The following is a 144179-nucleotide window of genomic DNA, read 5'->3' as shown; positions in this document are numbered from 1 at the left end:
CAGATGTGTGCACCAGGTTGTCCCCGCAATCCTCAGATGCATGGCCAACCAAACCATCAGACCCACCCAGGAGCATCTGCGGGTGAAGGAAATGCGGGATTTCATCAGAATTGCAGGATTCCCACGCACTGTGGGGGCCATTGATTGCACACATGCAGCACTACGGACCCCCCCATGACACAGAGCACATATACCGCAATCGGAAGCACTGGCATTCCATCAACGTACAGGTGATAGCCGATGCCCAATGCCTCATATGGCACGTCCGTGCCAAACACCCAGGGTCCAGCCGCGACAGCTACATATACCGTCAAAGCCCCATCCCAACAGAGTTGAGTGACATGAGTGACATGGGTGTCAGGCATGACTGTCCACCCCCATGATGCAGACATCACGAGGGGCACATGCATGACTAACATCCTCCTGTCTTTTCCCTTCCAGGTGACTCTGCATATGCACTTGGACCCCATCTCATGACTCCATACCGGAATCCCCAAACCCCAGGAGAGCAAAGATACAATGAAGCACACGCATGTACCCGTGGAGTGGTGGAACGCACCTTTGGCCTCCTGAAGTCCCGTTTCTGATGCCTGGATAAGTAAGGGGGTACCCTGTTGTATTCCCCAAACTTTGTGTACCAGATCATCGGGGCATGTTGCATGCTGCACAACTTCGCCATGAGAAAGGGCCTGGAGATTGACATACGTGATGACCTGACCCCCGAACCACACAATCCCCCCCTAACCGAGGCTACCCTGTCTTCTGAGGGAACAGCAGTCAGGAGATGCCTCACAGTAGGCATCTTTGCACGTTAAACACACACATTCATCATGGCACAAGCAGAATGCACGCATGCACACCACTGTGGTCCCTAGCACACACACCCCACATCCTCATTAGCCCAAGTCCACCAATCAGGACTTGGGAGCAGCAACGCCACGACAAGGCTCCAATTATGTTGCTGTACATTCATACACCATTCACACGGACCTAGGGATCACTTCTCCCAGGTCCTGGGGATCACTTCTCCCCAACAACCGAGGGTGACACCCCTTTTCTGGAAGGAATGTCACCCCCACATTCAAACATCAGTCACACTGTAGCCTGCTTGGGCTACAAAAAAATATAAAAACTCATAACCTGAGTATATGACAAAACTAAACATAAAAAACTCATAACCTGAGTCGAACATAAAAAAAAACTTAACAGCACTGCCGTGCCCCACGCTTGCAGCGGCCACGGCCCCGGCCCCGGCTCCTCATGGGAGACTCATGGGGGGGGGAATCAGGAGGAGAAGCATCCCCTGGCGGCCTGCCCTCCAACACCAGGGCGATGCGGGTGAGGACCACATTGATGTCCTCCTGCAGCCTCACCCCCGCCTGAATGGCTGTGCTTTGGGCCATGTGTCCCATACTCCTCACGACCACACCCAGATAGCGGGTATGGCGGGCCTGGTCCCTCCGGAGGTTTTCTGGCAGAACGTCTGCCACCCCCCTTGTCTTCCTGGTCACCTTCCTGGGTCCTGATGTGGCTTGGGGCCTAGGAGAAGGGGAGACCCTTAGGGGGGAAGCCCTGTTGAGGGAGGAGCGGGAGGGGCTACCACTGATGGTGGGTTGACTGGTGCCAGCAACAGGGGAAGACAACTCCAAATGGAGCCTCACCTCATTGCCACTGGTGACCTCCTCAACCTCCTTATGAGGAGAGGTGTGGCCACTCCCTTCCACAGAGGACTCCTGGCTTGCCAGGTGGTCTGGCTCAGCCTGATGTCCGGGGGATGGTGTGGACTGGCCAGATAGCACAGCACCCTCCTGCACATCTGTGGATGACACAAAACATTCACATGTTGGAGGATCCACACACTTGTCACATGTTTCCCTCCACCCCCACACATGCTACACACCAGATAGAAAATAAAACACACTTACCTGTCCTCAAGACCTCCTCAATGGAGTCAAAGCCAGGAACTCCCTCCACTTGATGCCTGTGGAGGCACTGGGCTCCTCAGCAGTGAGCGTCAAAGTAGTTGCTGGTCCCCATCCAGTGCCCCTGGCATGAGTGGTCATCCTGGCCAGCTTACCTCGGACCATGCGCCACAGATCGTTGATCTTTTTTAAAATCTCATTGGGGGTCCTGGCCTCACTCCCCAAAGCATTCACATCATCTGCAATCAGTGCCAGGATCTCCCTCCTCCTGGCCTGGGTGGTATTGGCACTCTCTTCCCCATGGAGATGCCTATCATACTGGGTCATGGCCCTGATAATGATAGCCCTCTCCTGTGGGGAGAAATTAAGCTTTCTCTTCTTCCGAGCTGCTGACATGGCTCTAAAACAAAAAGCAACAAACCACAGAACAAAAGTGACTTGCTTCGGGGGGAAACAAGAGGATGTACTTTTGCAGTGGACGGGCGCATGTCTGGGCGTATTTATGCCCTGGGTGTATCTCACTAATTACGCCGGGCCTAGTTCGTGTCTCACTGAATACGCCGGGCCGAGTTCTGAGCATGCGCAGAGAGGCGCTGAACAGAGTCAGCATCATTGCGCATGCGCCGTCCGTTCGGCCCTTCATTTGCATGGGGTCACGGCTCATTTCAATGGAACACGCCCACTTCCTTCCTACTTTCAATTACGCTGGCTTATGCCTCGGAATTTACGTTGCGCTGTTGAAAATGTTTGGCATGTGGTCAGGCTAAGACCATTATTAAAAGGAGAAAAAAAGGGAAGATTACCCTAGCCACGATTTCATACTTGTGGGACCATGGGTGTCATTTATGTGTTGGAGTGTGGGTGTGGGCTCCAATACATTGGTCATACATCTAGGGCGTTACACATAAGAGTTGAGGAACATGTGAGGAATATTAAAAAAGGAGTAGTCACACATAATGTATCCAAACATTTCAAATACCTTCATAAAAAATGTGTTCACTTATTTGTGATATTGCATTTCTGTTTTGTTCATATGTATTTATTGTTATTTCAATTTTTATTTTTATTAATTTAAAATTGTTATTTATTTTTTATAATAATTCCATGTATTTATTTTTATTATTATGTTTTCGATCTTTATTTTTATTTTATTTTTATATTAAAAAAAATCCACTTTTTTTATTTATATATATTTTTTTATTTGTATTATTAAAATATTAAAATATTTATTTAAAAAGATTTGTATTTGTTAGTATTTTGAGGTAGTATATGCTATTGCAATATTTGTAAAGATGGCTGTGGTGTGGTATATCAGTGTGCAAGCTTCAGTTTTGTATGAATTTTATGGCTGCACATGTAAGGATAGTTGCGCCCTGCCATGTCCCCAGTGAGTTTCCAGTGACCTATTCCGGTAAATATCATATCCGTTTGGGTAGCGTGAGTGACAGCTAATGAGTCACTCACCTGTGTAGAGAGTAAAGGGGAGTATATATGTCCATGTACTGATGCTGTAGCTCTGTTCCTACGAAGGAAGTCAATGCCCTGAGGACACGTGTCTAGGGGACGGAGCTTGTGTATCGACGTCACACCGCGGTCATTTTGAGATTTGGATGTTCCAATGCCTTGCAGTTTGCACAAGCTGATTGTGCTTTATTTGTGAGGCCTCGTACACACGACCGGACATGTCCGCTGAAACTGGTCCACCGACACACAGATTTCCAGCGGACAAATGTTTCTTAGCATGCTTAGCCAGCGGACAGAAATCCTGCGCATGCGTCAAATTGATTCGACGCATGCGTGGAAGCATTGAACTCGCGCGATAGAGAACATCGGTGTCGTTTACGTCACCGCGTTCTCTGTCCGCGCGGGTTTCGGTTTGATGGTGTGTACAGCCATCAGACCAAAATCTCCCAGCGGACCGTTTTCATCGGACTGTCCACTCGTCTGTACGGGGCCTGAGTGTTTCTACTACTTTTTATACTATTAAATGAGCTAAAATTGGCAAGCACTAGATGTTGCTTTTGTCTTGAATATAATACCCAATGGACAACTGCTGATTTTCACTTGTTCATGAGGTGAGCAGCTTGTGATACCAGTGGTGGAGAGCATTTTTCATTGTCTGCACTTGGGGTGAATTGATTTACAGCTGCAATCAGTCATCATTATTTGCATGAACTTTTGATACATATTGTATTTTTTCACAGTCAGTGGACATTATTATTATTAATATTCACACATCATGTTATATATGCTTTGAGTCACTTATATATTCTTTGAGTCACTTAGTAGCTCAGCACTGTTTTTTGGTATATTTTTTTGCAGATGGAAGTGGAATCATTTAAAGTGACCGCAGCTACTTTATTATTAAAGCGGTAGTTCACCCTCACTGACTTGATTTTACCATCGAGACAGGCATTGTAGCGCGAGCTACAGTATGCCTGTCCTGATTTTTTTAACCCCGGACTCACCTTGTAATCGTACATTGTAGATTTTGGCTCCCGCGGGGAATGGGCGTGCCTATGGAGAGGGAGGATGATTGACGGCCGGCCCTGGCACGTCACTCTCCCCGAAGACAGCCGGAGTAGGTCTCGGCTCTTCACGGCGCCTGCGCACAGGCTATGCGCAGGCGCCGTGAAGAGCCAAGCCTATTTCGGCTATTTCCGGAGAAGCGTGACGCGCCAGAGCCGGCCGTCAATCATCCTCCGTCTCCATAGGCACGCCCATTCCCCGGTATCTTCGATGTACGAGTACAAGGTGAGTACGGGGGTAAAAAAATCGGGACAGGCATACTGTAGCTCGCGCTACAATGCCTGATTTTATGGTAAAAGAAAAAAAAAATTTTTTTTTTGCGTTGATAGGGTGAACCCCCGCTTTAATTATTCACATTGTTTTAGATTGCGCCAATTGATTTTTGTCTATATTTCTACATTGGCTTACATAGCCAGGAACCCCAATCCACAAAAGCAACAAGTATGTATATTTAGCATATACATGTCAATCTATACATTTTACAACACAGCTGAAATGCAATGCAAAAAACATATTTTAAACATTGAGTTCAATAGCCATTTAGATCTGATGAATAAGCGGATGCTTTGAAATGTTATCACTGTGTTCTGACGTCACTTCCGATGTGACTTAGAGTGTGCAAGTGTGTTCCATGCTAGTTCCAAAATGACAAAATGGATGTCTGGCCGGTTGTTCCTCTCCTCTCGTGTTAACATCTACACACCACCATCCACCAGGGACCAGCTGAGTGACCACAGTATTATACATGCCTATTGATCTTTATAAAAAGTGTGAGTAGCCATTTGGCCGATTTGGGATGAATTAGAGCAGAGACTAATTCCTGTAATATTTCAAGTTTTAAGAAATGGAAAAATAATTATGCCTTTGTGTTTTAAAAATGGCTTTTTAGTGAATGCCACTGTGAGCTTTGCATATAATTAATGAATGTAGATATATAGATAAATTGGTTTAAAGATTACCACCAAGAAAAATTTGTTTTTTTCATTTAGATACTTGGAAAAAAAAAAAAAAATTATATATATATATATATATATATATATATATATATATATATATATATATATTTCTAATGACTTAGGAAACACCTAAATTGCCCAGCTAGACATTTATTCTAGTTTTGAATAGACTAGAAAAGCTTTTGGATGTATGTCATGGTTTTATTTCTGGCTGTGACTTCACAACGATGGTTTATTCTCACTTTTTTCCTTGTAACGTAAGGATGTGAAATTAGGTAGATAACCAGGGGCGACCCATCCATTAAGGCCGCCCCCCATCCATCGCCACCTCCCCATCCATTGCCACCTCCCCCTATACATGCCCCTTGCAGGATGCATGAATTCCAATGGGGGAGGGTTTGAAGCACCTTATTAGAGCCAAAGGCTCTAATAGGCTTCAAAATAGGGTGAGCTTGGTGCACAGAATGCAAATGGAGCCCACCCAGGTGTGTTACAATTCGCTATTGTAACACTGATCCTCCTCCCGGCCAATCAGGAAGCGTTTTTGAGACCTGTCACCCGATTGGCTTCTATTGAAGGCCTAGGAGGAGGGGAGGAGCCACATGCTTGAAGCCGCTGATGGGGGAGAGGACACGGAGCCGCTGCATGCTGGGTTTAGTAGTATAGGAAGGCAAAGGAAATAAAGTCTGGTAGAGGTTTTAATTCTTCCCCACTAATAGAAAACAGTTTTCTTGTCCTAATTGGAAAGATTTTCCATCACATCCTCTTCCTCTGATCCCTTGTCACTGGGGCACAAGATAAGAAAAATCTCCACCTCTGGGGTTACAGAGGTGCTAAACCTACCTCACCCAGTCCAAAAGAATAAATATTTAGCTGGATTGGGATTTGAAACCTTAAACTCTCCATGGAAATCCCAGAAGGTTGTATTCTTGTAAGCTCTAAATAGCAGGGCCCTCCGATTCCTACTGTATTAAAGTGTATTGTATTTGTACTGTCTACCCTCAAGTTGTAAAGCGCTGCATAAACTGTTGGCGCTATTTAAATCCTGCATAATAATATTAATAGTTCAAATGCATTCCAAACATACTGTATGCTATTACCACTGCATGGGCCATCTTCCATGGAAAGACGTAGCAAATGCTTTTTGTCAGACATAACAGGAATTTCGATTTAGTCCACCAGTCAAAATAATGCAAACACTGACACAAAAGGAGAATGATTTAAGGCACAGAAGCAAACGGTTCAAAGGTCAGAGATATCCATCAGGCTGCTTTAAATTGAGCAGAGGATAGCTCTGGTCCATTGTACCTGTCTAATGAAGTGACAACTGTTTTTTTTTTCCATTCAGTCAGTCCTGTATACAGTAACAGTGCACATACAAACAAATTCACATTTAGATAAGTAACAATTCATTCCATGTTGTTGTTATTTTTATCTTTTACTGGTATTCACTAAATTGTACAAGATAATGAAACGTTAAGAATGTTGAGGATTATTGAAGCTTAAGTAGCATTTCTATTTTAATAAATATTTGGTACTGCAATGGCTGACTTGTTTTGTTTGTCAGTAGAGGTTTTTTTAGGGGATTTTGTGCAATTATAAATTGAGCTATCATTAATTATTTGTGGACCAATTGATGGTCTCTTTTGGCATAAAACAATGAAACTATGTTACAATAATGCATTTTCAGATATCCGGGTGGTCCTCGTCTCAAGTTATACATAATAGGCAACGCATAAAAACACAAAACCAAATAAATATCTGAAATTTTGTACATAACGGTATTTTTTTTTTCCAATTTTATAGATTATGTTTAATATTTAAACTAGTACTCCCTGACACAATAAACGTTATCACATATTCTTGAAAACACAGTAGCAAATTTGGAAATCATAGTAAAGAATGCCATAAATGGTTCAGTCCCTCCTTATGCTGGCCATACACATACAGAATTTCAGCCATTTGCAGACTAGGCGATTATTCATCAGTTAAAAGCGAATTGTCCACTAACTAATAGAATAATTGCTTCCATGTTTGCAGTGATCGTTCGATAACAATAAAAAATATATCAATTATACAAGACAGAAAATTATTTTTGTTTTGATTATAACATACACGTACAGTATATACTTTAGTTGAAACTGTAAAAGTGTTTGCTTCGGATCCATCGACATTAGCCGGGCCCACTGCCAAAATCGTCAGTAAAGTCAGGTTCACTAACGATGCGAATGTCGAATGATCTTTCTGAAAACGACCAGTTTTGGACGATATTCTGTATGTATATGGCCAGCATTGGAGTTGACTTACGATATTGGCGCTGTAGTGTAGTGTACTTTGAGCTGTTCAAAGTTCCTCTAAGTGGAAGCACTCATATTTGCTTATAGAGATCAATGTGTTTGTAACCAGTCTTTGAGTCTAGTGGTTTAAGTGCTAGGTTCTGGCATTACAAAAGACAGGTATATGTGAGAAAAACTATCTATCTATCTATCTATCTATCTATCTATCTATCTATCTATCTATCTATCTATCTATCTATCTATCTATCTATCTATCTATCTATCTATCTATCTATCTATCATATATATACTGTACACCCCTCACATTTTTGTAAATATTTTATTATATCTTTTCATGTGACAACACTAAAGAAATTAGGGAACAATAGTGCAGCGCTAAATATGTTGTGCACAATACTTATAGTGACATAAGATCAGAAATCATATATAAATTACAACTTAATATATGTGAAAAAGTCCATGTAAAGACCATACACCACAATCAATGCGATGCTGGATCAGTGAAATGAGCACACAGCCTGATGTGTGAAATAATAGTCCATAAAAAAGAGTGACTTTTTAATAGTTGACATATGATGTTAAATGTATAGTTGCCTGAAGGGATCACCAAGACATCACAATGTGGATATAAATATGATGAGGTACTCTTACCATAGGGTGTTTTGCAACAGTAAGTCTCATACGCTTGATGGTCACAAAGGATCTCCCCGAACGGTGGTAGGTGTTCCAATCACTCAGGTGGGATGGATGACAAAAGCCACAGGAACTGGACGGATGGGCCTTCCAATGCAGGATGCAGATAGAAAAACTCCAACGAGCTCACAGAGCAACAAGAAAGAAACAAAAAAGAGTCCTCCAGATGGTGCAGGTCAAAAAATAAACCGTGACAGGTTTTATTTTAAAATTCATTTAACAAAAAATAAGTGGATAAAAAGTGATCACATGAAAATTATAAAAGCAGGATGGGATGCTGTAAAGTGGAACCCGACACGTTTTCGGCTTAGAGAGCCGTCACCAGGGGCATTTCTTTCCACTAAAGAAATTACACTTTGCTGCAATGTAAAGTAGTGAGTGTACAGCTTGTATAATGGTGTAAATTTGCTGCCCCCCTCAAAATAACTTAACACAAAACCATTAATTTCTAAGCCACTGGCAACAAAAGTGAGTACACAAGGTCTCAGGTGTGAATGAGGAGCAGGTGTGTTAAATTTAGTGTTATCATTCTCACTCTCTCATACTGGTCACTGGAAGTTCAACATGGCACCTCATGGCAAAGAACTCTCTGAGGATCTGAAAAAAATAATTGTTCTACATAAAGTTGGCCTAGTCTATAGAAAGATTGCCAAGACCCTGAAACTGAGCTGCAGCATGGTAGGAAAGGCCATACAGCGGTTTAACAGGACATGTTCCACTCAGAACATGGCCATGGCCATGGTTGACCAAAGAAGTTGAGTGCACGTGCTCAGCATCATATCCAGAGGATGTATTTTGGAAATAGATGTATAAGTGCTGCCAGCATTGCTGCAGGGGCTGAAGGGGTTGGGGGGTCAGTCTGTCAGTGCTCAGACTGTACGCCGCACACTAATCTTGAAACAGTAAAAGATAAAACGAATAAAACTTATGAAAAGTCCCAAAAGTTCTAAATAAAACTGTAGCAGCGCTACTTCTAAACCAGCGTTTAAAATTCTTCTATGGGTGAAATAAACTCATAGGCATATGATGATAGTGCAGATGGATCACACACAAACTGGTCCTTTAAATAAGTGCTCCTTTAACCAAGGGGGTGTTCACCACGTGGGGGGATGTTTACTCCCCTGTTGGGGATGCACTCACCACAAGATTGAATAAAAAGGGCCTGGATTATATGTCTGTGTATGTCTCCCGGAAGATGCACTTCTCCACCAGCAGGAATGTAAAGTTCAAACCGCATACCTTGGAAAGAGACAAGCTGGTGTAAGAGAGTGCAGAGTTTGTAGTGTAGCTGTCTGTGGAGGGGTGAGGCGCCTTCCTTTCTGCCTCCACAACAGGGGAGTAAACATCCCCCCACGTGGTGAACACCCTCTTGGTGAAAGGAGCACTTATTTAAAGGACCAGTTTGTGTGTGATCCATCTGCACTATCATCATATGCCTATGAGTTTATTTCACCCATAGAAGAATTTTAAACGCTGGTTTAGAAGTAGTGCTGCTACAGTTTTATTTAGAACTTTGGGGACTTTTCATAAGTTTTATTCGTTGTATCTTTTACTGTTTCAAGATCACTGTCTTATATTTTTAGCAGCTGCTGCAATTCACACATATTTATTATTCTGTTACCGATCACTTTGAATATACGTATCTAAGCGATGAGTAGTGCTATATTGTAGGAAGAGCGCCATTAACACTAATTTTGAACTGTTATACGCCGCACACTGCATCAAATTGGGCTGCATGGCTGTCGTTCCAGATGCGGGAATCGTACATTTCCAGTCGAATGCTCAGCCCAGAATGCACCAAATAATTCTAATGTTGGTTGACTAGTAATAATAATATACAGTAAATATAATTATTGCTAGTGTCATACAACATTAGAATTCTTCTATAGCTTATGGGCAGAACATTCGACTGGAAATGTACGATTGCAGCGTCATACAGTTTAGCTGCTCTGTTGAATCTTCTTAGAACATTCGACAGACACCATAAGCCTTCAATGACAGATTCAACTTTAATTAATACGAATGCATTCTTTAATGAAACAAAACAAATAAAAACTAATTTCAGGAGTAACTAAATTAATAAATTTTTTGGACGAAAACGAAATTCCGAAACAAAATATTTCAGTGTGCACATGTCTATAAATTATAACCCATTATTAGTTAGAAAAATAGAGGTAAACAAGGAAAAAAAAAGTCAGCAGAAAGACAATAGTTAAGAGAAGTATGGGTTTTCGTTTATTTTTTTTTAGATTCATACTTACCTCGGTGGATGGAGCATTTGTCCCCTGGCGTCTCTGCACTGAGAACTGAGCCATCGAACAACGCCGATGGATCGTTTTTTCACTCCTCCCCAAGCCTGTCAGTCAGCATCTCTCCTGCTCTGATCTTCCACGCTCATTGGAGTGATAAGGTGTGGAGGGGCGGGGTGTGGCCATCTCAGCATCTCAGCTGCGAGCTGAGACGCTGACACTGCCATCAATCAAGGCAGTTGGTGGATCCAGACTTGGGATATTGGGATGACGCGCTACCTCGACTGATGGCAGTGATCTCAGCAGAAAGCAGATTTCAGACCGCTCTCCGCTGAAAACAGGTTACAGGAGTGCAAAACAAATTGCACATCTGTGGTGACCCAGAGGAGAAGCCCAGTCTAAAAAGCGCAGGCTGGACTTCTCCTTTAAAGGTGGAAAGGGGACAATGGAGATAATTAGGACTTATTAGGTTACAGTATTGCCGCGTACACACAATCGGTTCGTCTGATGAAAACGGTCTGATGGACCGTATTCATCAGACGAACCGATCGTGTGTGGGCCCCATCGTTTTTTTATCCATCGGTGAAAAAACTAGGAACTTGTTTTACAATTATCTGATGGTTAAAAAACCGATAGAAAAAAACGATCGTCTGTGGGCACGTCCATCGGTTAAAAATCCATGCATGCTCAGAATCAAGTCCACGCATGCTCGGAAGCATTGAACTTCATTTTTCTCAGCACGTCGTTGTGTTTTACGTCCCCGCGTTCTGACACGATCGTTTTTTTAACTGATGGTGTGTAGGCAAGACTGATGAAAGTCAGCTTCATCGGATATCTGATGAAAAAATCCATCAGACCGTTTTCATCGGATGAACCGATCGTGTGTACAGGGCATTAGGGTTAATACAGAATTAAATATCAACAAATGTTATTTAAAAAAAACGTTTTTCTTATATTTTACATGTCAGATTGCTTTAATAGATATCATATGTAGGTCTGAGCTCAACCCTTTGATCTGTAGATGAATGAAGCAATGTTACTTCATATATCTCTCTTGCTCATCTGAATGGCTTTAATAAAGTGGTGACAATTGAGTCAAATGCAAGGATTAGAATGACAGCTTATCAGAAAGTTATATCCAAATGAAGCTCTGTAGCTCTGGCCAAGACACAATGGTGCACCAGGTAAACTGTAAGTATAGTTTTAGCAGTTATAATAAAAGCAACTGCACACTTAAGCCCCGGACCATTTTGTAGCTAAAGGACCAGGCCACTTTTTGCGATTCGGCACTGCGTCGCTTTAACTGACAATTGCATGGTCGTGCGACGTGGCTCCCAAACAAAATTGGTGTCCTTTTTTTTCCCCACAAATAGAGATTTCTTTTGGTGGTATTTAATCACCTTTTTGGCTTTTTTTTGCGCTATAAACAAAAATAGAGCGTCAATTTTGAAAAAAATGCAATATTTTTTACTTTTTGCTATAATAAATATCCCCCAAAAATATATATAAATAAAACATTGTTTTTCCTCATTTTAGGTCGATACATATTCTTCTAAATAATTGCAATAAGCGGTTATTGATCAAAAGTTATAGCGTCTACAAAATAGGGGATAGTTTTATGGAATTTTTATTAATATATATATTTTTTTACTAGTAATGGCGGCAAAGAGTGATATCATGACTGCAACATTATGGTGGACACATCGGACACTTTTGACACATTTTTGGGACCATTGTGATTTTTACAGTGATCAGTGCTATAAAAATGCACTGATAACTGTTAAAATGACACTGGCAGTGGAGGGATTAACCACTAGGTGGCACTGTAGGGGTTAAGTGTGCTCTAGTGTGTGACTTGTACTGTAGGGGGCGTGGCCTGGAATGACACGTCACTGATCGTCATTCCCTAGGGAACAGACAATCACTGACACTGCCACACGGAAGAACGGGGAAAGGTTTGTTTACATTTTCCTCTCCCCGTTCTTCAGCTCTGTGACCCGATCGTGGGACACCGGCGGCGATCGGGTCTGCAGGCGCGGTCACATAGCACAGGGTGAGATCTTAAAGGGGACGTACCTGTACGCCCTTGTGTCCAGCCGTGCCATTCTGCCGACGTACATCGGCGTGCGGAGGTCCTTAAGAAATTAAAGGGGATCTATATTCACCTTAACTCCAGCGAGGTAGCGTACCCAAGCTCCCTGCCCAGCCACTGACATCTTCAGGTGGCCAGTTTTCAGGTCTCGATTGCTGACCGCTTTTATTGGTTGGGGAGGGATAACGTCAGTCAAGTTTGGCATTGCCAAATTTGTACAGTAGTCCGCAGTACACAGCTCACTGTGCAAGGGCAAACAGGCAGGTACAGTAAGTAACTTTAATACTAAAGAGACAAAGCATGTCTCTTCTGCATTAAAATTCCTCCCCATTCACTCATTTTTAATTTTGGCCTAATGTTCCTCTTTAAATAACTCTTGGCATGGCTTCTAGAGATTTTAAACCCTATGTTATTTAATCTTAGCAGGAGAGGTGCAGATTCACCTATTATGTACCCTATATACTTGAATATAAGCCGACCTGAATATAAGACGAGGCACCTTATTTTACCACAAAAAAATGGGAAAACGTATTGACTCGAGTATAAGCCTAGTGTGTCCATCTGCATGCCTCACTGTGCCTCACTTTGCCTCACTGTGCCCATGCCTCACTGTGTCCATGACTAGACTGACGTTTAACATGGGAATCTATGGAAGGGGTGCCGGCTTTGAAAAATCGGTGCTCCCCAGCCGTAGTTCTCCTAGACAACAGACTTTGCACACATGCAGGGGAGAAATGGGCGTACATGTGTGTTAAGTCCCGGGTCCAGGGGTCCTACGACCGTTCAGCACTGGGACCCCAAAGTCACTAGAGAAATTACCGTTTAAATAGGAGTCTATGGAAGTGGTGCCTGGCTTTGAAAATTCGGTGCTCCCCGGCCGTAGGTCCCCCAGACAACAAACTTTGCACACTTGTAGAGGAAAAGTGGGGCTACATGTGTGCTAAGTTTGGCTGGTACCGGGTCCCCCAAAGCCCAGGAGATCAGGCGCAAAAAGGTGACTCAAGTATAAGCCAAGGGGGGGATTTTCAGCACAAAAAAATGTGCTGAAAAACTCGGCTTATACTCGAGTATATACGGTATATTCCTCTTCATTAAAAAAGTCCCATGACTGCTGTCCTTTTATCTTTGCTTGCAGGTGTCTCCTTTAGCTGCAAAGTGCATGAATCCACTCTCATCAGGTTCCTGATTCAACCAATGTGCATTCATAGACATATACAGCACCCAAAAAGCTCTTCTCCTCCCTTCTTTCAGCAGTTTGTCAGCAAAACCCTATTGTTGTGCTGTCCTCAGTGTTTCCTTTAGATAGCAAGTACATGTTTTAGGACAGGGGGAGCACTGGGGTGTTTTAGGGTGCTATTTACCTAATGCTGTGATGCATTAGACCAAGGGTCCTTAAACTTTTAAAAAAGGGGGGCCAGTTCACGGTCCCTCAGACAGCTGGGGGGGCCGGACTATAGTTTAAAAAAATATGAACAAATTTCTATACAAACATCTTATTTGTAGTGCAAAAAAAACAGGAAAAAACTATTTATTATTTAAAATAAAAAACTATTTTAGGCAACATAAACTTTAATATTTCACACACTCCCCTCATCACAGATACCCCTCCCCCCATCACAGAACCCCCTCCACATCACAGAACCCCCTCATCACAGATCCCCCATCACAGATTCCCCCCATCAAAAAGCCCCCATATCAGGTCATCCCTCACAAAGCCCCCATAAAAGATCCCCTATCACAAAGCCCCCCAACACAAACTTCTCTCCATCACAAAGCCCCCCAACACAAACTCCTCTCCATCACAAAGCCCCCCATCACAGTCTCACCCATCACAAATCCCACCCATAACAGACTCCCCCCATCACAAACTCCTATCCATCGCAAAGCCCCCCATAACAGATACCCCCACCACAGATCCCCCTCTATAAAAGATTCCCCCATCACAGATCCCATCACATAACAGACCCCCCCTTCACACACTCCCCCCCATAATAGATCCCCATAACACACTCCCCCATCGATATTACACTGCCGCTCCTTCTATAATATCACAGCAACCCCCCCTCCCCCTTCCTGCTACCTTAATCACACAAGACGTGAAGCAGGGCAGCTCGGACAAAGGCCAGGACTTTGCAAGTGAAAGGCAAGTGATTTATTGCTAGGACCATCCCGCTGCCTAGTAACCAATCACCCGCTTCTTAACTGAAAAGGTCCTGCCCTTTTTCCGGACCTGTCATGTTTCTCGTCTAATGTGATAAAGGTAGCAGAGGGGAGGGGGATTGCTGCAATGTTAAAGAGGCAGTCCGCGGGCCGGGTAAATCACACTGGCGGGCCGGATGCGGCCGGCGGGCTGTAGTTTGAGGACCCCTGCATTAGACAATAACTGCTGGCTCTGAAAAAAAAAATGTAAATGTTTCCTCCTATAATGATCAGAGAATGCTGTTCTGAAGAACATTCAGCAGTTGAGGTCTGTGAAGAAACTGGCACTTCCAGCGCTGTCATTTTCTTGTTTCCACCATTGCAGTCACTGGTTGCAGTCACTGCACTGGTCAGAGCAGTTTTCAAGTAGAACTGCAACCAGACTATGAACATTCAAACACTGGCATATTTTAACAAGAAGTAAATAAACTTTAAAATAACATTACTGACCTCTGTAGCTTCATATACCGTTCCCGCTTAGGAGGTGGTGAAACTAGTAGAGGTGGAGCCTAGCGGTGGACTACTACTCCTGAGTGAGACTGTCATGTCATTTTAATGCTTTAAAATGTCATTAAATGTGAGTTCAATGCTAGCTGGGGTGGAGTGGTTTCATTTTAACCCCTTGGATACTGCACTATAGAAGGGCACTTTCTCTTGTGTGTGTGTTTTTTTTTTTTTCAATGTGTTGCTGAATTTACTGGTAGTAATTGTGGATTTAAAGTTTGAAGCAGCATAGTGGAAGGAGTACCTACCTGCTTTTGATTATTTTCATCCTTTTGAGCCACCAAGATTCTCAGACTATCCCTGGGAGGGAATGATTGCACAGGGTGCAAGGCGTGTTTGGCCCCTTGCAAGGTCGTTTAAAGGAGGTAAGCGAGCATTGCATGAGGTGGTGGGAGCACTCCGTTCATGGAGGTTGTCGGAAGACATCACACAAGCTTGTTTTTGTCTTGTGTTTGTTTGCACAACATGGATTCATTCATTTTATGTTTTTGGACTTTTTTCATATTATTGCAATATCAGTGTTAATATCACCATAATTGCTTATTTCACCTTTACAGCGCTGTCACACCTATATTGTTTATTGATTTCTGTGGGAGCACATTAGTGACAGCTGCAGTAAAAAGTTATCACTATGTTTTTCTACGTTTCACATTTCATACCATATTAGCGCACAACTACCTACATTTTCAACAGCAGTTTCTTACATCTACATGGGAATATATGACATTGTAATCTAATATGTGCTGAATTCTTTGAGCTTTACATTAAAATGTATCCACTTTATATACAAAAACAGTTTTGTTTTTTTTACTCAATATCTTATACATAACATTGCATCAGAGGTTTATCGTTCATCCAAGGTCTCAAGTAAGGTCTCAAGTAGGGGTTATACTAGTATTCCATGAAGGACAACTTTGAACGCCTAGGACTCACTATACACTGATCAGCCATAACTTGACATTGATTATCTCTTTACAATGGCTTCTGAAAGTCAGTGGGTTATATTATGCAGTTTGTAAACATGTTGTTCATGAAGTTGATGTGTTGCAGAAAAATAGGCATTGCAGTTTGTTGTCTATGGCTTTTTCCATAGACCGGTCAAGGTGCCCATGCTGACCCATGTCCACACCCAAAGCACCTACAATGAGCATGTGAGCATCAAGATTGGACCACAGAGCAATGAAAGAAGCTCACCTGGTCTGATGAATCATGTTTTCTTTTACATCATGTGGATTGCCAGGTGTCTGTGTGTCTCTTACCTGGGGAAGAGATGGCACTAGCATGCACAATAGTATCAAGACAAGCTGGAGATGGCAGTGTGATACTTTGGGAATGTTCATTGGGTCCTGCCATTCATGTGGATGTTACTTAACATGTATCACTTACCTAAACCTTGTTGCTGACCAAGTAAACTCCTTCATGGAAACACTATTTCCTGATGGCAGTGACCCCTTTAAGGAAAATAATGCACCCTGTCACACTGCAAAAAAGATTCCAGAACGGTTTCAGGAACACAACAACAAATCTAGGCTGTTGACTTCCAAGCATCTGTGGGATAAATAAGTCAGATTATTGGAGGCCCCCACCTTGCAATTTACAGGATTTAAAGGATCTGCTACTGATAGCTTGGTACCAGATACCACAGCATACCTTCAGAGGTCTAGTGGAGTCCATGTCTCAACTGGCCAGGGCTGCTTTGGCAGGGGACATACTCATTATTAGGTGGGTGCTAATAAAGTTATGGTTGAGTGGTGTATACTATCCAGTTTTAGGTACAGTGATAATGGAAGCTTTGTAGCATAGGGTTAACTTAGAAATAGTAATAAATACTAGTATTTGAATACTTAATAGTAGATTCAAAGATTTTCAACCAAACCTTTACATGTATTTGACTAGTTAAAGATTCAATTTTTTATTTTTTTTGTAGAAAGGGAAGGACCCTTTCTTTATTCATTCACTGAGATAGAGAAAAAAAGACAACGCTCACGTTAGCATACACCAATCACTGAAGAGACAGTGGCTTGGTGATTTTCCTATGAATGGCTATCCTTTTTTGATTTTAAGTGATTACATTTAAATGGGTATATTTGGGTATGATAAGTAGTAGCTGGGCAGGTCCTTCTGTATATCGCCTTCAGAAAATGATCGCCAACAATACATTTGCAGCACATGTACCACACCAGACTGAGCTCTGCCTGATCATCGTTCAGGTGAATTTTATCATTCCTTTTCACCCTACAAGTAATGAACAAATTCACAGCTTATTACTTTGGACTTGATCTCTGGCAAAACAGTGCTGGAACAAACAATTTGATTTGTCAACATCTTTACATGGCCTCCTCAATCACTGTCACAAATCCAAATTTAAAGCACAAAGTGCATTTGACTGCAGAACCTCAGACTGATTAGAAGTCGGAGCTCAGTGAATTGCAGCAGACAGGACAACAATCAGATTATTAACTCCACTTGAAAATACTCTCTACTGTCTGGGATTAGCATGCATATTTTGATATAGATCGATAAGCAATCTCCTTCCTATAAGAAATGCCTGCAACATTCATTTGGCTGATCAAAGGTGCATATCAGTTAGCTGTGACAGCTGGCTATTGTTTCCTTCTTTCTTTACAGCAGAGTCTCTATTAAAAAAATGTTCCCGCCTTCTCCCCTAATAGGAAAAAGTCAGCAGTCAACAAATTCCATCTACTTTTTCATGGTAAAGGAAAAATAATAATGTACTGTGGCTGTGGATATAGCATCTGTAAAAATCATTACAGGTCTTATCTAATGCACACTGCCTTAAAAAAAATGATATAGCTTTTCCACTATGGCCTTCTTGTTTGTTGTTCAAAGATCTGGCCTGGCAGTTTCACCAGACATATGTATACTTTAGGGGTGACACTTTAGGGGTTATGGCATACCTCTGTAAATGCTAATCTGTAGCCACAGTCAGTAAGGTAACATGATAGGGTTCCTGATTTTCCAACATCTATCTCTAAGCTGAAGAATGGTATGAATAACTATGCAGTTTTAAAATAGTTACTTTAAAGACAGTGGTAATAAACCAAAAAGCAAACATTTATTATATTGGAGCTTACCAATTCATAGATTTAAGGCTATGTTAGTTTTATTTTTTATGCTTTCTGTCTTTTATTTTAACCTGGTGATCTAGACAGTAAGTCTTGTCTTTTTTTTTTTTTTCAACAGAACAAGCATTTATATCTATTTATGTCAAACTTTTATCTCAAAAGGAAAAAAAGACAGTTTGCTGTAACTTATAAAATGTTAGCTGGAGTTTGGCTAAAATGTGTTTAGTACATTTAAATATGTTAGTACAGCTAACATTCTCCTCCCCCAGATCAACAATGCTGCTCTCCAAAGGTGTCTCTGTCCATTTTAATATGGTACTAAAATTGTCTCTAGTACAAATTAAGGGGAAGTTAATCTAATAACGTGTTAAATGGGATAATTCCCCCAAGGAGTGTTTTCTTTCAAAGATTTTTATTAATTTTATACAAGAAGAAAAATAAGTACATTCTTTCCACAATTGGAATCACATTACTTTATGGCAACATACGAACAAGGCCTTAATCTAACAGGATAGTCGGCCATGGACTGACACTATCTGGATCTTGGCAAGAAGACCTCAGGCAATCTTATTGAGAGAAAACTGTGCCTGGAAGGTTCCCCCTTTCGATATCGAAGAAAGCTAATGACCTCATGGGCAGTAGTTAATTTAGCGTTGAGCCAGCTAGCTCAGTGGAGAAGACTACATGTCAGACTATCATTCCAAATTCAAGCCTAGCAAGAGGCCATAGAGAGTTGGAAAGAACTTAAAAACAAAAAGAAAGGAAAAAAGAGAATGGAAAGAGAAAAGAGAGAATTACAGAGAGAAAAGGTAGAGTAGAGAGAGATCCAATCTTACCGGGAGGGGGCCGAGTGGTCGTCCCCAGACAATTCTGGTTGGGCATGGTATTCTGGGTGCAAAGGAACCCCCACATGCTTGGAGTAAACAATGGATAATTGCACTATTCTTGCTGCTTGAAAGTACCAAAGGAGGCAAGGGAATCCCAACTCCCCCCGAGTCCTAGTTTGGAAAATAGTTTTTTGGGGAAGTCTGTGGCCCAATCACCCCCCTCCCCCCATATAGATTTAGTAACCTAGCTTTGAAAGGATTTTAGGTGATCCTTTCAAATGTTTATGCGGAGGGATAAAAACAAATATAGTAGTCTGGGGATGAGAGTGATCCCCAGATACCTAATGGAGGAAGTGCTCCACTTGAACTTGAATGAGCTTTGTAATGCAGAGACTGCTTCTGTTTTGAGGGAGGCTTCAAGTGCTTGAGACTTGGAATAATTTACTTTGAGGCCTGAGACGATGGAAAAATTGTTCAGGAGTTTTCAGAGATTAGGGAGGGTCGTGGTCGATGAGGTGAGAAACAAGAGAATGTCATCGGCGAACAAACCACATTTGTGAGTCTGTGGGCCACAGGTAACTCCTTGGATATTTGGGTTGGAGCGTATTGTGATCACCAAGGGTTTGATGGCAATAGAAAAAATTAAGGGGAATAGGGGGCAGCCCTGTCTAGTACCCCTGGCTATATTGAGGGGCTGTGAGTGGAGTCCCTGTAGGCGTATCATTGCCTTTGGGGAGAAATAGAGGGTGTGGTTCACCCCCATGAAGCGCTGGCCAAATCCCCAGTACTCCATGAGGGCAAAAATGTAAGGCCAGGTCACTGAGTCAAAGCTTTGCGCAAGTCAAGAGAGAGCAACATTCCTTCCTGTTTGGGGCCATGATCCCACTCAGGTTGTAGAAGGGAAATTATATCTATTGCCCTTCTGACCTGATCTGGGCCCTGTCTGCCCGGTATAAACCCAACCTGGTCGTTGTGGATGTATTGACTGATAAAGGATGCCAGGTGGTTGGCCATGATTTTCGTCAGGATCTTAAGGTCGTTATTTATAAGGAAGATGTGTCTATAATTCCCCACTTCCTCTAAGTTTTTGTCCAGTTTGGGCATAACAGTTATATAGGTTGTGTTGAGGTGGGGGTCTAAGGAGGAGCCCTGGGTCTTTGCATTTAAAAATCTTGCCATATACAGGGCCAGAGTATCGGCAAATGACTTATAGTAATGTATCGAAAGGCCGTCGGGGCCAGGCGCCGTTCCCTTCTTGAGATCTTTAATAACCTCCAGGATTTCTTCCGACGAAAAGGGGGCCTCTAGCGAGTTTTTATGCTCGATATATAGGGATGGTAGAGGAAGTAGAGGAAGGTCCTTTAGGAAATCAAGAATTTCCAGAGCCTTGTCTGTGGGGGGTGAGCTATAAAGCTGGGAGTAAAAGTCCTGGAATGCCAAAAGTATTTTGTTTGGGTTGGCTGTGAGGGGCTGAACCGCTATCCTAATCCGGGGGGGTGGGTTGTGCACGATACCGTGGAGATAGTTTAGAGGCCAACATGGCACCCATGTTATCTCTCTGAATGTAAAATTTTGCCCCACACCAACGAATGTGTTTCTCCGCTTTTGCCATGAGGGCAAGGCTGAGTTTTAATCTTGCCGCATCTACTGTAACTGTGCCAGTGAAGTCTTAGAGGGCATCGCTTGTGCTTGGTCTGTAGCATCTGAAAGGCCTTCTCTAGTTTCACTATGTCCGATTGTCGTTCCCTTTTTACCCGGTTAGCTATACTAATTAGTTTGCCTCTTACAGTCGCTTTGTGGGCAGCCCACAGGGTCTCTGGGGAGGTATTGTCCACATCGTTCAGGGCAAAGTATTGCTTTAAGGAGTCATTTATTTCCTTATTTTTGGTGGGATCGCTGAGAAGCGATTTGTTAAGTCTCCAGTGTGTACTTGTATGTCGTGTAAGGAGGTTGTGAAGGGTAAGGGTCACCACGGAATAGTCAGACCATGCTGTTTCTTTGGTAGATGAGGTCCGAGGTATTGCTGTCCTCTAGGTTTCGGGAACCTTCATCCCATGGACACCCCAGTATCCTCGCTCGAGAGGATGCAGGGAACCTCCATAGGAGCTCTTCAGAGTTCTTGAAGCTTATGGGCGTGGGCAGAGGCGGACTGACCATTCGGGCACTTGGGCACTGCCCGAGGGCCCCATGCCACTAGGGGGCCCCATCAGGGTTGCCAACCTCAGTAAAACCAGGGACAGTATGTAAAAATATGTTTTTTTTAAAAATCCCAAGATTATAGCTTCCCCGCCTCTCCAGTACCTTTTCAGTGTGTGTATGTGTATTCTGTGTGTATGTATACTGTGTGTGTATATTGTGTATTTGTGTGTGTGTTGTGTGTATACTGTATGTATGTGTATACTGTGTGGTCCCATAATCTATTGTCTGGGGGTCCCATAATCTCCTATTGCCCGGGGCCCCATAATCTCCTATTGCCCGGGGGCCCCATAATCTCATATTACCCGGGAGCCCCATGAGTTGTCAGTCCACCCCTGGGACAATCCAAAATCGAACAGTCAAAAATAATTAAAAACTGAGCGGCAGGTGAGCTAACCCGGCGGGTAAGATTAGATGGAGAGAGAGTCCATTCCGTGTCTAGACTTCTGAACTTGCTGGCAACTAGCAACTGAAGAAGACTGGATAGGTAAGAAACGGAACAGTTGTATAGCCGGTGTGGAGAGGGGGAGAGTCAAAGGGCCACTAGGGCCTGGAGCTTCCAGCTCCATCAACAGGTGAAACTACCCTCAATGGTGAGGGGAATGAAGGAGAGAAGTGTGAATTGGAGACTCGATCGCTATCCTATGATGGGGACAGGAAGAGAGGGAAATAGCAAAATATGCTGAAATTCTGTATATAAAGATATTGGAAATGAGCAAGAGAAAAGTGGTGAAAAAAATTAACGCTAGACAGGTATAAAAGAAACAAATTAATTCAACAAAGTCTTTATCAATACATCATCATTATTAATATTTTTTTCAATAAAACCAGTTTTGGCTGCTAAGTTCAACATGGTATCCACCCCTTTAAAGAAGTACTCCAGACTGGGAGAGGGGAGGGCAGGACAGGCGTACTGCATGCAAATGACCAAGAACATGCTGATGAGTATGCTGCAGCTCTTTCACTTTGCACTCAGAAGGTTAGGGCCGCAGTGATCCTGTGATTTTTCTTATCTACTTGGAAGTGTTGTGTGACAGAGCGACCAGTGTAAATCTCAAGAATGGATTGATAGAAATACAAAACACTTGATCGCTAGTTGCTCCGTCCAGCTTACAGCTGTAAGGTCTTGCTGCTGCCCCCTTGTGTGACTTCATGACATTACAATTTTACAACTAGAAGACTCTGTGAGTATAATTTGATGGACACTTCTGACAGATAATGGACAATATACACATCACAAGGAAGTGTCATAAACACTTCAAAAAGGATACCTCCACACTACAAACTTGAAAAAACAAGAATTGGGATCCTGTCTTTTTATGTCTAGTTTTTATTTCAATAAAAAAAATGTGTTACGTTTTATGGAGCTATGACTGTATCTTGGGTTGTCAAAATAAAGCTCTAAACAGTAATGTCCTGTAGAAAAGAAAATAAAATATTATAAATACTGTATTGTAAAAAAATAAAAAAAAGGAAGATTTTGTGAACTTAGTAAACAGTGTACCTAGGCACCAGGGCATATACTGCTGTTCCGATTTGCTTCATTATTTGTATCACATTCCTTTTTCTCTTGCTTGCTTCATTCCCTCCCTCCACCCCCTTTTCCTCTAAAAGGAATTAGAGAAATTCAGTGAATTCAAGTATCCTTGCATTCAAAGTACAGTAAAAATTTGAAGTGAAATAGTTTTCAGTCCTTGACTAAAAAATGTACAGTCAAGCATAAATAATATATCACAATATTTCAACAAACCCCTAGATACGTAACAGAGAAAAGCAACATACATCCAAATCATTATCCATTCAGTAGTGCTTTGTGGAAAACAATGTAATCTGCTGAAAACACTTACTGCTTATCATATTGTACACTCCACAGATTTAATTAGCTAACGGCAGAGATACTAGTTGTCAGCATATGGCATGCGTCTGTCTTGATGTCAGATGTTAAAGAACATGGCTTGTGATCTAAGTTAATCTGTGAATCAGCTTTATGTGCAGCTCCTGCTGTCAGGTGTGCTTGAATCAAGAACGCATGTGATCAACTGCACATTTGTCGCATGCATCAGTTCATTTATTATAGCAATATTATAAAAAGGCGACCAGGAGCCACGTTGCAAGCTAGTTGTAGCATGACATTCACACATTTGTATAGACTTTTTATTATGTCCTGGATTCAGCCACCTGTGAATGTGTGTGTGTGTGAATAAATGTATTAAATCAACTCAAAAAATGAGGGTGTGTGAATGCTAAGCATAGTCACCGCATCCCCATGCACTCATCCCTATTTTTCTGAAGGCTCTAAACTCTATCTAATTTGGCATACAAGATAGGTTGCACATTGCTTCCCATAGCATATTTCATTTTAAATTTTGAAGATAATATCCCCTCCATCCCCTTCTGAACCAGGTAGTTATCAGGTTTGGGAAGGGGGGTGGGTGCACACTCTGACACTGGTGACACTAAATTACTCTGATGAATATGTAAAACAAAGTACACATGGATTTTTTTTTTAACTGAGAAATTAAAAAAAAGAAACAAATATTGAATAAAACATTATTTATTTATTTTTTCACATACTATCACCAGTCAGTATCCCTGATCACCACCACACCAGACATATACTGAAACTGTACTGCACTGGTCACAGTATTAAAAACAAAAAAATGTGGATTTTGTTTTATTTAATTTCTTAATTTTCCAAAAAATTGTGACAAAAAATTACAACTTCTAAAAGGCCTCTTGATAAATACCCAGGACTGTCTACTTTGAAAAAGGGTAATTCAGGGAGTATTTGTACTGTCCTGGCAATTTAAGGGCCTCAAGAAATGAGATAATCTGTCAGTACATGATCAATTTTCAAATATATACCATATGTAGACAAATGGAAATTGTCTGGGTGACTCTAGAATATTGCGCACCTCATCCCAATTATCATGAAAATAAAAAAAACACACAATATAAAATTTACCAAGGCTTCAGAGAGACCATCTACCTACCTCCACCAGTCCCAGACAAAGAGATGGACAAATTGGTGGCCACCCCACCATGCACAAAGAGGCGGACACAGAAAGCATTAGATAGGGATCGTGCGATAAAGGTCGTGCACAGCCACAGGAGGTAGATAAAGACCCAGCTGAAGTACATAAGGATGAAGCAAAAAATGTATGATGTAACATTTATTGAGATTGGACAAAAACCAAGGTCCAATGTGATATCAGTCATTGAGGCTTAAAAATTACTTACTATAAAATTTAATAATGCCCAATGCGGGAAGGATATGTATAATGTCAAAGGTTTATCAAAGTAAATAAAGAAAGATAATTTAAATCCAAAAAATAAAATAAGATATCAGCGCTGGATGAGTATGTGAACATATCAAAAGACAGGAGATAGCACATAGCTCAATATAGATGCAAGTACGATGAATTCACTAATCTCTGATTGCGTGAATGAAAGCACCCAGCCCGTACCAATGAACTACTATAGAAGCCGTAATGGGGGATTATAATTATAAGCTATAACGCAAACAAGTAGAGGAAAACCTTTAATAAATCAGTAAAATCCAAAAAGTAACATGAAGCAATAGACTTGGAATGTCAGAAAAATACCTGTGCAGGAAGGTAAGAATGTGCGATCACCCCTGATATCCAGCTAAAGGTCTTCTGGAGTCACTGGCATTAAATACCTCCCACTCGTTCGGCATCTGACGTCACAGAGAGAGTGTGGACAAGCGACATGCCCATTGCGCATGCACCAATGTGCAACCCGTAGCAGCCTACAATACCCAGAAGTCATGGTGGCAGAAACGCCATCATGACGTGGACAATGTTCATTCCCAGGCCTCGCCAGAGAGCACATGCTGAGTAAAGGAAAAAAAAAACCTGTATGGTATGTTCATTCTGACACAGGGCTAGTGGCATTTTAGCTTTGCAAAAGAGGTAGACATTCCTTAACCACTTCAGCCCCGGAAGATTTGGCTGCCCAATGACCAGGCCATTTTATGCTATACCCAAATGTTTTTTTCCCCACAAATAGAGCTTTCTTTTAGTGGTATTTTATCACCTCTGCATTTTTTATTTTTTGCGCTATAAACAAAAGAAGAGCATCAATTTTAAAAAAAAGACACAATATATTTTACTTTTTGCTATAATAAATATCCCATTTTTTTTTAAAAAAAACACTTTTTTTCCTCAGTTTAGGCCGATATGTATTTTTTTAAATATTTTTGGTAAAAAATATCGCAATAAGCGTATTTTGATTTGCACAAAAGTTATAGCGTCTACAAAATAGGGGGTCATTTTTGGCATTTTTATTTTTATTTTTTTCTAGTAATTGCAGCAATCTGCAATTTTTATCAGGACTGCAACATTATGGCGGACACATCGGACACTTTTTGGGACCATTGGCATTTTTACAGCGATCAGTGCTATAAAAATGCACTGTTTACTGTAAAAATGTTACTAGCAGGGAAATGGTTAACGCAAGGGGGCGATCAAGGGGTTGTTTCATTCAAGGCCCTGTTTCATTCTGTAACAAGCAAGTGCCCAGCAGTCATCGCGAACGCCGGGATCTCGCATCAGCTCCGGGGACACGCTTTGGGCCCAAGTGCGCTACCAGAGGCGTCTTAGGCGGCGTACACACGATCGGTTAAACCAATCAAAACGGTCTGATGGACCGTTTTCATCGGTCCAAACCGATCGTGTGTGGGCGCCATAGGTTATTTAACCTTCGGTTAAAAAAAAGCAAACTTGCTTTAAAATTTAACCGATGGATTGCTAACCGATAGGTCAAAACCGATCGTTAGTATGCAAAACCATCGGTTAATAACCCACGTATGCTCAGAATCAAGTCGACACATGCTTGGAAGCATTGAACTTCGTTTTTTTCAGCACGTCGTTGTTTTACATCACCGCGTTCTGACACGATCGGTTATTTAACCTATTGTGTGTACGCATGGCGGACCATCAGTCATCTTCATCGGTTAACCTAAGACAACTGTACTTCAGACCGTTTTCATCGGATGGGCTGATTGTGTGTACGAAGCTTAAAAGAGCCGACATACAGCTACGATGGCTCGTGTAGGGGGCAGCCTGCCGCAATATAACTGTAGCGGCTGGTCCGGAAGCAGGTAAACAGACTATTTTGAACTTGACATTGATTAGATCCCATGTGTCCATATGGGTTGTTTCAAAAGTGGCATAATGTGCCAAGTGTGGTACTGATTCACCAGTTATAAGAATGATTTGAAACTTATGTATTCATTAAGTCCAGCATATCTGGTGGCATTTAAATTATGGATCCATTTGGTTTCCAACTGTCAAAGGGTACGGTCAATACCACCGCATCTTACATGTGCAGGCACATGTTCGATAGCGGTGAATTTGATCATAATAGGGTCAAAATTATGTTCAAGGCCAACATGGTGACCAATGCCGGTGGTCATAAGCCATTTAAAATGGGGGTAGTATGGTCCTTAATTTGTTTGTAAAATAGTTGTTTAGTTTTGCCGATATAAAAACTCCTGCATAGACATTTAGCTAAACACACCACTCAAGGGGTTTGACATACAATTCTATATGGAAGATTGTAAGTATGGCAATTAGGGAGAGAGACAATGTGACCATCAAGAATGAAGTGACATACATCACATTTTTTACAGGCAAAGGTACCAGATTGGGATGGGTAATTGAAGCCTCCAGGGTCAAAGTGGCTAAGAACAGTCTGTCCCGGAGGAGGATGATAAGTAATTTTTCGGTTGTTGTTTGATATACTTTTGTACAGATGTATTGGCCAAAAGAAGAGGCCAATATTGAGTCAGGATATTACAGAACTACGCATGGTGTCTAGAGTACTGTGTTATAATTCTAACAGGTTCTTGAATAGTCTGAGATTTAGTGGAGAAGATTAGATCTTTGCTATTACACGTATACGTTTTATTGTATGCTTGTTTAAGCTGTCTATGACTACAACCTGTTTTTTAATCTAATGTACAGTTCATTAGCTGCTATCTGGTAATCCTCATCTCGAGCACAATTCCTCCTAAAGCCCTGTACACACGGGCCAGAATCTCATCAGGAAAAAATTTTGTTTTTCCTGAAGATCTTCTTGGTAAGAATCTCTTGCTGCCTGAGTGTACAGACACTCCATTCAAAAGAACCGTGGTTCTTTTGAATGGCAAGAACGCGGTGACGTCATCGCATATGACGAGCATGCGCTCATCACATTTGATGCCATCGCCTCCATCTTTCTGCACCCTACCTATACCTAGGAAGCTACCCCGCATGCGTCAAAAGTAATTTCGAGCATGCACGGGTTTCTACAGCGCCAGGTAAGTATTCACACTCTCGGGTTTCTCGGCAGGAAAACACTGCTGAGAATCACGACGAGAAAATAGAGAGCAGGTTCTCTATTTTTCTCGTTGAGATGTTAGGCAGTTTTCTTGACCAGAAACCTGAAAGTCTCGTACACACGCACGGTATACACGGCAAGAAAGCTCTGCCAGCAGTTTTCTTGCTGGTTCTTGCCGAGTAAACCGAGCGTGTGTAGTCTAATATACTGACTAAATGGAATGCTTTTTAAAAAACGATTGAGGGTGTCAATTAGAGGCATGCAAAATAGTATTCTCTGAGGAGGGTTTCTGATAAAGAGAGGAATAAAGAAAGCCATCTTTATCAATGGCGATCTTAAGGTTCAAGAAATTGATGAGGTTTTGACTACATTCCATGGTAAATTTAAGGTTGTAAGAATTCTCAGAATCTTCATGAATTGCATCAACTCATCTCTAGTACCGGACCAGAGAAGCAGGACATCATCGATGTATCTGCACCACGAAATTACGTGGGACAGGTACATCGATATGTCATCATGTGAAAATAACTATTTTTTGCCACCCCCCAGGTACAATTTGGCATACAATGGGGCACATTTAATCCCCTCCGCAACCCCTTGCACCTGGAGGAAGAGAAATGTGTTGCGGGTTAGAATAAAATTCAATCGTTCCAAAATAAACAAATTATATTGATAAACGGAAGTACCTCTTTCTTTTAAATGATTCCCTATGGTTTCAATGCCCTTGGCATGTGGGATGGCGTTATACAAGCTCTCTAGGTCTTTTCAGGCACTTGCATAACCTCAATAGTTTGTAAAAGGTCAATAGTATCCTTGATATAGGAAGATAGAGAAATTACTTGAGGGTAAAGGTACTTATCAACAAGTGCACTAGCATTCTCAGTAAGCTTTGACAGCCAGATACAGTTGGCCTACCAGGCGGATTGGTCATGGATTTATGCACTTTGGGAAGTGCGTATAACGTGGGGATTCTTGGTTCTTTAGTATTAAGATAATTCCATGTGTCTTTATCGATAAGTCCCTTTTTGTAAGCCTCATTAATTAAGGAGTAGCATTCCAGGTTAAAGTTATCAATCAAATGTTTAGATATGGATCTTTTTTCCACGCTTTATCATCTCTTGGCATCCCTGAATTACTCACATTATACTTTTGAGCATAGTAAGTAATTTTTAAGCCTCAATGACTGATATCACATTGGACCTTGGTTTTTGTCCAATCTCAATAAATATTACATCATAAATGTTTTGCTTCATCCTTATGTACTTCAGCTGGGTCTGTATCTACCTCCTGTGGCTGTGCACAGCCTTTATCGTACAATTCCTATCTGGGGCTTCATTGTCCGTCTCTGTGTGCATGGTGGGGTGGCCACCAATTTGTCCATCTCTTTGTTTGGGACTGGCGGAGGTAGGTATTGGGTCTCTTTGAAGCCTTGGCGAATGTTATATTGTATGTTTTTGGATTTTCATGATGTTTTCGTATGTTTGCTGTTTGTATAATTTATTGACATTTTTGTTTTGTATCTTGTGCTAGAGCTGGTCTATATGCCCTTTGGTGGTCTCAAATAATCCCCTGAGGAAGCCATTACTGGCGAAACATGTTGGGATACAACATTCAATTTTGACCACCTTTTTGTCCGTTGGGACAGGAACCCTTTATTCACTTTTGTATATTAAAAAAATAACCTATTTTTATATAAAGCATTTATGTATCAATTATTTCAAGCACCATTTTAATCCCAGGTTCATTTTTCTTGCTAAATATATACCATAGTTTGTAGACTCTATAACTTTCACACAGGCTATTTACACACACACGTCCCTTTTCTGCCTCACGTGCCTGCGATCGCTCATGGCCAGCGGTCATTGCGACTGCCGGTCATAAGCATCAACACGATGCAGTGGGCGTGCGCGCCTACTAGCACGCTTGAAGCGACCGATGTAAAGCTATGGCAGTTCACGCAGCAAAGCCAGCCTGCTGCAGTATAACTGTGGCGGCTGGTTCGTAAGTTAATGACTAGGCCATTTTTGTGATACGGCACTGCGTCGCTTTAACTGAAAATAGCACAGTTGTGCGACATTGTACCCAAACAAAATTGATGTCCTTTTTTCCCCACAAATAGAGATTTATTTTGGTGGTATTTGCTCATCTCTGTGGTTTTAATTGTTTGCGCTATAAACAAAAAAATAGCGGAAATTTTTTGCTATAATAAATATCCCCCCAAAAAAGTAAAGAAACACATTTCTTCATCAGTTTAGGCCAATATGTCTTTTCTACATATTTTTGGTGGAAAAAAAAATCACAATTAGCATCTATTGATTGGTTTGCACACAAGTTATAGCGTCTACAAAATAGGGAATAGATTTATGGCATTTTTTTGTGTCGGCGATCTGAGATTTTTAGCGAAACTGCGACATTGCGGTGGACAGATCGGATACTTTTGACACTTTTTTGGGACCACTGACACTTCAACAGTGATCAGTGCTATAAAAATGCACTGATTACTGTATAAATGTCACTGGCAGGGAAGCGGTTAACATTAGGGCGCAATCAAGGGGTTAACTGTGTTCCCTAGGTGTGTTTCTAACTGTGAGGGGATGGGACTGACTAGAAGAGGAGCCAGATTGCTGTTCCTTCTTAGTAGAAACACACAATATGTTTCTCCTCCCCTGTCAGAACAGGGATTTCTGTCTTGGCTCTCGTGCCCACGATAGCGGGTGGCCGGCAGCGATCACGCCCGCAGCCATGCTAATCGGGTCTCATCAGGCACGCGCCTACTGTGGCTCTTAAAGGAGCCGCTGAATGGGTACAGCGATTCGTGCTGCGGTGCCACTCTGCAGCTGTATATTGGCGTGAGCCTTTTGGCACATGGTTAAGCTTTTCTTTCTACAGTGAAATACTTGTTTTCTTCTTCTGTGAGGGTTCTAGATACAAAGCACCATTTTGTTTTTACTTGGTCTGCATGGCACTGTGTGAGGACAGCACCAATGCCATATTCTGAAGCTTCTGTGATTGAAGTGCAGAAAAATCTGTCTGCACTTTCCACAACACACAAAAGGGAAACTCACTGCACTGCTATGTAGCAACATGCATGAAATGTCACCATATGACACTTAAAAAAAAGTTAGTAAAGTAAATACAAAACAAGCTGTGCAATGCACTAAAATGTGCATTGCACTGCTCCCTGCCAAAGCCTATACTGATGCTAGCCTAGCTTAAAAATGCAGCCCGGGGGCCGGATATGGCTCTTTGCTTGCCTTTATTTGGCCCTTGGGGCACCATTTCTCCCACAGACATCAATGATGGGCTACCAGTCCTCCAACAGACAGCAATGATAGGGTCCCATTCCTCCCACCAACACCAATGATAGGGCACCATTCTTCCCACTAACACCATTGATGGGGCACCATTCCTCCCACAGAAACAAATGATGGGGCACTATTCTTCTAACTGACACCAATGATGGAGCACCACTCCTCCCACTGAAACCAATGATAGGGCACTTCTCCTCCCACTGACACCAATGATTCCTCCCTTGAATACAATCAAAAGAACATTATTCCTCCCAGTAGAACCAATAATGAGGCATTGTTTACTCCCACTGATGCTGACTGTCACTCTAAGGTCCCTCTAAAGTCTGAAGGACAGGAAACTGGCCCTTTGTTTAGAAAGTTTGGAGACCCCTCAGGTACATGTTTGAAATGGAACATACCCTTAGGTAATAAATGCAGTTCGATACCTACATTCCCTATATAGCAGAACCTGATAAGGTTCCCTTTGGATATGTAGGGTACACATTCATTTAGCTCCTTTGAGTTTTCAAAATACTTTCTCAATATGTGGTAAGGTGAGACTATCAGCAACAACAGCTTTATTTTCACTAAGATCAACAGACAATCTAATGTCTCATGATGTATTCATTTTCTCCACAATAGCAGATATACATTTTTCAAACATATCTTGTTCTAGTAATTTTTTAAGTTTTGGGGAAATGCCTTTTCTTACAGATAAGGTAAATATCTACATTTCTGACACACTGATTTTACATATGATTACACCCTAATTTTGTTTTGCAAAAGTTTTTGCACAGCCCAGTTTAATTCACTCATTGATTAAACTTTGAACTCTGGTAGCACAGGGTTGCATTTTATTTTACAATTAACCACTTAAGACCCGGACCATTATGCAGGTAAAGGACCTGGCCCCTTTTTGCGAGTCAGCGCTGCGTCGCTTTAACTGACAGTTGCACGGTTGTGCGACGGGGCTCCCAAACAAAATTGGCGTCCTTTTTTTCCCACAAATAGAGCTTTATTTTGGTGGTATTTGATCACCTCTGCGGTTTTTATTTTTTGCGCTATAAACAAAAATAGAGCGACAATTTAAAAAGAAAATGCAATATTTATTTATTTTTTGCTATAATAAATATCCCCAAAAAACATATAATTTTTTTTTCATCAGTTTAGGCCGATACGTATTCTTCTACATATTTTTGGTAAAAAAAATCGCAATAAGTGTTTATTGATTGGTTTGCGCAGAAGTTATAGCGTTTACAAAATAGGTGATAGTTTTATGGCATTTTTATTAATATTTTTTTTTTACTAGTAATGGCGGCGATCAGCGTTTTTTTTTCATGACTGTGACATTATGGCGGACACATTGAACACTTTTGACACATTTTTGGGACCATTGTCATTTCACAGCAAAAAGTGCTATAAAAATGCACTGATTACTGTGAAACTGACAATGGCAGTTAAGGGGTTAACCACTAGGGGGCACTAAGGAGTCAAGTGTGTCCTATTGTGTTTTTTATTACTGTAGGGGGTGTGGCTGGAAGTGTGATGTCACTGATTGTCGTTCCCTATGACAGAGAACAGACGATCAGTGACAAGCCACAGAGAAGAACGGGGAAGGTTTGTTTACACTCACCTCTCCCCATTCTTCAGCATCTGTGACCCGATCGCAGGACACCAACAGCGATCGGGTGCGCGGGTCCCGCGGGCGTGGTCACGGAGCTCAGGACTAAGTCTCAAGCGTTCCGCCGGTGGCGCGCTCGCGACCCACGGCTCTGCTCTTAAAGGCGACGTACCTGTACCTGCCTGTGTCCAGCCGCTCCCTTCTCCTGACGTATATCGGCGTGAAGGGGTTCCTAATTGGTTAATGCAACAAAAAGATCCCTACTCAGTATAGCTGTGTCTTTGTTAACAATGTAGAATTCAGCTGATACATTAGTTGATTGAAAGTTTTCAAGAAAACATAGGTGCCACTCAAGACAGCAACTGATGCCAAGGAGAAAGTGGGCGACCTCTTTCGATGCTTCAACCCTTTTTCAAAGACAGCCCTGAAACGCGTTATGCCCACCCACTTCCTCCTTGGCATTGTTTGCTGTCTTGAATGTTAGAGGGAGGCTCATACAGATGCCACTTGTGATCCTATTCTGGCAGTAATGGCTCACCATCATCCAGCCCATCAATCCCTCTTTTGGTCTGTGTTGCTGTGCTATGGATTACCACCCTCTACCTCGGTGCTGCTATGTTTGCCTAAATGTAAGTTTGGATTTTATGTGCACAATAAATTCTGAAACTTTTTACTGATCCAGCACCTTGGCACTTTTGTTCTCTTGCAAGCGTGAGCTCTTGGTTTGTGCTTTTTCAGCACATAACATTTAGTTTCTTTGATTGAAAGTTTTCAGTTACTAACTGCCACTTAAAGTGGTTGTAAAGGTTCAGTTTTTTTTTAAATAACAAACATGTCATACTTACCTCCACTGTGCAGTTCATTTTGCACAGAGTGGCTCAGGTCTTCCTGTTCTGAGGTCCCATGGCGGCTCTCGCAGCTCCTCCTCACAATAGATAACCCCCTCTGGAAAGCTCTCTCCCTAAGGGGATTACCTTGCGGGCGCGCTCAGATGTCATACACTAAGTGTCCATATCTGCCGAGCGTATGACTCGGCCTCGTCCCCCAGCGGCCGCGTCATTGGATTTGATTGACAGCAGCAGGAGCCAATGGCTGCGCTGCTATCAATCTATTCAATGAAGAGCAAAGAAGCCGCGGAGAGAGCAACACGGGACCACGCCCACAGAAATTTGGGGCTAGGGTAAGTAAAACTAGGGGCTGGGGGGCCGGACACTGCAAGGTGTTCTTTCACCTTAATGCATAGGATGCATTAAGGTGAAAGAACACAAAGGTTTACAATCCCTTTAAGCAATGGAATAGAGTCTTCAAGATAACTAGCCAGTTAGTTCCAAAATAGGTGCAGTAAGTAATTTATTTTTGAAGTACTACTAATAGATTTCCTCTCCTATAGAGACAGCAGATTCCGTATCATGCATTATGATAATGGAGTAGCCCTTGTTAATAGAAACAGTAGTAATAGTTATAGTGCACAAAAGTTTATCTGGAATGGAAGAGTCATAAGACTAAGATGTAGGTATGATTTTTATAGGCATAGTTCCATTAGTCCAGCTTGGACCAATGTATGTATTCATATCTTTTACCTGACCAATCCCTGTGTAAGCTACAAATCATTGTAGTAGTTAATGCTATTACAGTTACAACAGAGGTATTCTGGGTCCAGTGCTTAGCAGCAGCCCTTCTGCATAGTAACCAAAGGGGGTTGCCCACTCAAAATACCACCTTTCACAGAAAGCCTTGTCATTGTTTTCAGTGAATAGATGTAGGTGTAGATCATGATGTCACTGTCCTGCCTCTGCCCAATTAGAGAATGCTTTGTATTCATTGAAAGTGCATTAGCAATGTCATAAACTTCAGAACACTGCTATATGTGTACAGACATACACAAATACATCAGCACACAAAACAACACAAGTCCCAAAGGAAAGATTATATCCTCTTCAAAGTGAATCACTGATCAGGTGCAGACTGAAGGACAATTCAATGTTCCCCTCTTAGTTGCTGTTTCTCAAGAGATAAGGGATGTCTCAAAAGAAAAATAGAAGAAACAAGAAGGGGCGAAAATCAGTATACAATTTTGAATCGGTATAAAAGCAAGTAATCAATACAGTTCAGCATTTATGTTTTGTTAAGGTTTAAAGAAGTTCTTTAATTCAGCAAGAGCTGTATCATAAGTGTTATCATGCTTTTTTAGCTTTAGGTAAGTGCTTATGATTAGAAGTATGTATGTAGTCCTTAAACATACAATTCCAAGCATCACAAGGAATTACAAGCTCACCAGGGTAAAGAAGAAAAGGTGTAGGCTGCTGTATATGTAGAAAAGGCATCCTTGTCGTCTTGTTATGTGCTGTAGTCTGGAAGGCAGAGGTGTTATAGAGTGCTTTGGGCCAGATTCACAGATATCTGCGGCGGCGTAACGTATCGTCTTTACGTTACACCGCCGCAAGTTTTCAGCGCAAGTGCCTGATTCACCAAGCACTTGCGTCCGGCGCAAGCCCGCCTAATTCAAATGGGGTGTGTACTATTTAAATTAGGCGCGCTTCCGCGCTGACCGTTCTGCGCATGCTCCGTGTGAAAATTTCTCGCCGTGCTTTGCACGAAATTACGGCGCCCCGACGTATTTTTTGTACAGCGACGTGCGTTACGTTGTTTCTTATTCCCGGACGTCTTACGCAAAAAAAAAAAAAATTGAAATTTGACACGGGAACGACGGCCATACTTTAACATGGCTGTTCTAAATATAAGCCCTGAAAAAGCAGGCTTATGTTTGCGACGGGAAAAACCGACTAGCGACGACGTAAGAGATTGCGACGAACGCGCGTATCTTCGTGGATCGTCGGAATCAGCTAATTTGCATACCCGATGCTGGAAAACGACGCAAACTCCACCCAGCGGCCGCCGGAAAATTACACCTAAGATCCGAAAGCGTACGAAGCCGTACGCCTGTCGGATCTTAGCCAAAAGCCGTCGTATCTTTGTTTGTGAATGACAAATAAAGATACGACGCGGCAAATTTGAAAGTACGCCGGAGTATCAGCAGATACTCCGGCGTACTTTTTCTGTGAATCTGGCCCTTTATTACTAATTTCAGGCATCCATAAACATATGCAGTCTTGAGTTTATCATACAGGAACTAAAACTAACTTGTACAACTGTACAGTCTAACAACTGTAAATAGTGATACCCACAGGCCAGAGCTATGTACACCACACCTATGACCATAGGTTGTCTGCCATTCCGCAACACAAGGGAAAGGCCCCGTACACACGACCGAGTTTCTCAGCAGAATTCAGCCCGAAACTCGATCGGAGCTGAATTCTGCCGAGAAACCCGGCCGTGTGTACACTTTCGGCCGAGGAAGCCAACATGTTCTCTATTTCCTCGTTGTTCAATGAGGAAAGTTGGCTCGCCGAGATCCTCGGCGGCTTCACACAGAACTCGACGAACAAAATGATGAGTTTTGCCCTTCGAGTTCCTCGGACGTGTGTACGGGGCCTAAGAGAAAGGAACACAGCAGCCAGTGGAAGGGAAAATCCTATTGCCAGGGATAAGGGCAGGCAGCAGCAAAAAGAAAATAAATAATAATAATAATAATAAAGTGTGCAATATTAACTTCATAGGCTGCTTTCATAAATCAGGGTTTCCATTTATTATATATCATATTTTTTTTTTTGAACAACAGGATTTGGACAGAAAGCCATTCTAACCCACCCACTCTGATCCAACTATGGCTCCACTGATTTGCATATTGTTGTTAGTTTCCTTTCCAGAACATGGGAAGCAAAGATCTACTCTCATTGTCGTGCTTCTGCTACTACACTCCAACATCAGATGAGAGACATGTCATCACTTAACTCCTCCAAGAATCCGCAAACTAGTCTCACAGATGTCTGTCAGCTGGGCTCTCCATACTGCATGTCTCCATTTACACAGCTGTAACATGTAAATATGGGAATTCCATTTAAGCGTCATAATATCATAAATGCTTTAGCATTGATAAATATTTCTGACTAATCCTATTGTTGATAAATCCTGTTTATTATATCTTAAGAAAGCACTATACTAATAAAAGCTTGAAGTATTGAAGAGATGATCTACTACTACTGGTCTCAATAATCGTTATGCATTGGCATATGTATGGTACACATCTGTGCTCTTTTTTTTCTTTAAAGATTTGAAAACATAAAGATAAAGGTTATATACAGAGCTGTGCAAAAGTTTTAGGTAGGTGTGAAGAAATGCTGTAAAGTAATGCTTTCCAAATATATATATTTTAACTGCTTAATTTTATCAATTTACAAAATGCAAAGTGAGAAAACAGGAAAATAACCTGAACGTAAATCAATATTTGGTGTGACTACCCTTTGACTTTAAACCAGCATTAATTCTTCTAGGTACACTTGCATACAGTTTTTGAAGAAACTTGGCAGGTAGGTTGTTCCAAACATCTTGGAGAATAACCACATATCTTCTGCGGATGTAGGCTGCCTGAACTCCTTCTGCCTCTTCATGTAATCCCAGACAGACTTAATTATGTTAAGATCAGGGCTCTGTGGGGGCCAAACCATCACTTCCAGGACACCTTGTTCTTCTTTATGCTGAAGATAGTTCTTCCTTAATGACATTGGCTGCATGTTTGAGGTTGTCCTGCTGCAAAATAAATTTGGAGCCTATCACACTCCTCCCTGATGTTATGGCATGCTTATTTGTAGCAGCTAGGTAGAGGGCACATGACTAACAACCTGTGGGTCTTTGACAAGAATAGTTGCATGACAATGAGCCAAACCGAAGCAATATAAAACAAAGATTAAAACCAATACATGGTTATGAAGCCTACCTAAAATAATGTATTTGCATTAATTGAGAAAGTTTTTTTTTTTTAAAGTGGAAAAATATGCAAACCACACTTTAACCACTTCCATACCGGGCACTTATACACCCTCCCGCCCAGACTAATCTTCAGCTTTCTGCGCTGTTGCACTTTGAATGACAATTTCGCGGTCGTGCTACGCTGTACCCAAACAACATTTTTATCATTTTTTTCCCACAAATAGAGCATTCTTTTGGTGGTATTTGATCACCTCTGGGATTTTTATTTTCTGCAAAAAAAATAAAAACATAACCGAAAAGTTAGAAAGAAAAAAGTATTTTTTTTGTTTCTGTTATAAAACATTGTAAACGAGTACGTTTTTTCCTTTAATGATGGGCACTGATGGTACTGCACTGATGGGCACTGATAAGGTGGCACTGATGGGCACCAATGAGGTGGCACTGATGTGGTGGCATTGATGGGCACTGATGATGGGTACTAATATGCGGCACTGATAGGCGGCACAGATGGGCATGGATAGGCGGCATGGATGGGAACGGATAGGCGACATGGATGGGCACGGATAGGCAGCATGGATGGGCACAGGTAGGCGGCATGGATGGGCACAGATAGGCGGCATGGATGGGCACGGATAGGCGACACGGATGGGCATGGATAGGCAGCATGGATGGGCATGGATAGGCGGCATGGATGGGCACGGATAGGCGGCATGGATGGGCACTGATAGGCGGCATAGATGGGCACTTTAATGTGTTGCACTAATGTAAGTGTTGTACTAAAGGATGCCAATCAGTGCCAAACAATGCCTGCCAATCAGTGATGCCCATTGTGGGCACTGATTGGCTTCAATTGTGGGCACTGATTGGCACCCTTTTTTTGTGTTTGTCATCCCCGGTGGTCTAGGTGGGCATCCCTGGTGGCATCTGTGGTGGGAATCCCTGGTAGTCTAGTGGCATCCCTGGTGGTCCAGTGGGGGGGGCTGTGCTGATAATCAATCAGCGCAAACCCCCCCTGTCAGAGGAGCAGCCGATCGGCTCTCCTCTACTCGCGTCTGACAGACGCGAGTGAGGAAAAGCCGATTACCAGCTTTTCCTGTTTACTTTGTGATCAGCCATGATTGGACACGGCTGATCACGTGGTAAAGAGTCTCTGTCGGAGACTCTTTGCCTAGATCGGTGTTGTGGGGTGTCAGACTGACACCCTGCAACAACGATCACCGTGATGCGTGCCCACGGGGGCACGCAGCGGCTCAATATCCTAAGGACGTCATATGACTTCCAGTCAGGATATTGAAACCACTTTGCCAACGTCAATCTGTCATTGGCGGGCGACAAGTGGTTAACTAACAATTGCGTGATCACGTGACGCTGTACCCAAAGAAAATTTGCATCCTTTTTTCCCACAAATAGAGCTTTCTTTTGGTGGTATTTAATCACCTCTGCGGTTTTTATTTTTTGTGCTATAAACAAAACTAACAGCGAAAATTTTGAAAAAAACACAATATCTTTTACTTTTTGCTATAATAAATATCCCAGATTTTTTTTTCCAAAAACATTTTTTTCTCAGTTTAGGCCGATATGTATTCTTCTACATATTTTTGGTAAAAAATCGCAATAAGCGTATATTGATTGGTTTGCGCAAAAGATATAGCGTCTACAAAATAGGTGATAGAATTATGGCATTTTTATTATTATCATTTTTTTAATTGAAATGGTGGCGATCTGTGATTTTTATCTGGACTGCGACATTATGGAGGACAGATTGGACACTTTTGACACATTTTTGGGACCATTGGCAACTTTACAGCGTTCAGTGCTATAAAAATGCACTGTTACTGTAAAAATATCACTGGCAGGGAAGGGGTTAACACTAGGGGGTGATCAAAGGGTTAACTGTGTTCCCTCTCTGTGTTCTAACTGAAGAGGGGATTAGACTGACTAGGGGAAACGACAGATCGCTGTTCATACTTTGTATGAACAACGATCAGTCATTTTCTCCCCTAAAATTACACAGATCCCGGTTCTCGCTCTGTCACGAGCAATCGTTCCTGCCGGGCACTGGTATCGGCTCCTGGGGGCAAGCAGTGCGCGCATGTGCCACAGGGCGAAGCGTTGTAACATAATGTAATTTCGCCCAGCCGTGCCATGCTGAGCCACTAGGCAGCTCACTGAAAGGAGAATTTTTTGTAAATGTCTTCATTATTTTATATATATATATATATATATATATATATATATATATATATATATATATATATATATAATATATATTTGAAAATTAAATTGCCTTCATAGGAAAAGATTCTTATATCTAGAATGCTGTTCCATGATATAATAATATGGTGACCAAAGAGCAATTTTTAGAAAATAATAATAATTGTTTTATTTTATGAATATATATATATATATATATATATATATATATATATATATATATATATATATATATATATATATATATATATATATATATATATATATACAGTATACAGTACAGACCAAAAGTTTGGACACACCTTCTCATTCAAAGAGTTGGAACCAAAGATCTCAAGTTTGGACTCATCAGACCAAAGCACAGATTTCCACTGGTCTAATGTCCATTCCTTGTGTTCTTTAGCCCAAACAAGTCTCTTCTGCTTGTTGCCTTTCTTTAGCAGTGGTTTCCTAGCAGATATTCTACCATGAAGGCCTGATTCACACAGTCTCCTCTTAACAGTTCTAGAGATGTGTCTGCTGCAAAAGGTGGCTAACTTTGAAGAACCTAGAATATGAAATCTATTTTCAGTTGTTTCACACTTTTTTGTTATGTATAATTCCACATGTGTTAATTCATAGTTTTGATGCGTTCAGTGTGAATCTACAATTTTCATAGTCATGAAAATAAAGAAAACTCTTTGAATGAGAAGGTGTGTCCAAACTTTTGGTCTGTACAGCATGCTGTAAAAATATATAATGTTATGAAAAGTTTTTTTTATCATTCAGAGTTTTACAAAATTAATATTGTTGACATATTGCCACTTTAGGTTGTGTGTGTGTGAATTCAGCCAGAAACTCGATCAGAGCCGTATTCTGCCGAGAAACCCAGTCGTCTGTACACTTTTGGCCGAGGAAACCGACGAGGATCTCGTCGGGCCAAATAGAGAACATGTTCTCTATTTCCTCATTTGTCAATGAGGAAACTTGGCTCGCCGAGATCCTCGGCGGCTTCACAAGGAACTCGACGAGCAAAATTATGTGTTTTGCCCGTCGAGTTTCTCGGACGTGTGTACGGGCCCTCTGGCCGGCCACACATGGTTCTAATTTCTTTCCTTCAACCACAGGTTGAAGGAAAGACATTTGCCAGATTCCCCCATCAACACACTATTGCTGTGGGGGAATGCCTCCTGCTGGGCCATTGTCTTCTCCCGGCAGGGGGGTGGGGAAGGACTTCCCCAGGAGAAGACAGTGATTATTGCTAGTGGCTATAGCAGTCACTGGCGATTAATCGCAGGTAAAACCGGGCATGCTGATTGTACCCAAGCTGATCGATCAATCAACTTCATACATTCAGCCTGCTCATACACGGTTTGAACAATGTTTGGCCTGCCTTAGTAGTTCACTTTGCTTAGTAAATAAGGTGATATAAAAAAACTGCTCCCAGCTAGTGGTGAAGTCTTAAGTGATATAGTCTTAATAGCAGCTAATTATCCAAAGTTCCTTCACATGCTCCAATAGAGCTGCACACAGACATATTTTTTCTCTGCCTTGCAACGAATAAAAACTTTCAGCAACACTAAAAAAAAAGCAGAGCACACGGACTATTTGCAGAATCTTCAATAAAACTCTTCAAAGAAGAGCTTGGTGGAAGATTGTGTGGCTCATAAAGCACATCCGCATTATGCACAACTGAGACATTGACAATGGGTTACTTTATGAGTCCTACAATTGGTCATTTGTATCCAGTGATTCAAGGGTATTTACACCTGGATGGATGGCATGTTTTACATGCTGTCTATAAAGTACCCTTGTGAGTATTGGAAGTATTTAAATGATAGTTTTATTAAAGATTTTGTATGCGCCAAGTGAGCTGTGTTTTGTTTTCTGCTAAGTAAGGTGAAGCTGTGATCTCTTTAAATATCAAATCATGTGCAAGAGAACATTTAAAAAAAATGGATGTTTGCCTGCACATGGGTGTGTGATTGAAGTGAACTAAATTATACCTTATTTACTAAAATAAATAAACATTAATTGTGCTAAGTGAATATACTGTACAAAGTTAACATGCCATATTCCTTTACAAAATAAACCCTATTAACTAATATTCCAATCCAATTGCATTCATAGGAAAATATTTTTCTATCTAGATTGTTGTTCCATAAAATAATAATATGGTGACCAAAGAGGATAATTTTTAGAAAATAATAATGCAAATTAACTATTTGCAATATTTTCGAAAACGATAGACTATATATAGCTCTTATATTATATAACTGATTTTTGTACCAAGGACATGTTCTATTTGGCAAAACATATATAGTATTTCAAAAATATAATAATCATATTGTGTGCATGTACATCAACTGAAAGGATACATTTGCAAACAGAACAAAAAGTTAAGTATTACAAATACTAATGCAATGTATTGACTTTGTAAAAAATATTCATGCCGTGCTAGTACAGCCTTATAAAAGCTGTGATATATCTATATAACGGATACATAAGTAAAAGCAAGCATCATTTTGCAGTGATATATTTACTTATTTGAAAGATGGATGTGATTTGTTGAATATGTCTATTGGTTAATTGTTTGCTGTTATTTAAGACATCATGAAATGTACAGAAGGCATGATTGTGCAGTTAAAATGCTTCTCATTAATGGAGACCTATTAGTGTAATGGACTGCTCATAAACACCAAGTCAGCATGGTTTACCAAGCTTTGGACACCACCCCCTTTATCTGTAGCGTTTGCATTATTAAATAGTTAACACTTGGTTTACAGTAACACATGTCAATACAAAAACTGCATTATCAAACTATCTGGTTTGTTTTTTTGTATAGGATTTTTGTTTTCATTACAATTTTTTTATGTTTCAGTTTTACAAATATAAAGTAAAGGATAAAGATGAAGGAAAGTATTATTATTATTATTATTATTATTATTATTATTATTATTATTATTAGTAGTAGTAGTAGTAGTAGTATACGTAGTAGTAGTAGTAGTAGTATTTTATTATTAATATTATTATTCATTTATTATGACAAAAATAATAACATTCATTATAACCAAAAAAAAGTAAAATATATAAACAAAAATATCATTCAAAAGTAAATAAAGTCAACAGTAAAGCTTTAAAGTAATAACAATAATAACAATTCAGGATATATAAGTATATACAGTAAATATTGCTTTTGCTATCTATAATGGTAATATGAATTTCAAAAATAAATGAAATAAAAGCATAATTTGCAATTGGCCACACATGTTATAAGCTGAACATTTTTTTCTTTTTTAAATAGAAAAAAAAATGACAAAATGTTATGATGTATGCTTAGTTGACATAGGCATTATTAAGATGGATAACAAATTATTTCTCAAAATAAGGAAAACATGAATTTGGCTTAAAACAGTATACTGAGATTAATGACAATTTTATTAATTACCTTTTTGTTAGTATGAAGGCACAATTTCTTTTTAGCAGTTCATCAAATAATCTTCAATGCTGTATAATTCCAAAATGAATGAATATATGTCAAAAATTCATCCATTACACTTTAAAATAATGATATCAGCTGCTAATTTTCAGTGTTTAGGCTTCATCCTGGTAGCCTTGTGGTGTGCATTTTTTATTTATTTTTTGGAACTTAGCCCTTTATATCTATCAGAAAAAAATGTACATATGTACATTTTTCCAAGCATATTTTGTTCTTACCTAAGTTATTTATGACTTCAGATATAGTAACTTACATTAAATCTATATAACGTTCTATGGAACTATTTATGAACATTCAAATCCTAATAAAATGGCCATCAAAAGCAATACATTATTTAACTTTGATATTCAGTGATTCGCTCATTTCAGAGAGTTTTGCAAGCAATAACATATGGATACGGTGTGTTTTATATGAAAGTAAATTCTTCAAGTCTAAAGATACATTATGAATAATTCTTGGTTTCTTAATGGTTTGGACATAATGCAGTGCTCAACTTAAACCATGAGGGAATAGGGCACTTAAGTGGCGTGTCACATTTCAAGGTAATAAATAGCAGATTGATTCAACCTCCAAGTTGATCCTAAAGTTTACTGCTATACAAGATGGAAAATACTGAAGACATAGTGATTTACTTGATAGAAATAAGACACTCCATATTAGCTTAAATGGATGCAAAAGTCCAGTATTGAACATTTACTGCATTCTTTGTCAAAACACCATAGGGATCGGATTGCATTCTCTCTCTGCTCACAATTTTCTTTGTCTCAGATTAGCTGTTGCCTCTTGAAAAGTAACCTTGAAGCATACATTTCACATCCATAAAGTATGGGTATCTATTAATAGACTCGCAGTTCCAGTCATTGGTTCTTTAAATCATAACTCATTAGATCACCTGAAATCTTCTCTGTAGACTTTGAACAATAAATCAAGCAGATAAAACAAAATAAAATCTCAGTGATAGGTCTTGTGTATGGGGTCCTAAATAAAGATGGCCTTAAACATTGTTTAGGTGAGGTATCCAATTTGAGTATTACTTATAATAATCAGCCAAAGCGTGTGCAGCATAGGACTGTCACATACCTTATGGGAGACTGAGATGATAAGGGCAGCCTCTCTTGTATCCCCTGCCCAAGCACACCTGAAGGTGAGACGGAGGGCTCAAAGGCAAAGTAGGAACATACCTACCAGAGGATGTGGTGTGTGAAACCCCAAACTGGAGATGGCAACTGGGAAGATTCAGTAGAACTTGTAAGCAGCAACTTCAGGTATGGAGTCATCAGGAGAACCAGCAGGAAGTAAAGGGAAAATTGGAATTGTCTGAGGGTTCAAAATGACAGCGTTCAGAAACATTAGCACTTAAGTTGAAGGACTATACATAAAAGGCACAGCTGAATCTGAACATGGGACAAACAGGCACAACATGCCACAAGGATAAGTAACATAACATATGAGACATCCCCGCTGCATAGAAAAACATTGACTTTGAACCATGAAACAAGCAAAGTGGTTATTAGAGAAAAACAGAATCGAAAATGTATTTAAAACAATAGATTTCTACTAATTTAATAGTACCACCATATCTTCAAGGATGGACTTTGATCCATGAAGCAATCAGAGTGCCAAGGAAATAAATAAACTATAATCTTGCTTGTAATGTCAAACTTCCAGGTATGCATTGGATCTGGTAGACCGAAGATTAAAGGTAATAAATAATGAGAAACTTGTTTACCTAGGCACTTTGTTTGCAACACAAGTCACAGAAATGCTTATTGGGTCTGGTTTACTAAAAAAGTAGAATTAAAAGTGAATTTTAACTTTGCAAAGTCATTTTCACATACAACATGTGGTAAACATTCACTTTGCAAAAAATACCCAATCATTTGCAAGGAACATTTTCTCCTTGCACATGATTGGAAGTCATCTCATTTACAAAGCATTTGACTTTACCTTGCTAAGTAAAAAGCCTGTATTCCTTTTGTAAATCAACCCCATTGACATTTCTCTTGAATGTTGTCTGTGGGTTTTCGAACAGCCCATACTTTTTTTAAACTAGCACAATTTTAAAAGACATTATATATTCTGAGGTGGTTTGTGATCACCCAATATAAGCCCTGGTGGATGAGCTCTATGATTTATACTGTAGGATGCATCATGATTAGATCGAGCTAAAAGTGGTAACTGCTCTACAGTGCTTTTATCGAGTGAGCTCTATTAATCTTGCTACTCACCAAACCTTATAATTCTTTGCACAGAGAGGTAAAATTATGCAAAACTGTGGTAGCTTAGTGAATGAGGTAAAGTTCCCAACATTCAATCATGTGCAAGCAGAAATACTGTTAGTTATTTTATTTTTCTTGCATGTAAGAAGGTATTCTTTGCCAAGTGAATTGTCACCACATTCCTTAGGCTAAGGGAAGTTTCCCTTGTAAAGTGCGAATTTCCATGGGGATCAGGGAGGATGTTTTTCCTGGAGCAAATTGGTTCATACATTGCTGGGATTTTTTACCTTCCTCTTTATCATCTGTGGGTATATGATTGTGTATAAAATATTGTATGATTTTCTTTTTCTTTTTCCCTTTTATTGGTTGAACTAGTTGGACTTCAACCAGACTAACTATGTGACGATAAAAGATTATCTTACTCCTCACTAACTGTTTATCATATATCCAATCCAGAAGTACTAGAAGGTACTAAATGCATTTAAGCTAATTTGGACCAGAGATGAGCTTGAAATAAGATTTGTGTAACTGAGAATCTGATCTGGATGATATCTAATCTCTTGATGTGGATATTCATCAGCTTTTGGAGGTTGGTGCCAAAATGTTTACACTGTCTTCCATACTCGTTGACATTTTATGGTCCTCCTAATGCTGACTTGCATGCCTTTTCATTCTTCACTGTGCTTGCCTGCCCTTTTCCTCAGCCAGTTAAGCATGCAGTCCATACTAAAGTATTACAGGAGAACAGCAGATGCAAGTTGTACTGATGTTTGATATTTCTTCTCTATTCTGCTCAGTGCATGTACAGTATCACCATCAAAATTGTTTCTCCAAATCACATATTATCATAATTATAATTTATTGATTTCACGGAGAAGAAACTTGATTTTTCACTAGGTCACATTACTTTAGACCCAAGAAAAGACATCTATGGGCAGAACTAGTTCTAGAGTCTGTTAGCAACTGTGGTTTGTTTGAGAGCACAATCTGGTAATCATAAGGACATAATTAGGTTTCTGAACAAGTCTAAACTAGCTCTGTGTGTGGTACCACAACTCTATGTACTGTTTGCATGGTGTTAGTTCTCTTTCAAAGGTTTTATATTAGCATGAGTGGCCTATTGACAGGTATATTATTTAACCTCCCTGGCGGTATGATTCTTTCAGAAAAAAGGTGCTGAAAGCGGTACCATTATTTGAAAGGAAATTTGGCGTTTTATACTGTAGGCCTGTAATTTTTAGGAAAAACTCACTTAAATCTGACCAAACCAGAGTCTTGTAGGCATCTCGGGTATGACATTTTTTTTAAAAACAAAATTATAAATTATAATATAATAAATAATTATAAATAATTATAACAAATAATAATATAATTATAATAAAAATTATTCAATAATGTAATCAACTCAAAATCACTGAAATTTGCTCAGTTGCAGAATTGTCGCTGTCATTACTTTTATTTTTTTATGACGAATTTCCCCACAAATTGCTATCGCACAATTCTGCAAGTGATTATAATTTATTATCGCTGTTTTCTAGCTGCTCTAAAACCATTTTTGACATAAAAAGACACTTTTGGTTGCTATGGACAATCTACAGTTTGCAGGCAGAAAGAACCGTTTTTATTATATAAAATTACATGTAGGGCACTGGGCAGACCACTAGGGACAAGGGGGGTGTGTATTTTTTACATACAGTACTGTAATCTATAAGATTACAGTATACTGTGTGTATTGTGTTTGTTTACGTTTTTGAATTTGGCGCCGTTCTCCGCTCCCGTGCGTCGTAACGTCGCAGGGAACGTTGATCGGCGGCACAGGAGGACGCTGTGTGAATCGAGCGAGGTCCCGCTCGCTCACACAGCGCGGTGGCATCGCTGGATCCAGGGACAAGGTAAGTAAACACTGTCTGTGGATGCTGCGAGGCAAGCCCGAGTCTGACTCGGGGTTACCGATCGCAGTACAGAAATCTAACCCCGAGTCAGACTCGGGAACAACGCCAGGAGGGTTAAAGGGGTTGTAAAGGTTTGTTTTTTATTCTCTAAATGGGTTCCTTTAACCACTTAACCCCCGGACCATATTGCTGGTCAAAGACCAGAGCACTTTCTGCGATTCAGCACTGCGTCGCTTTAACTGACAATTGCGCGGTCGTGCGACGTGGTTACCTAACAAAATTGGCGTTCTTATTTCCCCACAAATAGAGCTTTCTATTGGTGGTATTTGATCACCTCTGCGGTTTTTAGTTTTTGCGCTATAAACAAAAATAGAGTGACAATTTTGAAAAAAATAAATATTTTTTACTTTTTGCTATAATAAATATCCCCCAAAAATATATAATTTTTTTTTTCCTCAGTTTAGGCCGATATGTATTCTTCTACATATTTTTCGTAAAAAAAAATGGCAATAAGCGTTTATTGATTGGTTTGCGCAAAAGTTATAGCGTTCACAAAATAGGGGGTATTTTTGGCATTTTTATTAATATTTTTTTTTTACTAGTAATGGCGGCGATCATCGATTTTTTTCGGTACTGCGACATTATGGTGGACACTTCGGACACTTTTGACACATTTTTGGGACCATTGGCATTTTTATAGCGACCGGTGCTATAAAAATGCATTTGATTACTATAAAAATGCCACTGGCAGTGAAGGGGTTAACACTAGGGGGCGGGGAAGGGGTTAAGTATGTCCCTGGGTGTGTTCTAACTGTAGGGGGGGTGTACTTACATGGGGAAATGACTGATCTTCTGTTCATACATTGTATGAACTGAAGATCAGCATTTCTCTCCCTGACAGGACCGGGAGCTGTGTGTTTACACACACAGCTCCCGGTCCCTGCTCTGTAACGAGCGATCGCATGTGCCTGGCGGTGATCGCGCCTGCCGGGCATGCGCACGAGAGCCTAATGGCCTGCGCAAGAGCCAATGTATAGCTACGGGCTCTCACGCAGGGGAGCCGACCTGGCGCCGTAAAACGACGGCGGCTGGTCTGCAACCAGTTAAGCTAGTGCATTGCTGGTTCACTTACCTTTTCCTTCGATTTCCCTTCTAAATGTTTTTTTTCTTTGTTTTCTTAGTCTGAATTTTTCACTTCCTGTTCCTCCTCAGTAAGCTATTCTGGCTGACTAACCCCCAGCCAGATGATGGGGGCAAGCTTACTGAGGAGAAACAGGAAGTGAGAAATTCAGACAAAGAAAAAAACATTTAGATGGGAAATCAAAGGAAAAGGTAAGTGAACCAACAATGTACTAGCTTGAAGGAACCTATTTAGAAAATAAAAAACAAACCTTTACAATCTCTTTAAAATTTAAATAACAGATACAAAAATATATTTATCTAATGCTTTGGTAATTGTAATGCTGACCTTTCCTTAAAAAAATACTAAGGGCCAGATTCACAGATATCTGCGGCGGCGTAACGTATCGTCTTTACGTTACACCGCCGCAAGTTTTCAGCGCAAGTGCCTGATTCACCAAGCACTTGCGTGTAAACTTACGGCGGTGTAACGTAAAGCCGTCCGGCGCAAGCCCGCCTAATTCAAATGGGGCGTGTACCATTTAAATTAGGCGCGTTCCCGCGCCGAACGTTCTGCGCATGCTCCGTGTGAAAATTTCCCGAGGTGCTTTGCGCGAAATTACGGTGCCCCGACGTATTTTTTGAACGGCGACGTGCGTTACGTCGTTTCGTATTCCCGGACGTCTTACGCAAAAAAAAGAAAAATTTGAAATTCGACGCGGAAACGACGGCCATACTTTAACATGGCTGTTCTAAATGTAAGCCATGAAAAAGCAGGCCTAAGTTTGCAAAGGGAAAAACTGACTAGCGACGACGTAAGAGATTGCGACGAACGCGGGTATCTTCGTGGATCGCCGCAATCAGCTAATTTGCATACCCGACGCTGGAAAACAACGCGAACTCCACCCAGCGGCCGCCGCAAAAATTACACCTAGGATCCGAAGGTGTACGAAGCCGTACGCCTGTCGGATCTTAGCCAAAAGCCGTCATATCTTTTTTGTGAATTACAAATAAAGATACGACGCGGCAAATTTGAAAATACGCCGGAGTATCGGTAGATACTCCAGCGTATTTCATCTGTGAATCTGGCCCTAAAATTCTAAGATTACAATTCAGACAAGTTTATCCTCTCTTTGAGCAGAAATCAGTAAAGAAACCCTAAAACCAAATTTTTTAACAGGAATATTTGTGCTTTTGGTTCACCGCCTCCTGGTCCACACTGTGGTTTTTAGTCACTGATGCATAAATAGCACAGACAAACACAAATAATGATATTAACATCACCAGTAGCTGAATGTTGACACATAAATTTAGGTAGATTTTAGTAATACTGGCATCAATTTACATTTTATTAATTGAGCCTGCATAATACTGAAGAGCAAAGTTATTTAATACATATTTAAGTCCCTGCCCCATCACCCATTATCTCATAATAGACAGCAAGTTGCTTGTCCTGCTGCTTCCCACACCATTTCAATCCTTTGAAAGTAACAGCACTGGTAGAAAAACATTATAAAGTCAGTATTACAAAACAAAAAGTCACCTGCAGAGACTAAACTGTGGTTTATCTTGGAAAATGCCTTAAAGTCCATCAATGTTTCTAGTCTGTATAACTTTTTATTGCTGTTATAATACTAATATATGATTTGCAACTTAGCTTGAAGAAAAACTTCAGTTTAACAATTAAATAAAAATATAAATTGCCCAAATTTAAATAAAAAAAAAAGAAGAAGAAAATACAGCCTTCACCTACTTTCTTGGATTGTCCCCCTTATTTCAGTCAGAGTCATTCAACAGCTCAAGCTGTTGTGGATACACCCGAAGTGAATAGGGGGTGCATCACCACATTGTCCGGGGCTCAAAGTACATCACTGCAGAGAGTGGCACTATTGTTATGATGTTAGTGCAACCATAGGTGTGCGCAGCCTATTGCATTAGGGTGTGCACCCTAAAGCTCAAACACATATACGTGCGCACGTGTATACAGTCTATACTGCTGGCATCAGTAGAGCAGTGAACAATGTCAGTAAGGCAGAGTTTGGTGTCAGTGGGGCAGTGGATAGCGTCAATAGTTTTTATTTTTACTCATTTATTTTTTATTATTTAAAAAAAAAAATGTTATTATTGTTTACAATTTTTTTATTATTATTATTTACATACAATTTGGTGAAATATCATGGGTCCAAACAGGGGGCATTTTCAGCAGACAAGGTGATTAGGGTGTGCGCACAAACCCTGTGCGCACGCCTATGAGTGCAACTCTCTGCAGTACTGCAGACAGCTCAGTGTGGAAATCAGAGCAGAAAAAACATGGACCCTAGGATATCACCAGCTAGAAGACAACTGCATTACCAATAAAATATGTGTGGGGGTAGTATGGACATTTTTTAAGCAGTAATTTGCTTAACTTTACTGAACTCCTAAAATAATATAATGCGAGGCCCTGTGCATTAGGCCAGAATTAGAACGTTTACTTATTTTATATATATATATATATATATATATATATATATATATATATATATATATATATATATATATATATATATATATTTTTTTTTTTTTTGCAGACATCTGTATAAGTGCAAATGAGCCATCTTATGTAGAAGAAGTCAATATTTCCTCTGTCTACATTCTGCACAATGTGTAAAAGCTACTTGTAAATTATATTATATTGTATAGAACGTTCCTGTGCCCAATGGATTTCTCTGTCATAAATACTCTGATTAAAATGTAAATTCAGCTACCCTATCAGCTTTCCATTAAGACAGCTCTTTAAACCTCACATTAATCAGTAGAGATATGTAAAAGAAACACACACAGACACAGCTCATCCATTCTGACTGCTTATGACAGATAACAAACCTCTATATTTACCCCAAACATGCTCTGATCTATCAATTATGCCTCACTTCACCCTCACGCTAATTGTGCATTTTCTCCTCTAATGCATTTCTGCTGTTATCTCATAGGCTAATGAAAGCCAGGAAATCAATAAATATAAATTATACATGCAAAGGAGGACTGCTGTGAACATAAAGTTTCTAATTAATTGCACTTGATTAATTTATATCCTTTAATTATCTTGCTAAGCCACAGATAGCATAAATATCGGAACAATCTGGGTATTGCTATGTCAGTCATAAAAAGAGCAGACGAAGTAGATCGGTGGATCCTTACGAAATGCAAAGCCAGTGAACATAAAACTACATAGCCATAGTGTATAAATATCCTAGGCCTCCAAGACAAGCAGTAATAGCATATCTATGGCAAAGTAAATGTAATACAGCGATGTTTAACTGAGGTAAAACAATGATAGGCCCCATATTGTAGGCTGCATAAAGGGTAAATGTAGAAATAATTTCATCATGATGAGAATTTACTTTATTATTAATATCTTTATAATGTTTTTGATGTTGTGATCCTCTAAAACAAGGTACAGGGAAGTGTGAATGTGGGTAATAACACGTAGAAGGCTATAACAATGCAGACTCTTTGGGCGGTCTAAAAGGCAAGGTAAATAAAGCTGGAATTTTAATAAACAGCTAAATACACAGATTTAATTCATATGCAAGTACTATTTTACACGCCAAAGTGTATATATTTCTATACATCTAGATTTAAACAGTTCTTCCATATAGCACATCCCTGTCTAGCAGGTCAGTCAGATCTGACTTTTAGGGCCAGATCCTCAAACGAGATACGGCGGCGTATCTACTGATACGCCGTCGTATCTCTGTTTCTAACTATGCGACTGATTCTTAGAATCAGTTACGCATAGCTAGCCCTAAGATCCGACAGGTGTAATTGAATTACACCGTCGGATCTAAAGGATGCAATTCTAGGCCGGCCGCTAGGTGGCGAGGCCATTGCGGCCAGCGTAGAATATGCAAATGAAGACTTACGGCGATCCCCGAACGTCCCGAACGGCCCGTCGATCTAAATCTACGTAGTTTCCGTCGAGTTACATCGTGTAAAACTAGGGCTGAGTCCTATTTGACTAAGCCATGGTAAGTATGGCCGTCGTTCCCGCGTCGAAATTTAAACCTCAACGTCGTTTGCGTAAGACGTCCGTGAATGGCGCTGGATGCCATTTACGTTAACGTCTAAGCAAATGACGTCGGTGCGACGTCAGTTAGCGCAATGCACGTCGGGTAATTTACCCGACGGAGCATGCGCAGTACGTCCGGCGCATGCCCCTAATTTAAATGGGACTCGCCCCATTAGATTGGGCACGCCTTGCGCCGGACGGATTTAAGTTACACCGCTGCAAATTTCCAGGTAAGTGCTTTGTGGATCGGGCACTAACTTGGGAAATTTGCGGCGGTGTAACTTAAATGGGAAAAGTTAAGTTGCGTCGCCTGGCTGTGGATCTGGCCCTAAGGCCCCGTACACACGACCAGTTTCCTCGGCAGAATTCAGCTTCCGACCGAGTTTCTGGCTGAATTCTGCCGAGAAACCCGGCCGTGTGTACACTTTCGGCCGAGGAAGCCGACGAGGAGCTCGGCGAGGAAATAGAGAACATGTTCTCTATTTCCTCGTTGTTCTATGGGAGCTCTCGTCCCGCCGAGCTCCTCGGCGGCTTCAGGGCTGAACTGGCCGAGGAACTCGATGTGTTTGGCACGTCGAGTTCCTCGGCCGTGTGTACGAGGCTTTAGAGTTCAGTTAAATACCAGCTATAGGTCTTGTCTAGGGTGACCACGTATCCCAGATTGCCCGGGACATTTTGCAGGTCTGTCCTGGGTACATTCATTCCAGGACAATACAGTGTCCCAGAATAAAACTTGACACAGCCACCCTCCGGGCCAATCTGATGCCCCCAAAAAAGGCCGTCCCATAACCTCTTTACTCACTGACAGTACTCGTCCTGGCCGGGAATGCCTGGAGAAGCACAATCCCCCACCCCCTGCTTGTGATTGGAGAAATCATAAATCCCGCCTCTTGTGTCCAATCACTGTGCTGTGATTCGTTACAGCACAAGCTGATTTTTGGGAAGAAAGGGTGTCCCTGAATGGTAGTTTGGAAATGTGGTCACCCTACTAGCAGGTCAGAAGATCTGACTTTTTGACTTTAGTTAAATACCAGCTATAGGTCTTGTCCATCTGAGCCAGTGCTTGGACAGCTCATCTGGCTGTTACTCTGCTTTCTCATCCTATCAGGATGCTCCTTGTAAGCACATAAGCATTGCAGCACATTTTTTAAATCTTTTTGTGTATTTTTGAAGTTGACTTGCAGCTTATTTTGTTTGGGGTTTTGGAGGGCTGGCAGAAAAGGGGAACTTCCATTTGCATGGAAGATATATATATATATATATATATATATATATATATATATATATATATATATATATATATATATATATAATTTTTAAGTATTGCGTTTCCATATTAATTAGCAAATACATGTGTCTTTTGAATAGATGACTTGCCAACATTGGGCTCTAACTTACTGATCTTTTTTTGGCCCACTCTGTGCTCTCCTATGTCACAATGGGGGTTATTTGCGAAAGGCAAATCCACTTTGCACTACAAGTGCAAACTACAAGTGCAAAGTGCACTTAAAATTGCACTGGAAGAGCAGTCGCTGTAAATCCGAGGGGTAGATCTGAAATGAGGGGAAGCTCTGCTGATTTTATCATCCAATCATGTACAAGCTAAAATGCATTTTTTTTATTTTCCTTGCACGTCCCCCTCGGATCTAAAGTGACTGCACTTCCAAGTGCACTTTCAGTGCAATTTCAAGTGCACCTGTAGTGCAAAGTGTATTTGCATTTAGTAAATAACCCCTAATATCTATTCTTTTACTTTCTTGGAGTACAAACCTAATGATCTAGCCTGTTTTGGGGTGACTTACTTTGTGAACATCTCTAGAGATATATTGGTTCTTTACTTTTCAAACTTGTATGCTTATTTATCCTATTGTTGCCCAATTTGTGACCCTCAAGTTTTAAAAACATGAATGATGATCTCTAGAACAGCTGAAGCCTCGTACACACGACCGAGAAACTCGATGGGCAAAACACATCGTTTTGCTCGTCGAGTTCCTTGTTAGGCTGTCGAGGATCTCGGCGAGCCAAATTTCCCCATTCCCGTCGAGGAAAAAGAAGACATGCTCTCTTTTTGGTGCGACGAGATCCTCGACAGTTTCCTCGACAAAGTGTGGTTTCCTCGGCAAAAAAAAAAAATACCAGCAAGTTTCTTGCTGGTTTTTGCCGAGAAACTCGGTCGTGTGTACAAGGCCTTACAGTTTCTCATTCACTAATCAGCTCAGTTGCTAACTGTATTTTGATTTACCTCACAGACGCTGTGGGGGTAATTTACAAAACGCAAATCCCCTTTGCACTACAAGTGCAAACTACAAGGGCAAAGTGCACTTGAAATTGCACTGAAAGTGCAGTCGCTGTAAATCTGAGGGGTAGATCTAAAATGAGGGGAAGCTCTGCTGATTTTATTATCCAATCATGTACAAGCTAAAATGCTGTTTTTTATTTTCCTTACATGTCCCCCCTCGGATCTACAGTGACTGCACTTCCAAGTGCACTTTCAGTGCATTTTGCACTTGTAGTTTGTACTTGTAGTGCAAAGTGGATTTGCCTTTCATAAATAAGCCCCTATGTCTGGATTAGTGATTGAAGCTGCCCATAAATGGATCAAAACTTTTGTCCATCAGTGGCTTCAGACAATCAGTAAGTTATCACAAGATTTTGGTTTGCTAATCTCCATCCATAAAAGTCTTGGATATGAACATTACAGTTAGTAATCTCTTGGTGTAGCTAAGGTTCCATCCACATTCAGCATCTACAGATTCTATCACTTCATATGTTTCATTGTCTACACCTTTATAAAATGTGTTATTACAAATACCATAATACTTCAAAAGTGTGTTTATTTTTTCGCAATAATTAATTAAATTGTTGTACATACAGGCATACTCCACTTTTAAGTACGCAATGGGGTTTATTTACTAAAGCTGGAAAGTGCAAAATCAGGCTTACTTCTGCATAGAAACCAATACATTTCCAGGTTTTATTACCAAAGCTTAATTGAACAAGCTGGGGTTAGAAGCTCATTGATTTCTATGCAGAAGTGAGCCTGATTTTGCGCTTTCCAGCTTTAGTAAATAAACCCCAATGTGTGCTTAAAAGTTGGGTATGCCTGTAATCAATGCTATCCTAGTTTATTGTTATGCTTTCTAGAAACAAAAACTGCCTCACTACCACAGTTTCTTTTGGAAGTATCTACAAAATACTGGTCTTTTGCCTAAGTGATCTGAGCTTTGGTAACCAATACTGTATATGAGGCCTCTTGTAATGCTTCCATATTTCACATGCCCAGCTGGTAAAGGAACCTTTACATCCTTGTCAAAACTAGGGCTGGTCCCCCACTCTTATATATCATTCCTCAACTGTCTTTGCCTAGTGATACCCATTCCCAACACACCTTGGGTACATGGAGGAAAATAGTCTTCCAATAAGTAATGTTCTTCAGTATTTTGTTGGTTTTCTAGGAGGTGTACCCACCCCCCCCCCCATACACACACACATATTGTCAGCTTCTGACTAACAACCTATCAGAAGCTGGGGTCCACTGCAAATAACTCTTATTATCCCTTACCTTTTTTTTCTTCATTAATTTGATTTGTATGTGAGGTCCAAAGAGGAGTTTGGGTGAGGCCTTGTACACACGACCGAGGAACTCGTCGGGCGAAACACATCGTTTTCCTCGTCAAGTTCCTTGTTAGGCTTGTTGATGAACTCGACAAGCTTGCTTTGCGTACACATGGTCAAGACAAAATCTCCTCATTCTCAAACGCGGTGAAGTACAACACATACAACTGCAGGGGAAGTTTGATTCCACTTGCACAACTCTTGGGGCTGCGTTTACTAATCTCATGAGTTTGTGTGTTATGTAAAAGTTTGTTAAGAGATGATTTGCACTTTACAGTCAGTTACAGCTTGAAAAATGTGTTATCTCCATTACAAATGCAACTTTTACTCCCGTCTCATACTTTATTCTGAGCAAGCGCGGGTTCCTTAGCATACACACGCTCGAGTTTCTCGTCGAAAACCAGCCCGACAAGGAACTCGACGAGCAAATTGAGACTCCCATCGAGGAAAAAGAGAACTTGCTCTCTTTTTTGCTCGTCGAGTTCCTCGACAGTTTCCTCGATGAAAAATGTACACACGACCGGTTTCCTCGGCAAAAGAACTCTCCCACCAAGTTTCTTGATGGATTCTGCCGAGGAAACCGGTCGTGTGTACGAGGCCCTAATTTAATTAACCCTTTTTCTTATTCATATGAGAGTTGGTGGTGGGGGTGACCATTTTTAGTAACAGTTGTTTGCTAATATTTAATCACTTTGGTAAGATGGCATCCATGTTGGTACCATTGCACTACTGAATCACTGAATGTGTTAATATACAGTAGCTTTCATGTTTTTGCATGCTATGACAAATTTGTTTTCACAATTTTTTATGGTATTACCATGATAGAATGACATCATTTGTTGCATCATATCGCTGCATCTTTGGTACTTAAAATTGGTTTCACTCAGGTAAAATCAATTCTTCATTAACCACTTCCCGCCCACTGCATATATACTGCAGCAGGGCGGATGCTCTGTGCCAGACACAGCAGAAGGTACCGTGGACTCCATGTCCGCCGGCACCCATCGATTGTACAGTACACAGGCACAATACCGATCTGACTATGTAAACAAGGCAGATTGCTGTTCTCTCAATAGAGAAGGAATTGATCCTGTGTAGGCTAGGGACACCATTAACCCTTTGACCGCCCCTGATGTCAACCCCTTCCCAGCTAGTCTCAATCGTACAGTGACAGTGCATATTTTTTAGCACTGATCACTGTATTAGTGTCACTGGTCCCTAAAAAGTGTCAGTTAGTGTCTGATTCTTCTTCTGCAATATCACAGGCCCGATATAAGTTGCTGATCAACGCAATTACTAAAAAACAAATTAAATAAAAAATAAATAAAAACATCCCATAGTTTGGTTTGCACAAAAGTGATAGCGTCTCCAATAAATATACGCTTATTGGGATTTCTTTTACCAAAAATATGTAGCAGAATGCATATTGGCCTATATTGATGAAGAAATTAGATTTTTTCATTTTTTTTTATTGGATATGTGTTATAGCAAAAAGTAAAAAAAAAAATATATATATATATATATATATATATATATGTGGGGACAAGGACATACATTTTATTCAGGTACAGTGTCACACAACCGTGAAATTGTCAGTTAAAGTAACACAGTGCCGTATCGCAAGAAATGACCTGGTCATGAAGGGGGGTAAATCTTCCAGAGGTCAAGTGGTTAAACTAGCCTGTGTCATATATTATGTACTTTCCAACCGCCCAAATATAGTGCGGCAAGGCGGTTGCGTGAACCGACGTACCCATACGTTGGTTCCTGCATGTGATCATGTGGGTGTGCGCCCAGGTCTGGTGGACTCGATGTCCACTGGCCACCCACGATCGCTCCTCACAGAACAGGGATTTGCCAATGTAAACAAGTCAAATCTCCGTTCTGGGGGGAGATCTGTTTCTGGTGATCCGGAACAGAAATCTCACTCTACTCTTTGTAAGTCCACTCCCCCCACAGTAAGAAAGCACCTCTCTAGGGAACACTTAACCCCTTGCTCACCCACAAGTGTTAACCCCTTCCCTGCCAGTGTATTTATACAGTGATCAGTGCATTTTATAGCACCGATCACTGTATTGGTGTCACTGGTCACGATCCCCTATTTTGTAGACACAATAACATAAGCTTATTGGGATTTTTTACCAAAAATATGTAGCAGAATACATATTGGCCTAAACTAATGAATATTTATGTTTTCAATTTTTTGGGCATATGTATTATGCAAAAAGTTAAATATATATATATATATATATTAATTGTCAATGTTTTTTGTTTATAGCGCAAAAAAATTAACTGCAGAGATGATCAAATACCACGAAAAGAACCTCTATTTGTGGGGAAAAGGACATCAATTTCACACAACTGCGTAATTGTCAGTTAAAGTGACGCAGTGCCGTATCGCAAAAAAATGGCCTGGTCATTAAAGGGGGAAATCCTTTCTGAGCTGAAGTGGTTAACCCCCCTGATGGTATTCCCGAGTCTGACTCGGAGTGAGATTTTTGGGCTACGATTGGTAACCCCGAGTCAGACTCGGGCTCGCCTCGCTGAATCCACAGGCATGGTTTAATTACCTTGTCCCTGGATCCAGCGATGCCACCGCGCTGTGTGAGCTAGCGGGACCTCGCTCGATTCACACAGTGCCTCTGTGTGCCGCCGATCTCCATTCCCTGCGACATTACGACGCACGGGAGCGGAGAACGGCGCCAAATTCAAAAAAGTAAACAAACACAATACATCCAGTATACTGTAATCTTATAGATTACAGTACTGTATGTAAAAAATACACATCCCCCTTGTCCCTAGTGGTCTGCCCAGTGCCCTACATGTACTTTTATATAATAAAAACTGTTCTTTCTTCCTGCAAACTGTAGATTGTCCATAGCAACCAAAAGTGTCCCTTTATGTCAAAAATGGCTTTAGAGCAGCTAGAAAACAGCGATAATAAATTATAATCACTTGCAGAATTGTGCGATAGCGATTTGTGGGGAAATTCGTCATACAAAAATAAAAGTAATGACAGCGACAATTCTGCAACTGAGCAAATTTCAGTGATTTTGAGTTGATTACATTATTGAATAATTTTTATTATAATTATATTATTATTTGTTATAATTATTTATAATTATTTATTATATTATAATTTATAATTTTGTTTTTTAAAAAAATTCATACCCGGAATGCCTTCTAGACTCTTGTTTGGTCAGATTTAAGTGAGTTATTCCTAAGAATTACAGGCCTACAGTATAAAACGCCAAATTTCCTTGCAAATAATGGTACCGCTTTCAGCATCTTTTTTCTGAAATAATTATACCACCAGGGAGGTTAAAGGATCATTTCACCATTCATAACATGTTACATTCATATTCAGTGTGTAACATTGTAACATGTAACATGTTACAGATGCAGCAGTGCCATCACCACCGATGGCACAGCTGCATCATTTATTCACAGAGTTCTGTGAATGTGAGAAGTACGCACGTCATTTGTATCTGTTGGCTTGTAGTTCTCAATGAATTACCAGGGCACTGTTGAAAGCTCTAAATAATTTATTGGTGTTTCCTGTCAGGCCCCGTACACACGACCGAGTTTCTCGGCAGAATTCAGCCAGAAACTCGATCAGAGCCGTATTCTGCCGAGAAACCCGGTCGTGTGTACACTTTTGGCCGAGGAAACCGACGAGGATCTCGTCGGGCCAAATAGAGAACATGTTCTCTATTTCCTCGTTAGTCAATGAGGAAACTTGGCTCGCCGAGATCCTCGGCGGCTTCACAAGGAACTCGACGAGCAAAACGATGTGTTTTGCTCGTCGAGTTTCTCGGATGTGTGTAAGGGGCCTCAGTGTGTAACTGCCTGCTCGTACGAGGTACGAACAAACAGCTTACGTTGACAATCTGCAAGTGCCCTGCATTGCACTGCGATTTGCTGATCATGGGTGCAATGCTTTGCAGGCTCCTAGTAAAAAATAATAATGAATGCCCATTTTTTTACCTGCAAAAAGATGTACATTTAAACATTTTTTTACAAAGGTGAACTGATCCTTTAAAAATCTAGTAATAAGGCAGACTTACTAAAAGCAAATACACTGTTCAATGTGCAAGGGAATTTACACTTTAGCTTAGTAAATGTGGTGAATATCAACTTTGCAGTCAGCAGAGCTTCATTTAATTTACCAAGCTAGGAGAAATTTCCCTTTTCAAAGCCAAAATTCCCTTGCAAAGTGAACATTATATTTGGCTTTAGTAAATCAACCCCAAAGTATCTATTTTTAACATTTTACTCACTTGGCAGATGGTTTTTATTGAGATGTGTATAATAAGCATTTATATTGCATTATATTGCATTCCCATTGCTTATATAAAGTAATTAAACCAATAGATGTGAAGTAGGAATTTACAAAACACAACACAAACGCATGGCAAAAATAACTATAAATGAGCTTAAAGGGTTTGTATTGTAAACACTTGTGTTTTTTCACCTTAATGCATCCTATACATTAAGGTGAAAAAACTTCTGTCACTGACCAGGCCTCCCGTTTTACTCACCTGAGACCCGTTATTCCCACGCCGGAGGCGAGATCGCCCTCTCTGCCCGTTGTATCTTGATTGGATAGATTAATAGAAGCACAGCTATTGGCTCCCACTGCTGTCAATTAAATCCAATGACACCAGGGGGCGAGGCCGAGTCTGACATTCAATGTATATGGAGGCAAATGCTGGATTCGGGAGCGAGCACGCATCGTAACCCCCAGGCAGAGCGTTTATCCTAGGTGGTTTCCCGAAGAGAGCACCGTTAGGGGACCCCAGAAGATGAGGATCGGGACCATACGATCTAACTAAAAAGTTAATATATTGCACTCCAGGTTCTAAAATGTTTTGGAAATCCACAAATCAATATCAAAACACCAACACCCATTAACTAACCCAATTTTTTATTTTTGTTGTTGTTCGCTTTTTGTACTGTGATCAAAAGAATATTATAGCAGCAGTAGGGCTAGACATGCAAGGCAGCCTAAGGCTATTGGTATTTATTCTATTTACCTATATTATAAGTTTTTATATCTGGAAAGTTCCACTAGATGACATCTCAGTACTACAGGGAAATTTAAGACCATTTTTTGAGGAGTTCATAAGAAATAGCGAAACCTTTTTACTCAGGGGTCAAGTCCTGGGGAAAAAAGTGTGAGAACTCCCACCCAAGATCCACTCCCCCACCAAAAAAATGATACGCTCATATAAATAATTACTAAACCGCATGTTTTTTTCGATCCACTGTACCTTAGTAATCCTTTATGTTACTGGCCGCTTCCTGTATATGGATTCTTGCCGTAGTGTGCGGGTATTCCGTCACTTCCTTGATGCCGCAATGTCTCCTCGGAGCTTTTGTCATTGTTCCCAGGAGACATTGCGGAGGTCTGCCGCAAGTTATTGCGGGATTTAGAAAGAAATTTAAGCAAGTTCTTTCGAAATCCCATGATAACTCATGGCAGACCTGCACAATGTCTCCTGGGAACAATGACAACAGCTCCCAGGAGACATTGCGGCATCAAGGAAGTGACGGAATACCCGCACACTACCCAATGAATCCATATACAGGAAGCGGCCAGTAACATAAATGATTACTAAGGTTCGCCTGCCCCTGACTGACTCGAGCTGGGCATCGCCGCTTAGTGAAGGATTTGCTCAGGCGGCTCGGCTTCTCTAGTCCTGCAAAGGTAACTGCGTTCCTGGTGTGAAAAAAGTGCAGGGACGTGGTTCCCACGCGTTCCCGCATTACTTGAGCCCTGTTTTTACTGTAATTTTTTGTTTTTGTTTTTCTGATTGGAGCACCCTTTTAAATTACAGAATAGTATCAAGTAAATCTTAAAACTTTAACATAACAGGGATACATACTACAGAAAGTACTACAGTAAAAATCTATTTACCCTATTACTTCCTCAGCTTCAGTATTACAAATTCAAACAATCAGGGCCACCATCAGGGGGGTACAGGCATTACACCTGTAAGGAGCCCGATTGCCCCCAGGGGCCTGGTCGCCCCTGTTTATTTTATTATTTTCATTTGACCCCCCCACCTTTTAGAAACTCGCGGCCCCCCTGTTTGTTTTTTTGTCTGACCCCCCCACCTTTAGCGCCAAACACAGTGCACTTGTGGGGGGGGGGGTCAGACAAAAACCCCCCCCCCCCTCATTTTTTTTTCATCTGACTTTTTTTTCCATCTGACTTTATCAACTTGCGGCAGGAGAGAGAAGATAAGACTTGACTTTGTTTTGTTGGTCAGCACCAACCCCCCCCCCGTCCCACTTATCATCTCGCAGCAGGAGAGAGAAGAGACGACATGACACTTTCGTTACCACAACCAATGGCCATCAACGTTTCCCTGATGATTAGTATGCCATTTCTGTATCAGACTTGCCTAGCAAGTCTGTATAAGACTTGCCTAGTAGACATGTGCAGACTGGAATATTTTGTTTCGTTTTTTCGTTTTCGTTTGGAAAATAAATTTATTTAGTTACTCCCGAAAATCGTTTTGATTTATTTTGTTTTTCGTTGGGGAATAGCTTTCGTCCGAAAATCCAATAATACTTGGTTTCTGTCGAATGGTCAAAAGAATATTCGACGGAACGTCAAATCTTTGCGCCGAATCGTACATTTCCGTTCGATTATTCCGCCTACAAGAATTCTAATGTTGTATGACTAGTAATAATGTCGAATCTATTCTCTATAATGTCGAATCTATTTTCTCATAAATCGAAATCTATTCTCTGTAATGTCGAATCTATTATTTCTATAGTGTCGAATCTTTTCTCTATAATGTCGAATCTTTTCCCTATAATGTCGAATCTCTCTATATCGAATTTTTACCGCAACGAAAACGAAAATAAAGCATTTTTTATGTCGGATCTTTTGGTTTCGTTTCTTGCACTTTCGTTATCGTTTGTTAAAACGATAACGAAAAAAACAGATTTTCGGACGAAAATGCATTCTAACGAAAACGAATGCACATGTCTATTGCCTAGCAAACCATTTATTCCCCATTGAAACCTTATCCTGAGCCCCAGTGATTAATTGTTCGTTTTTGGGGCATAGTACTGAATATCTAGATCAGCAACTTTTGTAAATGTAATAAGACACTGTGTCTTCCAAGCTGTATCATTTCAGACACAGACCATCTGTTGACCATTCCCTGCTATGTAATAAATTTGCACAAGGAAAAAAAGTTTTCCTTTTTTTTCAGGACTCCTGAAAAAACGACCGTTTTTAAAACTTTTTTTCCATTGATACATGTTCCCTCGGGCAAGACCCGGGTTCTCAAAGACGTTTTCACAAGCATACTATAGACACCCAGCAGGTACAATATTTAAAGGAATTTTTCATTTTTTTCATTTTTTTATTTAAGCATCATTAAAATCACTGCTCCTGAATCTTGTGCAAACTACAGAGCACACGGCCAGTACACACCAAGTAGCTTTAGGTGCAAACTACAGAGGACACAGGCAATAAACCACGTAATAATACTGCAGCTAGCACAATCACCTGCCTGCCAGTAAATTAGGAAGAACTGATCTAGCTAAACTATACAGTGTATAAATATATGTACAACACCTGGAATGTATATATATCCTCTACACACTGTAACATTAACTGACTAGCCTACCTGCCTACCTGCAAAAAATGACACTCTCTCTGTCCTCTCAACCACCGCAACACACTACACAAGGCCGACCTGCAGGCGGCCTTTTATAGTGTGGGGCGTGTACTAAACCCCCTGAGCCATAATTGGCCAAAGCCACCCTGGCTTTGGCCAATTATAACTCTCCGTTTTTTGCAAGCTGTGATTGGCCAAGCATGTGGGTCATAGTGCATGCTTGGCCAATCATCAGCCAGTGATGCCGCAGTGAATTATGGTCTGTGAAACGTAACTCGAAATTGGCGCAAACTACCTGTTTTGTTCGTATTTCGACGAACGATCGAAGATAAAAAAACATCTACCTTTACATCCCCTTTAAGATAAAAAACCTTCTGTCTTTAGAACCACTTTAAGACTGTCTTCCTGTTGATTCTCTGTTCATTTTGGAATATGTTTGTTTGCAATTGGCAAATAAAGCTTGTGTTGACAAAAAAATTACAAAATTCAAAGTGAGCTAACAGAAAACATATCTAAATCAAATCAATATTTGGTGTGACTACCCTTAGAGTCGGTTCACACTAGGGCGACACGACTTCCAGCGCGACTTTCAGAGGCGACTCCGACACGACTTGAACATGAACCACAGGGCGATCTGGGGCGATTTACAACACAACTTGAAGTCTTCTCCAGGACAGGAGACTTTCCAATGGCCAATAAAACAACAATCAGCTCTGGGAGAGGGAGGGGGAGGGAGGGGGCAGGAGAGGTTTGCCTGAGAAATGTATGTTATCTTCCTGGAAAGTCGCTTCAGTTAAGACAGTGATCCGACTTCTGAGGCGACTTCCATTGAAATCAATGGGTACAAATCGCCTACAAGTCGGATTGAAGTAGTACAGGAACCTTTTCTGAAGTCGGATCGCCTTGAGTCGTGTGTATTAACACCGCTCCCATTCACTTCCATTGTTTTTCTCTACAGCACGACTTGGGACGACTTGAGGCGACATGAAGTCGGATCGCAAGTCGCCCCAGTGTGAACCGGCTCTTAAGCTTCAAACCAGCATCAATTATTATACGTACACACAGTGCTTGTGAAGTAATTCTTCTGCACTCAGGTGTTTTGCATCAGAAATTAGAATGTATATGTGAGTATCTGCATTGTCCACACTTGGAGTCTTGCTGCCCTCTAAGGACCATGGGTATCCAAACATACTAAAAGACAACGGAAAACAAGAGAAGGGTGCACCCACCTAGTGCAATTCCATTAAAACATTTATGAAAGTGTAAAGATATCACAAAACATAATCACAAACACAGGTGATATAAAAACATCTCAATGCACGATATGAACTGGACACCTCCAGGACTAATGGAATGCTCCACCTTAGCAAGGAGACCAGAATGTGTCCCTACTGGCTAGAATGATGTGAACACTCTTCCTGAGAGCCAAAGAACTAAATGACCCTCTACATATATATATATATATATATATATATATATACTGACAATGCAGACCGCCCTAATTCTATTAGCCCTTCCCCTCAACTACCATTGGTAATGTGCATATTTCCAGAGTCCAATCACAAGTTGAGATCAAGCCCATAGGGCCAAAAATGCATAGAAGCAAATTCCACAGTGTGTACAATAGAAAATATATATACACAAAATACAGAGCTGTCTACACACTATGGAACCATATACACACGTACGTACGTACGTACGTACGTACGTACGTACGTACGTACGTACGTACGTACGTACGTACGTACGTATACATACATACATACATACATACATACATACAAACATCAAGATGCACATTAGCATCCGGCTCCCATAGATATATCCAGGGGTTAGCTCTACAGCAATAATATAGAGAGATCAATACCTATAATTAAAATGGGGCAGTTCCTGTACCTTCTCCTGTGTCCTGTTGTAAGGTTTCAGATAAGCCCTCCACACTGCCAGTATACACTGGCTCATTGTGACAGTGTACAATATTGTGGAGGGGCCCAGAAAACCCACAAGCTCATCGCCTCTCATCTCTATGGGATGCATGTTCCACCTGTAAACCCGGAAGTGTAGGCAGATCTGTGTTCCACCGATCAATGTGTAACTTCCGGATATTGGGCGGTGTCACATCCAATCACAGAGAGCCGACTTAACGTAAATGAAACAGGAGGCGTGGCCCAACCTACTGTAGTCTGTTAACATTGATGGTACAATAGGCATACACACACATGCCTACACACACACGCATGTTCACACATACATAAATATATATACACACACTGCCTCTTACCAAAAGGTAGATAATAGGTTGCAAGACAATAGATCATTAGCGGCTCTTCAACAGCAAAAGGGATGGAAAATGCAGCAGCTCCTTCAGTATAAGCCAGCAATCCTGGATGTCTCTCAAGATAGGATCCTCAGTAGTAAGGGGCGTGGCACCACTAAAAAACATCAGTGATGACGAAACGCATAGGGAGGAGCCTGTAATGTGTGACACAACGTTTGCACTGGGACACAGCGGCCATCTTTATGGTTAGAAACGCTGGATATTTCTTTAGTTTTTTACTTGCCTGATATTAACTTCGCAAATGTGAGTGTGTTTATCTCTTTTAAACTACATTTTGGGATATCTGCACTATGAAGTGCTTACTTTCTTTGCTGAGTTCTCTATAAACAAGGTCGCATAAGGTTGATTATGCTTATACTGCTGAGGATCCTATCTTGAGAGACATCCGGTATTGCTGGCTTTTTCTATCCATTTTTCTGTTAAAGAGCTGGTAATGATCTATTGTCTTGCAAGCTTTTATCTTCCTTTTGGTTAGAGGCAGTGGGCCGGATTCAGATACCTGAGCGTATCTTTATACCGGCGTAACGTATCTCCAATACGTTACGCCGCTGTAACTTTGAGTGCAAGTTCTGTGTTCAGAAAGAACTTGCGCCCTTATTTACGCGGGTGTAACGTATGTGTTGCGGCGTAAGACCGCAAAATTCAAATGGGGATGTTGGGGGCGTGTTTTTTAATTAAATTTGATTTGACCCTGCGTTTTTTACGTTTTTTTTTTAACGGCGCATGTGCCGTCCGTAAAATATTCCAGTGTGCACGTAAATGACGTCCAGCCCTATTCGCAAAAACAACTTACGCAAACGACGTAACATTTTAAAAATTTGACGCGGGAACGACGGCCATACTTAACATAGGATACGCCGCACATACCCCTCATATAGCAGGGATAACTTTACGGCGGAAAAAGCCGAACGCAAACGACGTAAAAAAAAAGTGCCCGGCGGTCGTTTGTTTCTCAATCGGCGTAAATACTAATTTGCATATTCCTTGCGTAAACAGACGGAAGCGCCACCTAGCGACCAGCCAGAAAATGCAGCCTAAGATACGACGGTGTAAGACACTTAGGCCTCGTACACACGGCCGAGGAACTCGACGTGCCAAACACATCGAGTTCCTCGGCCAGTTCAGCACTGAAGCCGCCGAGGAGCTCGGCGGGGCGAGAGCTCCCATTGAACAACGAGGAAATAGAGAACATGTTCTCTATTTCCTCGCCGAGCTCCTCGTCGGCTTCCTCGGCCGAAAGTGTACACACGGCCGGGTTTCTCGGCAGAATTCAGCCAGAAACTCGGTCGGAAGCTGAATTCTGCCGAGGAAACTGGTCGTGTGTACGGGGCCTTACACCTGTCGGATCTTAGGGATATCTATGTGTAACTGATTCTCTGAATCAGGCGCATAGATATGACCTCCCGCACTCAGAGATACGACGGCGTATCAGGAGATACGCCATTGTATCTCTTTTCTGAATCCGGCCCAGTGTGTTTTGGGTGTTGGTGGTGGTGTCCGAGCAAGTGATCTCTACAAGAATTTTTACTATGGACTTTATTGCTGTTCAATCACATTCAAATGAGTGATTCAGTTACCATTTAAGCGCTATACCACTCCTTACATATCTTCATTGTGCTTTTCCTGCATATTGCGTTAGCTGCTTTCTCTTCATTTATAAATCTCGTCAGCAGAGAACTGGGGATCCTACACCCCGATCCATCCAGACCGTCTTCTATATCCAACATCCGATCCAGATTTTCCAGGATCTTAAGCCTGTATGACCCACTGTCGCAAGACATGTGCGTCCATCCCAGCCGGTAAGAGTACCTTATTCATTTATCTCGGAAGAGTTTAACCACTTAAGGACCGCCTCCTGCAGATATACGTCGGCAGAATGGCACGGCTGGGCACATTCACCTTTACATCCTCTTTAAGTGCCCAGCCGTGGGTCCGAAGCTCCGTGACCGCGGCCGCGGGACCTGTGGACCCAATCGTCGCTGGAGTCCCGCAATCGGTCCCCGGAGCTGAAGAACGGGGAGAGCTGTGTGTAAACGCAGCTTCCCCGTTCTTCACTATCATCGATCGTGTGTTCCCTGTTATAGGGAAACACGATCAATGACATCACACGTTCAGCCCCGCCCTCCTACAGTTAGAAACATAGATGAGGTCACACTTAACCCCTTCAGCGTCCCCTACTGGTTAACTCCCAAACTGCAATTGTCATTTTCACAGTAAACAATGCATTTTTAATGAATTTTTTGCTGTGAAAATGACAATGGTCCCAAAAATGTGTCCGCTATAATGTCGCAGTCACGAAAAAAATCGCTGATCGCCGCCATTAGTAGTAAAACATTTTTTTTTATAAAAATGCAATAAAACTATCCCCTATTTTGTAAACACTATAAATTTTGTGCAAACTAATCGATAAACGCTTATTGCGATTTTTTTTTACCAAAAATAGGTAGAAGAATACGTATCAGCCTAAACTGAGGAAAAATATTTTTTTTTATATATTTTTGGGGGATATTTATTATAGCAAAAAGTAAAAAATATAGATTTTTTTTCAAAATTATCGCTCTATTTTTGTTTATAGCGCAAAAAATAAAAACCGCAGAGGTGATCAAATACCACCAAAAGAAAGCTCTATTTGTGGGGAAAAAAAGGACGTAAATTTTGTTTGGGAGCCACTTCGCATGACCGCTCAATTGTCAGTTAAAGCAAAGCAGTGCCCAATCGCAAAAACTGCCCAGGTCCTTTACCTGCCTAATGGTCCGGGTCTTAAGTGGTTAAGAGTGACTACAGGCAACCTTTCCCTCCATTTTCACTTTTTGGTGTCACCACAATAGGAAGAAGCTTCATTTGTTTCCTCTTTTCTTGTGGACTCCTTTTTGCATACATTTTTTCTACATTGTTGGAAGTCTATACTTACCATTTGGACTTCATACCACATCTGTTCACAGTGTATTATGCACATTTGCTTTTTTATTATTCTATTTGTTGTTCACTCACTTAGGTTTTTATTGTGTATTTTGAATTTTTTACTGTTGTCGGTCTGCCAGGGTTGTATGACTTTATGACAAATTAATGGCCCGGTGACAGAGCTTTTTAAAATATACTGTTGAAAGTATTTAATTATATACAGTATATTTGATAAATCATACGTGTCAGAAATCTGAGCTGATAACGTTCTGTGCTCTATGCCTCTGTTGTACTCTCATTCAGTGGCGGAATTATAGGGGTCGCTGAGATCGCAATGGCGACCGGGCCCCTTGCTGCAGGGGGCCCTTGAGGGGCCCCCTGTACTCTTCGATAGAAGGATCGGCAGTTGAGCAGCAGGGGCGGCTGAGATGAGCTCCTCGATCGTCAGCCGAACTGTGCAGGGAAGGAGCTCGTCACATGAAAGTAGTGTGTGCTCTTTGTCTCCCCCTAGAGTGCAGTACCCGGCAGGAAGAGCCAAGGTAAATGTCTGCCGTTTTTTTTTATGACTATCTATGTATTGTATGTGTGTGTGTGTGTGTCTGTGTATGTATATATGTGTGTATATGTTTGTGTGTGTGTGTGTGTGTATGTACAGTATGCATGTGTGTGTGCATATGTATGTATGTATGTTAAAGCGGTTGTATACCCACTGTCTTTTTTTTTTTTAAACCTGAAAAGCAAAAGCCATAATCAGCTAGTATGCACCGCATACTAGCTGATTATGAAATACTTACCTTGGAACGAACCTGGCCTACGCCGAGGGAGATGTCATCTTTCCTCAGGCGTGTCTTCCGGGTATCGCCGCTCCAGCGCTGCGATTGGCTGGAGCGGCGATGTCGTCACTCCCGCGCACGCACGCAGGAGACTTCTCTCCGGCAAGGTCCGGCGGCCGCCGGCCCTTTAGCCGAGGATCCCCGCTGCGCATGTGCCGCTGCAGTCAGCAGCGCATCGCGGGGGGAATATCTCCTAAACCTTACAGGTTTAGGAGATATTCTTTATACCTACAGGCAGTGGCGGAATTTTCATAGTCGCAGCAATCGCAGCTGCGACCGGGCCCTGTAAGTCCGGGGGGCCCACCTGACTGTCACTCACAGTGTTTGTTGGCTGATGCGGTGCGCAGGGTTGCCACTCGTACGGTACGGGTTTTGAATCCTGTGTACGGGAATCCGTCTGCCTGAGCCCCGGACACACACAGTGCTGCAGAGTCTCCGAAGTTCCCCGTGCAGGTGGCTCCCTCCCTCCCTGCACTGCCTTGCGCTCTGGCCGAATCTCCGGCGCTGTGTAAAATTTGCGGTGACAACACATTACAGCAGGGTGACTGTGCTGTGAGGGGGAGAGACGCGCTAGTGTGCCTACTCATGCAGACACAGCCTCGGCATGTGACCTGTCTGGAAAGCGGGAGGAACAAACACAGCCGGTGTACAGAGCCTGATGTGCAAACTAAGGGGACACCGACCGCGAGCGCTGGGTGAGTGCAGAGCTGAGGCTCTTTACTTTCCTACAGATCAGTCTCTCTCCAGTGTGGGGGCTTGTCATGCTGGTCTTTCCAGGGAGTCGGGACATGGCTGAAGATTGCAGTCTAGTGTTCTCCCTACAGTACCATCCTGGCATAATTACTGTATGTGCAGCGCTCACTCAGTAGCCTTTATCTATCTATCTGCTTTGATTTTTTGGGGGTTTTATTTGGTAATTAAAAGTCCACTGCCTGCTGACACCGCTCACTGCCTGCTGACACCGCTCACTGCCTACTGACACAGCTCACTGCCTACTGACACCGCTCACTGCCTACTGACACCGCTCACTGCCTACTGACACCGTCCACTGCCCTACTGACACCGCTCACTGCCCTACTGACACCGTCCTCTGCCCTACTGACACCGTCCACTGCTCTACTGACACCATCCACTGCCCTGCTGACACTGCTCACTGCCCTACTGACACTGCTGACTGCACTTCTGACTGACAATGTCCACAGCCACTGTTCACTGCAGCGCGCTATGCGTGCCTCCTTACTACTCTCCTAGGGTACCTCAAAGGTGTCCCAAATCTCCTACCATCCTATAGTGTGTACTACAAAAAAATTGCTGTACGCCGCTAAAATGTTCGGGTTTGGCTTGACAAAAAGGTGGCAACCCTATGCACACTGCGTGCTGTTCGTTCAGCCGCGGGGCATGCTTTTGCCGCTGAGCCTGAGGCAGCGTCTCACTGAGATTGTGGACTGTCCCCGCCCCCGCCTATCCAGAGACACAGACAGACAGATGTAGGGAGGCGGGGCGGACTCTGCAGCAGCGTGCGCGCGTGTACCTACCCGGTGTCCCAGGCATGAGGCAAGGCATCCTGGCGGGAGAAGGCACAGCACAGCCGCGCACAGTGAAGGTGACAGAGTGACCCAGGCCACAGAACAGAAAGTGGGGGATAGACTGACGGTAAGTCAATCAAAAGTGACAGTCAGAGTCTCAGAGATCACTCAGCTCAGCAATTGATAAAAATCCTCCTCCACCACCTGGCTGTGCCTCTTACTGATCCCATCCCCCCACCACTGATCTCATCCCTATCCCCCCATTACTTCTACAACAGAGGTGATGGGGGGATAGGGATGAGATCAGTGGTGGGGGATGGGGTCAGTAAGAGGCACAGGTGGTGGTGGGAGAGGATGGCACCACCGCTGCCACCTCCCACAAGTACTACCAGTCCACCGCTGGTACTTGATGGGGGTGGTAGCGGTAATACTTGAGGGGGGGGTGGCAGCTGTGGTACTTAAAGAGGGGTGGTAGCGGTGGTACTTGAGGGGGGTGGCCGTGGTGCGTGGGAGGATGGGATCAGTAAGAGGCACAGGTGGTGGAGGGAGAGAATGGCACTGCCACCCCCCCTCAAGTACCACCACAGCCACCCCCCTCAAGTACCACTGCTGCCACCCCCCTCAACACCACCACTGCCACCCCCCCTCAAGTAACACAGCTGCCACCCCCCCTCAACTACCGCCATTGCCACCCCCTCAAAAAAAAGTATCAAAATCCTGCTTTTTGGGGGGGGGGGGGGGGTCCTTTGTGATTTCTTGCTCCCGGGCCCAGAAGTTTCTAGTTACGCCTCTGCTCTCATTAGTTAGCAATGTCCTCAGATCTCTCTGTGGCCTATCCGCTTATGCAATAGGGGATAATATAGTGGGAGGTCGCAACACTTTTGGAAACGCCAATAACCCCTGTAGAAATCGCTCAGGTCATTAAGTTGCTGAAAAATGGGAAAAGTCCTGGCCCGCACGGTTACTCAGCCATTTATTACAAAACCTTCTCGAACATACTTACCAAGCCATTCGCTGCTGCTTTGAACTCCATGTCTACGCCCCGGGACATACCGTCAGATTTTTTATCCGCACATATAGCAATAATTCCCAAACCTGGTAAGGACCCCACGGATTGCGCCAGTTACAGGCCCATTTCCCTACTGAACCTGGACGCCAAACTCTTTGCGAAGATTCTCGCGTTACGCCTGGGTCCTTTACTGCCAGGCCTGATAGGTCTGGAGCAGGTGGGCTTCGTGCCAGGCAGGGAGGCAAAAGACAATGTCACCAAGGCCCTGCCTCTCATCCGAGGGTCGCACGTTGGGGACATCGAGGGCCTTTTCCTGTCCACGGATGCAGAGAAGTCCTTCGATAGAGTGGCATGGGACTTCATGGGGGCAGTGTGCAGACACGTGGGATTAGGCCCATGCATTACTTGTCTTGATGGGACACCCCTAGCCAAGGCCACATCAGTCTCGTATAAATGGTTACAACTGGTTGGAGGTGGAGGAGCAGATGGGTACAGGCGGAGATGGTCGGAGGAGCTGCAGGAGAAACTCACGGACAAACAATGGAGGTATGCCTGCATTTTAGCGCATAAAGGTTCCAGAAATGCACTGATCCAGGAAATGGGCTACAAGCTGCTAACACACTGGTATAACACACCTGATAAGCTCCATAAATGGGACCCCCAAAAACTCCAGATATGCTGGAGATGTCAATTGGAAAAAGGCACACTGCTCCACATTTGGTGGCAGTGCTCATTGATCACCCCATTCTGAAATAAAGTTAACAAACTAATTAAAAAAATAATGGCGACTGAGTTATCGTTGAATGCAGCTTGTTGCTTGTTACATATCAATCACTTCACTCTCACAAAATACAAGAATTCGCTATCCAAGCATCTAATTAATGCAGCAAAGTCACTGATACCCATTCATTGGAGATCCACCAGGGTGCCCTCCACCGTGGACTGGCTAAAAAAAGTCAGACGTGTGTGAGATGGAGGACACCATGGCACAGGAAACTGGCAGAGTCGAGGCCTTCCAAAATACTTGGCAGCCTTGGTTCGTCTTCCTTTATTCCCAAGAATATGAAAACACAATGCAGAGACCCTAATGTTGATATGTAGAATGTATGGAACTTCTCGCGGAAACAGGCCTGCGACTCTTTCTGTCACTCTTTTTGTCAGACTGAACTGGCTTGTCAGCAAGTGTTACAGCTTTAATGTTCATCCCCCCCCCCCCCCCCGAGCTCTTATTACTGTTCTTTTTCTTTCTTTCCTTTTCTTTTTTCCTTTCTTTTTCCTCTCTCTGTCCAGCCTTCTCTAGCGCACAAAACCATGTGCAATGTATGACGATGAACCACACCGATTCATGGCCATACACCCATGTTGTTATGACAATCATTAACAGAGTCTCAGGCCAAAAAGTTTATGGCGAAACTACAGTTCAAATGTTTGTTCCCCAAGGGGCTTGACTCTTAAGGTTTAGTTTCAGCCTTCAGATACTTACTTTGTATAAGGAGCATTCTATAATCCTCACAGTATCAGTTCATCAGCATATTGCATTGCTTATTGTTGTAAATGTACTTGCATATGACGTGTTATGTATGCTACCATGTGATCCCTTTTTTTTTTCTTTCAATAAAACTGGAATGTTTAAAAAAATATATAGTGGGAGGTGTAGTGTAGTCTTACCCTAGGGTGACAAAACTGCTCCTCCTCAGTTACAGTACAGTGAGGGAGTATTATTACACTAGGACAGGACATGTATCCTGAAAAAAAAAAAAACACCAGCCACCACACCTAATGACTGGTAAGCCGCAGTACAATACACATTTTTGTTCTTGGGTTTAGATTCTCTTTAAAGTGGTAGTACACTCATTGACAGGCAATGTTATAATGTGTATGTTATAATCACATGTGCAACTGTGCATGAAGATATGCACACAGAGGAGAAACTATAAATATATCAATGCATATACGCTATGTGCATGTGCACATATGTTAGCGTGGGTGAGTGTGTATGTGAGCATAAACATTTTGGCACCCAGTGGCCTATTTAAAATTGCACAGGAGTGCAGACGATCACTGAGTGGTCATCCAATCCTATGACATGTGGCCTGATCTATTGCTTGCTTTTGTGTTCTAGCCCAGCTTCATTTCAATCTGCTTACTCCTGATACTCTATTGCTGACTCCAGATTGTGCTCCGACCTTGTCTCCTGCCTGGTGCTGCATGACCTTCTCTGCTTACCAGACATTGACCTCAGCCAAGCCTTGGTTCTGCTTCTTTTTCCTGATTCTGTACTTCTGCTGATTGGTTGTTGCCAATGCCTGACTACCTGACCCTGCACCACAGTTTCTGAATCTGCTAGGTACCAGTTTGTCTGCTACACAGACTTCAGTGTTTCCCAGCCAGGATCCCCTATAGGTACACCTGGCACTCTGTGCCCTATTATACTTTGTCATAAACTCTAGGGAAAATGGGACAGGAGATGTAAGGGAAGCCCTCTCATTAACTTGTCCTCCACCAAGTATGTGATAGCTAGAGGCACAACAGCCAAGGAACTTGCATTTTTGGAAGGAAAGGTCAGCATTCACAACCTTCTTATCTTATGACTAAATTCCTTCAAAAGCTGAAATTGGGCTCCCACATTCCGCCTATTGGCACTTTAATGTGATGACCTAATTAACCAATTAAAGAATAGTAGTGCAGAGCTTCATCTCACATAAGAAAAGTTTTGCATAAACTAAAGCAAGATATAGAGAGAGAGATTTACTAAAGCTGTTGCACTCAGAATCTGGTGCAACTGTGTATGGCAGCCAATCAGCTTGTAATTTCAGCTTTTACAATTAACCACTTAAGCCCCGGACCATTTTGCTGGTCAAAGACCAGGCCACTTTTTGCGATTCGGCACTGCATTGTTTTAATTGACAATTGTGCTGCTCCCAAACAACATGGGATATAAGTTTACCACTTAAGCCCCGAACCATTTGTCTGGTTAACCTCCCTGGCAGTATGATTAATTTAGATTTTAGGTGCTGAAAGCGGTACCATTATTTTGCTATGGAAATTTGGCGTTTTATATTGTAGGCCTGTAATTCTTAGGAATAACTCACTTAAATCTGTCCAAACAAGAGTCTAGTAGACATCCCGGGTGTAATAAAATTTAAAACACAAAATCATAAATTCTAATACAATAAATACATATATATAATTATAACAAATAATATAATAATAATAAAAATTATTACTTTTAATTTTCTGATGACGAATTTCCCAACAAATCACTATCGCTCAATTGTGCAAGTGATTCTTTATTATCGCTGTTTTCTAGCTGCTCTAAAACCACTTTTGTCATAAAGGGACACTTTTGGTTGCTATGGACAATCTCCAGTTTCCAGGCAGAAAGAACAGTTTTTTTTTTTTTTAATAAAAGTGCATGTAGGACACTGGGCAGACCACTAGGGACAAGGGGTGTGTGTATTTTTTGCATACAGTACTGTAATCTATAAGATTACAGTATACTGTATGTATTGTGTGTATTTACTTTTTTAAATTTGGCATTGTAACGTCGCAGGGAACGGAGCTCCGCGCCACACGGGCACTGTGAATCGAGCGAGGAGACACAGCTCGATCACACAGCGCGGAGGCATCGCAGGATCCAGGGACAAGGTAAGTAAACCATACCTGTGAAAAAAGTGAATATTACCGCGCTTATCAGGGGAGAGGGGAAGAGGGGGGGGGAAGGAGGTGGGGAGGGGTAAGGGTACAGCTGCGGCACTGAAAGGTGTATCAAACCATAAATACTTGATAATAGGGAGGATAGTGCTGCGCTAATGGGTGGTGGGTGGGTGGGTGTATGGACAAGTGGGGGAAGGGAAAGAAGATGGTATAACTGAAAGTAGGAACAGTGTAACCAAAATAGCATAAACAAAAAACTGATCAGTGAACAATACTGGTGCAAATCATATAACTCCACACATTTCTCTTAATGTGATAAAATAAAATAAGGTATTAAATAGTAATTAGTGTATAACACAACACCCGAATAACTGTGATGGGTAACAGTATTAAACTGGTGATAAAAAGTCCATGGACAAGGCTTGAGCTGTGTCAGCCAAAATATATATGGATGATAATTAAACAGTCCGAAAAATAAGAAAAAGTGCTGGTGTAGGTCCGCAGTGTGAGGTGGAAGAAAGATAGGTATCCAGTGATCCTTTTAAGGTGAATAAGGGTGTCCCCTTACCTTACTGCTGTAAGGTAACAGCATATAGATCCAACCACATTAGGTGGTTAACCAGATAGGCTTTTATCCAGAAACGATAGATCCTCCTTGGAAATCTCGTCCCGGATTGATGAATATCACACCCCAAAGAAAATAAAGCATCGATAGTGTGATATCGTTTAAAATTTTAATTCTCGTAAAAAGTATAAACAAGGGTACTCACATTGTTAAAAATACAATAAGGCATGTAAGAAAGGAGAGCAGTCTGTCGCCAACGTCACCTCCGATACCTCTCAGTGGGCTCATGCGCATTCGTCACTATCATGTGACTCCTGAGGAAGTCACATGATAGTGACGAATGCGCATGAGCCCCCTGAGAGGTATCGGAGGTGACGTTGGCGACAGACTGCTCTCCTTTCTTACATGCCTTATTGTATTTTTAACAATGTGAGTACCCTTGTTTATACTTTTTACGAGAATTAAAATTTTAAACGATATCACACTATCGATGCTTTATTTTCTTTGGGGTGTGATATTCATCAATCCGGGACGAGATTTCCAAGGAGGATCTATCGTTTCTGGATAAAAGCCTATCTGGTTAACCACCTAATGTGGTTGGATCTATATGCTGTTACCTTACAGCAGTAAGGTAAGGGGACACCCTTATTCACCTTAAAAGGATCACTGGATACCTATCTTTCTTCCACCTCACACTGCGGACCTACACCAGCACTTTTTCTTATTTTTCGGACTGTTTAATTATCATCCATATATATTTTGGCTGACACAGCTCAAGCCTTGTCCATGGACTTTTTATCACCAGTTTAATACTGTTACCCATCACAGTTATTCGGGTGTTGTGTTATACACTAATTACTATTTAATACCTTATTTTATTTTATCACATTAAGAGAAATGTGTGGAGTTATATGATTTGCACCAGTATTGTTCACTGATCAGTTTTTTGTTTATGCTATTTTGGTTACACTGTTCCTACTTTCAGTTATACCATCTTCTTTCCCTTCCCCCACTTGTCCATACACCCACCCACCCACCACCCATTAGCGCAGCACTATCCTCCCTATTATCAAACCATACCTGTGGACACTGCGAGGCGGTCCCGAGTCTGGCTCGGGGGTTAAAGATTTTGGTCCTGAAATTCCACCCCGAGCCAGACTCGGGAATACCGCCAGGGGGTTTAAAGACCTGGCCACTTTTTGCAATTCGGCACTGTGTCGCTTTAACTGACAACTGTGCGGTCGTGCGACGTGGCTCCCAAACAAAATTTATGTCCTTTTTTTCCCACAAATAGAGATTTCTTTTGGTGATATTTGATCACCTCTGCGGTTTTCTATTTTTTGCGCTATAAACAAAAATAGAGCGCCAATTCTGAAAAAAATTCAATATTTTTTACTTTTTGCTATAATCAATATCCCCAAAAATATATAAAAAAATATTTTTTTCTCAGTTTATCCGATACGTATTCTTCTACATATTTTTGGTAAAAAAAATCGCAATAAGCGTTTATTGATCGGTTTGCACAAAAGTTATATAGCCAGATTTACACAAAGACTTACGCCGACGTATCTTTATATATGCCGCGTAAGTCCATGGATGCACCGTCGTATCTATGCGCCTTTTTCTTGTAATAAGATACGCCTGAATTCTGGCTCCATCCGACTGACATAAGTCTCCTACGCCGTCGTATCTTGGGTGCATATTTACACTGGCAGGTAGGGGCGCTTCCATTGATTATGTAAATTACCTAGATACGCCAATTCACGAATGTACTTGCGCCCGTCTCCGTAAGCTACGCCGGTTACGTAAGGCGTACAGATAAACCACTAAATAGCTGGTCTAAGTCGTGTAGGGTATGGACATCGGAACTGCCGTTGGATTTTATGTTGTTTGCGTAACTCGTACGTTGGCTGGGCGTAGGTTACGTTCACGTCTTATGAATTGAGCCGGCGTATCTTAGGGAGTAAATATAATATATTGACAGTATATTAATTTCAGGTCTAAAAGAGGATTACTGGACCCCTTTACATTACCACAGCACCCTGCATCACTGGACCCCTTTACATTACACAGCACCCCTTTAGCTTGACTGAAACACTACACTATATTGACAGTATATTTATTTCAGGTCTAAAAGAGGAACCTTTTGGAATGAAGGACACATGGATTTGATTCCAGAAGAGGGACAGGCACTCTAAATAAGGGACAACTAGAAACGATGTCGTAGGCTACAACTCTGTGTTGCGTTTGCTCTGTAGTTCTAGACTTGCTAAAAATACATCAGAAAATAGTCTAGTGTTACCTGTGGCAACAGATGTTGGAACAAACAAAGCACAGGCCTGGTAAACGATATAAAACGTTGCTTCCTCTGTCCTCTGGCGCTCGTATCGTATTTCACGGAGCTGGGTCTGTGTGCAAGGTCCCGCCCCCCTAGTTCGGCTTGTGTAATAGGTGGAACACTAAAAGACTATCAGACGAGCTGGTCAAGGGTCAAGGTCCTAGCTAACATTTTGTCATATAAGGAAGGGAGATGGGCCAATAAAAGTCTAGTAACAGTGAAGCCTCGTACACACGATCAGTCCATCCGATGAGAACGGTATGATGGACCGTTGTCGTCGGTTAACCGATGAAGCTGACTGATGGTCCGTCGCGCCTACACACCATCGGTTAAAAAAACAATTGTGTCAGAACGCGGTGACGTAAAACACAACAACGTGCTGAAAAAACGAAGTTCAATGCTTCCAAGCATGCGTCGACTTGATTCTGAGCATGCGTGGATTTTTAACCGATGGTTGTGCCTACTAACGATTTTTTTTCTCATCGGTTAGGAATCCATCGGTTAAATTTAAAGCAAGTTGGCTTTTTTTTAACCGATGGTTAAATAACCTATGGGGCCCACACACGATCGGTTTTGACCGATGAAAACGGTCCATCAGACCGTTGTCCTCTGGTTAACCTATCGTGTGTATGAGGCCTGAGTCCTTCTCTTTTTTAGGAAGACCAACTTTAGTTTTGTGCATGAAGGCTGGAAGGGTGTTAACTAATTACTGATTCATTACTGAATGTTTGCAAATTATGTGGAAGTAATGTGTTTCCATGTGTTTTATACCTCTCAGTTGGAATTCCATCTGGGAAAAGTGCTTTGTTATTAGGAAAACTAGCTAGAGCTGTCACAAGCTCCTGTAATGTTAATGGGGCATCCAGACACTCTCTATCGGTGAAACTTAATATGGAGAGTGAAATATTATGAAGTAAGCGTCGATAAAATTCATGAAAAATATCTAATACGGTAGCTTCAGTGGAATTCCTTCTGCACAAATACACTCTTTTTTAGCCCAGGTTCACACTGGACTGCGGGAGTGAAGCCGTGCGAGTTCAGCTGAACTCACACGATTTCACTCCCACTGGCGGTCCCAATTTGGGCCGCGATTATAGAGACATCTGTGCAGGTTTCTGCACAGATGTCAAAGTAAATCGTGGGCTGAAATCGCAAAAAGTAGTACAGGAACTACTTTTTGAAATCGGTGCAGCGCCGCAGATGCGGCGTCGCACTGATTAGCACGGTGCCATTGCCGGCAATTTGTGGCAAATACTGCCATTTTGACATGCGATTTGACATGCCAAATCGCATGTCAAAACGCACCAGTGTGAATCAGGCCTTAAGAACAGTTTATTTTGAGCTTTTTGTGACGTAAAGATTCATAGTTGTTGGGCCTCAGACCAATTCTTTTTGGTAATGGATGTCATATCTAAAACATTATTATTGAACCTACTGTTCCCTGTCAGGAGAGGCATTTCTATGTTGCTAATCTCTTTGATAAGAAGTCCTCTTAAGAATGCTTTCATTTAGTTTTTAATACACTTTTTGTTTTTGCTTGTAAAGTTACTGTAACTGACAACATTCACAGAAAAGGTCACTCCCTTTTTTTTATATTTATTGATATTTTCCAAAGAAAGAATTACGGGGAAGAAAAAACAGCCATTGAAGAACATGACAACATATTTGAAATAAATCACATACGTAATACAGGGAAACAGATATGTGATAGGATATAGATAGGAACAATATAAAATCATAAACGTTATGTAAGTGGCAATCCAATAGAGCAGGCATATACAAAAGGTGTAGACCATCACAAAATATGAATTACAGCTCTATGGATTATCCTCTTATTAATTTTCAGAGATAACTTCAACTAGTAGAAGAGAGTATCCTGGAGGGTACGGAACCAGAGAGAAAGAACGGGGGAAAAAAAACATGGAAAATAGAGATATAAAGATATAAATTGGTTAAATGAAAAACCTAGAAGGGGGGGGGGGGGGTGATTTGGGAAAAAATTGTTTAGATAGTCATGTACATAAGCTGTAAGATGTTCCATTTTATGAAACTGTGCCAGCACCTACAATACTTGGGGCAATGTAGGTAGAGAGGTAGACAACCATCCTAAATGAATAACTTGTTTAGCTGCTAGGAGGATAAATGTAGCTGATTTTTGGGCATGCTTGGAGATGTCAGGGATAGGCAGGCCCAAAAGGTAATGTATTGTGTCTAGGGGAGAGTTATTTCAAGAAGGTTCTGTAGAAGGGATTGAATAGAGGACCAGAATGGTTGGATAGTGGGGAATTCCCAAAATATGTAGTAGTGTGAGCCTACGTCTCCATGGCATCTCCAGCACACCCGGGGAGCCTTAGAATCATATCTATGAAGTACCTCTGGGGTTCTATAGCAGAAGAACAGTATCTTATATGCCGTCTCTCCCTGCTCCATGCACCTGGAAGACTTGGAAATAGAATCCCATATCTTCTTCCACTGTGGAAAAAGGATAGATCCTTGGGTGATTTGGGACCAATTTTGCATATATAAATGGTGTGAGTCAGTAAGCGGTAAGTCATCGTGAATAAGTTTGTAAATTGACGATATAAGATGAGTTTGTTAAGGACCTTGGATACATAGAAGTTCAAATGTAGTGGGTTTATCCACAGTTAGGGTCTGTGATTTGTAAGAGAAATAATGTTTGAACTGAAAATAGGAATAAAAGAGTTGTTTAGGGATCTGATGTTTGTGCTAAATTTCCGCAAAGGAAAACAGTTTATCAGTGAATGGGTGCACCATATTTCGAAGTTGGAAAATGCCAGATTGTGACCATAGGTACATTTGGCTATCGGATAGACTGTCAGGAATATCTGGGTTAAAAATAATAATAAGAGTGGGCATGGTTATATGATTATCCACATCTGAATGTGTGAAAAAGTTGTCAGTTTACATTAAATATGAATTGATTCATTACATAAATTACTAATATGAAAAGTATTGTTTTATATAAATAAAGTCAGATACTGAGCTACTGTACTCACTTAGGCCCCTTTCACACTGGGGCGTTATTCGAGCGTTATTCAAGTGTTTTTCGAGTGTTATTCGAGTAAAGCCTCATCTGCAATCCCAATGTGCTGGTAAAGCACCGCTAAGACCCTAACGTTTTAGAGCGTTTTTGCAGTGCCTCAGTGTAAAAGGGTAAGGCGTTTTTACAGCGCTTTCAATTAATTTCAATGGAGAGGGGCGTTTTTGGGCGTTTTTTTATAGCGCCCAAAAGCTGCTCCAAAGATGCAGCTTGCAGGACTTTTCTCAACTCCCCGCCAGTGCAACGCCTCAGTGTGAAAGGGTCAGGCCCCGTACACACGACCAGTTTCCTCGGCAGAATTCAGCTTCCGACCGAGTTTCTGGCTGAATTCTGCCGAGGAAACTGGTCGTGTGTACATTTTCGGCCGAGGAAGCCGACGAGGACCTCGGCGAGGAAATAGAGAACATGTTCTCTATTTCCTCGTTGTTCTATGGGAGCTCTCGGCCCGCCGAGGTCCTCTGCGGCTTCAGGGCTGAACTGGCCGAGGAACTCGATGTGTTTGGCACATCGAGTTCCTCGGCCGTGTGTACAGGGCCTCAGGCGTTTTTACAGCGCTTTCAATTAATTTCAATGGAGAGGCATTTTTGGAGCGTTTTTTTCAGCACCCAAAAGCTGCTCCAAAGATGCTGCTTGCAGGACTCAGTGTGAAAGGGTCCATTGAGATGCTTGGAGAGCGTTTTATGAGTGTTTTAATAGCGCTATTTTTAATGCTAAAACGCTGTAAAAACGCTTCAGTGTGAAAGGGGTCTAAAAGGATTTTTCAGACATATATGAAAAGTCAGGTTCAAGAAATAATCTGAGAAACAGCCTTTTAACCAGAAGACAAGGGCTAGCTAGATGAGAACAATTAACAAACTACACCCTCGTTTCTCCCACGCTAGAAAATTATTTATAGAATCTGTCATTAAAAAGGTCACATTTAATGTTTGTCATCGTGCTCTGCTGGGAACTCAGTCTGCTCTCTTCCAATGATAAGACTTATGCTGACCCCCCCCCCCCCCCACAGGCTTTTACTTGGAATATCAGTGTGCTGCTGATTCTCCTTCCCCAGCTCTTATGCAGATGAAAACAGTGGGAATGTGATCCCCTACAAAAAAGTAGTTAACATGATATATATATATATATATATATATATATATATATTTATACACAAATGTTTGCCTTTCATTTATATTGTAAACTGAATGAGTTATTTTACAAGGTAAGGGTTTACAGTCACTTTAAATGAGAGCACTCCAGGCTCTACTTAACCTGAATGTCTCATCTGAATTTTTCTTCCTCCTCTTCCTCTCTCCCTCCACAGGTATGTTGCTGCTAACTGTACATTTTATTTTTTCTATAAGCTCATCCCCCCACAGCTATTACCTTTTGTATCACTTGACCCTCCCTAAACTGTAAGCTAAAACAAGCAGGGCCTTCTGATTCTTCTTGTATTGAATTGCATTTTAAACATACTGTCTGCCCTCATGTTGTAAAGAGCTGCACAAACTGTTGGCGCTATATAAATCATGTATAGTAATAATAATATACCATAAAATGTTTGACTATTGGGCCAAAATAGGTTTCAGGTCCAATGTAGTTGTACTAGCTACAAGTGTAAAAATAAAATTGATAAAGGACAAAAGTTTTATATGGGATTAGTCAAACATTTGGTCCTATGATGTTTACTGTCTAGTTCTAGTATCACCTATAAGACACTACAATTACCTTCTCACTCCTATATTTGATGACAGTGCTGGATTATTTTAGGTGCATTTTAACCAAAACTTATCTTTACTGAACTGTAAAAATTGTAATGAAGACACTACAATGTTTTGAAACTGTTAAAATGCTTCAAGAACTCAACCTTGCTCCTACAAATGTAACACGTAGGGAATCTAATCTTATGGATGTTAATTAGGAGTTTAGTGTATTTGTACCAATGGGGTGCATGGCGTGATAATTACTACTGAAAGATTCTCACAAAGTTCAATCATCCTTGCATAATACAGATACAGTATGTCTGGTACAATACTGTAATCACCTTTATATGTTGGTGCCTACCTTGGATTTTAACAAAAAAAATTCTAAGTTTAGAATATTAGTTCTAGGTAAAAAAATTTACGAACAAAGACAATTTATACCATACTATCACATTAAAAATTATTCAAATTATTAATGTAAATTCTAAGCACCACATGACTATATAATAAATCCTGAAAAATGGCCACCATGTATCATAAAATGTCTGATTATATAAATAAAAACTGCATAAAAAAAACTGCACTTAAGGTGGATATAAGTTAACCACTTAAAGACCGCCTACCACATATATACTGTGGCAGGGCAGCTCTATTGCACTAAATCACATACCTGTACTTCATTTTGTGCAATAGATACTGGGGGTGGGTGCACATGCCTTTTGGACAGAGGGGGAGCCAATCAGCGGGTCTGGGGGACCCGATGTCCGACGGCCACCCGCGATCGTTCCCCAAAGAGGCAAAATGTCGATGTAATAAGGCAGATTGCTGTTCACTCAGGGGGGGGGGGGCACAGAGATCTTCTGTTCCTGCTAATCAAGAACATGGATCTCTCTGTTTTCCCTGTCAGTCCATCCCCCACACAGTTAGCAAGCACCTCCTAGGGACACACTTAACCCTTTGATCACCCCTGATGTAATCCTCTTTCCAGCCAGTGTCATTAGTACAGCAACAGTGCATATTTTTAGCACTGATCACTGTAATAATGTCACTGGTTCCCAAAAAAGTGTCAAACGTGTCATTTAGGTGTCCGATTTGTCCGCTGCAATGTTGCAGTCCTGCTAAAAATTGCAGATCACTGCCATTACTAGTAAATAAAAAATCTTAATTATCTCATAGTTTGTACCTGCTATAACTTTTGCACAAACCAATCAATATACGCTTATGTTTTTTTTTTACCAAAAATATGTAGCAGAATATATATTGGCTTAAATTAATGAAGAAATTTGATTTTCATTTTTTTTTATTGGATATGTTGTATAGCAGAAAGTAATTTTTTTTATTTATTTTTTTAAAAATTGGTGTTTTATTTTTGTTTATAGTGCACAAATTCAAAAAACGCAGAGGTGATCAAATACCACTAAAAGAAAGTTCTATTTGAGGGGAAAAAAAGGACATCCATTTTTTTGGGTACAGCGTCGCACGACGGCCCAATTGTCAGTTAAAGTAATGCAATGCCGTATCGCAAAAAATGGCCTGGGGGTAAAACTTTCGGGGCTTTAGACATGGAGAGGCTGGTTTATTAAAGAGGTTGAGAATTATTAGTCAAAGAATTCTGTGATATTCACCTAAATTATCCAATTATAAGAAAAACATCTGCACATGATTGGGTAAACAGGGATTTGCTTTTTTCATATGATTATATAATTGAAGTGAACATTCACAAAATGTTTTTTAACGAAAAATTCTCCTTTAGCCATGTTATTCTTAGGGTCTTAATCTTAAAGTGGTTGAATTTTTTTAACTAATTCACTGTTTTTTTATGTTTATGGAGCAGATGTAATAGCATATCACTTTCTATATTCTGCTACTCTTTAAAAAGAGATAGTGGACGTTATAAACCTTAGCAGATATGATATTTCTATTGAAAAAATAAAACAGCCTTGACTAAAATACATTTTTTTTACACAGCTTGCTGCTCAAGTTTTGTCAAGTTGTAAAACTGAATAAATATTCTAAAGGTTCTAAATAAATATTTAGATTATTTTAGATTTTCCATAGTTTTGTACCACTTCTCCAAGCTCAAATTAGCTGTCGATCATGTGGTTGCTGCTGGCCAATTAATGGCTCTGCTTTAACATGCCTCCTACTTCTTGACAGTGGTTATGGGACTTTTTAAGCAAATTATACAGATTGTACAGAAGTTATGAGAAATATACAAAAACAGACTTGTCATCAGGGTTTAGGTCTGCCTTTATTAAGTATCCTTTTTTTAACCATTTTGTAGAAACCCGAGAATGTAATGTACTGGGTGGCTGTCACATGAATACACACACATTTAAATAGTTACATAGTTAGTCAGGTTGAAAAAAGACACAAGTCCATCTAGTTCAACCCAAAAAAATGTATAATAATAATAACAATGCAATCCCATATACGCAATCGTCCACCCACAGTTGACCCAGAGGAAGGCAAAAACCCCAGCAAAGCATTCTCCAATTTGCTACAGCAGAGAGGAAAATTCTGATCACCCGAGAGGCAATCGGATTTTCCCTGGATCAACTTCACCTATATTTGTTAGTACCCAGTTATATTCTGTACATTTAGGAAAGAATCCAGACCTTTTTTAAAACAATCTACTGAACTTGCCAGAACCACCTCTGAAAAGAGGAATAATTTAAGAAGGAAGAAAAATAGAAAAACAAATTTCATTCAGCATTTCAGATTTCTTTAGCTAAAAAGCTAAATTCATTCACCAATTTTATTTCCTAGTACATGGTTGAGAAATATGAACTCTGGTTGCCATGGGGAACAGTCCCACATGTTAATACAGTTTAATTTCCTCCAGTTTTAGAACTGAGCACCTCATTTGTGAAAAATACTCTTAACATGGAACACTTGTTATGATATCTCTGGGAACTTCAGACATCAACATCTGCCGGAGACATTGATATACTTCACAAATTCATTTAAGTGGTTGTAACAGTAAAATTATTTTCGTAGCGTGGGTTGGCACCCAAGGCAAAATAAGTAATTTGCACCCCTAACCCAAGGACAATTAGCTCTCCCTGAGTCTCTTTCACTCATACAGTATTAAAACCCCTATGGTACATTTCTCCTTGTTCTCCTTTCTTTCCCTTTAATCTCTCTCTATCCTAATTTCTTGGTTGTTTTTGTTCCGTATCCCTCTCCCTTGTTCTTTCTCTTATTCTTTCACTCCCTTTTCTTTGTTCCTCCCCCTCTTTTCCTCCCCCTTCCATGTATTCTCCATTTTCCTTCTCTTACTCTATGGTGGGGGGAATGGGATGATTGGCAGTGCTGGCAGGGAGTTGGGATGAGTGGTAATGCTGGGGGAATGCTGATCAGCTAACTTAGGTGCTCTTGATCAAGGTTATCTTCTGATCTGAGAACTGTAGTGGGGACTTTTAATGGCAACTATAATCACAGGTGTTGTTACTCTTTGTGTCTCCGGCCTCACTGTCTCTCTGACTTTGTGGTGACACCTATGCTGAAATCAGGAGATAGGGTCTCCTCCAGCCTCCCGCACTTCACATTCCTCACCAGTCAGCTGACCTCTAGTTTCTGCCCCCCAGCCATGCCGTGAACTTAATTGGCAGCTGCGAAGAGGCAGAGTGGGTGGCCACGGACTTTAGGAACAGCTCAGCTGGGCGGCCACAAAAAGGCTGGGAGAGCGGTGTTGGCTTCAGAAACAGCCCAGGATTCAGTGACCCCTGGAAAATCATCATTTGACTCCCAAGGGGGTCCCAACCCCCAGGTTGAGAACCACTGCAATAATCCAATGTGTTATATTAAAGCATGTGCCGCAGTGCACGTTGTTTATAAAATAAATGCTGCTTCATACCTATTTTCAGAGCACCCCTCTGTGCTCACATGACCAGGAGGGCTGAGAAAACCTGGCTGACGTCAGCCGGGAGGAGGGAAGGAGATCTGCGGGCGGTCACCTGAGCGTCCGGCTAGGTGCTCTGAAATTAGATATAAAGCAGCATTTTTTTTTATAAATAACATACACTGGGGCACATACTTAAATATACAGTAACACATTGGATTATAGGAAGAAAACAATAATTTGTGAAATTTGTGAAGCAGGAGGAGAGGGGTGGGCACTGACACAGCTGACAGGCAGCAGGGAGGGAGGACAGAGGAAAGCTGTGGATGACAGAGGCACCATAAACCATGGTCAGTTTACAGGGGGGGGGGGGAAGAACCGGGCAGGATCAGTCAGGAATTGCAGGTGATTCATTACTTTCCATATTCTTTAAATCTACCAAAACAAGAACTTTAAGCTGTGTTATTTTAAAGGGAATCTGCTGCATAAAGGAAAACAATGAACCCATGATACATAAATAATATAACATGATGAGTTTTCTAAAGAAACAGCAAACACGAAGCTGCTTGCCTTCAGCCTCTTTCCATCTCTCATATTGTAATCTTGTGCTGTCCCATCCAAACACAGCAGCCAGTGAAGGGAAGAGAGAGGAGATGAGTCACTTTAACTTGGTTTTCAATTTTGAGCTTGATCAGTTGAGTAAACATTTGCTTTCTTTGCATGTATTACTTTAGTAAAAGCTGATACACAGAAATTTTAAGAAACAATAGATCATCAATTTCCAATGATTGTGTAAAAACCCCTATTTAATTGCTTAGTAAAAAGTAACAGCAATTCTTTGCCTCTTCTCAATGAATGTCAGTGGAAAATCAGATTAATTGCTCATTTAGTAGATTCCTCTTCCTACTGTAAGTACTGTAGGTGTCAGAATACACTGATCAGCAGCTGCAACCACTGATCAGTGTATTCTGACACCACCAGGAGCTGCTGTCAGGAAACTATATCCTGATGAGAAGGATTCCGTCATCTACCTTGCTTGTTTGAATGGAGGCATCTTTTTTTTGTCTTCATTCAGCCTGCTGAACCATCTATGGTCACCCAAATATGTATGTTGGTCTTCTGAGGAACTTAAAGCTACTCTCCAGGATCTTTAACTAATAGATTGTGCCGTAGGTCCAGAGGGTCCCCATCAACGCTCAGCTTCCTGACAGAAAGCACCCACTACTGACAGGGATGAAGGATGCCATGGTCCATATAAGCATGGTCATTTTATCTCCCCCTCTATGGCCCATATGGATGCTATGGATTGATCATTTTACCAATACCTGTTTTGGCTTCTTTACTACTTTATCCAACAGTAAAGATGGAGGAACCACTGAACTGGTCTTTTCACTCCCGCCTTTAAAGTAGAACTATAGGCATAACTTTGTTTGTCCCATTGGGGAGATTTCTTTTCACTTTCTGTCCCATAGCCAAACCAGAAGTCAGAAGAAATCCCTGAAAATTAAGGGAATTCCTTGGGGACCCTCAGGTGGCCAAAACTAGTGTCACCATTGGAAGATTTCCCCTCTATTACTTTTCTGGGGACAACCCAACATTTGGGGTGTTCTTTTACTTTCACCTTCAATGATAATGGTAAACAGTACAAATAGAGGGGGTTAATCTCCCTAACAGGGGCACAGACAGCAATAAAAACTGACAGTTATTCTAATTCGTCTCCCCATTTTTCAAAACTAAAACAAAGGTTTTGCCTATCTTTATACTTTAAGTTGGTTTTGTGCAAGTGTTTCATAACTACATTCAATATTGTTTTTTGTTCTTATCAATATTAATGACTCTGGTTTACTTGCTTTTGGACTCACCAGCCCAGGATTTCTCTCTTCCTTATTTGTCCCTTATTCCACATAATCCCTTACCGCATTTCCTTTGCTTTCCTAATACCGTATTTTCCGGCGTATAAGACGACTTTCTAACCCCTTAAAATCTTCTTGAAAGTCGGGGGTCTTCTTATACGCCGGTAACCTAACCTTACCTTATCCTAAAGACATGTAGAATCGCGGCCGTATGTTTTTCAAAAGCCGCGCGTCCTACGTCTTCTGTTCCGTGATAGGCGGAACACTCAGCTTCCCAGGAGGCACTGTGTTCAGTGTCTGCCTATCACGGAGGCCCTCTCGTCCTGTGTTTAGTGTCCGCCTATCACGGAGGCCCTCTCGTCCTCGGACGAGAAGGCCTCCGTGATAGGCAAACACTGAACACAGTGCCTCCTGGGAAGCTGACTGTTCCGCCTATCACGGAACAGAAGATGTAGGAGGCGCGGCTTTTGAAAAAACGTACAGTACGGCCACGATTCTGTATGTCTAATGCATGTCTACCTTAGGATAAGGTAAGGGCACAGCGAGGGGGGACACGGAGCGTGGATGGGGAGAACAGCACATGGAGGGGTAATGTAATGTAATGGGGCACAGTCTGGCATGTAATGGGGCACAGTCTGGCATGTAATGGGGCACAGTCTGGCATGTAGTGGCACAGTCTGGCATGTAATGGTGGCACCGTGAGGCGAGGCATGACTAGTAGGAAGGGGTAGTCTTATACGGTGAGTATATCCCAAAACCAAAATTTTGGCTGGAAAATTAGGGGGTCATCTTATACGCCCAGTCGTCTTATACGCCGGCAAATACGGTATTCCCTTTCCCTCTATCCCCATCCTTCCCCCTCTCCTCCCCCCCAATATCCCACTCTCCCCAGTATTATTTTAAACTACCTACCTCCGTTGCTACTGATTGTGTTCTAGCTGCATTATAGTATGTGTTGCTGTTTTACACTCCTTGCCCTAGAGCTCTATGACCGGCCAGTGCAGTTTAATGGTTACAGCTCTAGGTTCAGTTTACTCTCGCTGTGATTACTACGGTGCTTTTTAAATACTACATATCTTGCCTCCAGTTTCTATCCCTCCCCCCTTTTTTCCACCCTCCCCCCTTTTTTCCACCCTCCCCGCTTCTTTCCTCCTATCCCCCTTCTATTGTTAGTTCAAGTGATAATGTATAAAGGGCTTTGCTGCTAATACCTATTGTACAGATTGCCATTATTGATTTTGTGTTCCCTCTGGGGAATGTCACTGTACCCCCATTTAGCTACCCTCGAATTCCCACTCATATTATGAGTACATCTGACGGTAGATTTATGGCTTCTGGCGGACTATCTTCCACTCCTCCAGTACGCCCTTCTGTTTTTTTCTTTACAATGGTGTGCTCTAATGATTGTTCTGCTCTTGCTTTCTTAATCTTTTCTTCTTTCTCTCCCTGCTCTTTCACTTGAGGTAGATGTGGTCCTATGGCTCATACTTACTAGCTTATATGTTTCTCAAATTTAATTATGGCCACCTGAACATCCTTACCTAGAACGTTCAAGGTCTCAACACACCACATAAATGCACTAAGGCATTTTGATCCTTTGGGGATTTTGATCCTTTGCCTCTATGAAGGCTCACATCATTTGCTCACAGGAGACACATTTTACTCCCAAGACCACCCCCAAAATTCTTTAGTTCCTCATATCCCCAAGTCTACATGGCTTTGGCTACCATTAAGCAAAGGGAAATTCTAGTTGCTATCCATTTCTCTACCCATTTACCCTTTCGGCTGAGATTAAGGACCCCAAAGGTAAATACCTTATGCTTACTGTCCATTTGTTGGATTCTGCTATCACCATTGTGTCCTATTTTCTCCCAACTTTTACATGTAGTTTATTCTCATAAGATGGGTACCAAATTGATTTGTAAGTTTCTAACCTCCCCTTTTTGGATACATTTCCAGCCTCTCCTAACCCTAGTCCCACTAAACTGATGTTTCAACAGCTACTCATAAATATAATCTCATTGAATCCTGGCGTGAATAAAATCCTACTAAGCAACAGTATACTTATGACTCTAAGGCCTCGTACACACGGCCAAGGAACTCGTCGGAAATGAAACATCGATTTCCTCAACGAGTTCCTTGTTAGGCTTGTTGAGAAACTTGGCAAGCTTTCTTTGCGTACACACAGTCAAGACCAAATCTCCTCGTTCTCAAACGCGGTGACGTAGAACACATACAATGGCAGGGGAAGTTCGATTCCACTGGCACAACCCTTGGGGCTGCTTTTGCTAATCTCATGTTACTGCGTGTTAAAGGGGTTGTAAAGACAAAAATATTTTCCTCTTAAATTAAAGTCTGACAGTAGCTGATAAAGTAAAAAGTAATGTTTTGCATTATAACTAGTTTGATACCTGTTGAAATCGAGCTGTTTTATTCACCTCCAGCACTCCTGAATCATTATTCTCACTGACTTCCTGGTTTGCGGTGCGCATTCATTCTTGCTACATCACGGCCTAATGGGAACTACAGTTCCTATTAGGCTTAGCCTCCATGCCTGTGAGGGATAAAAGAGCATCTTCACGCAGGGCTGTAGTCATAGGGAGGGGGTGAGCACATTCTGCTTTCCACCATGCAAAACGGCTCAGATGCTGGTGGAAAGCAAGAAGAGGAGAGACAGGAAATGGCATTTTCAAACCTGGATTACTGTATTTTGGAGGTCAAAAGGAAAAACGAGGTAAGTGATATTTAAATGCTCTAGCTTACAGCAATCAATTGATCTAATAAAAAATGAACCTTTAGTGTTCCTTTAAGTAAAAGTTTGGTAAGAGACGATTTGCACTTTTCAGACTGTTACAGCGTGACAAATGTGCTATCTCCATTACAAACGCTACTTTTCCCGAAGGTGCGCTCCTGTCTCATACTTTATTCTGAGCATGCACGGGTTTCCTAGCATACACACGATTGTGTTTCTCATCGTAAACCAGCCTGACGAGGAACACAATGAGGAAATTGAGACTCCCGTTGAGGAAAAAGAGAACTTGTTCTCTTTTTTTCTCGTCAAGTTCCTCGACAGTTTTCTCAATGAAAAACATACACACGACCGTTTTCCTCGGCAAAAAAGATCTGCAACCAGGTTTCTTGATGGATTCTGTCGAGGAAAACCATTGTGTGTACAATTCCTCACCCTCATAAGACATTCTCAGAAAAAGGCCATATTTTGCTCACAGGGGGTACGGCCCCAGAACTTCTTACGTCTATTATCCTACCTCTCACTTGGTCTGACCACAGTTCAATCCTTGCAACTCTTGCCTCCAATATTCCAAAGGCACAACACGTCACATGGTAAATCAATGATACCATATTATATCATTCAACTCACAAGGCAGATATTGAAACTCAAGGATAATCTCACCCATAATACTTCCTCGGGTGTTTCTCTGTGATCATTTTTGGAGGCACACAAACCTGTGATTCAAAGAGCGTGTCTCTGCCAAGCAGCCTTGCTCAAGTGGGAAAGGAAACTTCTACAGCCAAAGCTGGAAATGGACTTTAACACATGCCATGTGATGGCCTTGACTTATTCTGCAGATAAACTTATACGAAAAGCTAGACCCACACTTATTTTCTCAAATCTAATAAGCTGGACACCTTTTTGGTGTAAAGCCTTAAAACATTAGACAGACCAACTAAAGCCATTTGCTTAAAATAGTTTTGAGATACTTATACGAGTAATCCAGTAAAAAAATACCTCAGACTTTGCAAACACATCTCAATACTCTTTTATGCACCTAGCCCTACACTATACAGAACTGCTGCAGACACTCTGTTCTCCCAGGTAACTCTTCCTATTCTTTCTTCTGCCAAAAAGGACAAATTGGAATGCCTGATCATTGTAACTGAAGCTAATGCTAATATAAAGGCTTTGGAAGCTAATAAACTCTGAGGCCCAGATGGCTTCTCAGCTACTTATTGCAAGAAATTTGCATATATCTTGGCTCCTCTCCTAACTAAAACCTTTAACTTCTTGCTAGACTGGCACTCCTTTCCACCTAAAACTCTTACGGCAATAGTCTCTATGTTGTATAACCCCCCACCAGGGTTGCCCTCTTTCCCTCTTGATTTCCTCTGTATTGTACAATGTAAGGTCATAACACTTGTTTGGGATGCTTCTAAGCCCTGCTTCCCTAAATCTACTCTATTATCTACAATTTATGTTTCTTTTTTTTTTTGTTTCACAAATATTTATCTTTATAAACTTAGGGAAGGCTTAGGGCTCCCAAATGTTTCCATCTATTATTGGGTGGCACATTTAGCAAATCTTACCAAATATCATTCCATTCAGGAAATCCAACATAGAGGTTGTCACTTTGGGCTGCCAAGTCGATAGTTACCCTATCTCTATGGCTAATCTGTTGTGGTTACACCTTTCAGATCGTACTTCCCTTCGCAACCTTATAACTAGACACTCTCTGAATATTTGGGACAAGTTAAAACTATCCTATTTCCTCCAATCACTTCATATATTGCTTTCCTTAGAAACCCCTCCTTCTATCCAGCCTAAAATTCTCTGGCTTCCTTTCAGGCATGGACCACGGCTAATTTATTTTGGCTACCTAAACTTGTAACAGTGACATTGGTTAATCATTCCCTACTCTCTGTGAGACTCATGGCCTCCCTCACTCTAAACTGTTTTAATACCTGCAGATAAAAAAACATCTGTATGCTATATATTTGAACCAAGGTCAATCTTACACAGATGACCCACTTTGAATCTACTTGCAAACGTGACCCCAATAGAAGAGGACCTATTTAAATTCTCGATACTCAGCTAGTTGTTAAACCAAATGTTGGCCCACCCTTGTATGTTGCCAAGTGGGAACATGATATTGCCTGCACCCTGGACATAGCAGAATAAGCTGAAATATGGTCTGTCAAGTCTTCCCCACCAAACGTTGTGACAGTTTAAACAAATTATAAGGTGCTTACTTGGTGGTACCTAGTCCCAACCAGGATTGCAAAATATGTTCCCAATTATTCAGCGGCTTGTTTTTGCGGCTGTACTGATACAGACACATACCTACATATATGGTGGGAATGCCTGATGGCCCACAAATATTGGAAGGCCATCTTTGACCTAGCCTCACCAATATTCAAGACTACTATCTAGCCAGATCATCTGTAGCAAAAGGGTCGTTGGTTTGAATCCCGACCACAGCACCATCTGCCTGGAGTTTGCATGTTCTCCCTGTTTCCTCCCACAATATTTCCTCCCACACTCCAAAGACATGCAGGTAGGTTAATTGGTCCTGTCCAAATTGGCCCAGTATATATGTATATATGTGTGTACGACTGTGTGTCCCAAGCGTGTTGGGATAAATGACCGCACCAGCCAGGAAGACACTGGCTGCGAAAAGCATGTGTAGCGCTATACAAGTCACTCATTCATTCATACAGCTTCTTAGAGCCACAAAACAAACCATGGCTAAAGCCTGGAAATTTCCAACTTATAGCCAAAACCAAGAATAGAGTGAACCAAGCCCTGATTTATGCTAAAATGGAAGCTATCGGAAGTGACAAAGTTCCTAAATTCAAAAAGACACGGCACCCGTGGATTAAACCTTGCTTACCACCTGCGCACGACTATGCTATACCTATACACCTTTCTTCTTCCCTCACTTTCTACTTCCTCCCCTTTCTTCTTTACTGTCCCAACTCATTTCTTTGTTCTTGCTTTCTGCTGCTTTTTCTTTTCTTGATACAGTAATGGTACTCTTCTAACCGAAAACTTTGTTTTTACAAGCTTGACTTTATCTTTTCGAGTACTACCTACTGTGATCGCAGTGAAGGCTGGTAATCTGTCTGAAGTATTTGTTTTTAATTTAAATCAGTCTTTATTAATATTTTCAACAAGTGAACAATAGATACATTCGTTGCAACACAACAGATGTTCCGACTGGAGCACACTGAACAGGAGAGATGAAACATAAGCAAGACTAAACATAAGCAGTCAGGCATTTCAAACCAACCCGAGATAAGTCCAGCTTTGTATGCACCCAATGTAATCTCCAGACGGGGGGGGAGGGGGGGTAGAGGGGCACCAGCTAGGTAGGCATGTTAGCCGCATAAAGGAGTGGAGGTAGGTAGAGAGGAAAGAGAAAAAAAAAAAAAAGAACACAAGATGGAGAGTTGGAAGTGGGAGGGGGTTGCGATGTAGAGAGAGTTTCAGATATTGACAGTACATTTGGGATGAGCGATCCAGGAGGACCACCTATAGAGAAACTTATCAAGATTAAAGTTTTTCTAGCTACTAGTCTCTCCATTTCACATTGGAGGTTTAGGTCTGCGATTGTATCAGAGATGGATGGGCAGTCTGAAGTTTTCCAGAGCTTGGTGATGTTTCGTTTTGCTGCTAGTATTAGGTGTACTATTACCACTCGTGACCTGGGGGGGAATTTGTCTATCCCTAGATGTAGTATTGCTAGTGAGGGGTTGGGGGTGGTTGGGATCTGCGATAATGTAGATATCAAAGCAAATACTAGTTTCCAGAATGAGCTAATGGACTTGCAGAACCATAGGATGTGTGCTATGGTTCCCGCACTGCCACATGACCTCTAACACGAAGAGGGGTGTCCAGGGAAGAATTTAGATAGGCGGTATGGTGTGAGGTACCACCTGTGAATGTTTTTTTGGTACGATTCCCAGTGATTAGAGCAGTGGGAGGCCGAAAAGGTGTGTTTAAATGTACGTGTCCACATTTCAGGGGTGACAGTAACGTTTAGTTCCTCAGACCATTTAGAGAAAGAAGAGATTTGGGAGTAGGGTCGGTTGTCGCTAACTGCAGAGTACATTGTTGATATACCATGTTTTGGGTAGGATGTGCATGCGTAAAAGTTGTGGATTGGTTCAGGTATTTTAACTACAGTGGGGAATTTGGATTTCCGAAGAAAGTGTGAAATCCTAGTATAGGTAAAGGCTTCAGACTGAGGAAGGTTGTAGTCATTTTGGAGTTCTGCAAAGGTTTTAAGGGTGTCTGAATTGTAGAGGTCAGATAGGCAACTGAGCTTAAGTTTCTGCCAGGTCAGCAGATTAATATTTTGGAGATGAACCATTAGCGTTCTGAGAGGGATTGACAGAACGTGGGATGGGTGCGTTGTAGATGGCGCCTGGGTGAATCTCTTCCATACTGTTAGTGAGGCTACAATCGAAGGGGGGCTATCCGATGTGGCAGGGGGAAACCCAGCTGACGTGCATAGCAGTATATCACGTAAATTGTTAGGTTTGAAGCATGACGCTTCCATGATCGACCAGGTCTTGGTGGGAGTCGGGTGCCACCAGTAGTACAGCTGGTCCAGGATGGAAGCATAGTAGTAGTTTTGAACATGGGGAAGACTAACGCCCCCTTTTGAGTGATGTCTGGTTAGAATGTAGTGTGCGCATCTTGGAGGTTTGGATTCCCAGATATACCTCGAAATTTGCTTCTGTAAGGAGGCAAAGAAGGAATGGGGTATAGGTAAGATTACCGTACGAAATAGATAAAGAAGTTTGGGGAGGATTAACATTTTAAAAGAGGCAATCCTTCCTAGTGTAGATAAACCTGTTGTACGCAGTTGGTTTAGTAATTGGGGAGCCGCTTTTGGAATGCCTGGTAGTTAAGGTCGTATAGCTGGGGTAGTGTGGGCGCTAACTTTATTCCGAGGTACGGAATATAGTGTCTCGTCCAAGAATAAGGTAGAGAGCCCTCCAAGAGGGACTTCTGTTTGTTTGTGAGATTAAACGGGAGTATTAGGGACTTGGAGGAGTTAAGTTTATAGAACGAGGCTAAGCAGAATTGAGTAAGGTTATCTTGAATAGCAGGTAAGGATTGGACCGGGTTCGTGACCATAAGTATGACATCGTCGGCAAAGAGGCTTATTTTATGTTCCATATCATTGTGTACAATGCCCGATATACGCTTGTCTCCTCTAATCCTTGCTGCCAGGGGTTCCATAACGAGAGCAAAGATGAGAGGGGAGAGCGGGCACCCCTGACGAGTGCCATTGGTGATCTCAAAAGGAGTAGACAGGGATCCATCGGTTAGAACTCTAGCTGAGGGGTTTGAGTAAAGTGATAGTATCGCGGACTGAAACCAACCTGTGATTCCAAATTTTACCAGTACTGCCTTCAGAAAACCCCAGTGTACCCTGTCGAACGCCTTCTCTGCGTCCAAAGATAGGAGCAGAGAAGGCGCTCGGGATCGGGAGACCCGATGAACCAAATCAATGACCCTTCTGGTTGCGTCGGGAGCCTGTCTATCTGGCATAAAGCCGACTTGGTCTGGGTGCACCAGTGACGGAAGACATTTCAGCAGTCTAGCCGCCATAACCTTGGCGAATATTTTCACGTCTGTGTTAATGAGCGATATAGGCCTGTAATTGGTTGTGGAGGTAGGATCTTTCTCAGGTTTGGGGATGGTTGTGATAATCGAACGTAGCATGTCAAGTGGCAGAGAACCAGAGTTGAAGAGAGCTGTGAGATGAGGGGTGATAAGTTTAGCGAATGTCTTGTAGAATTCATTCGTATAACCATCTTCTCCCGGGGATTTATGTAGGGGGAGAGTATGGATCGCTTTAAGGACTTCAACGTCCGAGAATGGTTGGGAGAGCTCCGCTGCTTGTTCAGGTGTTATAGATGGGAGATCCACTAGAGATAAGAAATTTTGCACAGATCTGTAGGTTGAGGGGTGGCCGCGTCATTTGCTAAAATGTAAAGGGAGGAGTAATAGTCGCTGAAGGTGTTAGCTATATCCTGAGGATTTGTAAGGAGTTTCTTGGTGGTAGGGTGGTGGAGGGAGGCTATTTTACTTTTAATACGTTGAGTTTTGACCTGCCGGGCTAGTAAGGCTCCTGCTTTATTGCCTAAGGCATAGTATTTCGCTTTAGTTAATTTAAGGTTATACTCGAATTTATAGAGTAAAAGCGAGCAGAGTTTTTGTCTGTGTTCTAAGAGTATACTGGCTAGTTTGTGGGAGGGATTCAATTTATTTTGGGTCTCCAATTGGGAAATTTGGGAAAGGACCTCATCAATTTGCCTGGACCTCTGGTTCTTAGCATGACTGTGGCGTTTAATTAGGAGTCCACGCATGTAGGCCTTATAGGCCGACCAAAGTACAAACCTACTAGTGTCCGGTAGATCGTTCGATTCAAAATAGGAGTGGTGCTCGGTAGTCAGTTCTTGGACGGTGTTCGGGTCAGAGAGGAGAGATGCATCGAGCCTCCATAGGCGAGTCGTTCTGGGTCTACAATTACCCACGGTGATGGAGACAGGTGCATGGTCTGACCATGCAATGGGTCCAATCTCTGAGTGTGTCACATCTTGGAGGGTAAGTTTGTCAGTCAGGAAGAAGTCTATGCGGGAGTAAGATAGTTGAGAGGAAGAGAAATACGAGTAGTCTCGCTTGTTGCCATGATGGCATCTCCACGGATCGAAAAGATCATTTGTGTGAAGAAAGGGGAACAGTGCCGGTCTACGGTTGGTCGCTGAGGATGTAGTGTCCAGGTTCGCGTCAGCAATTATATTGAAGTCGCCTCCGATAAGAAGCCTTCCGCGTCTGGTTTGGGTAATCTTCTTGTACAGTCGTTTGTGGAATCGCAGTTGTTGCTTGTTTGGTCCATGCACCTTTACCAGTGTGTAGGTGACTTGGTTAATGTCGCATATGAGAATCAGGAAATGTCCTTGGGGGTCAATTATCGAATCGTGTAGCTTAAATTGTAGAGAGTTTCGTATGGCCGTGAGGACTCCATTCTTCTTCTTTTGGCCTGAGGCCAGGAACACTAGATCATAGTTCTTAAGAGTGAACTTGGGGGTGTTAGCAGAGGCAAAGTGGGTCTCCTGCGCTAGTAGAATATCAGCACGTTGACTGGTGGCCTCTTTGAGAAGTGCAGATCTCTTCTGTGGAGAGTTCAGACCTCTGGCGTTAATGGAGACCAGTTTGAATGCCATTTTGAGAGGGTGAAGGCAGGAGAGATTGTCCCCAGGCGAGGGTAGTAATGGGTAGGTGTAGGGTGGCACGGGAAGCTGTCACTCTGATGAGCGGGCGGAATGATATATGGCTTGATCACTGAAGAAGGGGTCCGAGAACAGTTCGAATGAATGGTGTGTGGTTGTTGGCTGGTGCCGGGATCGGGTGAAGGGTCAGGGTTAAAAAGGGTGAGCCCTTTAACAATGGGGCTCAATGTGCAGAAACGACTGCAAACAATCGGTGGGGGATAGTGGTCCTCTGTCAACTATCAGGGACAGGGAGCACTAAACAGGCAGGCAGATATCGGAAGGGAGCACCGCAGTTTCACAGCCGTGTGGCGTGTGTAGAGAAGGATATGATCTACGATTTTCAGCCATTAGAAGTTGCACCCCCAGTTTCCATGCGCGTTGGGAGTTGGTCAGAAGGGTTCGGCAGGTCTCTTGGGAGTAGTATGTGCCAGTCTCGTAACAGCTTAAGACCAGAAGAGAGAGTTCGCACTTTTGGTGAGTAATCAGCAGTTTAGTAGGGAATCCCCATTTATATGGTATTCTGTGGTTTTGAAGCGCCTTGGTGATAGTCGCCAGCTGTCTGCGGTTTTCCATAGTTGCCTTGGATAGATCAGCATACAGAGCTATGTTGGTAAAAGGATCAGGAAGCCTTGCTGCACGTTTCGCAGCATACATTACTCTGTCTTTGACCGTAAAAAAATGGATACGGGCCAAGACATCCCTGGGCGTGGAGGGAGGAAGGTGAGAGGGTTTGGGGAGCCTGTGTGCTCTGTCTATCTCCAAGTCATGGGCCGTTAGGTCAGGTATGAGGGTCCGCATCAGGGATTGTAGAAATTGCACCAGTTCCGATTGTTGGACCGTCTCCGGGACATTGCGGAATTTAATATTGTTGCGCCTGGAGCGGTCCTCCAGGTCTGCAAGCTTCAAATTAATCAGTTGGAGTTCATCCTCATGGTCGGCAAAGCCATTGTGTGCAGAGAGTAAGTCTCCCATTTTAGCTTCTATCTGGGTGATGGTCTGATCATGCTGATATACAATGGTTGATAGTGAGGAGACAGCAGTGGAGAGATCACTATATAAAGTTTGCCTTAGAGAGAGCAGCATACTCTTCATTGTATTTTCAGACAGTGGCTGGTCTGATGCAGGGAAGGAATCCAGCACTGATGATTGCTGTGGTGGGGGGAGAGAGACAGGGAGCAGTGACAGGCAATGGATGTAGTGGCTCCTCTGTTCTAATCCTGGATTTAGCAGGGCTGGAGGTTGTGGGAGAGTTGGGGGGAGAGCACTCACCCTGTGTCTCAGAAGAGCGAGTGAACCCCAGAGACATCGCTGCACTTTGACTGGCATGTGAAGGAGAGCGGCGCGCCAACATTTCACTGCCGCCGCCGGCGCCATCTTGGCTGTTTGCCAGGTCTGCTGAGGGATAGTAATCCGTGAGCCGTCTGGGGAGAGAAGCGTTCTTCCTCCTCTTCAACATGTCCCGCTGGCTTCACAGGGTGCTTAGGGTGTCAGGTGAGTAGAGTATCCGCCTCTGGAGCCGCTGTGATCGTCGCTCTGGCCGTTTGAACTGCGGAGCTATGGGTCTAGTCAGCCATCTGCACGAGCCGCCAAGCCACGCCCCCCTGAAGTATTTGTTTTTGTCTTTGTGATATTTACTCCATCAGCTCCTTCAATAGTAGATTTATGTTAGCCCTCCCAGCTACTGCTATGCTAGTTCTCGAATTATGCAGTTTTGTATCTATACTTTTGTGACACAATGGGACAAATACCTGCTTCCCTTTTTTACCTTTCCTTGTGTCTGAAATATTTTTATTTTGTTTTGCTTTACTTAAATACCAATAAAAAAATTGACACAGAAAACATAAAGAGGCACTGATTTGTAATTTCAGTATCCCATTTCTGTTGTGAATATTTTAAGATGAATTTCTTCATAATACATACAGCTACAGAGCTGAACAAGGGCTTGTGAAAGTGCATTTATTGCTTGTTAAAAATATGTAATAATTTAATGTGCATAATCTGGGCACAGGTTCCCCTTTCTATATTTGTTTTAATATATTAAACAATACATAAATGTGGTTTGAAACAAAATTGTCATAATTTTACTCCAATAAGTTAACCAAACATGGAAATATTTACGGCTAAGGATCTTCATTTGGAGGGAAGAATTTTCTTTGATCAAACCTCTTAATAAAAAGTATCTTGTTTGGTTACTGTATATTATCTTTGTTTTTTGCACTGCATTGCTGAGTCTACCAAATAGACCCTTATCACAAGTTGGGGGTGGGGCACAGGAATCTGACACTCCCAGTGTTAAACATTTGTAGAGTTCATGAATGAGTTGAAAGAGAGAGCACTGTAAACATTTCTCTCTCGCAGTGTGTTTGTTATTCATTTTTTTTTCAATAATGAAATACTATAAAGTTACTATAAAGAAGGATGCCTTAGAAGCAAAGTGTTACCTACGTGTCTTCAAAGCCACTATTGTAACAGCTAATCATTACAACAATAAACATTCCCGAGATCTACACACCAAACAGATAAAAATGCAACTCAAACATAAAAGTGATATAATGTTCCATCAGGCGGATAAAAGTAATAGCAAAGTTGTCTGTTGTCTGTTTATTGCTACATATTTCCCATTGTGCATATTCCCATGGATTTGGGCTGGATTGCTGTCCACAGAGGTGTCTTGTGTAGCTTCCACCTGAATTATGCAGCTACATTTTCTGTTTTTTAAATTAGAAACTATAATTTAGAAATATGTTTATAAAGCCTCTTTTTTTGACTAATAAGGTTAAGTGCTAGGGAGCTTTGTAGTGTACCCTTATATTGCATCTCAGTACATCCTGTTTTTGGTGAGCTTACAAGAGAAGCCTTCAAATGCCTTGCCTTTAACTATAAATTCTGTGCTGACTATTACGTAGAAGTAGATTTGTTAGGCTCACTTTACTGTCTAACAAAAGCTGAATGCTGTGTGTATATGTTCTCCAGTTGCCTTTATGTTTTTATAAAAACGTAAGAGTTTCATAAAAAAAAATTAAAAAACAGCTCTGATTTTTTCAGGATGGTAAAACTGAAAATTATTAGCTTTGATTTATTATCATACTTACAGTATGTCAGGAAGGTTTGATTCTTTATAATACTTAAATAACGTTAAAACCAAACAATACTTCAAAGAACATATGTTTTCCAGTAAAGTCTCAATAACACTCAAGCACACAAGTAGAGGTACTCCTAATGGTGTTCAAACTTAATGCCCCATCCGGTGCAGCCTTCCTCAGATCAGAAAATTTTCAAGCAACTGAAAAAACACACACAGGAGGGTGCAAATGCCTAGTACATTACTACCATACAACTTTATTTGTTACTAAAAGACAATTACATACCCTCAAACACATGTAGCAACAGGCATATCACATACAATCTTCAGCTGTAGGCAATGCCATCTAGCCATGTAGCGCACGGTTGATGTGTTTAGGGACATGCCCCCTTCTTCAGAGCTAAATCAGCCACAAGCAATTCTACGACTTAAATGGTCTCACATCAAACAAACCCACTGTACAGGATCTATTGTCCACATAAACTGAATTACAAATCCCCATTAGCTATATGTACACACATCAGCTGTTACACAACTTCATAAGCAGTCTTTACTAATAAACTTAAAGCGGGGGTTCACCCTATCGACGGGAAAATTTTTTTTTTTTTTCTTTTACCTTTAAATCAGGCATTGTAGCGCGAGCTACAGTATGCCTGTCCCGAATTTTTTCCCCCCATACTCACCTTGTAGTCGTCCATCGAAGATACCGGGGAATGGGCGTGCCTCTGGAGACGGAGGATGATTGACGGCCGGCTCTGGCGCGTCACGCTTCTCCGGAAATAGCCGAAATAGGCTTGGTCTTCACGACGCGTGCGCATAGCCTGTGCGCACGCGCCGTGAAGAGCCGAGACCTACTCCGGCTGTCTTCGGGGAGAGTGACGTGCCAGGGCCGGCCGTCAATCATCCTCCCTCTCCATAGGCACGCCCATTCCCCGCGGGAGCCGGAATCTACGATGGACGACTACGAGGTGAGTACGGGGTTAAAAAAATCGGGACAGGCATACTGTAGCTCGCGCTACAATGCCTGTCTCGATGGTAAAATCAAGTACGAGAGGGTGAACTACCGCTTTAAGGGCTGTGACAGTACTTTAGGGGGAAACAGATCTAACTCACCCCAGTAGCATTGTTATAGCCCATAGGAGCATGTGACAGTTGTTTGACCACCTCATGGACAGTTTTTGCAGGAAAAAAAATAGGTTTGTAGCATTATCTGAGCAAAACAATAATAATAATAATAAAAATTGAACTGTTCCTAATAATCCATGTGACTTCTGGCTCCAGCTCCTGCAATCCAAGCATGAGCCACTGGAATGCACACTTAGCCCAGTGGATTGCAAAGCCGGGAGTAAGCATCAGAAGTATGTCAGACCAGGGGCGGAGCTCCTGCGTACTGTCGAAGTGCGGGCCGTGGGAATGCACGCCTGGCTCTGCAAACCTCATAGCCAAATTAAGCTGTATCCCATAACTGTGAAAGAGCCTGATCCAAAACCCCAATGCACTGCCCATGACATCCACCTACCCCGAGAGAAAAAGGAGAGAGTTGACCAAAAATATGCATAGGATACTCTCCACACATGAATAACAAAATACAAAAAGCTCAACAAAAAAACAAAAAACAATAGACAATGCACAATAGATCATGTGCAGTGGATTCTTACATTGAGGGGTGAACCTGTGTTTTTGGTATCTTTAGCTCCGCCAATATGCTCATTGACCATTTGAGCTGCAGCATTGGTTATGTTTGGTTTAGTTCTGAAGAAGGATGCATGTCCACTGAAACGTGTTAGTCGTCCCACAGTGTGCTACAGGGCTAGATTGCATCACCTAAGTCTGGATATTTTATGTGATATGCCTGTTGCTACATATGTTTGTGTGTATGTAATTGTCTTTTAGTAACAAATAAAGTTGTATGGTGGTAACACAGTAAGCGCTTACACCCTCCTGTGTGTGTTTTTGCATATGTTTTCATTTATAATAATATATAATAATAATGTTTAGGCAGACAGTCTAAAAAGAGTCCTGGTGTAAGGGGAATATAAACTTTTTTCTTTCTTAAAAATGTTTAATTAAAAAAAATGTGTTTAAATACACAGCCTTTTCTACCTACATACTGTAGGTAATGTAGTTGATATCTTAAAAAGTCCAACATCAGAGTCCAGGGCCCCCACCTCCCAAGTGCTTTTGCTCCCCCTGAAGTCCCCTAAGGCAGCATTGTATGATTTTTTCCCCAGAAGTTGGATGGGTGATGCCACAGGGTCCTCTTCCTCCTTCTTTTTTATCTGGCCTGGATAGTCCTCAATGATGCAGAAAGTGGTACTGACATGATACCAATTACATTGTATGGTTGAATGTCACCATGGCACCCTGCACACAATTGGGTTGATTTACTAAAACTGAAGAGTGAAAAATTCAGTGCATCTGTGCATGATAGCCAAGCAACTTCTAACTTTAGCTTGTGCAATTAAACTTTGCCCAAAAAACTGGAATCTGGTTTCTATGCAGAGCTATACCAAATTTTGTACTTTCTAGTTTTAGTAAAACAACCCCATTCTGTACAGGGTGCCATGGTGACACCCAACTCAGGAGATGAGTCCATGATGCTCTGCTTTTCCTTATGTCCTCCATGTTGAATGGCACTTGTCTTTTATTCTAGAAGATTCTTGGCATCTTCTGGTTTTAAAAAAATCTACTATGGAGGAGGAAGACATTGTTTGTTTTTTAATCACTTTACTTCTGAAAGGTTTTATCCCCTTCGTGACCACATCATTTTTGGCTATTCAGCATTGTGCTACTTTAAAGTTTTATTTTATCTTAATGCATCATATGCAATAAGATACCAAGCTTTCTGTGTGCCCCCCTCAGCCCCCCAAATACTCACTTGAGCCCCCTCTCTATCCAGTGATGTCCATGAGTGCCTCGCCTATCCGGGACTCTCCCTTTTGATTGACTGAGACACAGCAGCAGCCTCATTGGCTACCGCTGCTGTCAATCAAACTCAGTTAACCAATCAGGAGAGAGAGCGGACAGCGCCGAACCGCAGTTACATGTATGAATTGGTTTCACATGTGACTGAGAAGCTATAAACAAGCCCACACAATTAGCAATGATTAAGCACATGAGTGTGAAATGTGTCTGCTGACCCTCCTTGGGTTGAGTGTGTGTGGCATGTCTTTTATCCCTACAATAAAGGAGCTGTTTTATCTTTCTGGAAGTGCTGTTATTTTTTCCTCTTTTACTTGCATCAATAGAGTTTGCAGACCCAGGCAGGCACCCCGGATTATTTGTTGGCAGCTGAGGATCTCATAGGTTAGCCCCATTTACCTTTTTAATGGATACACAGGAACTGTAGCTCAGCTCGGGTGCCCCCATAGCAAGCTGCTTGCTTTGGGAGAACTCAGCAGGAGGGAGGGGCCAGGAGCTCCAGCCAGTGACCCTAGAAGTGGAGGATCTGGGCTGCCCTGTGCAAAACCACTGCAAAGAGCAGGCAAGTACTGTATAAAGACTTTACAATCACATTAACTGCAAACTGCTCGGCCGTGCAACACTATATGCAAATGAAATATATATAATTTTTATCACACAAATATGCCTTTCTTTTGATGGTATTTAACCACCACTGTTTTTTTTGTATATAAACAAAAAAATACCAAAAAGTTTGAAAAAAGTTTTTCTTAGAATTTTGCTAAATAATCTTTTCTCATACATTTAGGCCAAAATGTAGTCTTCTACATTTCTTTGGCAAAAATAACCCAGATCAGTGTATATTATTTAGTCTGTGTTATAGAGTCTGCAAACTACTGTATAGAATAAATAATAAAAAAGAAGGCGCCTCTAAGTGCAGAAACACCACAACTTGAATAGCCACAAGATTAAAAACACTTACTAGAGAACTGTAGTATAAAAGAGTCCAGCAATAGTGGTAGTCTTGGAAAGGTCCGATCTGCAGCAAGGTGTTGGATATCCCAGCCATCCAGCAGAGGAAGCCGCTAGGAAAGAGACCAGTGAGGAAGCTGCCGTTCTGTTTGGAACCACTATTACTGGACTCTTATACATGATGAGTCTTTTTACTACAGTTCTCCAGTAAGTGTTTTAAATCTTTTGGCTATTAAAGTCGTGGTGTTTCTGCACTTAGAGGTGCCTTATTTTTTTATTCTTTCTTTTCAGAGTTATTGCTTTCCTCTTGAAATGCTGCCTCAGTTCCCTGAATTGACATTATCAGCCAGATTTACACCTGCTCCTTTTGGAGACACTTTCTCTGGTCAGATGCTGCTATCCAGTAGTGCCATTCATTCTCTTTACCAAACTACTGTATTGTACATAAAGTATATTTGAAAACTGATCAATCCCAATGTACTTATGGCCTATCTAATTTCATGAGGTCCCAAAATGCCAGGGCATTACAAATACCTCCAAAATTACCCTGTTTTTGAAAGTAGACAGTCCTATGTATCTAGTAAGAGGCATGACAAGTTTTTTGAAGTTGTAATTTTTTTGTCATAATTTTGTGGAAAATTAAGAAATTACATTTTTTTTTTTTTTTTTACATTCTGTCACCAGTGCAGTAAAGCATCATCATATGACTGGCCGGGCAGTGATCAGGAATACTGACTGATGATAGCATGTAAAAATATATATATATATGTATATATATATATATATATATATATATATATATATATATATATATATACAGTATATATATAATGTGTGTGTGTGTGTGTGTGTGTGTGTTTGTGTATGTATATATACTGTGTGTGTGTGTGTATATACAGTACAGACCAAAAGTTTGGACACACCTTCTCATTCAACGAGTTTTCTTTATTTTCATGACTATGAAAATTGTAGATTCACACTGAATGCATCAAAACTATGAATTAACACACGTGGAATTATACATAACAAAAAAGTGTGAAACAACTGAAAATATATTTCATATTCTAGGTTCTTCAAAGTAGCCACCTTTTGCTTTGATTACTGCTTGGCACACTCTTGGCATTCTCTTGATGAGCTTCAAGAGGTAGTCACCTGGCGCAGCACCCCATCACTCTCCTTCTTGGTCAAATAGCCCTTACACAGCCTGGAGGTGTGTTTGGGGTCATTGTCCTGTTGAAAAATAAATGATGGTCCAACTAAACGCAAATCGGATGGAATAGCGTGCCACTGCAAGATGCTGTGGTAGCCATGCTGGTTCAGTATGCCTTTAATTTTGATTAAATCCCCAACAGTGTCACCAGCAAAGCACCCCCACACCATCACACCTCCTCCTCCATGCTTCACGGTGGGAACCAGGCATGTAGAGTCCATCCGTTCACCTTTTCTGCGTCGCACAAAGACGGGGGGTTGGAACCAAAGATCTTAGGTTTGGACTCAGCAGACCGAAGCACAGATTTCCACTGGTCTAATGTCCATTCCTTGTGTTCTTTAGCCCAAACAAGTCTCTTCTGCTTGTTGCCTTTCTTTAGCAGTGGTTTCCTAGCAGATATTCTACCATGAAGGCCTGATTCACACAGTCTCCTCTTAACAGTTCTAGAGATGTGTCTGCTGCAAAAGGTGGCTACTTTGAAGAACCTAGAATATTAAATATATGTTCAGTTGTTTGACACTTTTTTGTTATGTATAATTCCACATGTGTTAATTCATAGTTTTGATGCCTTCAGTGTGAATCTACAATTTTCATAGTCATGAAAATAAAGAAAACTCTGTGATTGAGAAGGTGTGTCCAAACTTTTGGTCTGTACTGTGTATATATACTGTATATATATATATATATATATATATATAATTTTTTTTTTTTTTAATTAAACATTGTTTTTTTCTTTGTCAACATGTTTTTTCTTTTGTTTACAAAAGATCAAGTATTTTTTTTTTATAGTTGTAGATTTTAAAATATTTAAAATTACTTTGGAAAATTGCATTAACTTTGAAGAAAATGTAATGATTGGTTGCATATAGTTTAAAGCAAAATTACATTTAAAAATTAGCATTTGTATACACTGAAACACCAGCGTACACTTATGCATGCTTTGTAGTGATGTCATCCTGGCTCAGCCAATCAAGCAGGCAAAGGGTCTGAACCCAAGAGCATCCAAGGTAAATCTGCCATAATGTATGCTATGTACTAGTGCATTATGGCTGAAAACTCCTGGGGGGGGGCATTGTTTTTTTAACTCTGCTTTAAGAAAGAGAATAGTAATTGCTCTGAACCAATGAAAGCTTCCCATGATGGTTATTCTGAAAATCTCTATAGATCTCTTGAGTTTGCAGTCAATACATTTTACCCTTTTCATGGTCAATGTGCATGTATCCACTTAGTGCTGTTGTACACTGCTTATGTTTGATCCTTCAAATCAGTTCAGTATAAAGGAAACAGGTAGCGCTGAATCTAATTAAAGCCTAAATCCAAGCTCCCCTTAAGAAAATCTGCAATGTATGGATGTAAGTCATTAAAATAAACTATTTTAAAATAAATTATTTACATTGCATTTTAGTGATTTGTCTCTTCAAATGTTGGGGTCACATAAAGCAGTGTAGAACATACTGATATGTAAAATTGTAATGTAATCTGGAAAGCAGCTTCTGCTTATAATGTCGCTGAAATTTTGTTCAGCAGCCCAGTATTAGTTGATCTACAGGTCTTGCAGCCAATTTGCTATGTTGGTAGGAGTGGAGTTTGTAATAAATTATAAACATTAGTACTACAGAAGTAACATATGCCTGCCCATACTTAATGGGGTCGATTTACTAAAGGCACATTGACTATTTGCTTTGCAAGGGAAGTAGTACTTTGTATGGGAATTTTCACCAGAGCTTAGTGAATGAGAATGAGATAATGCCCTGCTGACTTTGGCTTATTAATATTCAACAACAGTATAGAAAGCAGGGCCAACCTATAAATCCTACTTCCCATCCCTTGATGTGGCCGCCTGAATGGTCTACTAGGAAACCCCATATACTTGCCCTGGATGGGGGTTCTGATCGAGAGCGGGCCCTACCCCTCCCCACTATCCCCATCCCCCTGCCCTTTCTCTCTGTCCTTTACTTTCTTCCCCTTTCACTCCCCTCTTCTCCACTTTCACCTATTCCTCTCTCCCTATTCTTAAACATGACTAGACCCTACATACCAGCACTTTTTATTATGACCCATAACACAAGATGGAGTCTGACCCCACCAGAATCAAAAATACCACTGTCAAGACCTGCTGATATTGGTCTCAGTGGTACTACTCCAATCATCCGAGTGGGTTGGCTTTGAAAAGCAACAAATACTTATATGTTTTCTTATTGTTTTATGTCAATGCAAGACCAATAAATCTGCATGTAATAAAGATTACTGATTAACATCAACAGTTACCAATACCATGTTTTATGGGTTGTTCATACCATGTATCATCTTATTGTATTGTTTAGTCATGAAACCTATTATAAAATGATACGCTGACTGTACTGTATTGTAAACTCATCTTAATTTTCTCCAATACAAAATAAAAGGAAGCAGGGCCGCATTCACTGTCTTTACAGACCATTAGAGGCAGTAATGTAAAATTCGGTCTAAGATAAAACTTAGCAGTTCCAACACTATGTTTTTTTTTCTGTCCTAAAGATACAACATCATTTTAGCCGGAAAGCAGCTTCTTGCAGTATTACATGGACTTCAATTGTTTCTAGAATTTAGTTTGAACCTAAATTGTTTTCAAAGTAATTGTAAGTGATTCATACTACCATAATTATGGTTTTACATATTACACAGAATATTTAATGTTGAATATTTGGAATTTATTTTGGATGAATTTTTCATTTTTAATGTCAAATTTAAATACAAATGTATGAAATGGCCCAAAAACAAATTTATATTGTCTATCGTTGGAGAATAATAGAAAATAAAAAGAGAATAATAGAGTTGGGTTACATGTATCCTCTTATTTGTACTGATACTATTATGGGTACTGGCATTAACTACTGAAAACTGCTATGATTCACCTGTGTGTGGCCATTTAATCAAGACACTTGGACAAGTGAACACCATTTTGTCAGTCATTACTGCTTAACATCTTGGGGTGCTTGACCTGGATTTTAGCGACTAGGAACTAATATGTGCAGCATTAGTTTTAAATTATGAGTGAATGCATAAAACCATATGCATGCATAATAAAAAAAAACACACACTCAAGATAAAATGTTTACAAATTTACTAAAGTCTGTCCCTCATTGTCACAGACATCTCCTTATCACTTGGGATGTGTTGGACCTGGTTTTAAAAATGAATTGCAAATTAAATTATATGAAGCTTTGACAAAAACCCTGAAAGCTTGCTGGTTTCTATGCAGAGGTACACCAGATTTTGTACTATACAGTGTTTTTAGTCAACCCCACTGTATTGATAAGCTTACAAGATATGTATGTATGCATGTATATATATATATATATATATATATATATATATATATATATATATATATATATATATATATATATATATATATTACAAACACACTGATCTACTGATTAAATCACTGACAGGGGTAAAGTGAATAAAACCGATTATCCTGTCCAATTAGGGCACCTGAAAGTTGGCTATATTAGGCAGCAAATAAACATGTTGTTCATGATGTTGATGTGTTGAAAGAAAAGTAAAATGGGCATCGCAGTGTGTTGTATATGGGGCTGAGGTATAGAGTTGCCCATACTGACCCATGTCCACAGCCAAAAGTGGGCAATGGGCAAGTGAGCATCATAACTAGACCACAAAGCAATGGAAGAAGGTGGCCTGGTCTGATGAACTACATTTTCTTTTACATCATGTGGATAGCCTGGAGCCTGTGCATCACTGTGATGCTTTGGCCAATGTTCTGCTGGGAAATCATTCATGTGGTTGTTATTTGACGTATACCACCTACCGTACCTAAACATTGTTGCTGGCCAAGTACATCATCCATGGAAACAGTATTCCCTGAAGGCAGTGGTGTCTTTCAGCAGATTAATAAAAAAATAAAAAAAACTTTAGCGCACATTCAAACATCCGCTTACAAGCTCTGGTGACAGGTGCAGAGTCAACAGTCCATCAAAAGGCCAAAGAGGGTCTATGTAAACAGCCAATTGGTCCTGCAGTTACCTTCAAAAAGATCCAGGCTGACAGAAAGACAGAAACACAGGAGTACAGGATCCCATTAAAAGCTGGTATTGTTTATTACAACATTAAAATCGCACATGTACAATCAAGTTTCTGCAGTTTGACATCAGCAGTAAGTAGAGGGTTAAACCATTTAGCATGAGAGCTCTGTATGAGGATGTATGATGGGCTGTATGATCTATGATCTGCTACTGATGGCTTTGTGCCAGATACCACAGCACATTTTCAAAGGTTCAGTGGCATCTATGCTGTGATGGGTCGGGACTGTTTTGGTAGCAAAATGGGGACCTACTCAATAGGGAGGGTTGTTGTCAGTTGTTTTTCCCATCTGTGTCTGTGCCTCCACTTGTTGTTCTGGTTAAAACTCAAAATGTATTTATCTTCAGCATTGGTGATCAGGACAAATACAGATGGTGAATCTCCCTAACTGAGTCATGGACAACAATAAAAACCTGACAGTGGCTCTAACCCTTCACCACTATATCCAAAGTTTTGCCTTTAGTTATGTGTGAACATAGAGTAGTGCTGTGCATCCTGGACATTCGCTATGCTATTTCCCTAAAAATTATGTTTTAATTTTTATTATATCTTTAATTTCAGCTTTACTGCTTCCTCCAACCCCTTTCAGGTACTTACTGTCCACAGTCACTTGCATTAATGTTAGCCAAACATCAAACATCGTTGCTCTCTAATAGTGACAGTTACGTGTCTTCATGGCCACCTGTTGCCAAGGTCAAGGTTGCACATGATAAGGCAAGAACAAAGGACTACAACTTGGAAACTTGGAACTTCACCCCCAGTAACAGGAAATAACTGAAAATGAACATTCACTGCATAATCAGCAGCTATTATTTTAATAAAAGCTGCAAATTTAATAAGATTGAAAATTACTTTTGAAATGACATTAAAATTACAAAATAAACATTAAATATGTTAGTGATTTTGTTAAGATCTACTTTAAAATACAATGGGACATACCAACAAAAGATACAGTATAATAGGTCATATCAACAAATGCAAAGTAACACACGCACACACACTGTGTTACTGTACTGTTGTTAATATGACTTAAGATATCTTTTGATGATATGTCTTTTTTCTTTAAGCTTTTAAGGTGATCTTAGCAAAATCACCAAACTATAAAAAGGAATCGATGGAACAGCAAAGGTTCCCATCACCCTTACAAAAATCCATAACTTTTGCATTTTAATAGAGAGGCTGAACCAGTCATTTTCTTTGTGATGTACAGCTTTGATTTTCCCCTTATCTCTCAGGGAATTTTGACTTTCTGAGAAAGGGATTATTGAGTTGTATGGCTGTAAGAGAAGCTCCTTGATCACTACAGTACTGTGTGCTTAAAATGTTACAGTCAGCTCAGCTGCTCCTTGCTTGTAAAAGCATTAGGGACGCCATGTTAATATTAATTAGGTCTTTTCTGTACAGGAATTTCAGTCGCTGCCATGAAGACAGCTTGTAGAGAGAAGATTATACCCAAAGTCAGACATTAAGACAAACATATTTAGAACAACAATTATGATAATTGCAAAAACACTAACGCAGAAGAAATAAGTAAATCTGATTAAGGGCACTTCTGCATGATCAAATATAAATCTTATGTCTTCCCTCTAACCTGGTTTAAACATAAGAGGATTATATTATGTATTAACAGATTTGTGAAGCTGAACTTATTGTACCTAATAATATAGAGCATCTGAGGGAGTGCTGTGAAAGGAACGTACTAGAAAAGTAATCCACTTAAAATTAAAAATAGACAGAATCATTTGGAAGGTGTACGAGACGTATGTGAAAAGGTTACAATGGCTACAGGGCCGATGTAGCTTGTTATTTGACTGCGTGAAATTTACTCTGCGGTTTTCTTTTTACTCATTAACAGCCTGCAAAAAAAAATATGACATATTACTTGAATTTATAGATATTGTAATTTCCGATTTTGGATATACTTTGAACAGAAAAAAGACTAAGTATGCTGTGTAAAGTGTATTTATTAATAGTAATCACTGATATAAATTTAAAGCAGTACCATATAATAATATCAATTAACTGCAGGTGCTATTGATCAGAGCTCTTGTATTATGCTACTTGTCCTTTGACCACAGCGGTAATGCTTTTTAATGAAATCACATATTGACTGATTGTTATTATAGCATATGCTCAAAAACACACTTATTAGAGTACTTTTTTTATTCATTCATTCATTTGTTTAATATAATAATAATAATTATTGATATTATTGTTAGTATTATTATTAATAATCATAATAATTATAATTCTCAAAACCAACAACTGTAGATGTGTCTATCTATCTATCTATCTATCTATCTATCTATCTATCTATCTATCTATCTATCTATCTATCTATCTATCTATCTATCTATCTATCTATCTATGTGTCAATCCATTCACTAGTCTCTAAACATCTCCCTCTCTTTCTGCTTGTCTGCTTATATATATGGCTGTCTGTATCAGCCAAGGTCTCTGTCTACATCTGACTAAAAATCAACCATTTTATTCATTAAGAAGCACTGTACAGCAACTTCTGATGTTCGTTTTTTTCTAAAATAAAACACTTACTTTATATTTTGCTCTGCTGACTATATGCTAATGATATTATCTTTAAGGAGTAAATCAGTTAGGCTTATTAAAATGCAGCTGAAAACACTTAAAAAGTGTTCTATTATACAATTAATTTATTAATGTTTTCAGCTGATTTAAGCTGGTTTCACCCATCCCAAGAACTGTAAAGAAGGAATGATTCAAATCTCACTAAACATATAAAGCTGCCACCATGTTTAAAAGTTAGAGAAGGAATTAACTGACAGCTGTTCTCTGGCAAGGAATCGTGTGACAAAGTTGGTCATTTCCACAATGTGGTGAAAGCAGCCCCCATATTATGTAAAGAAGTGGTTAAACCACATTATCTGCTTAAATAAAAAATAAAAAAAACACTGCCTCAAATTGCAAAGAAACTGTTGGATTTGAAGAATCTGGGTATTTGTAAGCACTCTGTTGGCATGAACAGTATATATATATATATATATATATATATATATATATATATATATATATATATATATATATATATACAGACATACCCCACTTTTAAGTAAACAATGGGGTTTATTTACTAAAGCTGGAAAGTGCAAAATCAGGCTCACTTCCGCATAGAAACCAATGAGCTTCCAGGTTTTATTACCAAAGCTTAATTGGACAAACTGGGGTTAGAAGCTCATTGGTCTCTATGCAGAAGTGAGCCTGATACAGTTTATAAAAAGTGTTACATTTACTTAAAGGCAACTCAGCATTTTAAAACATGTTCTGTATATTTGCCAAGTACATGCTACAGATACAATAGTAATATTATTACATGAATAAAAACATTAATTAAAATATTGACTTAAAGTTACCAATCTCAAATACACATGCAAATGTGTTTATGCCCACACAGGATTCGAGAAAATTGACTTTTATGTAATCCACATGTGCAGCATGCAGTTTTATGTTATCTGCAATTTTAGGCTAAAGAAGATGAAGCAACAGTTGGCATTATTCTTCATAAAGGATTACATGACGTTAAGAGTCTACTGTGTGTTGGAGAAAATAACCCACATATGCCATTTTCATTTTAATATATTGATCCCTAATAAACCTTTAGGTACTTTCAAAGATTTATTGAGGAATCACCCTGAACTATTTTAGATTGCCAAACATGTATATTATATTTTTGTTTTTCTTTTAATATAATTCTATGGATGGACATATAAACACGGATCTTACTAGAACCTGTACACATTCTAAGTGATATTTACAGATTTTGGAAACAACTAATGAGAATAAGCTATTTTTGATGATTGTAGACAATAGTATAAGGTCTTGAAATTGTCAAGCATTCTGCAACACTAATTACATTTAACACCCAGAGGCCCTGTGATTATTCACCTTAAGGACAGTCATCAGAATTGCTGAAGTCTTTACCCTTGTAGGTGTTTCCTAATAAAACAGAAGACATTAAAATCTCATGTCCTTTGACACAATTAAAGTTATTTTAGTGAAGCAAATGGTGTCATTGGCTCTACATGTTCAAATGTGATCTTTTTTTTGAAAGGTCAAGCGTTATTTGAACTAATGAATAAAAGTTATGAATGCTAGTCATTGTGCAAAATGTCATACATTCAATCACATTTCAAATCATATCACGTTTGTACTAACTCTGCTGATATTAGGCCTGGCTCTCTCTCCAGATATTATCACATAATAAGACATTACAAACCACAGGAAAGTTACTCATCATCAAAAGCCCAACATTATGTAAAACTCAGAATTCCTAGAAAAACTTAAGAGACAGTTTTATATTTGTAAATCACATTTCTTTTGCCATACTATACTGAAAATTAAATGACATTAAATGACATATTTAAATTGTTACTGTTTGTTGTCTCCTCAAGGAAACAATCACCATGCCTCACTGTATATTAACAAATGTCTCTCAAGCTTTTATATTACTTTATAAAAAAAATATATCTACATCTCATATAGTGAAGGTTTTGATTCAGCTGAAAAAGAACTGACATTTGCATGGGGTAAGACATTGCATTGTCCTAGACCATATAGCTGCCATTTTGTCATTAGGGTTACTAGCTACACTTGCTTCACTGAAGAGAAGTGAATAGGCGGGAAATGTAATAATGAAACAAAAGTTTAAACTTCCCCTGTAATATTTTCATTTCAATCTTCAGATATCACTGTAAAATCAGTACCACATTTTGTGACTCTTTTTGGTGTAAATATTGTATTTACTTAGGCTATGGTCCTCTGACATCACCTAAGCAATTAACTGAATAAAGATTGTTTCTTATATTTTGTTTTAAATCTATAACACTTATGGTTTCATTGCAAGTAAATTGTCTGAGAAGCTTTTACTAAATTATCCTTCTGCAGTCAATGTGAAAATTCAAGCTATGGTAAATACATAAACATACACACACCCCCTAGTTTGCTGCTTTTACACTATATATTTACGCTTACCTGTAGTCTGAAGTACAAGTCATTGTTATCTAAAGAAATGCATAGTTTCATTAGTATTAATAATAATAATTAATTGACATATTAGAAGGAAATGGAAAATACATTAAAAATATTATACTACTACATTTCTACAAATAATAATAATACTAATACTAATATTAATAATAATACATCAAACTACATATTTTACATTATTTCAAATAAGTGGTCAGTTCCTGTATTTTAGTAAAATAAACTATATTACCAATGCAATCTTTCAAATGTTTTTTTTTTATATATATATACCAATTACACAACTGGCATTACACTGCCTATTTTAATTTTTGATTAAACTACAAACAAATACATAAGATGGGTCTACGCTTCAATGTAATGCTTGCAATGGCATGCTTTTATTGTGAAATTAAATTTCTTCAAGAGTATTACATCTATTTTTATTGCAGTAAATTGTGACATCTAAAAAAACAGGTTCTCTATAGCCCTGTGCTGTGCTGTTGTTTATGTAGTGTTTCCTTGTGTTTCTTTAATTTAAAAGAAGGCTGAAGTTAATTCCTGTGTCATCTCATCTCTATAACAAGAGTATTTCTCATTTAATTAAGATCCATCACATAACATCTGATTGCTTAATGGGAACTAATAACTCACCTATTTAGAAAAAAAAATGTGAAGCATTATCAGTACTTAAACTCTGCTTTAGCAGGATATTAATTGGAGTTATAGAAAAGAAAACACATTTTTAAAGGCAGGGGAAATGATTTAGAGCTCATGCAAATTGTTGCATCATTTTAACAAAGTAACAAAAAAATGGGTTCTGAATTAGCCCTATTAATAAAACTTTTATTGATTGCATAAAAAAGGTTTAACAAACATATAAGGTGCTTGACAAAACCAACACAATTACTCACCTGCTTATTAAGAAATATAGTGCAGTAGCACAATCATACATAACAGTAGCACTTACCATATTTTACTTTCATGGAGATTGCATGTCATTAAGCCACATGTATCATTAAAAACAACTAAGACATTAATCTTTTCCAGATTTGCACAGACTGCATGTTGTGTATTAAGCATGCAAATATTAACGAAGTACAAGAAGACACAAAGCAAATACATGTATCTATTGAACAGCCACATTCATGAAAAAAAGCCTTTGCTCTATACTGGAAGTAAAAGCCTAATTGTCAGCCGTGTATAGAACAAGGACACAATCATATTGTCCTGCACACACATGACCAATTCTCTACTGTGCCTTGATTAACTCCTTGTAACACTATATTTCCCCTTTCCAATGTGCTATATCTGATCAGACGGCATAGAACATCATGGAAATGGTTTGTTAGCCAAAGTGTTGATAGTTTTATTGGTTTTCTGTGTTCACTCAGCTTTGATTTGTTATATTTGCAATGGGCAGTGAAAATTCTCTCTAAATTATTTATTGTTGTATAGTAGCAAGGATCAAGGTTTACTTACATTTTTCAGCCCCTCTGTGTCTTCTCTAGCATTTTAGCAAACTAAAGAAAGGCGTGTTACAAATCTTAAAGGAACGTGCAAACAGTTAAACGGCAAGTGTAGGAGGGTTTAACAGTTTGGATGTGGTTGGGGTACATTTTGGCATATGCAAACAGTCTGAAAACTCAGCCTGTAAAACAGTCTCGAGACTGAAGGAAATCAGTACTTAATTCAACAAACATTTGTTTCAGCTCAAGAATTGCTGCACACTGAAAGTTTTAGGAGCTGATAATATCCTTCCTGATATATACTTGATAAGATGCTGCACAGCACCATCTGCTGGTATTTACCGCTCTCAAATATAAAGACATCAGTGTTTGTTACATTTTGTGCTGTGCTCAGTACCTGTTTAAAAGTCTGTATAGTCATTTAACCAAAATATCTTTTTTTTATTCTAGTCAGTTTAATTTAATGGCTAAAAATCCAGTTTGGTAGGCTGGAGTAAATATTTATTAAATCACCCGTTGGTACGATTATTAAATGCAGTTATGAAAAAAAAAGTTGCAATACCTGGGACATCAGCGAACCACAACATTTGCCAGCTTTTGGCAACATTTAAATTGACACTAAACAATATCCTTATTTTCCAAAAATAATCCATACACATCCATGACTTAATAGCTCTGTAATCTATTTCTCATTAAATCATTTCTTACTTTGTCTTTCTGTTGCCTGGTAATATCCTCTGTGATCCCCAAACCTCACTATTTCCCCTTTCACATCTGTCCGCTTGGAATGAGCAGTGTATATTAGATGCCATCATGTGCATTTCCCTGTGCATACTACAAATCCCATAGTCCATAGTGCCTAGTTTATCTCAGGAACAAGCAAGATAGGGTGGCTATATTGTTACATACAGTGGGACCTTGAAGAATGAACATCTTCGCCCTCAACAAGGAGGTCGAATTACAGCAGAAAAAAAATGTAAACTGGAGGTTTAGAGGAGGCTAAGAGCAATAGAAGGTATTTTAAGTTATGGATACATAACGTTTGGGAATAATATTTTTTTTAGAAATAATACTTACCTACAATAGGTGGATGCAGCTTTGGTGTGATGCTGCATCTTTCCCCTGCTTACTCTAAGCCTGAGAACTGAGCAATCAAAGACAACTGATCGCTCAGTTCTCAGTGTTCCAGTGACCGGTTCTCTCCTCTGCCCGTGCTCATTGGAGCATTGGACTGTGGAGGGCATGGGAGCGGCTGGCTCAGGCACACGGTTCACTAAGAGCCTGAGCCAGGTGTCGGTCCAGGTTCCTGGGTGGATCCTGACCATATGGTTGTGATCTTTCCCCAGCCTGGACCGGCTCTGCTTCAGCCTGCTGTCTGCACAAAATGGGTCAGAGGAGTGCAGAATGAACTGCACTCTTGTGATCCATAGGATAAGTACAACCGAATGAGCTTTGGCTGTACTTCTCTTTTAAGTAGAATTTTCTTTTTTGTGTCACTTTAAGCAAGTTTTATATGTTACTCCTTGTTCATATCTAGCAAAACCGGGTTGATAACCCATGCTTGAGAAAGAAGCGCCGCTGTCTTCTCCACCAACAGTGAGCCAGCTTTAAAACGCGTTTCACGTCTATGACGTCACAGCCCAGCACTGTGTTCTGTTGTGCTATTCAAGCCTCGTTCTGACCTCTGTAAACACATGGCCGTGTCACTACAGAGGCCGGATGAACGTTACCATCCACAGCACGGCTAGCCATCTGCTGTCACACGTTTCTCCCCCCTCCTCTTCCCCCCTTTTTTAACTTATTTTCGGAACCCATACCAATGCTAGGTGGACTTTTTCTACACCTAACTATGGTGTGACCTATCTGGGCCTCTGAAGGAAGACCTGCTGTGCCCGGTCATCCCTGCAACTTCCTGTTCAGGATCTGATGTGCTGCCAGACAGGAAAGACTTGTTGTGACCTGCAGTCCTACCATCATCTTCCCAGCCCAGCTATGATCTCAACTTTACATTCCCCCATGTGAGTGGATATTATCGTTTATTAAACCTTTTATTGATACATACTCAGAGATACCCCTTTCCTTGTTTTATTTTAGTTTCACTGGAATCTGCTTCTGGTCTTCTCGTGGCTGCCCTGACTGACCCATTGCTCTATATCTGAACCCCAGTGTCCATGTACACACCTATACATCTTTTTTCCTTGGACTATTTGGTATCTAATTAAACTTACGTATTGAGGTATATGTTTTTATCTTTATCTTTTTTACTTGTTTGATAACAGATAATTGAGCATGTAAAGTAGCATAGTATACAAAGATGTGTAAGGAAAGGAAACTGGGAAACATGGAAAGTGGTGCTCAAAGCTACAACTAAGGCCTCATACACACGGTACAAAAATGAGAAGGGAAAAGTCTGAAGACAAGGGGCCAGATTCAGGTACATTTGCGTATCTTTGTGCCGGCGTAGCGCATCTCATATGCGCTACGCCGACGTAACATTGAGCGGCAAGCTGAGTATTCACAAAGCACATGCTCCCATATTTACGCCAGCGTAACGTAAATAGGCCAGCGTAAGCCCGCCTAATTCAAAGTAGACAGGTAGTGGGCGTGTTGTATTAAAATGAATCGTGACCCCAAATAAATGCATGGGCGTACGAACGGCGCATGCACACGCATGCTCAGAATCACGTTGTATATACTCCCTAAGATACGACGGCTCAATGCGTACAACGTGAACGTAACTTACGCCCAGCCCCATTCACATACGACTTACGTAAACAACGTAAAATACGACGGCTGTTCCGACGTTTCCGACGTCCATACCTTAACATGACTTACCCCTGCTATATGAGGGGTAAACTTACGCCGGACGTACGCCTTACGTAAACGGCGTAGCTTACTGAGACGTGGGCAAGTACGTTTGTGAATCGGCGTATCTAGGTCATTTAAATATTCGACGCGTAAATCAACGGAAGCGCCCCTAGCGGCCAGTGTAAATATGCACCCAAGATACGACAGCGTAGGAGACTTATGTTGGTCGTATTAAGCCAAAATTCAGGCGTATCTTGTTTCCTGAATACGGCACATAGATATGACGGCGCATCCTAGAACTAACGCGGCGTATCAATAGATATGTCAGCCTAAGCTGTCTGTGAATCCGGGCCAAGCTGTCTGTGGCTTTTCTGATCGTTAGTACAGTGCTTTCGACAGCCAATTTGACCTTTTCGGCGGACAAAAGCTGGATGTGCAGGCTATAAATTTCTTGTCTGATATAAACTCAACATATGATTTTCAGATGTTCAGTATAGAAATCTGTCACACAAAAGTGGGAAGTACAAACACGCATTCTCGGAATCAAGGAATGACTGGGAAGAGTTTGGTCTTGTAAACTGTTGTTCGTAATCTAGAATTAACATTTGTGACGCGGAAATTGATGAAATGTCGAAATTCTCATCTTCTTTAATGGGATAATAATGAAGCTGCTTTGCTGGTGATACTGATGTAGTTATGCCAAACGTATTTTAAAAGGCATTTGTTTTGTACAATCTGAAAATCCAGAATCAACACTCACCAAACTTCTACTAACACAAACATAGCAGAAGGGGCCCGAAGGGTGGTGCTTAAGAAATTAACTTTCTCTTTATGCACTCATAGTACGTCACTACGTTTGTGTTTGTCAAACGACAATTTGCGTATGGTTAGTATGCTAGACAAAATCTTGCACATGCCTTTTTGATAAAAATCTGATGCTCGGTCGTCCAACAATCAGGCCTTGTGTACGAGGCCTAAAACTGGCCATAGAGCAATTGAAATCTGGTTGGTTCAGTAGAAACTGGTTGAATTTTGGCCGTCCGGCTTGATCTAATGATCCATTTGTATTCAATAAGTGGAAGCAGCCACACTGCTGCAGTGCTGATCAGTATATTCTGACAGCAGAGTATTCCCTACTGTCAGAATACAATAGCACAGCAAGGATGATTCCTCTATCCACCGTGCTTGTGTGGATAGGGGAATTCTTAATTTTTTTATCAGCCCAGTGGCCCATCTATGGGCAGCCTAAAGCCTCGTACACACGATCAGTCCATCCGATGAGAACGGTCTGATGGACTGTTTTCATCGGTTAACCAATGAAGCTGATGGTCCGTCGCGCCTACACACCATCGGTTAAAAAAACGATCGTGTCAGAACGCGGTGACATAAAACACAACGACGTGCTGAAAAAAATGAAGTTCAATGCTTCCAAGCATGCATCAACTTGATTCTGAGCATGCGTGGATTTTTAACCAATGGTTGTGCCTACTAACGATCGGTTTTGACGTATCGGTTAGGAATCCATCGGTTAAATTTAAAGCAAGTTGGCTTTTTTTTAACCGATGGTTAAATAACCTATGGGGCCCACACACGATTGGTTTTGACCGATGAAAACGGTCCATCAGACCGTTCTCATGGGATGGACTGATCGTGTGTACAAGGCCTAAGATTTACCTGTATATAAAACAAGTAATTGGGTTGTTGCTGAGGGCACCTGTCCCACTATTTTCAACATTTTCCTTGTCCATTTTTTCCAAATCAACAGCAAATTCCCCATAGCATTCTTTTATCAGTAAGTAAAGCTGACCATACACTGATCTAAAATCCTTGCTGAAACAGCTGAATTTTGATCAATATGTGGCCATCCCCACAACAGAAGGCAATCGATTGATCAACTTCTGTTGATGGAACGTTGTCAAAAATGTTCTCGATCAGTGGCCAAACAGTGTAGTCTAACAGCTGCAGGTGCAGCTGTAAAAATGCAATGAGGTTGATTAACCACTTCAATACCAGGCACTTACCCCCCTTCCTGCCCAGGCCAATTTTTGGCGGGCACTGAAAGGCTGCAATGGTGGGTACTTATGGGTGGCATTGATAGGCGGCACTGCTGGGCACTGATAGGCAGCACTGCTGGGCACTGATAGGCAGCACTGCTGGGTACTGATGGGCATCGATACATGGCACTGATGGGCACTAATGGGCACTGACATGCGGCACTGATATGCAGCAATGATGGGTATCCCTGGTGGCACTGGAAGGGATTTTAAGTGGGCACTGGTTGGCAGCTGCCTGGGCATTGATTGGCATCTGCCTTGGCACAGATTGGCATTCCCTGGTGGTCTAGGGGGCATACCTGGTGGTTCAGTGTGGATACCCATCCCTGGTGGTCCTGGGCGCATGCTGGTGGTCCTGTGTAGTGATCCAAGGGGGGCTGTGCTGATAAACTATCAGCACATACCCCCCTGTCAGGAGAGCAGCCGATCGGCTCTCCTCTACTCGCGCCTGTCAGACACGAGTGAGGAAAAGCCGATCAGCGGCTTTTCCTGTTTACATTGTGATCAGCTGTGATTGGACACGGCTGATCACGTGGTAAAGAGCCTCCACCTGGGCGCGCGGCGGCTGTTATCCTGCAGGACGTCAATAGACGTCCAGTCAGGACAACGAAACCACTTCCCGGACATCAATTCACTATTGACCGGGAGGGAAGTGGTTAACAAAAGGCAAATGGGCTGTTCACTTTGCAAGAAAATTTGTCCCAGAGCTTAGTGAGGAAAAGCTCTACTGACTATGAAAAAAACAAGGAAAAAAGCACTCTTTTTTTATTTTCTTTGCATATGATTGGGTATTCTTTTCAAAATGAAACTTTGTCAAATTCAATAAACTCCATTCTCTTGAAAAGGGAACAGCCTACTCACCTTTCGCTAAGCAACCCCAATTTCCCCTTTTGTAGTTCACACAGCGAGGCACACAGCATTTTATTCATTCATTCACTGGCTCAGAACACAGTCTAGGCGTTCTTTTTAGGGTTTTTGTTGGAACAGGAACTTGTACCACCACTTTGTTCAAGTGACAGGCTAGATAGTATTTGTGTATATCAGGCAATCCGATCCCACCTCTGCTCTTAGCATGTGTGAGGCATGAGTAATTGATATGTGGGGTGCTATTTTTCCAAATGCAAGCTGTGCATGCTTTTTTGTATAGTGTAAAGAAGGACGGGGGAAGGTGAATGGGGATCGTCTGCATTAGGTAGAGTAGGCGAGGGAGGATGATCATTTTTACTAGGGCTGAATGTCCAAACCCAGAAACGTTAAGGCTGGCCCAATCTTTCAGGTTCAAATGGATCCTGGTTAATATAGATAGGAAGTATTCATGATAGAGGTCAGACAGTTTCCTGGTTATATGTATGCCCATGGGCGTCCGCAGAACTTTTTCCAGGGGGGGGGGGCATAATTTTACGGTCACCTATGCTCCGCTTCTTTGACAATGTCATGAAGGGGAGGGGAGGGGCTTGGTCATTATCCCATAAAGCGCAGGCATGTGCCCATGATATGCAGCCTCACTGTGCTGATCAAATGTACAATACAGAGGGTGTACAGTATGTGTATATAGAAGGAGTGGATGGTATTGGTATATAGAGGAAGGAAGGTGGGTATATACAGCTCTAAATACAGGACAGATTATATATATCTGCAGTCAGTGATGATGGAGGAATACAGGAAGGAAGATTGGTGTATATAGCTGTATACAGGACAGGACAGATTATATGATCTTTCCTATATCTGGCACCCCCCTTTCACTGAGCATACCTGTATGCACTCAGCTGCCCCCCTCATCTGTATATATGTCAGCCCCCCCCTGTACACAAACAGCCTCCTCCCTTCACTTGTACCCACAGCCCCCACTTGTAAGGTCACGGTGGTCTTCCTTCTCCTGTTTCTACATGTCCCTTTGAAAATACATTACAGGCAGCAAAGCAAACACACATAAGCTCTGTGACACTGATCTTGCAACAGCTGTGGAGCCGACTGCACAAACACAGAGAGAGTCAGCACAGCTACAGATGCGAGCATGGCAGACCCTTGCCGATTCCAGGGGGGGTCACTCGCCCCCCCCTTAACCCTATGAGTGGACGCCCATGTGTATGCCCAGATATGGTATAGAGTCCTTTTTCCAAATGAATGGGAAGGATTCTTGACAATGTAATATTTCTTGTTGAGGAAGTGAGGTATTCAGGGCATGTGATTTGGAAAAATGTATTTTAAGATTCGATAGGTCTCCAAAATGCTTCATGTCTTTTAGTAGGTTTGGCAAGGAAACTCAAGGTGCTTGAAGTGACAGTAGGATATCATCAGCGAACACCTCAACTTTGAAGTCTCTATTTGCTATGGTGATCCCCTTAATGTCGGAGTTTGCCCTTAGCTTATTTAATAGGGTTTCCAGTGTTAGGATAAAGATTAGGGGTGAAAGGGGACATCCTTGACGTGTTCCATTGCTGCTGGTAAAGATGTTCGACAGGTTGCCATTCCCTTTCATCCTCGCAGAGGGGTTGGAATATATGCTGCTATGTAGGAACACATGCAAGGTTTAAGGCCTATACCTTTCAGCACCTCCTGCATGTAATCCCAGGCCACTCTGTCGAACACCTTCTCTGCATCCAGGGAGAGGAGAAACCCCAGAGTTTTAGAAGAAGTAAGCCAATGATGCAAGTTTAAAGTGCGTGTGGTATTGTCTCTTGCCTCACTACCTGGTATGAAGCCTACTTGATCGGGGGTAGTAGTCTATTAGCTAGTATTTTGGGGTACAATTTAATGTCCGCGTTTAACAGTGATATGAGCCTGTAATTCGAGACTAGTGTTGGGTCTTTACCATCCTTCGGGATGACAGCTATATGGGCTTCTAACATTCTGCCTGGGGAAGTTTGAGGATGGGCAAGAGTGTTGAATGAATGTGGTTAGCATTTTAGGTGATAAAACATCTAGGAAGCATTTATAATATTGGAGTGGTAGACCATCAGGTCCACGGCTTTTGCCTACTTTCATTTGGTTAACAGCCATGTTTAGCTCTTCTGCAGTAAGTGGACTGTCTAAATCTTCAGCTTGTTGGATGATAATACGCTTGGGGCAAAATTGGGTTATAAAATCCTGTATTTGGGCAGTGCGGGAGTTTGGAGGATTGGGGTCAAGGTGGCCCTGCACCAAGTTGTAAAGTTCGGAGTAGAACGTTTCAAATTGCTTAGCTATATCCTCATTTTTGGAAATGAGCCTGCCTTGTTTGTCTTGTATGTGATGGATCGTGGACAAAGCTTTAGCTGCCTGAATCGTGCATGCAAAGAGTCTCCCACTTTTATTGCCATGTTCATAGAACACTTTTTGCCTGAGTACATAGTTTGTTTTCTTAATTCATCGAGCAATGTGGATCGTGTGAGTATTAGATCTTGGAGCGTGGCTTGTGAGGATGATTGTTTATGGGAAACTTCCAACTGTCTAATGTTATTGATCAGTGACTTAATCTGTTCTTGGTGTGCTTTTTTGGCTTTTTTTGCTCGGGAGATAAGTTCCCCCCTTATAACACATTTGTGGGCTTCCCATACCGTGATGGGGGAAATGTTTGGAGTAGAGTTTTCCACAAAGTATAATTGAATTCGGAATCATACCTGCTGTAGTGTGACTGGATCTTTTAGGGAGACTGAGGGTTACCGTAATGGGGTCATGATCAGATAGGAACATAGGGCCAGATTCACAAAGGTTAGCGGATCTTTAGATCCGTGTAACCTATGTGTTTTAAGATCCGCCCTCGCAAGTTTGTGAGGAAAGTGTCAAATTCACAACACACTTACCTCCAAACTTGCGACGGCGGATCCTAACTCCCCCGGCGGAATTCTAATTCCACGGCTGGGGGAGTGTACTATTTAAATCAGGCGAGCTCCCGCGCCGATTTAAATACGCATGCGCCGTCCGGGGAATTTCCCGGCGTGCATTGCTCCCACTGACGTCAATAGGACGTCAGTGGTTGAGACGTGAGCGGGACTTGCGACGCGCATGTTCGTGAATCGGCGTACGCAAACGACGTAGGAAATTTCAAATTCGACGCGGGAACGACGGCCATACTTAACAATACTTACCCCTGCTTTTAGCAGGGGTAAGTATACGACGGGTACCGCGCTACGGAAACGACGTAAGAACACAGCGTCGGGTCCGTGTACGTTCGTGAATTTCGCGTATCTCGCTGATTTACATATTATTCAGTGTAAATCAGCGGGAACGCCCCCGGCGCCATTTTTAAATCCAAAAAAAGATCCGACAGTGTAACACAGTGTGACACTGTCGGATCTCGGCCCTATCTATGCGTAACTGGTTCTATGAATCAGGTGCATAGATAGGACCAGTAAAAATCAGAGATACGATGGTGTATCTGAGATACTCCATCGTATCTCTTCTGTGAATCTGGCCCATAGGTTCTATTGAGGCTTGTGTGAGTTGGGGGTAGGTCTGTTTGCGTGAGGAAGAAGTAATCTATTCTGGAAAATAATTGGTGTGGTGGTGAGTAAAAGGTGTAATCCCTGTCATTTGGGAACATAGTACGCCAGGTGTCATGGAGAGAGAGGCCCTGCAGTTGTAGTTTAATTTGACAAAGTGCCCTGTATGGTAGCGCAGTAGACTGTGGAGTTTATTGGGGCATTGAAATCTCCACCCAGCAAGACTAAACATTAGCCAATGTAATAGGTTTGGATGCATAATTGCCTTTGAGTAAAAGGTATCTGCCTTCCTGGTCTATTAGAGAGTCGGACTGTTGGAAGTCAGCGTGTTTAGATACTAAGGCCCAGATTCACATAGATCCGCGCATATTTATGCCGGCTTAGTGCATCTCATATGCGTTACGCCGACGTTACTTAGAGAGGCAAGCTCCGTATTCTCAAAGCAAATGCGTCCAATTTTGCGCCGGCGTAACGTAAAATCGTCGGCGTAAGCCGGCGTAATTCAAAGTAGGAAGGATGTGGGCGTGATACATTTAAATGAACCGTGACCCCATGCAAATGAAGGGCCGACAGCCCACCATTTACACCCAGGGCATAAATACGCCCAGACATGCGCCCGTCGAGTGCAAAAGTACACCCGTCTGATTGTTAGTGGTGTAGGTACTTTTGCGCTCTTCCTGTTGACCATGTCTGCTCGGAGTAGTGGGAATAGGAAGAAGAACTTCTCCCCAGAGGAGAAGGCCATCATACTAGCGGCCATGGAGAGGTATGACGCTCGCCTCCATGGGGCACGGAGCAAGGATACGAGCAAGGGCAAAAGGGATGAGATCCTGATGAGGATCACCACCCAGGTGAATGCCGTAGGCAATGAGGTGAGGAGGCCCCAGGACATCACCAAAAAGATAAATGACATGCGCAGGAGGGTCAAGGAGAAGCTGGCCAATATGAGAAGGTCTGCCAGGGGCACTGATGGTGGACCAGCCTCTCATATTAGGCTGACTCCTGATGAGCAGGTGGTTGCCCGCTGCATTGAGAGGGAGCAAGTTGATGGAATTGAGGGCTACGACTCAGTTGAGCTGCCCTTGAGGACAGGTAAGTGTGTTTTTTCTCCTATCTGGTGTGTAGCATGTGGGGGGGGGGTGGAAGGGAATATGTGACAAGTGTGTGGGTCCACCAACATGTGAATGTTTTGTGTCATCCGCAGATGTCCAGGAGGGAGCTGGGCCATCTGGTGCCTCTGCCCGTCCCATGCCATCATCCCCTGATGATCATGCCCCTGACCCCCTGGGAAGCCAAGAGGCATTGGTGGAGGGGAGTGCCCAGACCTCCACTGAAGAGCTGATTGAGGAGGATGCATAACATCTGGGTGAGGAGGTGTCCCTATATCTTGAGGAGACCTCCCTATCGGCTGGTCCATCCCAGACATCAAGCCTCCTATCATCCAGCCCCTCTGGATCCATCCCCAACCCACCCACTCCCTCAAGTCCCTCCCCCTATGCCAGGCCTCAAGCCTCTCCTGGCCCCAGGAAGGCAACCAGGAAGACCAGGGGGGTTCCTGACTTCCTGCCTGATAATCTGACCAGTGCCCAGGACTCTCAGACCCGCCATATGGGTGAGATGGCCCAGGAGATGAGGCGAGTGGCCGACAGCCTGGTCTCCAAGGGCCACATAAATGATGGGATGCAAGATGTGGCTGCCAACACTGCAGCTGTGATCACCTGCTTGGGTGAGCTGCAGGCCTCCAGCCATGGAGAGACCAGTGGATGCTCCTCCACCTTATGCCCCCCCCACCTGAGCCTTCAACCAGGCAGTTACAGAGCCGTGACCGTGGCCGTGGCAGCAGCCAGGGCAACTGATTATTTTCTGTTTGCCTTTTGTTTGCTCTGGTTAAGAGTGTTTATATTTATTTTTTGCTCTGGTTAAGAGTGTTATTATTTTGTTTCTAATACTGCACACGGTGAGGCGTGCAGATTATAGTGTGGCTGGTGTGTGAATGGGGGGGGCACTCCTGCCAGCAAAGGGGTGTCACCCTCGGTCGTTGGGGAGAATTTATCCCCACGACCCATGTGAATGTGGTATGAATGGTCAGCAACATAATTGGAGCCTTGCCGTGGCGTTGATGCTCCCAAGCCCTGCATGTTGGACTTGGGCTAATCCAATGTGATGTGGATATGGGTGTGTGCTAGGGACCACAGTGGTGTGCATGCTTGCATTCTCCTTGTGCCATGATGAATGTGTGTGTTTAACGTGCAAAGATACGTTCCACGAAACAACTTCGGACTGCTGTTCCCTCAGCAGACGGGGTAGCCTCGGGCAGGGGGGGAATGTCTGGTTTGGGGGTCAGGTCATCACGTATGTCAATCTCCAGGCCCTTTCTCTCGGCAAAGTTGTGCAGAATGCAACATGCACCGATGATCTGGCACACAAAGTTTGGGGAATACAACAGGGTCCCCCCGGACTTATCCAGGCATCGGAAACGGGACTTCAGGATGCCAAATGTGCGTTCCACCACTGCACGGGTACGTATGTGTGCAGCATTGTAGTTTTGCTCTCCTGTAGTTTGGGGATCCCGGAATGGAGTCATGAGATGGGGTCCAAGTGCATATGCAGAGTCACCTGGAAGGGAAAAGACAGGAGGATGTTAGTCTTGCATGTGCCCCTCGTGATGTCTGCATCATGGGGTAGGACAGTCATGCCTGACTCCCATGTCACTCACCAACCAGCCAGCTGTCCCCATACACGTTTTGTTCAAATTCTGTTGGGATGGTGCTTTGACGGTATATGTAGCTGTCGTGGCTGGACCCTGGGTGTTTGGCACGGACGTGCCATATGAGGCCTTGGGCATCGACTATCACCTGTACGTTGATGGAATGCCAGTGCTTATGATTGCGGTATATGTGCTCTGTGTCACAGGGGGCCGTAGTGCCACATTTGTGCAATCAATGGCCCCCACGGTGCGTGGGAATCCTGCAATTCTGACAAAATCTGCCATTGCCTTATTCCGCAGGTGCTCCTGGGTGGGTCTGATGATGTGGTGGGACATGCATCTGAGGATTGCGGGGACAACCTGGTGCACACATCTGCTCATGCTGGTTTGTGACATCCCAGCCACAACTCCACTTGTACGCTGAAAAGATCCACTGGCGAGGAAATGCAGCGTTGCCAGTACCTTGACTAGTGGATGCACTGAATGTGAGCGGTGTGTCTGGCTGGTGATGTCATCATGCAGGGTTGTGGCTATTTCCTGGATGGCATCAGTGTTGAATCTGAAGATGCGATACACCTCCGAATCCCCCATGCCAAAGACGTTCATGCGCGTTCGGTATATCCTCTCCCGTGCCCTCCTCCTTCTACGCGCCTGGGCACACACTAGTATAGCTATGACCATGCCTGCCCCTGGCATGTTGGCATACAGATGTGTTGTCCTGCAAGTGTGGTTGCTCAGCTCGTCCGTAACGGTGCTGCTGAAGCTGCTCTCCAGCTGACCTGCACACATCTGGTGCAAAGTTACCCCTGCTTTATGAGGGGCAAGTTTAGGCCGGACGTACAGCTTACGCGCACCGCGCGTAGCCTGTGTCGGGCGCACGTATGTTCGGGAATCGGCGTATCTCCCTCATTTGCACATTTGAATACGAAATCAGTGGGAGCGCAAGATGCGCCCATCGTAAATATGCGCCCACGCTACGCCGGCGTAGAAAAGTTTTGCCGGTCGGAAGAAGCCTATTTTCAGGCGTATCTGGTTCTGTGGGTACGGCGCATAGATACGCCGGCGTATATATACACTTACAATGCGCATCTCGAGATACGCCAGCGTAACTTCTTTGAGAATCTGGGCCTAAGATGGGATTGGAGTTTGGATTTGTAGAGTGTATTGACGATTAATATATGTGGTTAGTTAGCTTAGGTATTGCATCTGATCGGAAATGTGTTTCCTGAAGAAGGAGGAAGTGAGCTTTGTGTTTAGTCAGGGCTAATAGCACCTGTGATCTTTTTTCTGGGCAGCAGGTTTAGTTGCCTCAACAGTGTTCAGGGGTGTTAAATTTGTGTCGGACGGGTGGTTGAGAGCGAAAGCGGCCCCATGGAGAGAAAGAGAAAAAAAAGGTGGGGGGTGAGGAAAAGGAGGACAGAAGGGGGAAGGAATGATGTACAGGAGAAAGCGAGTGGCAAATAAAGAAGTTCACTGGGGGTTTGTGATAGAGGAGTGAGGAGCGTTGCCGTAAAAGGGTACACAGGTAATGTGTACAGAAATATACCAGAGGTGAATATAGATAATCTATTCCACCTGTTGGGGGGATATCCGGAGTGTCAGCCAGAGCCCAGTGGGACTGCTGTGTGACAGAGGTATGAAAGGGAGTCAAATGACACTGCACAGAGGAGGACTAGAGGCAAGCTAAGAAATGAGATGTAAGAATAAGCTCCGGTTTTCCGGGTTACTCCATAAATCCGACACTGAAATAGCTTCAAAGGCATCAGTTAAACAGTTTTAAGGCAACATAAGTAGGTTACATCGGGTTAACCAGGAAATGAACATTATGGCAACAGAATAATAACTAGCAAAATATCTGTAAAAACAGTCCTGTGACTCTGCGCCAAATCCGGGGCACATACCCGTGTGGGAATTCTATTGGATGGGCTATCAAGCTCCCTGAGAGTTTAAGGGTTAAGGCTCTGTCTTTCAATAATGGGGTTTAAATCCAGTAGGCTACAGCTAAAACCCAAGACTTGAGACCCAGGGGGACTGTCAAGGCGCATTGGGTATCTGCTATGGGGCACTTGGTTGGGTAAAGAAAGCCTCTCATGATCAGCAACCATATAGGTAGGTGGCTCTTTAAAGTTTTAAAGCATCACCGATAGGGCATATTCCTATTGTGTTCTGGTTCACTGGTTTCCTTTCAAGTGATGTGTGACAAAATTACAGTACTTCAAACAATTACAGATCATGGGTATCAGAGAGGGGCTTGGAACGAAAAGGGGGTACTGAGGGGGTCTGCTAAGTGTAGATCAAACCACAAGGTATTGGGGGCATGGGGATTGGGGAGAAAGACAATGTGACATATAAGCATTTAGTACAAGTGTGAGGGTGGCCTCAGCTCATGTCGGGAAGGCTGCCGCATCTATTAGAGTGCTGGATAGGAGGGTGCTTGATTGTTAACAAGGAAATCGCTGGATTTATCCAGTGGTGCATAGCTAAGGGCGGATATGCTGGTACTGTAGCAAAGAAAAAATAGAGTCTCACTAAAACTAAATCAATGGAAAGTAAATAACCAAATGCTGAATGTGAACATATGCATATAAGTGAAAAATAAATGAACTTCCAAATGTAAATGCTGAAAAGTATGGATAAAAAAATCACAATTTGCAAAATGAATCACAAGAATTGTTCAAAAATGTATTCCACAATAGTTCATAAAGTGCAAAAGTGAATGATCGTTAAAGATGCAAAGACCAAACTCCTCAAGAGTAGGGAATGAAGCCACATAAGTGATATCCACCACCAAATGCCAAAAGGATCTACTTATCAGAGCCCTGTGGTCCCTTATTACAGGGGACCCGGAAAGGCTTTGAGTATGATCATCGCTGGGCTATATGTCACCAGAGACCCACCGCACCGCTGGTCCACCCACTCCATGATTTTAAAAACCAAGTGGTATAGATGTGGCATGAATGGTGTAAAAACTTCTTAACGTTTAATAAAATAAAACAACATATTGCACTGACAAATTTTAAATGACAGATATGCCTAAAGCCTGCTGCACCGGCCGGACGCAAGCAGGCAGACCCGTCCGCTGGAGATACGAGCAGTGAAGGAAGGTGACGTCAGCGTGTCGCTTGTTCCGCCCTACTAGTTTTGTGATAGATCACATCTTCCAGGGGCACGGACGGCGTGCTGCGTCACCTCCCTAAATACACAAAAATTCAATCCAAACCTCATTCCCGGTCCCCATGCGCATGCGTGCTACCACATCTAAGAGACCAAGCCTCACTCTGGGCCGCCATCCTTGCTGAGTCATGCGTCATGGCCACCGCGAGATGTCATAGGCTGGGACTTGAGGAATGAAAGGAACCAAAAAAAATTAAAGCACCGCAATGTTCACCAATGGCAGGTGCATGCATTACAATTGGATCTATTGGGTAAAAACCGATTTAATAAAAATAGAAATAAAATGAAATACAATAAAGTAGGCCAGACTTAGTCAGAATCTGACCAAAAAAAAGAGATGGAGACACCCAAGGGATTATTCCCCGCCAACAGGAAATAGAACCAATGTCCATCCCAGTGTCACCAGCAGCTAGAAGCGTCGCATTACCGGGCGGACAGATCGCAGTCTGGTACTGTAGCTAGCCTTCTGGTTGGCTAAGGCCCAGGCCCCCTCCAAAACGCTTTCTTCTATGTTGTTTAAAAAAAAGATAGAAACACAGGCTAGGTAGGTAAGAGGTAAACTACAACAGCGGAAAAAAAAACAGAGAGGGGAAGGGGGGTGGTTCTCTTCAAGAGAATGTCTATCCCATGCTTTCTGGCCTTCAAGTCTAATGAAAGGTGGTTTGAAGGACATGAAGCAGATTTAATGCTTTGTGAAGTGTAGGTAGCAAGGAGAGCCAATGTCCCTTTCATAGGTGATGGTTACCTGGAGCTTAAGTATGGAGATGTGCGCCTGTTATGGCTGCGAGCAGGATGACGTACCTCAACAGACCCTTCCAGTTTCATGTGCAATCATCAATACAATAAATAATTAAGCACTTTGCATGTTATATATCTATGAATTAAGCACTTTGCAATTTATAATATTTTGATGTATATGTGATAAATGTATTTGCTTCTGATGTATATTGATTATGAAGTAATATAGTTGTGCGTATTTATTTATTTTACTGCACAACATGTTTCACACACGTTTAGATGATATTGTATCATTTTGTGCTAGCAGCTTGATTTTTGCATAGGCGTTAGGTGTGTGAGATAACATATTGAGAGGATTCAGACGCATTTTCACATATACATATAGTAACTTGATATTTATAGAATAATTCAAACTGTTACACATCACAAAATGACAAAGTGAATTGTGCATCTGCTGCTTTAAAAAACCTTAACCAGCTGTTGCTATGGAAAGTAGGTATATGAAGCTGTCTGCATGCAGGTTTACATATAGTACCTCAGTTGTAATCAGAGCTGTCATATTAGCAATGTATTTTAGTGCATATCTGTTATGCTTTGCCATTGTCACCTTCTGCAGGAGATAAGGTAAGTATGCCCCAAAAGTTGTTGTATAGTGCTGGAGATAGGGTTAGGGGTATGCTTAGGTTATTGTTTCAATCAAGGGTAAAGCTAATGCAAACCATAAAAAAAATATTTCTGCTTGTACACTTGTTAGGGAGATTTCCCATAACTTTCTGTCCTGGTAAGTAGTAAGACAAATACAATTCCAAGAGAGGTTCTTACCCTTCCCATTACTATTAAAAAAGTATATATATATATATTTCCATCTGTGCCCCTGCAAGGGGGATTTTGGTCACTTTCTGAATCAGTTATCAAAAGAAAGTGTGGGAAAATATTCTCGATGGCAACACAAATAACAATAAAAGTATAACATAAATCCTAACCCTCCCTGACTATGACCACATGTAAAAAAAGGGCTGTGCTGAAATTGTGCTTTTAGTATTAGGCTCCATTTATAGATCCCCTGCTGAATAAGAGCAGAAACAGATGAATGTCAGTTTTCTTATGGCTGTGCCAGTTTGTTTTGTGCCTGCATTTTGACAGCAGATGTTGGCAAACCTATGTTGCATCAATGAGCTGCCAGATGTAAACAGACTTTTGTTTGTTTACATCAGGCTTCCTCCGATCTGTCATGTTTAGGTCACATTTTTTGCAAATGTAGATGGACTTAAAGGTAGATAGATTGTTTCACAAAGCTTTTTGGGGGGAGGTGGTTGGGGCAGTTGACAGTGTTGGTAGGGCAGGGAAGAGTGGTGTCAGTAGTTTTTTATTTTATTTGTTTACACTTTAATTTTTGTAGAATTTGTTTACATTTATTTTAAATCTTTTTGGGGGATTTTGCTGAGATATCAGGGGTCTAAACAGGCCCTGGACATCTCCCCTTTGAGACAGAGAAAGGACTGAGGACACAGATTTCCCAGTCCCTTTCTCAGCACTGAAGATGAATGAACAGGAGACAGAGGCTCCTGTTCATTCATAAACTGAGCAGAGTAAAGCACAGTTTACTCTGCTCTGTTATCACAGGACACCAGAGCGATCTTGCTCACTGTGTCCAATTCCTGACAGATTCCTCCGCAGCTGGTGGTAGAGGAGAGGAGGGGAGCCGGCTGTGGGGGATGGGGGGTGGAAGAATAGGACAGGAGGGGCGGAGGAGAACACGGGGTCGGAGGAGAACAGAAGGACAAGGAGGGTGCCTGGGGAGGAGCACACAGAACAGCTGGGATAGGATTGTGTGGCAGGAGGGAAGCTGTGAACACTGATCTCCCTGTATAGCTTTTTAGCTGACAGCCATGGGAGGAGAGAAGGAGAAGTGGCTGTTGGCTAAAAATCTATACAGGGAGATTTGTGTTCACCGCTTCCCACCCGCCACACAATCCTATCCCAGCTGTTCTGTGCGCTTCTCCCCAGGCATCTGCATCTGCCTACCCAAAAATCTGCACAAAGTTTTTTGTCATGTCCACCTAAAAAACTGACAGGTAGACCTGACCTTAAAGCCTGTGTGAAAAGAGCCTTAGCATTAGACCCCTTTCACACTGGGGCATTTTTCAGGTGCTTTTGGGATAAAAATAGTGCCTGTAAAGGGCCTGAAAAGCGGCTCCCCCGCAGTCCCAGTGTGAAAGCCTGAGTGCTTTTACACTGAGGCGATGCACTGGCAGCACGTTAAAAACTACTTCAAGCAGCATCTTTGGAGCGGAGAAAGAGCAGTGTATAAACTGCTCCTCCACCGCCCCTGCCCATTGAAATGAATAGACAGCATGGCCGAATCGCAGACAAAGCACCTCTGCAGCAGCACTTTACGTGTGGTTTTTAACACTTTTTTGGCCGCTAGCGGTGGTTAAAAGGGCCCCACTAGTGTCTGAATGCCTTCGTAAAAGTGACAGTAAATCAGTAATTCAGCCTTAAGGTTTGGGAGAGAGTTAAAGAAATAAAGAAAACTTGTCATGAGAAAAATACTGTGGCTGCCATTGTTGACCTCCCTTTTAAAAAGCTAGTTATCTTAAAGTTATGTTGTCCCCTCATTTGTTTCAATAATTTTGAGTCAAGAGCACAGGGCAGCAAAATAAGTCTGTTCATTGGAAAGGTGAAACTACAGAGGTATGGGGGAACGCACAAAGTTTATAAGTGACCAGGTGGCTGTACAGCCACTGAATCACATCTGCATAAAGTTTACAAGGATTCTGTATATAAATAAACCCTTGGGAAATTACATCCTCTCACTGCCTACAGTAACATAGTTACAACGGTGGCAGTCAAGGGAACAAAACAGGAAGTGCCACCTAAGTGCAATATGTCATACAAGATTTAATATTTTAAAAGAAATGCACTTACAAGCATAAAATAAAAAGGGGCTCATCTATATGTGCTAATGTGCGGTGCGGATCCAGGGATATCAGCCAGGTCCAACGTGGAACGCAGACGATGATGTCACTGCAAGGAGAGCACCAGAAGAAGTACAGGACTAGAAACATCAGGCTAGTTCTAGTCCTGACCTTCTTCCGGTGCTCTCCTTGGATTCGCTTCCGGTGACGTCATCGTCTGCGTTCCACGCTGGACCTGGCTGATTTCCCTGTGGCCACAGGACAAGACATCTCCAATCTCCATCCATCCCTCTGCTGACCCGTGGATCCAGATGTACCGGTGACCGCACCGTGCATTAGCACATATAGATGAGCCCGTTTTTATTTTATGCTTTTAAGTGCATTACTTTTAAAATATTAAATCTTGTATGACATACAGGTGAAACTCGAAAAATTTGAAGATGGTGCAAAAGTTAATTTATTTCACTAATGCAACAATTGTGGATTTGGGGTTTTCATGAGCTGTAAGCCATAATCATCACAATTATGACAAATCACAGCTTGAACTATCTTGCTTTGCATGCAATGAGTCTATCTCATATATTAGTTTCACCTTTTAAGTTGCATTAGTGAAATAAATGAACTTTTGCACCATATTCAAATTTTTCGAGTTTCACCTGTATTGCACTTAGGTGGCACTAACTGTTTTGTTTCCTTGTCTTTACCTAACAGAGTTGGCTTTTCTCCGAGGACAGCTGCCACCCACCAATGTAAGCCAACTCAATGAAATCTTGTATAAGCTTTAAAAATAGCCTCAAAAGACATTTACAATATTTTTAAATCTGCAGTTGTCATTAAAATTATTTCTGCTGATCCTGCCATAAAAGTTCTTTTTCTGACATGTCCTTTTATAAGATGACAGTGTTCTGTCCCTGTTTCCTAGTCATTCTCTTACATTGTCACCTGTTGCTTGGGCATATGATGGAGATTACAAGTGGCCATGTTGTAACATATTATGCAGGCATGTTCCTCTGCTGTCTCCACTAGGAAATATACCCAGAGGAAGACAAGGCAGCCAGCCGTGAAGTGCATATACATAAACACAAAGTGGCTGAAAAGAGGCTAAAGAATATCAGAAGCACTGACATGCAGCAAAGGATAAAAAAAAGTCAAAAGCAGTTTGTAATAAACAATTGTTTTTGAAACACAGTGCTTTAGCAAACGAAATGTGATTCATGTACTTCATGTAAATTCATGTGATTCATGTACTCCTAAATAATTTAACACATAAAAGAGTATGAGATATTCATTTGTATTTTACCAAAAATATAGAAGTTCATTACCTGGGTTCAGATTCTCTGATGAGTCTTAAGTTGGCCATACATGGCTCAAATTTCCATTGATTCCTGTGAAATGGACAACATTCAAGTCACAGGTGTCCCTGCCAACACCACTTGGCTAAACAAATTTTGATTGAGATGTTGTAGGAGATGGATGGAGAAAAGTCCGCTGAACAGTTACTTCAGCCAATCATCTGCGGTCACTGTTTGGGCATGCTGACAGCTGCAGGTGCTGTCAGAATATTATAGCAGGCAACTGGAGATTTGTCTATGCACCCTGCTCATATTCCAAAGTTTACAATTTTGGAATCTGCCAGGATGAATGAACTCCTGCGCATGCATAGGAGTGATGTCATTGCCCTGGCCAATCAAAATGGCCAAAGATTGGATACTGGAAGAAGACTTACTGAATATGTCAGCAGAGGCGAATATAGTTTTAATTTAATTGTAATGCTTAAAATTATCACCTTGTAAAACCCATTCAGTTTAAAATAGAAATGAAAGGAAAACAATTTTTGTATTGCTATAAAAAAATATATAAAATTGTTTCTGTTTTTATAGGTGATCACATTCCCTCTGTTCTCAGCTGCTTTAGAGCTGAGGGAAGGAGAAACAGACCTCTGCCGGGTTAGCCCCCCCTTATTAGAAATTTTGACTTTTTTTTATGCAATTTGTTAGATCTTTGTTAGATCAGGTTAGATCAATCATTGTTTGCGTTAGATCTCACACAGAAGAAGCAATATTAACAGTTATTTGCTGGGGGGGCTAACCCGTCATCAGCCCCCCCTATCAAATTTTCTGGCCAAAAATCATTCAGGCTAATAGATATTCGTTAGATCCGGTAAGATCAAGTGGTTTTAACGTTAGATCTCACATAATTAGAGACTTATTAAGTGATTAATGAGGGGGGCTGGCCCCCCCTCATCAATTTTTTGGGGCAAAAATCATTCCGGCTAATAGATATTCGTTAGATCCGGTAAGATCAAGTGGTTTTAATGTTAGATCTCACATCGTTTCCAAGATATTCCACATATAAAAATAGATTTTAGGTGGTACATATGCATGGACATATGGACGGGTTGGCCCCCCCTTATCAAATTTTCTGGCCGAAAATTATTCAGGCTAATAGATATTCGTTAGATCCGGTAAGATCAAGTGGTTTTAACGTTAGATCTCACATCATTTCAGAGATATTCCACATACAAATACAGATATTGGGTGTATACAAGGACTAATGAGGGGGGGCTGGCCCCCCCTTATGAATATTTTTGACCAAAAATCATTCAGGCTAATAGATATTCGTTAGATCCGGTAAGATCAAGTGGTTTGAACGTTAGATCTCACATAATTAGAGACTTATTAAGTGATTAATGAGGGGGGGCTGGCCCCCCCTTATCAATTTTTTGGGCCAAAAATCATTCCGGCTAATAGATATTCGTTAGATCCGGTAAGATCAAGTGGTTTTAACGTTAGATCTCACATCGTTTCCGAGATATTCCACATATAAAAATTGATTTTATGTGGTACATATGCATGGACATATGGACGGGTTGGCCCCCCCTTATCAAATTTTCTGGCCGAAAATTATTCAGGCTAATAGATATCTGTTAGATCCGGTAAGATCAAGTGGTTTTAACGTTAGATCTCACATCATTTCAGAGATATTACACATATAAATAGGGATATTAGGTGGTACAGAAGGTACATATATCTACAACTGTCTCTGGAGGGTCTCTGGAACCTTCTTTGGATGGTTCTCTAGTGAATGCCTGTAGTCTCTCCTCACACCTCTGTTCATCTTCCTGCCTCATGGTGATCTCTCCTCAGACCAACAAGCTTAAGTCTTTAGCTAGCCCCCCTTCTTGCAGAGCAAAAGTAGTAGCTCTGCCCCCTGTAGAAATCAATGGTGCCATTTTGTGATGAGACTTCAAGTCCCGCGGTCCTCTGCTGCCGCTTGATTGGCTCCCTCACCCTGCCAATAGGGACACAGAGAAGAGAGCATAGTGGGCGGGATGCCGGTGAATGAGCGCCGCTCGTCACTCAAGGAAGAGGAGAGGGAGGGGGAGAAATCCCTCACAGGGACTGACAGTGAGTGAGTGCCTGTGTCTATTCAGTCCGACGGTTGCTGGCGGTAGGTGCGGGACCATGGGTGACAGAGCAGCCCCCGCTGCACACTCTCCCCACCAAAGAACCTTTGTTCCACCAAAGGAGGTAAAAAAATCTATGACGTGTAACATGCTTTTAATATACACACGGAAAAAAATAAAAGTTTAGTGTGCACAGGAAACCAGACAATTTGCATCTGCATATAACCCTGGCAGAGGAACATCCCACCAATTACTATAGGAGGGGAGGTTGTCCTGCCTCGCTGTTTTCATCTTCAGCAAGGGGTACAGACTGAGATCTAGTCACTGGCTGGGATCTTTGAGAGGCCGTTGGTGTGGACTGTAAATCTGTCTGTGGTGGCACATGAACTGCTTCTGACAGAGGCAACAGAGGATTGCGATGCCAAGTCTTCAGCGGGCCTGTGCTTCCCTCTGGCCAGCTTTGATATACTGGGAATCCTGGCAGATGCTTGCAAATGACATAGGGCTGTGACTTCCAGTGGTCAGCCAACGTGTGCTTTCCATTGACACCCAGGTTTCTCAGCAGTACCTTGTCATCCGGCTGTAGGTCCTGCACTCCTACCTTGAGGTCAAAGTCTACTGGCAGCCGGGCCCACCGTCCGAACATCAAACTATAGGGAGAGTAACCTGTGGCTTAAAGGGGTTGTAAAGGTTTGTCTTTTATTTTCTAAATAGGCTTCTTTAAGCTAGTGCATTGTTGGTTCACTTACCTTTTCCTTCCATTTCCCTTCTAAATGTTTTTTCTCTTTGTTTGAATTTCTTACTTCCTGTTTCTCCTCAGTAAGCTTTCCACCATCATCCGAGCGGTGAAAAGTCATTTGGAAACAGCTTACTGAACACCTTACTGAGGAGGAACAGGAAGTGAGAAATTCAGACAAAGAAAACAAAGAAAAAAAACATTTACAAGGGAAATGGATGGAAAAGGTAAGTGAACTAACAATGCACTGAGGCAAAGTCTTCCTTTGGATAAATCTGAAGCAGGAGTGGCAATAGTCCTCAACTTCAGCCCGCATGCAGAGCCAGTAGAACCGGTCCCTCGCCAGGTTAAAAGTCCTCTTGGGCCTTAGGTGGCCATAGTTGTCGGGTAGGGCAGTTAATACTGTCTCCCTATGTTTTTCAGGTCAGAATAGCTGCAATTTTTCTTCAGAATCATCAGAGGGGCCCCTTCGGTAGATCAACCCTTGGTGCACCAGAAACCGTTCCCACCCTCTGTGTAGCAGACGGGTTTCCTTTGGGGAGTCAGTGAGGAGCAAGTCAGGGCGTTGGCTGGGGACACCAGCGGCTCACGCTCCAACGTCTTCGGCCCTGGTTCCCCCCCCACACTTCAGGTGTCAGATGGGCCTATTCTTCTGGAGGGTCTCTGGAACAATGAGGCCTTCTTGACAAAGCATCCGCGTCTTATTTAAGGCTGAAAATAAACCCTGATAGAGTAGCCAATCATTTGTGACCCGTGGTGTCCAACTTGGTGGTAGTGATGATGTAGGTGAAAGGATTGTTGTCGTTCTTAATCACAAACTCCCTCAGCTTATCCACCACCGCCCACTTCAAGGCCAGGAACTCAAGTTTGTGCATGGGGTAGTTCTTCTCGTTCTGACTCATGTAGGCAACAGGCCGTAGATGGCCATCATGCTCTTGACATAGAACCACCCCTAAACCATCTTGACTGGCGTCAACAGGGCCATCTTTAATATGGTTTGGACCCTGGGCAAACATTTTTTTTGGGCTCCCCCCAATGTAATTTTGCTCTTCACCCCAACATAGGGTGAAAGTATTCTTTAGTAAGAGGATTGCTTTTGTTTTGCTTACTTTCCTATTTAGGCCTTTTTTTATGGAGGAGTAGCAATGTATTGCTTGCACCAGTAGCAGCAAGAGGGCAGGGAAGCTGACATTGTGCCCATCAAACGCACACAGTGTACGCATAGCAAGGGGCGGGGCCAGAGCATCAGTGGATCTCAAGGCCCCGCCCACCCATGGCCCACTCCTCGATCAATAAAATACAGCACTAACACTGACTGTTAAACTGTGCGCGCGCCGCCGCCGCCAATGAAAGTGACAGACTGTCTGGATGTGTGTGGGGATCAAGGCCGATTTGCAGGCAGCACGCGGGCTTAACGAACAGCTCTGCTTTGGGCCTCAAACAGTGAAAGGGCCCTGGGCAGCTTCCCCGTTTGCCCTGTTGTCTGCCTAGGTGTGAATGGAGCCTTAGGCTCCACTTCAGCTGCCTAAAACTTCTTCACACTTCGGAGTCCATTGTTACTGGACGGACTCTCTGGGTTTTCTGGATCCTCCAGTTGGTCTGACAGACGTCGCCAGATCAAGGTCAACATTTCAGCAAATCCCTTGACAAATCTTCTGCAATAAGAGCAGAATCCTAGAAATGACCTAAGCTCAGTCACGCTGGTAGGCGTATATCTATTTGTATGTGGAATATCTCTGAAATGATGTGAGATCTAACGTTAAAACCACTTGATCTTACCGGATCTAACGAATATCTATTAGCCGGAATGATTTTTGCCCCAAAAAATTGATGAGGGGGGGCCAGCCCCTCCTCATTAATCACTTAATAAGTCTCTAATTATGTGAGATCTAACGTTAAAACCACTTGATCTTACCGGATCTAACGAATATCTATTAGCCTGAATGATTTTTGGTCAAAAATATTGATAAGGGGGGACCAGCCCCCCCTCATTAGTCCTTGTATACACCCAATATCTGTATTTGTATGTGGAATATCTCTGAAATGATGTGAGATCTAACGTTAAAACCACTTGATCTTACCGGATCTAACGAATATCTATTAGCCTGAATAATTTTCGGCCAGAAAATTTGATAAGGGGGGGGCCAACCCGTCCATATGTCCATGCATATGTACCACCTAAAATCTATTTTTATATGTGGAATATCTCGGAAACGATGTGAGATCTAACGTTAAACCACTTGATCTTACCGGATCTAACGAATATCTATTAGCCGGAATGATTTTTGGCCCAAAAAATTGATAAGGGGGGGCCAGCCCCCCCTCATTAATCACTTAATAAGTCTCTAATTATGTGAGATCTAACGTTAAAATCACTTGATCTTACCGGATCTAACGAATATCTATTAGCCGGAATGATTTTTGGCCCAAAAAATTGATAAGGGGGGGCCAGCCCCCCCTCATTAATCACTTAATAAGTCTCTAATTATGTGAGATCTAACGTTAAAATCACTTGATCTTACCGGATCTAACGAATATCTATTAGCCTGAATGATTTTTGGTCAAAAATATTGAGAAGGGGGGCCAGCCCCCCCTCATTAGTCCTTGTATACACCCAATATCTGTATTTGTATGTGGAATATCTCTGAAATGATGTGAGATCTAACGTTAAAACCACTTGATCTTACCGGATCTAACGAATATCTATTAGCCTGAATAATTTTCGGACAGAAAATTTGATAAGGGGGGGCCAACCCGTCCATATGTCCATGCATATGTACCACCTAAAATCTATTTTTTTATGTGGAATATCTCGGAAACGATGTGAGATCTAACGTTACAATCACTTGATCTTACCGGATCTAACGAATATCTATTAGCCGGAATGATTTTTGGCCCAAAAAATTGATAAGGGGGTGCCAGCCCCCCCTCATTAATCACTTAATAAGTCTCTAATTATGTGAGATCTAACGTTAAAATCACTTGATCTTACCGGATCTAACGAATAT

General features: G+C 41.6%; 1 long non-coding RNA gene across 2 annotated transcripts; it reads right to left on the bottom strand.

The window, feature by feature from the left end:
- Positions 1-36465: 36465 nt before the first annotated feature.
- On the bottom strand, positions 36466-118401 carry LOC120917399. 2 transcript variants are annotated; one of them, XR_005744195.1, is made up of 8 exons: positions 118223-118401; positions 116750-116778; positions 115664-115714; positions 111479-111705; positions 87634-87754; positions 44507-44642; positions 43275-43333; positions 36466-37453 (listed from the first exon to the last, which is right to left on the bottom strand). It is a non-coding gene; the product is annotated as an uncharacterized LOC120917399 (long non-coding RNA). The 2 variants fall into 2 exon arrangements; XR_005744194.1 differs by having other exon boundaries at positions 44511-44642.
- Positions 118402-144179: the final 25778 nt, after the last annotated feature.

Source organism: Rana temporaria, chromosome 11 (genome assembly GCF_905171775.1).
Source record: "Rana temporaria chromosome 11, aRanTem1.1, whole genome shotgun sequence".
Classification (NCBI taxonomy): Eukaryota; Metazoa; Chordata; class Amphibia; order Anura; family Ranidae; genus Rana; species Rana temporaria.
Note: the sequence above shows the minus strand (reverse complement) of the source record. Positions and strands in the feature narration are given on the sequence as shown.